Source organism: Dermacentor albipictus, chromosome 3, assembly GCF_038994185.2.
Source record: "Dermacentor albipictus isolate Rhodes 1998 colony chromosome 3, USDA_Dalb.pri_finalv2, whole genome shotgun sequence".
NCBI lineage: Eukaryota > Metazoa > Arthropoda > Arachnida > Ixodida > Ixodidae > Dermacentor > Dermacentor albipictus.
Window position 1 is genome coordinate 156901209 of NC_091823.1, and position 121896 is coordinate 157023104.

At 48.2% G+C, this 121896-nt stretch overlaps 2 protein-coding genes across 3 annotated transcripts; both read right to left on the bottom strand.

Annotated features, from left to right (window-relative positions):
• Positions 1–50716: 50716 nt before the first annotated feature.
• Positions 50717–77098, bottom strand: LOC139057003 (uncharacterized). The gene is made up of 5 exons (XM_070534806.1): positions 76852–77098; positions 69291–69625; positions 57116–57356; positions 51705–51899; positions 50717–51162 (listed from the first exon to the last, which is right to left on the bottom strand). The coding sequence occupies exons 1-4, from the start codon at positions 77013–77015 to the stop codon at positions 51839–51841; spliced, it is 801 nt and encodes a 266-aa protein (XP_070390907.1). The 5' UTR covers positions 77016–77098; the 3' UTR covers positions 50717–51162; positions 51705–51838.
• LOC139057001 (uncharacterized) lies at positions 77031–119838 on the bottom strand. Of its 2 annotated transcripts, XM_070534805.1 has the most exons (5): positions 119510–119837; positions 116228–116623; positions 114063–114353; positions 101255–101647; positions 77031–77105 (listed from the first exon to the last, which is right to left on the bottom strand). In XM_070534805.1, the coding sequence occupies exons 1-5, from the start codon at positions 119717–119719 to the stop codon at positions 77094–77096; spliced, it is 1302 nt and encodes a 433-aa protein (XP_070390906.1). In that variant the 5' UTR covers positions 119720–119837; the 3' UTR covers positions 77031–77093. The 2 variants fall into 2 exon arrangements, with proteins under 2 accessions (XP_070390906.1, XP_070390905.1); XM_070534804.1 differs by lacking the exon at positions 77031–77105 and having other exon boundaries at positions 101142–101647; positions 119510–119838.
• Between the last annotated feature and the right edge of the window lie 2058 nt (positions 119839–121896).

The window sequence follows — 121896 nt, forward strand, 5'->3', positions numbered from 1 at the left end:
CCCGTCGACACGGCAAGGGGTGTAAGACAAAGAGCTACAGGGCAGCCATCACTTACGAGGCGCACCGCATCGGACGCGGTGAGCGTCGAGCCATATGGTCGAGCAACGCGGCGTTCGGCGCAGCAACGAAACGTGCGCCTGAGCAAGCGCAATGAACCAAAGAACTCGGTATCTCGGAGGGGGAAATGATGCACGCCAGCCAAACGCCGTGATCGGCACGGGCAGAGAGTTAGACAGATAGTGATCTAAATAAAGGAAGGACGCTTGATTTTGCAGAGGGAGCAAGGCGAAGCGTTGTCAGGGGTGAGAGAGTCCAGGCCGCGACCCCCCTCGCACCGGTCCTCGCAGAGCTCCAATGCGCGCGTGGCGTGCCATCTGTCGGGGCAGCGCCATACATGGAGAGGAAGGGGTCTTCTGTGTTTGCTGCAAGATGGCTCTGTGTGTGCGGAAAGCGCAGAACAAATGCAGCGGAAACGCACTTCGCTACTGGTGTAATTGCGACTTCTGTGAGATATGTTCATAATTACCGATATGCACCGCAGTATAACTTTCCACGGCTCGTTTCGAAGGCAACACCGCATTCACTAGACGAGCGTTTGTACCGCTTGAAAGCATCGAACTCGTGGCTGAGTGGTAGCGTCACCGTCTCACACTCCGGAGACCCTGGTTCGATTCCCATCCAGCCATCTTGGAAGTTGCTTTTTATTTATGAAGTGCCTGCCGTGATTTATCTCTCACGGTCAACGCCGCGGACGCCGACGACACCGACTTTTCTGCGACACGAGCTCCTTAAGCTATCGCGTTAGAACAAAAATAGGACTATAGCCAATAGACGCTCATGCTTTCCGTGCTGGCAGCAGCGACAAATCAGATGTCCTACCGAGCGGAAAAATCACAATTAGTCGGAAATGTTGGGCGTTCACGATGCCCTCCAGCTACCAGCCAGCGTTCATGTCGAGGAAAGCGATTCCACGTTGCATATATATATATATATATATATATATATATATATATATATATATATATATATATATACTAAAAGAAAGGGGGTTAACCGAGGGGCCCGATTTTATTAGTCATATCATGAGAAACCCACGAACACTGACACCAAGGACAACATAGGGGAAATTACTTGTGCTTAAAGCACAAGTAATTTCCCCTACGTTGTCCTTGGTGTCAGTGTTTGTTGGCTTCTCATGATATGAATATATACATATATATATATTGCTGCGACGCCATCTGTGCCCAACGACGCGGACGACGACCTCGTGTGTGCAAGCGAGCGTGCTAGAGAAGAAGAAGCGAACACTGAACGCTTGTTCTAATTGTCAAGATTAAAATAACGCTCTCCGCTCTTGTCTCAAGTGAGCCGTGACACTGGTGGACGTGCTGGGTATCGCATCATCGCCTAATGATAGGGACGACTCCTGCGAGTAGCCCTGCGTCCAGCCCTTCAAGACATCATCCACGCGTCGAGACACCTGTGCACCGTGCAAGCCGCCGCCAGCAAAGTCTGTGCCCGGAATTCGGTCTCTTGCAAAGAACTTCGTCAGTGACCTCAATGACTCAGGAAGTGGCGATTGCAAGTCCAACACAGGTGACTATCGAAAACAATCTAGTCCCCTCAAGCTTCCACGGTGACACGTACGAAGACGCCGAAGACTGGCTGGACCAGTACGAACGCGTAGCTAAGGTCAGTCAGTGGCGTCCGGACCAGAAGCTTTCTAATGTGTACTTCGCTCTTGAAGGTAGCGCAAGGACTTGGTTACAAAAGCGCGAGGCACATTTGACAACGTGGGACGAATTTTGCCGTCGGCTACTTGGCACCTTCGGAAGCACTGATCGCCGAGATAATGCACAACGACTTCTCGAGTTGCGCATTCAGAAGCCCAATGAAAGTGTCTCCATGTTTGCCGAGGACATGTCTCGTTTGTTTCGTCGCGTGAATCCCAACATGCCGGATTCGAAGAAGCTGAGCCATCTCATGCGCGGCGTCAAAGAACAGCTATTCGCTGGTCTCGTGCGTAACCCGCCTAAAACAGTGGAAGAATTCAATAAGGAAGCCACAGCGATCGAGCGGGCGCTCCAGCAGCGTTGTCGGCAATACGAACGCCTGACTAACGATGCGCCTGCAGGAGCCGCAGTACTCACAGTGACAGACGAGACCTCGCTACGTCAACTGATAAGAGACATTGTGCGCGAGGAGATTGCGAAGCAAACTGTGACACCGAAGGAGTTTACTGTTGCTTCGGTCGCTGAACTTGTTCGCCAAGAAATTCGGCAAGCATTAGCACCTCCTGAGCCGCTCCCTGAACTTAGTCCCGAGCCGCGCTTCGAGCCACGCGCATATTGGCCTCGAGCTCCACCACTGGAAAAGCTGGCGCCACCGTCGGCGTGACGTGCTAGGAGGGATCACGTGGACATAGCGGCCGCGTCGGCTGCTTCGGGTGCGCCGAAGCGAGCTGAAAACGAGTTTAAATTCCCTCGTACGCTGCGGTCCTCATTTAGTGGCGAAATTTCCCCGCTTCGAGTGTCTCCATCACAACGCTTCAAAGCACTACAATAGGTAGTGGCTGCCTTTGAAGGCGCGCAACATGGTCGGCTACTGCTCGGTGCCGCAGGGCCGGACGTACGTAATGCAGGCCGGTGTGAGCCTTATTCACACGTAGCTGCAGGGCAAGACGCTGCGTGAAGGTTGGCTCGCGAAACATAAAACCGGCAAACAGTCATCGGCTACAACTCGGGTATGCAGCAAGCACAGACGCGAGGAAGATTTCTGCTACGGCGCCCGGTCTGCGATGTTCTGAAAACGCGCACTGAGACGCTCGCCCGAGTCCGCTGCCCGACTAATGTCATGACGGATTGGTCTATGAACTTGTTGATGCTATAGATACTAGCAAGTTCAGTGGAGTGGAAAGGCAGTGGTTAGAAGCACATTTAAAAAAAAGCATGGTATATGGTCATGTTTGTGTTATGAATTAATGCACTGGATTACAAAAAAGGAGCAGCGGGAAATCGCACGCCGAGAACCCCGATAAACATACAGTGTGACGCAACTCGAGGAATAATATTGAAAGGTCCAAGAATTTAGAAGAAAGAAAGATTGACTCGTCGCGACGGCACATTACAGTCCCCGTAGGCGTCGTATTCTCTACAATGAAATTATTTTTGAAGAACTCTGATAGCGCCCACGCAACAATGGTTGCTTGTATACTGTCAAATGCTCATATTCTGCGGCCTAAACCTCATGGCACGGTGAGAAAACGCGCGTGCGGAGAAATCGAAACAGTGCGCGGACAAGCATGCAGACGCGCAGTCGGTCGCTGCGAATCTGCGCGATCGCTGCATTGAGGCTTCGTTCTATTACGCTCCGTTTAGTTGTACAAACACTATAAGAACCTATTTCACATAGTTTGCTCTCGGCGTTTACCTACCTTTCACGCAAGAAGCCGGTTCGGGAGACTGCATCACGGCAACCGCGCGCAGTGGCGTTCACTGTACGTATTCGGCAAAGAGATAGCGTCTGTAAACGATTGTGTGCTTTCAGTTTGCCCAAGATTATTATTTAGACATTAAGAAACTTCTCTCGTTTCGAAAGTACTTACAAAAATGTCCGAGAGAGCTCGCGCGTGGTGTTTTCAGTGACCGCTGACAGCAAAACCTATGAGGAGCGTGCCACGTGATCCCTCATACTACGCCAGTGAGGCGCGTCCGATAGATGGCGACTCCGTAACTCCTCGCCGCCAATAGCTACGCAGACGCTGTCCGTCGCCCGCATTCTACCATGCCGGTACAGCAGTACCACCAGCGGCCACCTATTGCTGCCTGGATACAGAGGGAGCATTTCAGGCGACCCCAGCCTCGCAGGACCGACGTATGGCGCACTGCTGATCGCCGAGCATTGTGTTTTCACTGTGCGAACCAGGGCACATTTATCGTTTTTGCCCTCATCGCCAGCGTGGCATCCAGGAAATGTCACCTGCCACTCCGCGCCAGTTTCCAGAGAGACATCCCCGCTTCGACGACAGTGTCAGTCAGGAACAAGGCAGCTCAGCTAATCTGCGGTCGCGCTCGCCGTCTCCATTACGTTATTCTTCGCCGAACCGTCGCAGTGTCACCGACGTGGTACGAGGCCGCTCTCCAAGCCCACGGCGGGGAAACTGAAATCAGCGACCTCCGGGGGGAAGGTTGCAAGTCGTCGAACCGCCGAAAATCCCCCATTATTACTGAGAAACGAGCACAGCAACCCGGAGAAACGGGACGCCGACGAATTTGTAAGTGCCGACCTACTCTTAACAATTGATGGGCACGACGTGACAGCTTTAGTTGATACTGGTGCAGACTTTTCGATAATGAGTGAGCAGTTCTGGCCCCCGGCAGAATTGCCGGGGGCCAGATAATGGTACCTACAGGAAAATGTACTGCACGGCTCCAGATAGGAAATACAGCTTTTGTCGCCACGTTTATGATTTTAAAAGAGTGCTGCAGATCACTCATCCTTGGAATGGACTTCTTGCGGGAGTACGGTGCCATGGTTAACATACGGGACGGCGAGATAACCTTGTCAACTAGTACAGACACGAGCCAAGACGAAGAGCGCCGACGTACATCGTTACGTGTCGCCGACGACGACGTCTGCATACCACCACTATCATGCAGTCTTGTCTCCATAAGTTGCGGAGAACAGTTTGACAAGGACGGTGTAGCCGAACAACTAACTGCACTTCTGTTCCATCAAGGTATTTCCATCGCTCGGGGTAGCGTCAGCCTAATCGGCGGTCGCACAGAGGTACTACTGACAAATTTTACCAATGAACGCCGGCACATCAGTAAAGGCACCGCTGGGGCGTACTTTGACGAAATGGACTACGTCCAACACTGCTTTACTGTAAAACAGGAATCAACCACCGATACGATGCCATCTATACCCGTCGTCGACGTTGACCCAGGTTTAGTGCCGCAACAGAAACAAGGGCTCAGAGAACTGATTGACCATTTTAAAGACTGCTTCTCTACAACGTCCCGAGTGCGTCAAACACCACTGACGAAACACCGCATCATTACGGAGGAAACAGCAATACCCATCCGACAGCATCCGTATCGCGTGGCTGAAAAAGAGCCTGAAGCAATGCAGCAGCAAGTCAAGACAATGCTGGACGATGATGTTATCCAGCCGTCGAAAAGCCCTTGGGCATCGCCCGTGGTACTCGTTAAGAAGAAGGATGGCAGCCTGAGGTTTTGTATCGACTATCGCAAGCTCAATCGGGTCACGAAAAAAGATGTGTATCCCTTACCACGCATCGACGATTCCCTCGACAGGCTACGGCATGCACGTTACTTCTCATCGATGGACTTAAAAAGTGGATACTGGCAAATAGTGGTCGATGAGCGGGATCGCGAAAAGACTGCGTTTGTGACGCCTGATGGGCTCTATGAATTCAAAGTTCTTCCTTTTGCTTTGTGCTCCGCCCCAGCCACGTTCCAAAGACTAATGGATACTGTTCTCTCAGACCTTAAGTGGAAGACTTACTTAGTGTAACTAGATGATGTGATTGTTTATTCTGCCACATTTGATGAACATCTCAGTCGGCTACGGTCAGTTCTTCAAGCCATACGGTCCACTGGGCTTACCTTAAAACTTGAAAAGTGCCACTTTGGCTATCAAGAACTACAGTTTTTGGGCCACATTGTAACTCACACAGGCGTCAGACCTGATCCTGAGAAAATCGCAGCCGTCGCAAAGTTTTCAAGGCCTACGGACAAGAAGGCAGTCAGACGCTTCCTGGGCCTATGCTCCTATTACCGGCGATTTATTGCGGGTTTTGCATGCATCGCCTCACCGCTCACCTGCCTAACCAGAGAAGATGTTACGTTTATGTGGGGCGCGGCACAGGAGGCAGCATTTAACGAGTTGCGGCACCGTCTACAAACTCCGCCTGTTCTTGCCCACTTTGACGTGGATGCGCCGACTATGATCCACACCGACGCCAGCAATGTGGGTCTAGGTGCCGTCCTTGTTCAGCGACAAGACGGCGCTGAGCGAGTCATCGCTTACGCGAGTAGAACACTGTCACGTGCCGACTCGAACTACTCCACCACAGAGAAGGAATGCTTGGCAGTCGTATGGGCCATTACCAAGTTCCGCCCGTACATATATGGCCGCCCATTTCAAGTCATAGGTGACCATCATTCTCTCTGTTCGTTGACCAACATGGAAGATCCATTGGCACGTTTGGCACGTTGGAGCCTACGGCTTCAAGAGTACGACATGACAGTGGTCTATAAATCGGGAAGACAGCACTTAGACGCTGACTGCCTTTCCAGATCACCGATCGAGTCATCAGGCCGAGATGATGACGAATCCGCAGGCTTTTTAGTAGTTCTTGGTGCAGCTACCACCTCTCAACAACAGCAAGATGACCATGACCTCGTTTCACTAATTGATTTCTTAGAAGGCCGCACCACAAACAAGCCCAGATTGTTCTCAAGGAACTTGTCATCATTCTGCATACGCAACAGTGTTCTTTTCAAGAGGAACTTCTCTTCAACAGGGAAGCGATATCTACTGGTCATCCCTAAAACTCTCCGCAGTGAAATCTTGCAGGCCTGTCACGATGAAGCTACGTCGGGCCACCTAGGCTACACAAGAACATTAGCACGGATCACAGAGAAATACTACTGGCCACGGCTCGCAACACACGTGAAGCACTACGTTCGAACGTGCCTTGACTGTCAGCGACGAAAAGTGCCACCTACGAAACCTGCCGGACTATTACATCCCGTTCAAGTGCCGGAAACACCGTTTGCACAAATTGGGATGGACCTTTTGGGCCCATTCCCAATATCGACTGCAGGAAATAACTGGATCATAGTAGCGACAGATTACCTTACGCGTTATGCAGAAACCAAACCACTTCCGAGCAGCACAGCAGCCGAAGCTGCGCAGTTCTTCATCGAAAACGTCGTCCTTAGGCACGTTGCTCTAGCGGTCATCGTAACCGACAGGGGAACCGCATTCACGGCTGAACTTTTGCGAACTGTACTCACGCTCAGTGGCACAGCACACAGAAGGACGACAGCTTATCACCCGCAAAGCAATGGACTTACGGAGCGCCTCAACAAGACTCTTGCAGACATGTTGTGCATGTATGTCGATGTGGACCACAAGAACTGGGACCAAATATTACCCTACGTAACGTTTGCTTACAATACGGCTCGGCAAGAAACAACAAGAATGACGCCATTCCGTCTCCTGCACGGTCGAGAAGTGACTGCAATGCTGGACGCTATGCTTCCTCATGATTCCAGCGATTCCGAGAATGACGCCGCAGATTTTACAGAGCGCGCCGAAGAAGCAAGACAGCTCGCACGCGTTCGCATAACTAGCCAGCAAGACCGTGATGCGCGACGTTACAATCAACGCTATCGATGCGTCGTCTACCAGCCCGGCCAAAGAGTCTGGGTTTGGGCTCCAGTGCGCCGCCGAGGCCTCGCGGAGAAACTTCTGCGCCGATACTTCGGACCGTACAAGGTTCTACGACGCCTTAGCGACGTCAACTATGAAGTCATTCCTGACAGCCAATCCTGCTCGAGGCGCCGTCACGACCTGCCTGAGACTGTGCACGTGGTGCGCATGAAACCTTATTTGGCTTAATGACATGGACTCTTGCTGGTGGGCTGGACACCGGGTGCTACCCGCCAAGCATCGGGACGATGCTCCTTCTGAAGGGGGGGCGAATGCCGCGACGCCATCTGTGCCCAACCACGCTGACGACGAGGACGACGACCTCGTGTGGGCAAGCGAGCGTGCTAGAGAAGAAGAAGCGAAGACTGAACGCTTGTTATAATTGTCAAGATTAAAATAACGTTCTCCGCTCTTGTCTCATGTGAGCCGTGACAATATATATATATATATATATATATATATATATATATATATATATATATATATATATATATATATATATATATATATATATATATATATATATATATATGTATGTATATATATATATATATATATATATATATATATATATATATATATATATATATATATATATATATATGTATATATATATATATATATATGTGTGCGTGTGTGTGTGTGTTTTTGTGTGCGTGTGCGTAGCGCAACTGTACATGCCGCATTAAGGAATCTTTAGCTCGGGGGAATACACGGGAAAGGAGAAATTCTTTTTCTTGGGAACCACTAGACCAAATGAATTTGATAAGTTTGACTACATTTCAAGAAAAGCATTAAAATCTAGTTACTGTTGGAAGCCAATTTCTAATTTAGGACATGAAAATGTTAATAAATATTGTGAAAGAAAATAAAAACATAATATTTACAGCTCTGTATCACAGCAACGAAAAGTCATATACCAATTCTGTGAATTCAATCTACTCGTATATCTAAAGAGGACGAATTTGATGTGTTAAAGAAGGCTCTCCGCTCCAGAATCGGAAGTCGTGGTGTCTACGTTAACATCAAAAATGTAATGCGGACTGCATGCTACGGTGACATTTAGAAAGCGGAGCGTTGTGGGCACGCCCAACTCAGCCGTAGCCTTCGCAGTGGAAGGCATTGAAGGAACGGTAGCACAGCGGAGGCCGTGTTTAATGCCAATAACTCCGCTTCTGTTGAATGCCTTGAAGTGCTTTTTGCGGGAAAGTATTTCTGAAATATCCTATTTTAACTTCAAATGCCTTTCTTCACTTCAATAAAAAGTGGTCCAGGGCCCTTTAAGGCTGGTCTGGAGCACGCAACTGGCGTCTGCCCAGGCGTGCTTCAGTACAGCTGCATGGTCGTATGCTTTCGAACAGCTACCGCGGATCGGGCTACACTTTGCACATCAGGTTGAAGCAAGCGAATCGTTGAACTTCGTTGGATCTAAATTCGGGCTAGTTAGCTATCGCAGTACGTTTGTATTGGTCTTGGAGGCGTGCATTCTGTGTGTATAAGCAATTTATTCGGCGACAAGTAATGTAGCTTAGATATCACGGCTGATAAACCGTCCCGTATTGACCCTTCTCGTGGAGCAGTTTGTTCTAGAAAAACGGGATGGCGCTTTCGGCGGTGCGCCGCACCGCCAAAAGACTTGAACAAGAAAAGATTTGAAGCAGCCGAGGAAAAGCTAAACAGGGCCGCCATTGCGAACGAGAATGTGCGTGACAATAGAACGCAGACCGCCGACGCGACAGGAGAGGGAGTGTCAGCAAAGTACGCGGAATGCATGCAGCGTGATGAAGAGTTAGCTGGAAAGAGCGGCTCCTACCTTGAGGTCGCCACGTGGAAAAAGGACGAGTCGAGGGTTAATTTGCCCCTTGTCGAGTACGAATCACATAGAAAAGGACAAAGGGAAGCAGAGAGAAGTAGGAGAGAGTGAAAGGGTGATTATCGCCAGTTACTCAAACCTGGCAGGGTGCTCAAAAGCAATTGTGGAGAGGGTGAAAGGTGATAAAAGAGTGGCTGCAGGGACATTTCCGTGGCGGACACTAGGTTCTGTCATAGAGCGAGCAAAAGAAAAGCCCGCGGAAAATGCCCACGTGCGACACCTTGTCATAGTAGCACGTGCACTAAATGACGTCCTAAACAGGAAAGGGACCGGACTAGGCCAGCGCTTGGAGAACGGGGTGGATGACTTGCGCGAGCTATCCCCTCAGGTGCAGACCGGGGTGTGCAGGATACCGGGGGTGCCTTTGCGTTGCAGTCACGTACAAAGAGCCGTAGTGGCTGCTTGTGAGGCGATATGGAAAATCAGCCGAGAGAAAGACTTCGAGGTTGTCGAAGTAAACAGGGAAGTGAGAAGGTGTGGTGGTTTTAAACGAGAGGGGTTCCACTTCAATTACAAGCTGGCACAAAAAGTCGGCTGGTGACTTGGTGGCCGCACTGTTGCTTTTTAGGGGGCCCACGGGCGCTCAGGACGCCAGAGTAAGTAGTAATGAAGAAGGTCCCCTAAGAGGACCTCAGTATAGCATCACCATCAATACCCGAAAAAGGAGAACAGGAAGAAAGAAAGCTAGAGATGCAATAGGCTACATAAACATGCAGGGCGGCAGAAGAATGGAAAAGTGGGCGGAGATTGAGGAGCAGTTAAATAGAGAACAAATAGCGGTGTATACTTTTACAGAAACGCATCTTGGAGAATTAGAAGAGCCGCCAGTTATTGAGAATTATCTTTGGGAAGGGTGCAACAGAACTAAGTCGCATTGAAAGGGAGGGGGAGTCGGAATGCTCATCCATCTGGGAGCGAAATGGAAAAGAGTAAATTCACAATTTCAAGAGCATCTCTGGTTATCAGGTACAATGAGTGAGGAAGAAACTTGGCTGGGTGTTACCTATTTGTGGACCGGAAAAAATTGCACGGAGAAGAATAAAGATTTAGTGGAATGCATAAGCGCTAATATTAAGGGTTTCGGGAGTGGTGCTGAAATTGTCCTATTAGGTGACATGAATGCCCACATACAGGATTTAGATGGCTATGCCGACAATAACGGGAAGTCAATGCTGGACCTTTGTGAGCAAGATAACCTCGTGATCGGGAATACAGGGCCTAAGTGTGATGGACAGATCACGTGGGAAGTGGGAAACCGGCATTCGACCATTGATTACTGTCTGATGACAGAAGGAATTCATGATAAGTTGAGAGAAATTGTCATTGATGAGAAAGGGTTTAGCAGCGTAGGTAGTGACCATAAACACATCATTTGGAAATGCGATATGTTGTTGAGATGGAGAGCAAGGAGCGCAAAATGGCCAGTCCAAATTTGAACGCTGAACAAGTAGCAAACATAGTCACTAAAGTCGAAGAAGAACTTGGCAATTGTCCAAGTAAAGAGTGGAAACATGGTGAGCTTCTAAGTGTAATAACGACAGAAATACGGAAAGAGAAACATGTTCGGTGGAAAGGAAAAAAGAAACTGAAAAGCTAGTGAAACAGGAAGATACGAGAAGCGATCGCCGAATCACAGAAAGCATCTCGAGAGCACAGGCAGGCAAAGAAGGCGCCGTTCCCGCAGGATGAACTAACCAGTAAATGGGAAATGTACCGGGAGAAATAGTCTATGGTTACAATACTGGTGCAAACAAGATGAAAAGGTGAAAGTGAACGTTGGTTGTCAGAAATACGTTAAAAAAAGAAGGCCGCACCTAGAATATTTGGGAACCACATAAAATTATCAGGGAGTAAGTAGACAACGATACAACAACATATCTTAGATGAACATGAAAACAGACTGGAAAGAGAAGCGGCAATAAATTACATCCGAAAAGTAACAGCCGAATTTTTCCAAGACAATGATGAGGTTCTATTTGAAGAAAAAAAGAGCGTGAAAGAGGCCCAAGTGGAAAAGGAGCTGGTGCTGACAAATTTAAACTAGAAGAAAGCGGAAGAGAAAATTGCTAAGTGCACAAACCCAGGGTTAGATGAGGTTCCCGTTACGCTCATTAATGAACTATGATCTAGAAGTAAGGAAGCTCAGGTGAAAACAGTGACAAAAAAACTTTAAAAGGTAGACGAATACCAGACAGTTGGCGACAAAGTAGAATGAATTTCATTTATAAAGGTAAGAGCGAGAAAGAGAATTCGCTCGTATAGACCGTTGACCATTACATCGTTAGTATACAGGCTAGCAATGCAGGCAATCAAATTAAAGCTTCAAACATGGGCAGAGAATAATAGCATTTTGAAAAAGCTTCAGAATGGCTTCAGAATAGCTAGGCGTTTGGATGATAACTTGTTTGTTCTCACTCAGTGAATTGAAATATCAAAAGTAGAAAACAGACTGTTGTATGTGACCTTTTTAGACATTACAGGAGCCTATGACAACGTAGACCGCAACATTTCGTGGAAAATTCTGGAAGGGGAAGGCTTAGGTGACGGTAGTCTACAGCTTTTGAGAGAGGTATACCTAGAAAATAACATTTGCGTTGAATGAGAAGGGATGAGGAGCGAGGAGAAAGTTCATATCAACATGGACTGAGGCAGGCGTGCCCTTTATCCTGGCTGATGTTAATGATGTTCATGGTGAGGACGGAGAGGGCGCTAGAAGGAAGTAATATCGGGTTTAATCTCTCATAAAAATAGGCGGGAACAGTGGTAGAGCAGCAGCTCCCAGGTTTATGTTATGCGGACGACATTGTGTTGCCAGCTAAGAAGCAATGTGATTTGCAACGTCTGGCTAATATTTGTGGACAGGAAGGCAACAATTTAGGGTTGAAATTTAGTGTTAGAAATTCAGCTGGTATGGTATTCAACGAAAACAGTGGACAGAGAGCGCAGATAAAGGGCCAAGAAATACCTCCGGCAACAGAATATAAATACCTTGGTATATGGATAACCGAAGGCAATATATATATAGGGAAACACAGGCAAAAACAATAAAAGTGAAGGGGAGGAGAAATTCACCCATAATGAAGCACAAAGTGCTATGGAGATACAATAGGTACGAGGTCCTCTGAGGTATGTGAAAAGGTGTAATGGTACCAGGACTTACTTTTCCAAATGCGGTTGTTTGCGTTAAATCAGGGGTGCAATCAGTACTGGACAGGAACCAAAGGCAGTGGGTCGCCTCGCATTGGGCGCTCACGGGAAGACTGCAAATGAAGCTGTGCAGGGTGATATGGGCTAGACTAGTTTTGAAGTGAATGAAGCTCGCATTAAAATTGAGTATGAAGAACGGCTGAGGAATATGGAAGAAAGTAAACGGGCTGGGAGAGTGTTCAGGTATCTGTAGAGGAAAAACATCCATTCACAGTAGAGCAAAACAACTAGGAAGCTTACCATCAAGTATGCGGCCTGCAGGGTGGGCAACACAACAACAACGGAGGTCAAGCGGAACGTCAGAGAGGCTGAAATAGTCTCATGGGTGGCGGCAATGGAAAAGAAACCTGCGATGAGCAACTACCAAAGAGGAAAAAAAGAAATCAGGAAAGAAACAATTTGTGATAACTCAAACGGTAGCTCATTACATTTCGAAGCGAGATCGGGATGCCTTAGAACCCGCACCTACAAAGCGAAATATAAGAAGGAAGAAGAAGAATGTGCTTGCTGCGGTAAAGCTACGGAAACTATGGAGCATGTTTTATTAGAATGTGAAGACGTCCACCCAGCGATCGATTTCGGCACCACTGGCCTCTTTCCTTGTTCCCTGTTCCCCTGTTCTCTTCATTTTTTGTTTTCTTCCTTTTTCCACTTTTTATCTTTTTTCTTCTAGTTATAACTATACGAGGAATTGCATATCTTCGCCACGACCGTCCGCCCGGAGACCCTTTTAAAAAAATGTATCCTCTATTATGTATGGCCACTCATGTGCAGGTCATAAACTACCAGGTTTCTCCAGTTGAGTGCCATCTGCGCGGTTTAACCGAGCTCAGATTGGTCGACCTTGACTGATCGAAAAAGGCACCACTGTAGGTTAAATGAGGCCTACAACTCCTGCGGTGCCGAAGAGGTAGAGTATCCGCCTCGCGTGGAAGAGGGCCGTGGTTCGAATCCCGGTGCCGCGCAGTTCTCCACCGGAAAATAATAAAAAAACCTTGTGTTAAGAAAATTGCACAAACAGGCCTGGAGTGCGGCCTAATCCCGGTGACCAGAACCGGTAACGCACTTTCTCACCAGAACAGGATTGGCGACCCTGGTGCAGTACTTGGCCACAACCTCCTATTTGAATACCACAATGAAACTCCGTCCCTCAGTCTCCAGCAGCCGTGAAGCAACTGACCACGGCGCTGGTCAGATCTGTGACGCAGCAGAGGGTGCTAAGAATCCCTGGCTCCGGACAGGCCGCCATTGGAATCTGAACCTGGCATCGTTTCTAGTGAGGCGAGTCTCGCAGTGTTATTGGAGGCATTAGAGGGTAGTAAATGGGATATAATAAGGCTGAGTGAGGTTAGAAGGACAAAAGAAGCATATACAGTGCGAAAAAGTGGGCACGTCCTGTGCTACCGTGGCTTAGCGAGGGACGAGAACTAGGAGTCATATTCCCGATTAATAAGGATATAGCTGGTAACATACAAGAATTCTATAGTGTTAACGAGATGGTGGTGGGTCTTGTTTTGAAACCTAATAATAGGTACAAATTCAAGGTCTACGACCCTACACCCAGTCATGATGACCAGGAAGTCGAAAGCTTTTATGAAGGCGTGGAATCCGCGATGGGTAAAGTCATAACAACATACACTATACTGATGGGCGACTTGGATACCAGGGTAGGCAAAAAGCAGGCAGGAGACAAGTCAGCAGGGGAATATGGCATAGGCTTTAGGAATAGCAGGGGAGAGTTATGAATAGAGTTTGCAGAACACAATAATATGCGGATAATGAATACCTTCTTCCGCAAGCAGGTTAGCCGAAAGTGGATGTGGAGGAGCCCAAATCGCGAGACTAGAAATGAAATAGACTTCATACTCTGGGCTAACCCTGGCATCATACAAGATGTGGACGCGCTCGGCAAGGTGCGCTGCAGTGGCCATAGGATGGTAAGAACTCAAATTAGCCTAGACTTGAGGACTGAACGAAACAAACTGGTACGTACGAAACCAATCAATGTGTTAGCGATAAGAGGGAAACTAGAGGAATTCCGGATCAAGCTACACAGCAGGTATTCGCCTTTAACTCAGGAAGAGGACCTTAGTGTTGAAGCAATGAACGACAATCTTATGGGCATCATTAAGTAGTGTGCAATAGAAGTCGGTGGTAACTCCGTTAGACAGGATCGTTAGACAGGTTAGCTATTGTTAACTCGTTAGACAGGCAATCTATCACAGGAGACGAAAGATCTGATCAAGAAACGCCAATATATGAAAGCGTCTAACCCTACAGCTAGAATAGAACTGGCAGAACTTTCCAAGCTAATCAACAAGCGTACGACAGCTGACATAAGGAAGTATAATATGGATAGAATTGAACACGCTCTCAGGAACGGAGGAAGCCTAAAAGCAGTGCAGAAGAAACTAGGAATAGGCAAGAATCAGATTTATGCGTTAAGAGACAAAGCCGGCAATAACATTACTAATATGTATGAGATCGTTCAAGTAGCTGTGGAGTTCTATGGAGATTTATACAGTACCAGCAGTACCCAGGACGATAATGTGAGAGGGAATAGTCTAGATGAATTTGAAATCCCACAAGTAACGCCGGAAGACGTAAAGAACGCCTTGGGAGCTATGCAAAGGGGGAAGGCAGCTGGGGAGGATCAGGTAACAGCAGATTTGTTGAAGGATGGTGGGAACATTGTTCTAGAAAGACTGGCCACCTTATATACACAATGCCTCACGACCTCGATCGTACCGGAATCTTGGAAGAACGCTAACATAATCCTAATCCATAAGAAAGGGGACGCCAGAGACTTGAAAAATTATAGACCGATGAGCTTACTGTCCGTTGCCTACAAAGTATTTACTAAGATAATCGCAAATATTATAGACCAGGCAGTGCTGGTGCACGATCTCATTGATTGTGTCTAGGTGTGCTTCCACCTAGAGATTCGGGATAGGGGTGTGCCGAGGAAAGCAGGTAATGACCCGCATGACGTCTCGGTGCGCGGTTTCAAGCCGGCCCCAATCTCTCAATGTGAGACGTTGAAACTGAGCTTGATAGACAAGACAAAGTTGCACGATCGACCGCACGTGAACACTGGGCATTTGAGAGCAAGCATCTCCGTTCTTTAGAGAAATGCGCCGGATAGGATGCACGATATTAGGCGCCCTTCCGACGTGCGGAGTGAACCCATGCAGCCGCAGAGCCAGAAGCGTACAGTTAGACTCCGAGCAGAGGGATCGTTGAAACAGCGGTTAGTGCTCGGCCATTTAGGCTCAAACACATGGGTGTCTACAGAAGGCGATGGCAACCTCGTCTATTGGGAATGGACATGAATGCAATCTTTGGGGCAGAAAGTGTCAGTTCTATGCGGACGCACCAGCCTGAGGCCTTGTTTAGGGTAGCTTAGATACCATCCTGCTGCCGTTGCAGATTCGCATGCAGTGTCCACACTGTCGCGCCGTTCGCGTACAGAAGGAAGAAGGTATCTGGAATACCGGCGAGTTGACACGCGATGGGAAATAGGGCAATGCTAAACAGTATCGGAGCCAGCACCAAACCCTGCAGCACACCCGACTTCGAAACAGAATGCCCGGTTTTTTCGTTGCTGACTCGGACCAAACAGGTGCGATGGAAGTTGGATCCATTGCATTACGCGAACGATCCACGAGTGGCTAACGTTGTCGTAGGCTTTGGACATCCGTAATGAGAAGTGTTCGAATGCTGCATGTTATTCCTCGCATAAGCACCATGGACATCAAATGGACTGGTCTATCTTCCGTGCCCACATGCAGTCGAAAGCCAATCTGGACCGAATGGTACCGGGCGTGATTTTCCAACCACCAGGAGCTGCGTGATGCCAACATGCGTTCAAGAAACTTGCACAACCTATACGTTAGCGCGACAGGCCGAAAATTAAACAGCTTGTCCAAGCGGTTTCCTGGCTTTGGTATGGGCACAACTTATGCATGCTTCCATGATTCAGGCAGCTCTCCGGTCATTGTAGCGCAGGGCCATCGATGTTCTTGAACACTTCATAAGAGATCCCATCTGAGCCTGGCGTCTTGCGTACCTTTGCCTGGTCTGCCAATGACTGCCTGGAGCTGCGCCATTGTAAACGGCACTTTCATGCTTTCGATGTTTGACTGGCTGTGAGTCGTGCAAACTTCCGGAGGAAGGCTATATGGACAGTCGAATTGTGGCGGGGCCTGATCGTGCGCCGCAAAAGAAGCCCTGGCTACTTCTGGTGTGAACTGGCCCGGCATGCATCCAGAAGAGAAGCATGCTCTGGCTGCTGGGTCCCACGTTAGGCCGCCTAATTCCATGCTCCGAAACGTTCGCCAGATGGAGGCGGACGAAAAATATGGGCCAAGCGATGCGCACCTTGAAGGAACCTCCATCCGCACCTCCATCCACCGTTCCCGCAACAGTCGCTTCTCGCAGCGATGGGCTGACGGGATGAGTTTTTCCGCACGAAGCTCAGCGGCGACTGGTTCTCGGTTTAAGGCTTGCTCTGCACGACGGCGTGCTGCCCACAAGCGCAGAAGATGTAACTTCGGTGGTAGTCTGTTCTGCTCCCCCCCCTTCGGACTGCGTGGCGTCATGCACAGCTCTGATTAACAGCTGTACGGGGTCAGACAGTTTAGCCGCGATCTAGGCGGTAAATTCCTTGCCGAATAAATCCCAGTCGGTGACGTAGCATCGATGACGAAGGCGGTGTTGGCTGACCGCGGTCAAACCGATTGTCAGGAAGTGGTGACCCCTACCCCAACAGCTAGGCTCTCGGTTCCAAGAAACAGTACGCGTACCCAGCCACCACGAAATGTCCTCCGCGTACGCTGGGGCACTGGAATGATACCGACGACGAGTAGAAGTGTCTGGGGTATTCATAAGGACCAACTGCGCGTCTGTGAATGTGTGTAACACAAAACTGCCTCTCGCACAAGAGGAAGAGTTGCCCCACGACTGACGAGGCGCATTGAAGCCTCCTCCAACCAGCACTGGGCACCCAGGGTGAGTTCGACGAAGATGGGCTAGCCAACGTAGCCGCAATCAAGGAGCGCTGCCCCTGTACAGACGCGCGTAACAAGACATCACGATCTCGTGGGAGCGAGGGAGGCGAACCAGCACTGCCGCCGCCGTTACGCGACGACAGCAGGCGGACTTGCGTTGGAGGGTAAGATGTCATGACATACACTGCAGTCTTTCCTGGGAGCGCCAGCGCTGGGGTGCAGCGTCGATCCGCAGGGGTGATTCGTGAAGCATACGCAGTAAATCCAGGGATGCGCGGAAGCGAATTCGTCTCCTGATGGAGCAGACACCAGGCGGAGAGCTTTCTCATGGCAAGAGGATGGCGACACTCTCGTATTTATTGGCAAATCATGGCAATATGTTTTTTTATTGCTACTGGTGCCGCGTTGCTTCTGAAGGAGCAGTCATTGTAGAGGTGGTAGATTGGCCAGCAGTACCTTTGATAGCTCTCGCAGTTGCCGGGCCACAAGGTGGATAAGCTCAGCCGGGGTCAGCTTGGTCTGTTTCGATACACATGCGGAGGACAATTCGGGTACAGAGCGCGACACGTCCGTTTCACGCGTCGTATTTCGTCAGGCGGTCGAGCAAGAATGACTCTTCGTCGGACGAGGCACGTCGCTTCGTTTTGCAGCTTTGTTATCTGCTGACCCAGCTACACCAGATCGCCTGTTTTCGTATCAGTCAATTTAGTCAAAGTCGTAATATGATCAGTGCGTGCTTTGTCTCACTTGACGATGTCGCTGTACCTGTAGTCGTCGGAGTTATTGGTCTCGGGATAATCTTGGTGTGTCTTCTTCCAGGAGGGGGGGGGGGGGCAGCAATGCGCACTGATTGCTCGCTCGAGTGACACTGTCCCTTCCATCCGGTGCCATTGAAGGCTAGTTGAGTCTGCCTCTGGGGGGGGGGGGAAGGGGGGCTTTGATAGCATTATGCTTGACCAGACTGTCTTTGGACATTATAGCGTGATCGTCCGTTCGGCAGAGTCCGCATTTGTACGAGGGTGTCTCGGGTGACTCTATAGAGGCGTCTGCGGGATGTGGACACGACGGGCTCGCATATGGCCGGGATGGAAACAAGGATAGCAGTGTACCACCCTCGGCTTATACACTGCAGGATGCTTTCGTAGTATGTAATACGGCTCGGTGGAGTCAGAGGACCTTGGCGAGTGACCACGCACGTGCGTCCGTGACTCAAGTAAGAGCTGTCACAAGCTTGTATGCGGAACAGTTCAAAGCGTGAACAAGGCTCTCCCGTGACATCCCCCTCCCCTGGTCAACATCATAAACCACAAACTGACGCAAGTTTGAACCAGAAGTCAAATACGCTTGCGCTTGTACGGTAGAATCAGCTGCGAGTGTCAGAGCTTGCAGTTGAGTGAGGCGGCCTACATTTACTAGCGAACGCACCCACACGGATGTAATGTTGCTGGAATTATGTATCGAGAAGGCCTTGAAACGCAGTGGTTTTGAGGCAAGCGTCGAAGGCTGACTGAAGGAGATGATTTGATAGTTTCACACGCCGAAGCATTCGCATGGTTTTTCTGCTACTTTCTACTTCGACTCGGAGCCGGGCGCTACAGAAGCTGCCGAGGAGGGGTATTCCAACTTGCTGGGCGGTGTTTGCGAAGCAAACGATCCTCCTTCATCCATTTGTGGATCAGCCGTCCACTTCGCACGGCCCTTCGGACCAGAGGCAGGTGGTAGTGGTTGCGTAATTGGCTCCGCAGCAGGCACCGGTACTGTAATTACATCTGAAGAATGCGGGCGCGAAGCCACCGCCAGACGCAACCGACGAGCCGCCGGGGCTGACTTGGCGAACGTCCCACGCACAACTCTAAAACGAGCGGGGCCAACGGTGGTCAGTCCAGGTTGTTGATGATGTCCAGAGGACGAGAGTCGAGGGGCGACCCGCGGCCTCGTCCAAGGCTTCCGGCAGACCGCTCCTTTGCCTGTGGGGCCAAGCAGCTAGTACCGTTCCGCCTGGGGAGCTGCCGTGGTCGTAACGTAGGCGGGGTGGCAATGGCCGGTGCGGCGATGGCTTGAGAGCCGGTGCTATCAGCCGAGATTCACGGAGTCCTCTAAATACGTCCGCTCATATCGGCAGCAGATGAGCAAGTACCTTCAATGGAGTCACGAACATACTTAATTAGGCCGTCGTGAGGTACATAATAAAACTAGTATTTCACGATTGCGGAAAAAGCTCGCAGGAATTTTTTGTAGTGAGTTTTCAGGAATTCAATCACTGGGTCAGAGTTTCTATGAAATATGAATCATCAATAATAATAAAAGCTAAGCTAACGTGCAAGCACCTCGTGAAAGTGTTTGCAGAAATTGGTCGGAAAGTCCAGCCCCAAATAAAAAGTTGCATATTAACAGCAGCGCTTACAAAGGAAGGGCAGTAGTGCTTATCAGGCAGTAGGCAGTAGGCAGTATCTATATCTGGTAATAATTGAAAGAGAAAATGTAGTAATGCTTTTCTTCGTTTGTAGAGTTTACTGCGTGTTTGGTGACCTCTCTCTCTCTCTCTCTCACTAACTCACTCACTCACACAAGCAAACACACACACGCACACACACACACAAACACAAAAAACACACATACACACACACACACACACACACACACAGATGAATAAAAAATATGTAATTTATCTCCTGTTTCTACGCTGCTTAGATAATAAAAAAAATACGAGGTGTCTAGGTGCCTCAACGAAGTTCATTTTCCTGTAATACTGCATATACTACACACTTTTTAGAAACGGAACATAGTATGCGATATAAATATATGCTTAAAATGTTTTTGTTTTCCTTATGGACACCTATTACGCATCACATCATCATAACCATACACGTTCAGCCAATATTTGCTGAGTAATGACCGAACATGGGACACTAGGTATCAGTACGTTTGTGAACGGGTGACTCTAGAAACAGTTTATGTTTATAGAGAATCACTCCATGACAGCAACGAGGGCTAGGCAGCTTGTTCTGGCTTGAGTGTTATCTTGCTTAGTTTGTGCCTATCTCGAACTCAGAAAGATGTACTTACCCCCCCCCCCCCCCCCCCTCCTTTTTAAAAAAATTATAATCACTCCTTTACATTTACACAGTCATCCAGACTCGACAGAGTATAGCAGAGTCTTGTGGTGGGGGGCTACGTTTTGAGTGGCTCCAAGATGAGAGACCAGCACCAAAACAGCTGAGACACAGGTTACCATATAATTTAACCCCCTATGTCGTAGCGTTGTTATTTCACCGGGCTTCGTAAAATCTTGTACACCACATCAATTGCTGCATTAGTTTCTTTATTTGTGTTTTTTGGCTTGACTGGCGGTAGTAAATAAGGAGAGGTCATTCTACAACCAGAGATAACGCTGACGTTTGGCGATACAGCCAACCGTCTTTGCCGGATGTACTCTTCACTCACGTTCACCCTTCTATTTCTGGTATTCGCAGTGCTTCGGAAACATAACGATGGGTTGCGAGCATGGGTCACCGACCACAGTAAGTTGACTATGCCAAGCAGCGACAAGGCGGATAACCTAAGATGTCCACGCTCACCAACAGCGCACTCATTAAATGCAATTTTCTAGAGCAGACATTTGCTCGCGATGTGTTTTAATTACGCAGTTTTTTATATTGTTACGTAAGAAGACGCAGATGAAAAGCTATATACGAAAAGCTATATACAAGTATATTTACAATGTAATACGCCGCACTTGGCCAGGAGGCAACAGCCCGCGCTAGCCTCCAATCGTCGTCGTCGTCTTCTTACTGCTCGCCTCTTCGTCATCGGTAATACTGTTCCGTAGCACTACCCCCGGCTGCAAAAGCGGCGTCCCGGAGCGACTAAAGGCCGGACTCGGAAGCAGTGTAGTAGGCCTTGAGCCTACTGACGTGCACGACATCACTAGATGCCACAGTAGATGACGAGGTTGAGCTCACAGGGGCAATTTCGTACGTCACAGGCGTCACCTGGCGCAGCACGCGGTAGGGCCCTGTGTATCGCGAAAGGAGCTTTTGTGAAAGTCCGACGTGACGAGAGGGCGACCACAGGAGCACAAGTGCACCAGGCGAAAACTGTACGTCACGGTGGCGGGCGTTGTACTGACGCTGCTGAGTGGTTTGCGAGTCCGTCAGTCGAGCACGGGCAAGCTGGCGTGCATGGTCGGCGAGGGCGATGGCGTCGCGCGCATACTCGCTTGTTGAGATCGAAGCAGGAGGAAGTGCCGTGTCAAGGGGCAAGGTCAGTTCGCGACCGTAGAGCAGATAAAAGGGAGAAAATCCGGCGGTGTCGTGCCGGGAAGAATTATAAGCGAATGTGACGTAAGGAAGGGCAATGTCCCAGTCGTGGTGGCCCTTGCAAACGTACTTTGACAGCATATCGGTAAGAGTGGGATTTAACCGCTCTGTCAGGCCATTGGTTTGATGACGGTATGAGGTAGTCAGCTTGGGTTGAGTGGAGCAGGAACGTACAATGTCGGCGATAACTTTCGAGAGGAAGTTACGACCACGGTCAGTGAGCAGCTGTCGCGGGGCGCCATGAAGTAAGATAATGTCACGCAAGAGAAAGTCCGCGACGTCAGTGGCGCAACTGGTAGGGAGAGCCCGCGTGAAAGCGTATCGGGCGGCGTAATCAGTTGCGACGGCTACCCATTTGTTCCCAGAGGATGACGTGGGAAAGGGACCGAGGAGGTCTAATCCAACACGAAAGAACGGTTCCACAGGGACAGTGATCGGCTGGAGATGACCGGCAGGTAGCACCTGAGGTGTTTTCCGACGCTGGCAGGTATCACAGGCACCAACATAGCGTCGGACGGAGCGAGCGAGACCAGGCCAATAGAAGCGGCGGTGGACGCGGTCGTACGTGCCGGTTACGCCAAGATGTCCTGCAGTAGGTGCGTCACGCATCTCAAAGAGCACAGTCTCTCGTAGATGTTTGGGCACGACAAGAAGAAGATCAGATCCGTCAGGGAGGAAGTTCCTTCGGTACAGAAGGCCGCCCTAGAGAACATAGCGGCGAATGGACGCGTCGGTAGGTGTAGAGCGCAGACGCTCGATGAGTGCACGCAGCGGTAGGTCTCGGTACTGCTCATCGGCGATGTTAGCGAAGGCAGACACAGAGAAAATGCCGTTGGCGGTACTACTGTCGGCGTCGTCAGGCTCTTCTACCGGGTAATGAGACAGGCAGTCAGCGTCCTTGTGTAGTCGGCCAGATTTGTAGGCGACAGAGAACGAATATTCTTGGAGGCGTAAGGCCCAGCGACCAAGTCTTCCTGTAGGATCTTTCAGTGAGCATAACCAGCAAAGCGCGTGATGGTCTGTGACAACAGAAAAGTGTCGGCCATATAAGTATGGGCGGAACTTCGCAACCGCCCAAACTAGGGCCAGACACTCACGCTCAGTGATGGAATAGTTGCGCTCCGCGGGAGAGAGGAGCCTGCTGGCTTAAGCGATAACACGGTCGTTGCTGCGCTGGCGTTGTGCCAGTACAGCGCCAATTCCGTGACCGCTGGCATCAGTACGGACTTCGGTAGGCGCAGAAGGATCGAAATGGGCCATAACGGGAGGCGTTGTGAGAACGTCGATTAGATGCGAAAATGCAGAGGCCTCGTTATCGCCCCACTGGAAAGGGGCGTCTTTTTTCAAAAGCTCGGTTAGTGGTCGTGCTATGGCGGCGAAATTTTTCACGACACGGCGGAAGTAGGAACAAAGGCCGGTGAAGCTGCGCACATCCTTGACACACTTTGGAACAGGGAAGTGCGTAACAGCATGGATTTTGCCTGGGTCCGGTTGCACTCCGTTCGCGTCAACGAGATGCCCAAGGACGGTAATCTGGCGACGGCCGAATTGGCACTTCGATGCGTTCAGTTGCAGACCGGCGCGACGAAAAATGTCCAGGACTGCCGAGAGGCGCTCGAGGTGCGTAGCGAACGTTGGGGAGAATACTATGACGTCGTCCAAGTAGCACAGGCACGTGGACAATTTGAAACCGTGAAGAAGGGAGTCCATCATGCGTTCAAAAGTGGCAGGAGCGTTACATAAACCGAACGGCATCACTTTGAATTGATAAAGACCGTCCGGAGTTACAAAAGCAGTCTTCTCACGGTCGAGATCGTCCACAGCAATCTGCCAGTAGCCGGAGCGGAGGTCAATAGAAGAGAAGTAGCGAGCACCATGGAGGCAGTCAAGGGCGTCATCGATCCGAGGTAGGGGATACACGTCCTTTTTGGTAACCCTGTTAAGGTGCTGATAATCCACGCAAAAGCGCCATGAGCCATCCTTCTTTTTTACCAGTACAACAGGTGACGCACATGGGCTACATGACGGTTCTATGATGTTCTTGGCAAGCATTTTGCGAAATTCTGCGTGAATAACTTGACGCTCAGCCGGTGACACTCGATACGGGCAGCGATGAAAAGGAGGGGCATCGCCGGTATTAATGTGATGTTTAACAGTTGCAGTTTGGGTCAAAGGACGATCGTTAAAGTCAAAAATATCGTTGTAGGAAAACAGAACGCGGTAGAGCTCACGAGCGTGCTCGGACGGCATGTCGGGTGCAATCATTTTCTGTAAGTCGGCGATCGTACAAGTTGTCGACTGAGATGGTAGAGGAGGATAGGCTGAATTGCCGTCTACCTCAATAGATGCTATTGAGTGATACTCGAATGAGCAAAGCTGGGCCAGAGACATCCCGCATGGCAGCACTTGTGTAGTCAAGCCAAAATTGACCACTGGCAGGCAGGCGCAATTAGCCGTAATAGATAAAACGGTATGAGGTTCCGTGATCCCGTGTGTAAGGAGGACGTCTTGTATAGGAGCCGCGATATAGTGACCGTCGGGCACTGGTGGGGGATGACACTAGGTCAACGTAAGTCAGTGCCGTAGGTGGCAAGCGAACGAAGTCGACGGAACTGAGGCGGCAGGGGTGTGGTTCAGCGGGATCCAGAACAGGCAGGTCAGGGCGGAGAGTACTGGCGGAACAATCAATGAGAGCAGAATGTGCGGAGAGGAAGTCTAAGCCCAGGATGATGCCGTGGGGACAGTGGGCGATGACTGTGTGACTGTTGAGCGATCGGCGAAGGAGACGCGGGAGACACACATACCAATTACGGGGGCTGTTCCGCCATCGTCGACACGGACAACATGCGTCTTGGCGGGCGTGATTATTTTTTTCAGGCGGGTAAGAAAGTTCGCGCTCATTACCGACAAATGCGCCCCAGTGTCTATAAGAGAAGATACAGGAACACCGTCGACTTGCACGTCAAGAAGGTTCAGATGAGTGGGCAACGTCAGTGGAGGATTTGGCGGCGTAGGGAGCAATGCAGCGTCATCTCGAGGCGCTGCATCATTTAGTATTCCGGCTGGGAGCGGCGTCCGAAGGGAGTCGGCGAAAAAGAGCGACGGGGCTGGGGAGAGCGAGATTGTCGTCGTTGGGGCGAAGGTGAACGAGAATAGAGGCGGTTCGGCGCAGGAGAGTCAGTGGCGGCATTATCGGAGCGTGCGGCATAGGGACGAGAAGGGCCACCTGAGGGGCGAGAGTAGGCAGTATAAGCAGACCGGGTCGGGGAAGTCCAGCGACTTCGACAGTGCCGAGAAATGTGCCCGATGCGACGGCAGTGAAAACAAATGGGCTTGTCGTCAGCAGTGCGCCATTCAGCTGGGTTGCGGAAACGTGGTGCGTAAGAAGATGCGGGACGGGGCGGAATCGAAGAAGCCGGATGGGTATCAGGGCGATGGGCCGAGCAGATGGTGTTACGGCCCATGGTTTCGAACTCCTGGCGGACAACGGCCTGGACCAGGGAAACCGTGACTGCAGGTGCGTTGGTGGGGCTGGAGTCGAAGGCAGCCGGATAGGCGGCCTCAATCTCACGCCGGATGATCTTGGTAATATCGACAGTGTTGTTGGGACGAGGAGCGTCGGCACAGGAAGATATCGCTGGGGTGTTGGGCAAACGGACAAACTGCTGATCGATACGTCTGCTTTTAGCGAGTTCCAGGCGGCGTCACTCTTTTATAACAGCATCCACCGTCGCGACGTTGTTGAATACGAGCAAGTTGAAGGCGTCATCGGCAATGCCTTTGAGGATGTGGGATACCTTGTCTGACTCAGTCATGTGTGCATCAACTTTGCGGCACAGAGCCAAGACGTCCTGTATTTACGTGACATAGGGCTCTCTTGACGTCTGCACACGGCGGGAAACCGCCTTCTGCGCGGCAAGTTTGTGACCGTAGGGTTGCCGAACAAGTCTCGGAGCTTTTGCTTGAGCAAATCCCAACTGGTGAGCTCCTCTTCGTGCGTCCGAAACCAAACTCGAAGTGTGCCACCGAGGTAAAAGACTACGTTGGCGAGCATGATAGTAAGGTCCCACCGGTTATTGCGGCTCACGTGTTCGTACAGGCTGATACAGTCGTCGACGTCTTCCCCATCTTCGCCCGAGAATACGCCAGGATCACGAGGAGCAGGGAGAGTGATGTAGGTCGTCGAAGTGGCAGCAGGTGTCCGAGGCAGCTGAGTGGAGTTGTCATCACCGGGAGCCATGAAGCTAGGCTCGACGTACCATCCACTGCGAAGCTCCGTGACGAGGTACAGGGAACGTCCACCTCCACCAGATATGTTACGTAAGAAGACGCAGATGAAAAGCTATATACAAGTATATTTACAACGTAATACGCCGCACTTGGCCAAGAGGCAACAGCCCGCGCTAGCCTCCAATCGTCGTCGTCGTCTTCTTACTGCTCGCCTCTTCGTCATCGGTAATACTATTCCGTAGCAATATTACTCAGCACTGCCCACTAACTCAATATACACGGCTACGTGTCTAGTCTGGGACGTAATGTTTCTTTTGGCAATGATGTATTTTGTTCATGTAATGCGTGCCTGTATTTTGTTACTGTTAAACTCTACGTCAATCTTTGATTTCCTTTATAGATTACCTGATCCACGCGGCTGCGATGCCGTCAAGGTGGTATACGTTTAAGCTATCGAGCGAGAGTTTTTACCGGGTGCTTCTCGGCTGTCGTGTACATATGGCTTGCGATGGCGAAATGCAATAACAATGCAGTAATTATGCGTGACACAGACCTTCGCTTACATCGTATACCCCAAACCCATCGGCTTGGGGTCCCATGCGCCCACCTGTTCCGCGAAAAGCTCCTCCAGTTATCGCGTTGGAATAGCTGAGCATCGTGGTACATATACCAACATCTCAACAGCTGCACCGTCGATGCCGGAGGGGGGGGGGGGGGCAGCCGGTGGAGCGTCTAGATTCCTCGAGAAGTTTCCTTAGTTCAAATCCACTGCAGTGTATTCCTTCCGCGCCCTATCGACGGTGCTGTTATTTGTGATTTGTTTCAGCGTACGCAGTAATGTTGCGAAGAAAAAGGAAAGTGTTGCAAGCTTATATACATAGGACGGCATTTTATATCTCTTTTTAAAATTTTTAGCCTACTACAAATCCCGACAGTGATTATTGCAGGAAGGGCACGTGCAGGAGCAATACATGCAATTGCTCGTAATTTACTAAATAATATACCATATATGTTATGTTGCACAGCTACCAACACAAAACGGCATATACGACGTAAAAATATACGCAGGACGAATAATGGTAGGCTAAAAAAAAATAAGAAGGCGGTTAAAGAAAAGCCAATCTTTATTATGAACGAGGAGAAAAACAGAAAATAATTGCAACGGCAGCAGGTGCGCCTCGTACAAGAGTAAAAAGTTATCTAATGGCAAAGTGCTAGTTAATTTTTAAGGCAATTTATTCCATTCTTCACCTGCTAACGGATAGAATGGGTACCTAAACAATCAATGTTAAAGTGATACGCTCTTATTGTTTGCGGATGTTTATGCCGAGTTTATTTCGCTCTCTATATTCATTTCCCTCTTAGCTCAATCAAGCCCCGTTGAATACGGTGCTCGTCTCTGGAATAATATCCTTCATTACATCCCTAAGGGTGTTACAATGTTTAGTCTGGATCCATGCATAATAATTCGCTTTGTTTTAAAACGTGCTTCTCTTTTATGAATGCGTGCTTCATCGCATCCGCAGTTATAACGGCTAGCAGACTAACTGTAGAATGTCGAGGCAATATAGCCACTTTCAGTAAGTTGGCGTAAGGTATTTAAGAGCGTTTCTTGCAGGCCAAACTAGACGCCAGAGACCTGGTTGGTAGCCGAACACGCAATGCAAGCTTTGAGTATTGAACTGAAAGGATGGTTGATTGCAGCGCAGCCTGGTGATCCAAGGCTCCCTCCATTTGACAACAGTGCCGTCACTGCCTTTGATGACACAGGCACTGCGTCATCTATCTTGTTGCTGTCGGTGATTGCCATGCTAAAAGATAGATCATCCTGGCCTATTGTGAAGGGGGATGCTGCCAACTGGGCGAAGTCGTGCGCACAGTGGCAGCGGGTGAAGCTCGTCGGACGCGCAGTAATTATTCACGTCTGTTAATTCGAGCGTCAAGACGGCAGCTTCGCCCACATCAATCTGGACTTGGTCGGCCCTACAACATCATCTTGCGGTGCATGCTACCTGCTAATGTATACAGGAACCTATTCACAAACTGGCCAGAAACGTTCTCTGTGCGGGATGCGACAGCGGGTACTGTTGCCGCCACTTTCACCCAGTGGCTGAACCTCGCGTCTCACCGGCCCTGCAGTCGTCACTACAGGCCGCGCACGACAACTTGAGTTCACCTTCTTCGCTGCCTTTTGAAATCACCGCTGGCGTCAGAAGCCATTTACACAACTGCCTACACTTTCTCCGCCAACAGCATCGTCGAACTGTTACACCGAAAGAGAAATAGCAGTGCCCGCCGTCTATGTGCGAAGTGAACGCTAATCTGGCGGTTTTCTACCTTGTTCCGCTTGACATCAGTTCAGTGCTCAAGGCAAGCATCGTATGTTCAGCTGCTGACCTAATGCATGACGTCCTTCTTTACTAGTCGGGAAACGTTTAAGTGCGATGACACTTGTTGCGTACATCAAACCACTTTTGTAAAAGTGGCTATGTGCCTTTGAAGGTGCACCAACGTAATCGGCGTAGTAGCACATCTATTAAAATAATGCACGCAAATAGTCAGACAGCAAAATTGTATGAAAAGACGGATTCAGTGGAATAATAAACGCGAGACCCCCAAAACTTTTTTTTCACATCAATCTAGCTTTATCACCCCGTAGCTGTACCAAAGTACAAGAATGAAAAATAACCCGCCATGGTGGCTCAGTGGCTATGGCGTTGGGCTGCTGAGCACGAGGTCGCGGGATCGGATCCCCGCCACGGCGGCCGCATTTCGATGGTGGCGAAATGCAAAAACACCCGTGTACTTAGATTTAGGTGCACGTTAAAGAACCCCAGTGGGTCGAAATTTCCGGAGTCCTCCACTACGGCGTGCCTCATAATCTGAAAATGGTTTTGGCATGTAAAACTCCGTAATCCAAAAAAAAATTAGAAGAATGAGAAATAAAAGGGTACAAAGAAAACTGAACTTGGGCTTCTTTGTAGACTTTTATTTGAGCCTTTTATATAGCTCCTCGTGCGCGCGGATTGGCCAGGTAATTTGAAGTGCATTTGCCGAGAGCCCTGTCATGCTTGTCACCAATGTTCTTTTTCAGCAGCATAGTGCTTAAATTTGTTGGCTAAGTGTTCGTCGCTATAGTTAGGCCTCGCGATTCAGGTGTTACATTTAACATTTCTTAAGTCATACACCGAAAATAGGCTGGCAAGTATGATGCAGAGCAGGTGCGTTGTCCAGGCGCAGTGCAATGCGGAAGAGGGAAGCATGAAATTCGGGAAACGTCCTCTATGCACACGGTTTCAAGGAATGACGGCTATTTGTTGGACGATGCCCCCATATTATTCGCAGGCACTCGGTTATACACGCGAATGCCTACGTACGCGACAAATTCACCTCGCTTTCTAAATAAAAATCACTGTATTCTAAGCCCTTTCCTTGTTTTGAAAAACTGAGTAATGGGTATTTGTATACTTGATTCTTCTCTTCGTCTTTCAGATTGACGTAGTTCAGTCTCTCTTCAAAGCTGTTATCGTAAGTACCACCTTATTGCCATTTTCCTTTGCGGAACATTAGGCAAACTTAACGCCTAACGGCAAACTTAAGATTCACGCACTCCTGTAGTTGCTGTTAGCAGATGAAGCCGCGCTATCAGCGTACAGTTAGACGTAAGTGTTGAAATGTGTACGTTCGCATGCATAACACCGCCCCTAAAGGACTCGACATAATTGTGCTAGGCGGATACAAACGCTTCTTACAGGATAAACCTGTTAGCCGCCCATCACGATAATGTAGTGCTTAGAAAAATACGAAGAAAGTGCTACATATAACGTGGCTTAGCCGGACAAATCGCCTTTCTATTGACAAATAAAACACAACAGTGTTGCTGCATCCTTGGAAACTTGGGAAATGAGGCCGCACGTATGCGCAGCGCAGTCAGAAATGCTGTGCCTTAAAACTGCTTTAACGAAATGGAATCATCCTGCAAGTGAATTCGCATGAATGCCGAATTTTATGTCCTTGCGATTGCTGCAGATCGGCTCTTTCGAAACTTTTAAAGTTGTCCGTAATGACGGTGGAAGTCCGGCCACAACTTGCGCCACGCAGCTGGGGCCCCGCGTAGGCTAGACGCTATGCGATATCCCACGTGGGAGATACGGGAGACGCCAAGCCGCTGGGAAGCTGATGTAATGGGCAGTGCCTAGAAAATGTCACTGAATGGTCGATTGGAAAGAAAGCGTTGCAGGGCCACAAGTGCGCGGGAGCCGAGCTGCGCTGTGCGCAGTTAAACCTATCGATATCGTACTATACGTGAACAGCGCAGAGGCGAGAGTTGGTGGCTTGTCATATTTTCTTCGGAAGAATGAGCTGCATTTAATACATGTAATTGCATGCAAAACCAAGAGCGCGAAATAACTCTCAAGGATCATCATCTGCCTAGCACTGTGTGTTAACCTCATTCTCTGTCTGTAAGTTCTTTTCGAGCTGTCGGCTTAAACAGTGCGATGCAATCAAGCCCAAGCATCCATTCTCGACATGTAACAGCTTACGATGGGGGTGATGGAAGATAAGGAGCTCTGCTGAGCGCCGCCTATTGCATAGTCTCCGTCTGGGTGACAAGGGCAAATGGCTGCGGCTATAGCGGGCGATATGTCCAACACGGGAGCACACGAAGCCCATGGGCTGCTCGTCAGAAGAGTGCCATTCGGCAGTATTTCAGGAACCTGGCATAAAGGTCGAGTGTGGTGTAGTGTAGCAGCAATCGCTGACGTGACCCGACTGGAAACACGATTACCGCTAAAGAAGGCGGGTAAACTACCCATATTCGCAACTTCTTGGCGGACCATGGCTTGAACTAGTGAGATCGCAATGAAAGAGAAGACAAGAATATTTAGTTCGAGGAAAGAGGTGAGGTTGGCCGGAGGAGCGACTATCTTACCTGCTACTCCACGTTGTGATAAGTGGGAAAGATTAAAACAGGAAAGCAGAGGAGGATGAGCAGTGATCGTGTAATAATTATCAGTACAATCAGTACAACCGGATTAGCGCTCAGTGATCAACAATGCATATACTACACAGCATAAGCTAGCACTATACAGTGCTACAAAGCACCTACTAGACACGAGGAGTATACACACCATACGGAAAACACTGTATTGTCACATCGTCGTACCGTGAAGAACACAGAAGCAACACTGTGAATCACGGTACTTACTCTTTATTGGGTTAACCTGTGCCTACAAGAGTGACACTGGAAGCACAACTATAACGGCGAGCACAGTCGGGGATGGTCTTAATCTGATCTGTGGGTCAAGCTCGCAGGCGATTGACCCGTGGACTCGTGGAAGGTTCCTCGCGTACCTTCCAGCAGGTACAACACTATTCGATTCGCGCGTACCCTGAGGCACCTTACGAAAGTGATTTCAGTCATTTATTTCCACACGGAAACATTACTACGAAAAAACAATACACCACGTCATCGTGAACTATACACATTGTACTATTTTTCCCCATAGTCGCCACCGACGTTGAGACGTTTGTTGTAGCGTGCAATAAGTTTGAAGAAACCACTCTGGTAAAACTCGGCACCCTGCGATGCAAGGCCTGGGACACGACCTCTTCACCGTACACGGTCTGTAGGCGTTCATGGATGACGGACACACTAGCCTCACATGCTCATTTATAACAGCTCGCAGTTCCACCGGTGACCACGATGTCCGCACGCGTCCGTCTGTCATTTGTACTCGAATAACGTGGGGTACGCCGGTCTGTTTCTACTGTGGCGCCCGGCGGCCGTTCAGAAGGGGGATGTCAACCCTGCGACATGCAGCTGTCGCGCTTCACGCAACGATTTCTTCACACCTGTCACCAGCCGAAATTTGCCTGTCCACGCCGGAGTGAAGGTCCGTGCAAGGTTACGCTTCTTGTCACTTGCCAGCCGCACAAACTGCCATGACCACGCAGGGGATCGGAGTCAGCGTGCGCACCCCCTACTTTCCCTGTTTGTGCCTAGTGCTGTGCGTGCGTTTCCGACCCGGCTCACCGAAAAGGGCAACCAGCTCACCGATACCATAGGCTCACCGAAAATGGCATCAGCTCACAGACACCGGGATTGGTTTCCTGCCGCCACCTGTCTCCTGACGCCGGATTGGTGGAAACCATGAACAATGACGACGTAAGGATAAAAAGCAGATTCGGATGGCTGAAGGAGGAGGACGCTCGGTAACAGTGTTGGAGCCGTTTTGTAATCTCAAACATGTACCTTTTTGTATATATTCCTTTTTCATTAATCTCTTAAACGTAGCATGGAACCCTTTTTCCCGGCACTTGGCACGGCTCCATCTACGGAAACTTCGTTGGCCGCACGGACCCTGACTTCGCAGCACTACTGACTCTTCTTCGGTGCTTCATTCACCCTCCGCTGACGCTCCTTCCGTCATTTAACCAGCAACGGGCGTGGATTATTATGACGATTGTTTCTTTTACCTGGTGCACCACCTTCCCTTTAAAAAAATGACGAAACGTACTTTCGGAACGCCCCTAGTATCGATTACCCAACATTAGGCGAGAACATACAAAACAGATAGAATCGATGATAACCTTCGAGTGAACTGCAAAACAAGCAGGAGAGTCTTGCGCTTAACGATAACGTTTTGTTAGCGGGTGTAGTGCTGTTTCCGGAAAAATAATAAATACACGTGTCAATGCCTCCTCTTAAAAAGCACCTTCCCGATGCTACCAACGCGAGAGCGAAAAAACTAACGCACACGAAGTACAGAAAAAAAATCTATGTTGCAGAGTTCGTTATCGCTGATAGAAAGCTCGAAGCCCCGACCACACGTACAGTCGTGAGCACGCTTAGCGTGAACACGGGAGCGCGTGCCGCACTGTGCTATCAGCGATCCTGCCGGCGCGAACGCGAAGTTCTGCACATGCGCAGTGCGTTTGCGGCTTGAATATTTTACCACCGCGCGCATCGCGTCACCGGAAAGCGCCTTCATCGTCTGCTATGTTGCGCGCCGGCTGCCGCACGTTTTATGATAAAGATCACACCACCACCGAGCATACCATGAGCAAATATATAAATAGAGACGCTGTTTCTGAACGTCCCACAGGTGACGGCATATTGCCATGGCTAGGGTTTCCGAGGAGCAGAGGCGTGAAACTGTGCATCTTGCATATAAGGGGTATACCCAACGTCAAATCGGAGTATTGGTTAACAGGCCATTGAAGACCGTGAATAGAATAATTCAGGCTTTTAAGCATGAAGGACGCATCCGTGACGCCCCCCGGGCGCCACCACCAAGAACTACGACGGAGGACGAAGACGCGTTAATCATCGCAGCCGTGGTCCAGGATCCTTTCCTTCCCGCTAGAGCAATTCCTCGACGCTTCAGATTCTACAGTTCGCCGACGACTTAAGGATGCAGGGTTTCGCAGTTGCGTGGCAGCACGGAAACCATTACTGACAGCGGCGAACAAGGACGCAAGGCTGCAGTTTGCTTTGCAGCTTGCTTCATGGACAAGCGAGGACTGGAGTCACGTCATCTTTTCTGATGAGTCTACCTTTTCCACGAGACAGGACCTTAGGGCGCGTGTTTGGAGACTCTCAGGCACCCGGTAAGGCTGATTTACTTGCACGTTTGTTCATCATCTACCAGGTAAATTTTCACAAGACATTGTGTTACAGATACGATGCTGAAAACGTGCGAAGTGTGTTGTCCAGTGGAAGAACAAGCGTGAATGTATGGGGCTTCATATCCCGACATGGCCTGGGCCCATTGCAACGTATCCACGGCACTTTGACCTCGGCGAAGTATTGTCGTAGTCTGGACGATGTATTGTTGCCTTACATTGAAAACTTGTTTCCTGTCCGGAATTTTCTGTTCCAGCACGACCAGGCACCCGTTCACACGGGCAGGATTGTGAAACAATATATCTCAGAGAAGCAGATCCCCGTGCTAGTGGTGTCCGAAAGGCGCCGACCTGAATATAATAGAAAATGTATGGGGTCGTATGAAAGCTGCCATTGCGAAGAAACCGCTTTACGCCACAACTGCAGACGTCTTATGGGAAGAAGTTCGACAGCAGTGGGAGTGCCTTCGTGCTGACCAATCACTTGTGCAAGCACTGTGTGCCTCACTACCATCTCGAATGACAGCTGTCGTTGCTGGGAATGGCGAAATGACTCGCTACTAAAATCAAGTGCTGCTGCTGTTTTCTCTTTCTTTACTTAATATTTATTGTGTTTTTTAGGCGTTGATGAGACATGCAATTCCTCGTGCGCGTTTGAAGCAAATAAACGTTTTATAATTTTTACATGGAAAGGATAGTTTCTATTGCATTATATTTCGGTCACATCCGATAACACGATACGTAATTTGGAAGACTAGAGTACTGACTATATTTTACTATTTACATGTTTTGTTGTTAGTAATCGTTGCGCAAAGCAGGGCGAAAGCTGGAACCCAAGCAAACGCTCCGAAATAAGGACAAAGTGAAAAGGAAAGAACGGTAGTAGCTTCAGAAGCAGGCACGAGACGCGGTAACGTAATAATATTGTTTTAAAACGTCATTCAATGGGCGTTTATTTGGTATTGCCGACACGCAAAGTCTAAGCTAAAAGTAAATCGAAGGCCGGTACTGGCGCACAGACCTAGCCAGCTCTTGTTTCATTGATACTAACTGGCAGATCGCTGTAAGTCCGACGATAGCAGCCGAGGCAAAACATAGCAGACGACGACGGTGCGCTCCGATGACGCAATGCGCGCGATGGTAAAATGTAAAATAGCCACGCCGCAAAAGTACTGCGCATGCGCAGAACTTCGCGTTCGCATCGGTAGGCGTCGCTGATAGCACTGTGCGGCACGCGCTCCCGTGTTTACGCTAAACGTGCTCACGACTGTACGTTTGCGGACGCGCGCAAGCTCGCATCGGCGCGCGCACAAATGCGCAGACAGTGTGGCATGGCTGTACGCGTCGAAACGTGGCGCGATGTCGCTGCACAGCTGTTTCACGTTGGCGCGCCTGGTCGCGCAGCTACGGCGTGGTACATTCAACTCTAAGTAAAGCAGATTTATATCATTCAAGGAAATGCTTAATATTTCCTTTTTGTGCTGATATAGCAGTTAAAAATACATATCAATTACGTTTATAGATGTCGAAGCAGTTTGAAACACAGGTAATAAGGAAGTGCGAAGTGTCTTGTTCCGGACAAGCTCGAGAACGAGAAGTTCCTGTGTGGTGTGTGCTCGATTCCTTGCGCTGGTTGTGAACACGTGCACATCGGTAAAATGGGCAATTTCGGAAAAAGATTAAAACAACACAACTATGATGTCAACAATAAGCACGTTGCAACAAATGCGCAGGTAAAACACGCAGTCTACACGAGCCATGACACCGACTGGAATAGCGTGAAGATAATTGCAAAACAAAAGAACAAGACGGCAAGGCTTCACCTGGAATCCCTTCCTATTGAGGCGACGTCACATGTGCTCGATCTTAACTCAGGCAATCTGGCCGCGATATACACTCGATGCTTACGTCACACTACGGGACGTGTATAACTAATGTTCAGTTCATTCTCTTCATTTCGAAGGAGACTCCAGTACTGGGGCTGAAATGATGTTCTTTTCCGTTTTGTTTTCAGTGATTGGTCCGCGTTCGATATTTCCCGCCAGCTCTGTACGTGTTTTCCTTTCGCAATATATTAGCTGGCGCTGACAATCTGTCTCGAGCGGCAGTTTGCAAATGGAGCGAAGTGTGGCGCGACCACCTCGCTAATCGCCAGATTGTGAGAGGCAGCGCGTGGGTGATGCATGGGCGCGATTCACAGCAGCCGCTGCAAACAGACTTCACAGACGACGCGCGTTACTCTGGCGCCATACCGTATCAATCGCTATCACATATCGGTTTCACCATACCCTCCTCCTCGGCATTCTTCTTGCGCTCTACTCGCTATCGCCGTCTTTCATCCTTCGCTGTGCTCGATCGCTCGGTTACGCCGACGCCCCCCGCAGGAACGGGCGCCTAAAAGATGCACGCGCTCTAAAACACACCCCGTATATAGGCGATGTATTCACGATACAGGCAGCATTGAACCGCTACAGCAAGCATAGGACAAGCGCACATACACGAAAAATCAAAGAGAGTCGTCGTTCAAGCACAGACAACTGTTGTGTTTGAAAGTTGTAGTCTTGCCTCGACGGAGCGGCCGGGACGCGGCGCCTACGAAGTGACATCAACGGCTGGGGGCGCGGAGCGTAGCAGGAAAGAGTTTATTTGCAGAGATGGGAAAGGGAACACGGTGCAGTACATTTACAAGGTTCGGCGCGGCGTGTAGTTAGCGGTCACAAGAATACGAAACGGAAACTGAGGATCTAAGGACTACCACGTCATCGCCGTCTGAGAAGCCACAACCAGCCGTGACAATAATATTCATATAGCGAACTTCCGTAGTTGAGGCTACGCATGATAATTGCGTGACTGTTTTGCTGAATCAAGTGGAAAGCAGGGGCGGAATTTTACATCACCATCATCTTCATCATCACCATCATCATCGTCACCATCATCATCAGCCTGGTTACGCCCACTGCAGGGCAAAGGCCTCTCCCATACTTCTCCAATTACCCCGGTCATGTACTAATTGTGGCCATGTTCTCTCTGCAAACTTCTGGAAACCCTTAGAAGTTTGGAGGGAAGCTTATAAACAGTTCGAAAAGCGAACGGCTCCATACACTGCTCGCGTCAGTAAGTGAGCCGCTTCCAAGCAGGAGGTGGAAGAAGGGAAGGACGCGGCCAATATACAAGAGGGTGCCGCCTCTGAAGTGCGCGTCATCATATTGCGCGTTGGTCGCAGAACCGCGGGACGTTCCTGGCTGTTAATTAAATATAAGATATAAATTAATACCTTGCAAGTTTCAATGTATAAACGTGCAGTACCGGGTGCTTACGCAATGCTTGAAGTAATGTATAAATGCCATAGTTTTTTTTCTTTCTCAGCTCACAGGCAAGCGTTGTGTCGCAAGCGCCACTTCGTCTGGTACCATGCTCACACTAGGCATGCACTGCCAGCACTTCCAAAGTAGCGTGTGCAAGATAATTGCGAATTAACTCCAAGGGCCGCGTTTTCTAACGTCCTATGTTAATGTTTTTTTTTTTTTACTCCGTCATCGGATCGGACATGACTCGCACGCCACCACGCTGCGGTTTTAACTTTGGTCTCCCTCTAGTTGCATCGTATCAAAATAAACACTGAAAAATGAAATGGCACATTGTAGGATACGGGTGCTGTACATTACAGAATACGGGTGCTGTATTTCCTGCGTTAAGTAAAATAAAAGAGCGCACGGTAATGGTGTGCGTCAAACTGTGAAATTGAGAACGAAAGTGCGGCACGCACGAACTAGAGCGAGAAATGGCTACCAAACCGGAGACATCCGTACACTTCCCGTCATGACTGTGCAGTCTCAGCAGCCGAGCATATCAAGCACTGAAGCTACCTGGATGGAACCCCTCTGCCTGCTGAATGGCAATCTGCATGCTATTGACGCTGGCAGTAGCACCCGAAATTCGAAATCGCCATGGAAACGTCGTCTTGGCTTTGGATTTGTTAGCCGGTATCACAAGAAAGCTTACCTAACTCTTCTTCCAGCCAATGACAGTTATCTTGAGAGCAACTTCGTGAACGGTGTCGGCGACAGGAACTTTGAGAATTCCGAAAAATGTTTTCCTTGTGAAAGAGTTCGGGAAGCTGCAGGACGGTGGCTAGAAACCGTAGCGTGCAATTCCTTCCTCTCTGTGGAATGGCCACTGGCACGCTAGAATCGAATCTCCTCCAGTACTTAGGACAGCCAACAGAAGGTCTGCTTGGACAGCCGAGAGTGATTGCGCAAACTATGTTCCTCCAGCTCTTCGAAAGCGGATTCCCAGCCACCTCCAGCCGTTGTCGGCGCCGGGAGAGCAACGCTGCGCAGACGACGACGGCACGTCACAGGCTCCGAGGCAACCAAGGCACGCAAGCGAAGCTCGCGGGTCTCCGCGGCAGCAAGCCAACAGCCAAGCCACAGGAAGCGAACACAAAGGGAAGTGCTTATTCGGCGATTCCGCTCTTAGCCGACGACAGGTTCGCTTTTAAATTATTTACCGATGCGTGACGTGTTCATAATTTGCGCTGCCGTACCGTTGTCTGTGACAGCCGGGGGCGCAAGCACAATTGTGACCAATCACGTGATGCTAAGGGGAACGTTCGCTTTTTGAACCGTTATAAGATTCCGCCCCACAGTTTGCCACACGCCTGCCTGGCCTGCTACCTGTCCGCTTGTTTCATGAGAGATAGCTAACCGTGAGTGACAAGGAAAGCAATAGGAAATGATTAACTTTTGTGTTATATCTATCGTGCACAGTTTATATGAATGAGTTGCGTTTGTAAGCAACTTCTAACATTGTATTTTTTATGTTCTTACTCAGTGTCTTTAGATGCTTACGTAATATTAGTGACGACGTATTGTGCTACAGGGCCCTATGGGGCAGGGGTGCTTTGTTCCTTATCCTAAATGCATCACTTTTAACCACAGATTTAGAACGCATATGTCTTAAAGCAGTTCATTTTTCTGGACTGCTTGTTGCGAAGGGTTAAGTAAATAAACGTAAAAGTGATCGCCGCGTACGATTCGCATGCGACTTTCGCCTTTCCTTCACAGTGCATCATTTACGAGCTGCCGGGCAGCCCCATCGCGGCTCTGCACAAAATGGTCGGCTGTGCACTGGTCAATGCTCTGAAGGTCGCCGAGATGACCAACCCTGATCTCCGGATGGTCCACTTTGCGTTTGAATCCGCCGTCAGCGCCACGCTTGACCTTCAGAATTGTGAGTGTCACGCACGATTTGTTTGTTTTACTTAGCTACCCACCGGCTTTGGTGTTGCGCTGCTAAGCACGGGTTCGCGCGGTCATATCCCGGCCACGGCGGCCGCATTTCGATGAGGGCGAAGTACAAGAACACGCGGGTACTTAAATTTAGGTGAACGTTAAAGAACGCTAGCTGGTCAAAATTATTCAGGAGTCCTCTACTACGGCGTGCCTCATAATGATATAAACACCTAAAACACCTAAACCTATGGGCACCTAAAACCCCAGAATTAAATTTTTTGTGTTACTGCGCCAAACTATCGTGAATTTACTACAGGAATATTCCTGTAAGACAGCGCTCGAAATAAAGTGGCGAAATGAAAGTTCACGAGGTTACGTGAGTTCGAATGAACAATCTCACAGGTCTAAAGCGAGCACTACAATACTACGGCATTGAAATTCTTGTGGAAAAAAAGCAGAGATGTCATGTTCAATAGGATTTCTCTCAGAAATCACAAAATCTGGTTATCGGGCCGTCTTAAACATAACTAACAAATGCGTACACCACATATATAGGTTCAAATTATTCCTTGAGAGCCCCCACAGGCCAATGGAGCAAGAAATTTCTACCTCTTTGTCCTCTCGCATCACACACACACACACACACACACACACACACACACACACACACACACACACACACACACACACACACACACACACACACACACACACACGCACGCACGCACGCACGCACACACACACACACACACACACACACACACACACACACACACACACACACACACACACACACACACACACACACACACACACACACACACACACACACACACACACACACACACACACACACACACACACACACACACACACACACACACACACACACACACACACACACACACACACACACACACACACACACACACACACACACACACACACACACACACACACACACACACACACTTCATGAAATACCTACGGCGTAACATAGTTTTAACGGGACACACAATACGTGGGAAAACAACATGTTATAAAGGGCACGTCGCACAGGCCACGTTAATATGCAGCACTACAGCAACCCCGCTGCTTCTTTCAATATTTCTTCTTCTTCGTCTCGTATATTGCGCTCTCTTCTTGCGAGCCGTAACACCCGGCCAACCGGGACGGTCAAGTGGGGGACGCCCAGGTTCGTGTTTTGGCAATAATAGGTCTGCGCAGTACCAACATGCATTTGCAGACATCCAAGTCTACAAGCATCACCAGGGAGTAACTGTCTGTTTTCGCATCTAACTCTTGACTGCTGTCAGACTTGAAGGGGGAATGCTCGGTGCAGGCAATGTTATAAACGAACGGGCCATTTCGGCCACAGTAGACGGCAAAAGCAAGGTCGCGTCACTAATTCATCATCGACTGCTGCTTCTAGCAGCAAACTACGATGTGAATACGAGGGAAAAGCAAGGCGACCGGAACAGCTCACAAGGCCCGCTAAAAGTGAAAGTTTATTTCTCCATGGCACACGATAAGCGCCCCTTGGTGCGAAACAAGAAATCGAAGATACAGATCAGCAGGCGTACAGAAAAAAATCAAGCCTGATTGTTTTCCTTGTACTTGCGCTGATAGGTCTACACGTACAGGAGGATTAATAGCCCCTAACAACTCGTAAATGTAAGCAACAACATGTTAACCGAGCTTCAGGTACGCTTTACAAGTCCAGAAGACGGAGGAAGATAAGTGCGGTATTTCAATACGGAAAGAAGAAGAACGGGAGAAAATCGCTCGAGATAAAACAAATTCCAAAAGGTTGTTCGCAGACAACAAAACAGATATCCGCCAAGAAAAATTATTCTGTATCACTACTGCTGGACTACTTTTATGAAAGGTGTCATACATACGTCTAATGAAAATGCACTACGCGTCAACTATATTTCTTGAGGGAAATAAACACCACTGTGCAATTAAGTAAACCAAATAGAAAAGACAGGTCTTCTGAAGAGATAAGATAGAGTGCTGAGACAGCACTCCATAAAAGCGTAAAATTCAAATTTTCCTTCATTATTTTGCTAATATGGATGAGATAGTTCAAGTGGCTGAGGAGTTCTATAGAAATTTATACAGTACCACTTGCACCCACGACGATAGTGGAAGAGAGAATAGCCTAGAGGAATTCGAAATCCCACAGGTAGTGCCAGAAGAAGTAAAGAAAGCCTTAGGCGCTATGCAAAGGGGGAAGGCATCTGGGGAGGATCAGGTAACAGCAGATTTGTTGTAGGATGGTGGTCAGATTGTTCTAGAGAAACTGGCCACCCTGTATACGCAATGCCTCATAACCTCGAGCGTACCGGAATCTTGGAAGAACGCTAACATAATCCTAATCCATAAGAAAGGGGACGCCAAAGACTTGAAAAATTATAGACCGATCAGCTCACTGTCCGTTGCGTACAAAATATTTACTAAGGTAATCGCAAATAAAATCAAGAACACCTTAGACTTCTGTCAACCAAAGGACCAGGCAGGATTCCGTAAAGGCTACTCAACAATAGACCGTATTCACACTATCAATCAAGTGATAGAGAAATGTGCAGAATATAACCAACCCTTATATATAGCTTTCATTGATTACGACAAAGCGTTTGATTCAGTCGAAACCTCAGCAGTCATGGAGACATTACGGAATCAGGGTGTAGATGAGCCATATGTAAAAATACTGGAAGATATCTATAGCGGTTCCACAGCCACCGTAGTCCACCAGAAAGAAAGCTACAAAATCCCTATAAAGAAAGGCGTCCGACAGGGAGATACGATCTCTCCAATGCTATTGACAGCATGTTTACAGGAGGTATTCAAAGGCCTGGAGTGGGAAGAATTGGGGATATAAGTTGATGGAGAATACCATAGGAACTTGCGATTCGCTGATGATATTGCCTTGCTTAGTAACTCAGGAGACCTATTGCAATGCATGCTGACTGACCTGGAGAGGCAAAGCAGAAGGGTGGGTCTGAAAATTAATCTGCCGAAAACTAAAGTAATGTTTAAGAGTCTCGGAAGAGAACAGCAGTTTACGATAGGTAGCGGAGCACTCGAAGTGGTAAGGGAATACATCTACTTAGGGCAGGTAGTGACCACGGATCCGGATCATGAGACTGAAATAACCAGAAGAATAAGAATGGGCTGGGGTGCGTTTGGCAGGCATTCTCAAATTATGAACAGCAGGTTGTCACTATCCCTCAAAAGGAAAGTGTATAACAGCTGTGTGTTACCAGTACTCACATATGGGGCAGAAACCTGGAGGCTTACGAAAAGTTTTGCTGAAATTGAGGACGACGCAACGAGCTATGGAAAGAAGAATGATGGCTGTAACGTTAAGGGATAAGAAAAGAGCAGATTGGGTGAGGCAAGAAACGCGGGTAAACGACATCTTAGTTGAAATCAAGAAAAAGAAATGGGCATGGGCCGGACATGTAATGAGGAGGGAAGATAACCGATGGCCACTAAGGGTTACGGACTGGATTCCAAGGAAGGAAAGCGTAGCAGGGGGCGGCAGAAAGTTAGGTGGGCGGATGACATTAGGACATTTGCAGGGACAACATGGCCACAATTAGTACATGACCGGGGTAGTTGGAGAAGTATTGGAGAGGCCTTTGCCCTGCAGTGGGCGTAACTAGGCTGCTGCTGCTGCTGCTGCTGCTGCTGCTGCTGCTGCTGCTGCTGCTGCTGCTGCTGCTGCTGATGATGATGATGATGATGATGATGAATTTTGCTTAACGCGCTTTGAAAAGTGTGGAGTCTAACTCCTAATTTGATGTGCGTGAACCTACACAGATTTCTCTTTGCGCTGACTTATGTACGACGGCGGTAAACGCGATGAATAAATTGCAACTTTTATTATACACTATTAATATGAGAATCCTTTGTTGCTACTCGTTGTTGGCCGCATACCACCAACATAATTCCGGAGTGTTGCATAAATTTTTACGAAGAAATGTTTGTTTCATTTATACGCTGTGTGAAGCGGTTTATCGCATACTTCTGTCAGGCATTTAGCCATGTTTTCTCTGCTACTATACAGGACACATTAGCAAGGTAATGCTCTGGATAAAAAAAGTATTTCGTTGAGTTTTAATGGCAAACAGCAAAAACTTGTTCGAACTCGTTGCGTCAAAGTGCGCATTTCCTAATATTGTACAGTAGCGTAATTACTAAATATTATGAAGTAGTTTCCCAAGTCTGAAGTACAAAAATAACACTGGGAAATGTTCTACAAAACGTTGGACAGTATTTAACTTCCTATATATTTCGCGAACCAGATCTAGATCTTAAAATAGTTAACATACTTCGGAAAATCACAGCTAACACAGAACTTCGCATGGAATACAATATGTCTGTAAAGCTAGGAAGGTTGCATACAACTGGTGACTATTGTCACCAGTTTGGTGCCGTAGCTCCTGTAATGGTCCATCTTCAAAATTAAGCACGGAACTGAATAAGTCGAAGAGACAGCCACGATGAGGCATCTCCATCGTTGACTTTTTTGCCGTAGTCTGTTAGCCGCACTGAGTTTTTACCCTATACTATCTAACTTCGCCGACTCTACTGCTTGCAAGATTTGGGTACGGGCTAGTTGGTATTCCATGGTATCAAACGTCACTTACAGCGCATACATAGACGAGGGACAAAAAAGGACGACGAAGACAAGCGCTGACTTCCAGCTGATTTTTATTTTGGAAAAGAAACATATATGCATACTGAGACACCAAGACATAAGTGCCCCCTACAAAGCATCAACCCAACATGATTATGCATTCAAAATTCATGACCTAAGATGGTCTTGGTGTCTCAGTATACATATATGTTTCTTTCCCATAATAAAAATCAGTTGGAAATCAGCGCTTGTCTTCATCGTCCTTTTTTTGTCCCTCGTCTATGTATGCGCAGTAAGTGACGTTTCTGCTGCTTGCCCTGATGTGATTCTGTGCTCTCATATCAATTTTGTATTACTACAGAATTATATATTACTACAGCTTTCCTCCTGTGTGGCATTCCTCGAACCAGGACTTCTTGCAGCAGCCACCTCCATGCACAGAATCGAATATTCAGCCCATGTGGAAAATGTTGGGCAATGTTAATGAACAGAGGCGGTTGTTGTTGCAAGCACTGGTTTTGCTTTATATTAAAGAAATAGGCGGAGAACAACAGACTCGTCTTTTTGAATATGATTTAAATGTGTAAAGAATTGAACCATACGCCTTTAACGGAGCAGTTCTGCCAATATTTGGTTCAGCAACCAAAAATGTCTCTTTGTTCCCTCTCGTCTGGTTCCCTCTCGTGGTTAAAAGGCCACAGGACCAGGAAACATCCATTATGTTCATGGCTGTGGCCCCAACAGTCGAAAACACGGAAAAAAGAATAGTTGTTTGGCAGAAGATTGAATAAAATTTGCAAGGCCACCTCGCCTCCGGCAAAATACTTATGAAACGTGCACGACCACCGTGCGATGGACGGGATTGTTTGACGAATTCGTTTGAACACTGGAACGCTACAACTGCACAATTATCAATTTCTAGAGGCAACACCCAATAACGTAACCAGAACTAAACACTCATTCCGTCAAACGTATTAGAGCCAAGTAGGAAAGTGCTTTGTTTACTGATACGTTCGTTTTTACCAATGTAAACTAGGCACTACGCAAGGACATAAAAAAAGTCTATGTTGTCGAATGTACGAGCAACTGGCAGTGAATTTACTCGGCGAATGACCTCACGCAGTGCAAGCTTCACAACGCCCACTGAAAAAGGTGCGCCAATGGTTTGCGTTCCACGGTAGACCTCCAAGTCAGGCTTTGTATTTAACTCTATAGAACTAAGCCTATTGCTTCTTCCCCTTGAACAGTCTGTGCTGCACGTTTTCCTGCGCTTGTATATCATCACGATTTTTGTTGTCTTACAACGCTAGGAAAATTCGACAAGCTGGATATAGGGTATAGACCAGTAATCATACTGTAATACACAAAGGAGAAAATATGAGCTGCAGAGGGAATTAACAATAAGTAAAGAAAAATGACTGTGCAAAGGAAAAACCCGCCTTCCAAGAGCAGAAAAATATGATAATAAACTAAGGGCCAAGCAGAAAAAAAAAGAGTTTAGACGCAAGGAGCACCGGTAATTTCCAATAAATATTGTACAAGTGTCGTGCGCTCTCACTTTGTTTCTGATGCTGGTATAAGGCACCAGCGCCATCTGCTGAGGACGCCTTATTGGCATGCGCTTTGAACCGAGGCGGACAAATAATCACCGAAAAGCATGCTATACATGTTTTGAATTCTGGCATTTTTGTGCGCATCCCTTTATTTTTTTCTTGCCTTCGAAACATTTCTATCGTGCACCGCTGTATGTGCCCGTAACAGATTTAGTCGTGGAAATATTCCTGATTTTTTTTTAACCAATACTGGAAAGTTATCTTTCTTATCTCGAGTGCTGACCGCTTGATATTGCCGTCCACCTAAAATCCGGAAGCGCTTCCGGATGGCATCCGCAAGCAATGGGTCTAATTGGCTGAATTCCTTCGCATACCTTTAACGTGTGCTAACTGTTCTCCGGATATTGGCTGCAGAACACGCGTGCCTCATCTTGTTACTTGTATTTGCTCGGGTATGTTTTTGTCTTTAAGGAACCAGCTTGAGCCTCAAATAGCAAGGCACTGCCCTTTGTGTTTTCGTACAGACTTCCCCTTATAATTTCTTCACATTCTTGTAGATCTCCATAGTCAGTTTTGTTTCCATTTTATGCATCCTATTCGCTTTCTGTTTCCTTGACTTTCTTTTTGGCGACTGCTTGTTGTCTATTTACACTGTCGATGATGATGCTATGTCTACGGCCACCTCCCCTTGAATAGGAAATCAACGGGTAATGCCATATCGGGCCATAAAATAAATGGAGAGAGAAAAGCGCCAATAGAAAGTATTCTGTTGCCCCTCTGTCGACCCATCTGCTACCGCCATCCTACGTTTCACAAAACGCAGCCACAGTGGCGCATGCTCACCTGCCCCCCCTCCCCCCCCCCGCCTTTCCCCAATCGCCTCTTCGTAACTTGCACTGCATATGTGCGGGGAGGCTCTCCGGTGCCATGGAGAAGCAAGCGCCACCACGAGCGCATCACTGCAATCGTCCGCTCCGGGGCTCTGGGTACGAGGTGCAACGCGATCCAAGCCCGGACATTCAACGCTGATGTGCTTGATAGTGTCATCCACGGCCTGGCATCGAGGGAAAGCCGTGCTTAGATCCACGGTAAACGTGGCGCACAACACGTGTGTTTTGAGCATACCATACAGCAAAGCGCTCCCTGTGGAGTTGTAGGTGGTCTCCTTGGCGATATTGAGCTTGCCGACGCAGTATGCCGCCAGCGCAGTCCTCGCTCGAGTTGCCGCCCTGCACCTATCGGTTCCTGCCCTCAGCACCTGCTCTCGCACCCTCTGCCTTGTGCCGTGCTTGAAGGTTTCAGTGAATCGGGCCGCCTCCACGCCATATCGCTCAGCCAGCCACCAGGTTGCGGCCACCAATCTTATTCTCGCTGAGCGGAGGTGAAGGTATTCGTATGCATCTGGAGCCTACCATCCGCTCTTGCATGCCCCTGAGGCGCCTCTTGTATGAAAGCTTGACAACCGCCTCCTCCGCTTCAAAAAATGAGTGCTCCAGCTTTCCTTGCACCACCTAATTTGGTGTGAAACCGCGTAACCCCAGTGCCATATGGCCACTTTCCCTATGGCGGACCTCGAGAACCTGCCGGGTCGAGGACGAGAGGCGCACAACTGCGTTTCCGAAAGTGAGAGCCGGGACCGCTCCACTTTTCCGGAATTCTCATGTGACCTTACATCGGCTGAAGGCCCACAAAGCCCTCGACACCAGGAAAGCACGGCGCGCCAAGGACCTTACGCGGAACTCCACCTCGTACTGGCGGACATAGTTATCCGTTACCGCCCCTGTCACCTGAGGTACGCGTGACTTTCCAGCAACATAAACGTCGTGCTCTATAGCAGAAGAGGCGAACCGCGCTCCTCCTCCTGGGGCGAGGAACGCATGGCCACCGACTTCCTGGAACTGAAGCTGAGCCCCAGCTCAGTGCCCTCCTCCGCACAGATCTCAAGCAGAGTCTGCAACTCGCCATACTACCCGCCAGCACGACAACGTCATCTGCGTAGAAGAGCGCTTGCAGCCATCACACCTTCAGCATGCGCCGCTCCGAGTAGTTAAGATCGAAGCCCGGTCTTTATTCTGATAGGTGTCCCTCCATCTAAGACAGGTACAGGATGAAGAGGAGGGGCGACTTTGGACCACCCTGTTTTAGCTCTGAGGTGAGCCTAGTTTGATGAACGAGCATGTTGGCACGCTGCAAAACCGCCTGGCTGTCTGTGTAGAGAGATGCCCTGCAGCAGGCAGTGCAGTTCCTTCGTATACCGAGCGCCCGCAACACCTGCCACCACCTGGCATGCTCAACGCTGTCGTGCGGCTTGTAAATGTCACGGAAAGCAAACAGAAGAGGGTAATCTTCATTTACCGCAATTTTCACTGCCTGGATGATAACAAATAGGTTATCCTCCAAGCAGCGGCCTGGCATGAACTCATTCGCAGGTCCCCTGGAAATAGTTTCCCGTTCAGAGAAATCCTCCGCAGAGAGCTGTTACGCTATCCCCCAGCACACAAAACACTGAATGAAGGAAGGAAGGAAGGAAGGAAGGAAGGAAAAAGTGGAGAAAGAAAGGCAGGGAAGGTAACCAGTTTAGCTCAGCCAGTTTGCTACCCGACACATGGAAGTGGGATGGGGGGATGAAAGATGGGGAGGAGAGAGAGAGCACATAGCACGGCTCACACATCATCAGTTACAGTCCGTCACTGTTGCGTGGTACGTGACATCACTGTCACAGCCGCTTGTCCAAGCCCGTCTCTCAAGAACCGAAGTAGTCCCTTCGTCGCCTTCAGCTACGATGGCTTCTGTCGGTGACATCCGAAAACCGTTTGAACTGACAATGGTCTATTGTCAAGGTGCGCTAGAACGGACGCCAGGGACTGTCTCTCAACACTATATTCAGGAAAGTCGCACAGAATGTGTTCTAGCGTCTCCTCGCAAAGACAGGCATTGCAGAGGGCGTTGTCGGGCAGTCCAATGCGAAATCAGTAAGATTTGGTGAATGCCACCTGTAGGCATAAGAGATAAAGCAGAGTGGAATCTCTTCGGCGGACTGTTGGCACACAGAGATGCATCAAAGAGGGCAGGTGGTTTTGACGATTGCTCCGGTTGGTCTAGCTGCTTGGTGTGCACACTAGAGAGGGCGTGATCTCCTGTACAAGCACTCGAAGTCTGCTGGCTGCGTCGGACCGTGAAAGTGGCATAAGCACTGAATAGATATCAATCCACCACTTGGCGACAACTTCAAACGCAACTTTCCCGAACCCTATGCTATACAACCGCATTTACCCCGATGCATACTCCCCTCTGCAAAGCGTGCGAGGCCCGCGCTGACCTCGATCACATTATCTCGCAATGCCCCAAAGCTTCACTTACCAACACCCACCACACTAACTCTACACGTATCAAAAGTGCGCCAGAGCAGTGGGAGACTTTGCTGCTCAGCTTGGACCCAGAAGGACACCTGTGGGCCGTCCGGATGGCCGAAGACGCCGCCAGAAAGCAAGGACTGGCATCCGTCTGACGAAGGCGGGGGGGGGGGGGGGGGGGGAGTGGCGCCAACCCTGGACCCCATCAAGGACACAATAAAGTTTTATCTCTCTCAGCCTAGCCTTATAGCCTCGACCTGATCATATGGCCAAACAGCCTATAGCGTGCGCAAGTCACGATAATAAGCCCGTAACTGTCCAGCAGTGTCCTGTCAATCCATGGCTTGAATCTCCATGCCTGTGACACTGTTCGAGATGCCAGTACCTCAATTAGCACCTCCAGCAATAACATTCTTGTCAGCTTCCCGGCGCGCTTTAGCAGCATAAGAGGAGTACCATCTGGGCCTGCCACCGACCTCCCTGCCTGCCACCTTATGGCCCGATACCGCTCACCCTGCGCGATGCGGCTGCGAGGAATTGGTGGAGAGGGAAGGCTTATCGTTACCAGACTTATGGAGGCCGTTCACAGTCTGAAGCTGAGCTGCCATGCAGTTTTGAACAAAGTATAAACACAATTCAGCTTCAAATACTTCCCCGGTGGCGGTTGGGTGTCTGAGCTGGCTGTTGGGGTGCCTGTAGCTCGCATGTTGGGCCTTTATGTCCTTCGTGAACTTTCTGTTCAAGTGGTGTTCGCTCTCCTTTTTCATTTGCGGCAGCCTTCTCATTACCTTATACTTGGTTGACAGCTTTCTTGACCATTTCCTGCAATATGTGTCCACGATTTTCAGGTAAAGATATTTATGTATTTTAGCCGCTAATTTATTCTGATCGACGTTCCTGAGTGTTTCTTCAAAACTAATTTTACTTTGCGCTTCTTCGACTTCAACAGAGCTCCAAAAAAATCTGCACAGCCTCATTTGTGGTTTTACCGAGGGCTCCCAAAGTCAAATGGCCTGCCAATATTTGATTAACTTCTAACCCAGATACGATATATGATTTTAAGCACAGAATGACATTTGCGAACGTTAGCGCTAGCACCGTGACTCTTTTGCAAAGCCATCGCACCACCTCACATTTATTGCGGCCCCAAAACGCTTTATGTTTCAGTAATGCTGCACTACGCTGCCCCTTCATTTTCAGATTATATTGGTGGATGCTTGACTAAGCCCTTCGTTTATGTATACGGTGAAGTATTTATATAGATTGACAATACGTATGAGTTGCGGTTGAATGGATACCGCGTAAATACTCGTGTCTTCATGAAAGACCATAATTTAACTAATTCGAAAAAAAAAGAACATTTCAACTGTTTCCTGATCTTCGACTTTCCTGTCAATCGCGTTTGTAAAAAATTGCCTTTCTATCTTGGACGTTCCGTTTTTGTCAATTTTCGCCAGTCCTCGCTGAGACACCCTCTGAGTCCTCTCTGAGTAAAGTGCATGCGTTTCCGGTATTCGAAGCTGCGCGCCCGGCACTTTTAGGCCCCGAACGGCAGGCGTGTGTCACCGTGGCACAGCATCCTTTAAGAGAAAGCAGCGAGCGCTGAGCGCTGCAGCACATGCACAAAACGTAAGGAGACAAGGATTCTTATTCGGAAACAATACAGCCTCAAAGAGTGGAGAATTTTTATTTCGAAGCGTAGTGTACGCCCACATGGCTGGAACGTCGCCACCGTCACGCGCTAAAAATATTCCATACCACTAGTACTGGTTGAGAAATGCCCGGAGCTAGCAGAGAGCTTTAGTTTAGGGGACGCAAGCGGCTTGCGCGCGCAAGAACTAGGAGCCATGGTTCTGGGCCTTCGCAGAACCCTATGTCTGGCTTTGCGCATGCACAGTACCGTCGATCTTAGTTGTGTACGCAAGCCGCTTGCGTCCCCTAAACTAAGACTCTGTAGTGTTAAGCTATACACGGTATAAAACCCGTAATACCGTTTTACAAGTTACTATCTTGTATTTGACCCAAAGTAATGGCAGAGCTGCGATACTTCCTGTGCAAAGTGTGGTGGCCAGTTCCCTTCCAGCTGTCCAAGGCTACTTTTCTTTTTTCTGGTCAACCTCAGCACAGCTGTTATTCTTGTTTGCTCCATATAAATTCAAGTTCAAATTATTTAGAACGTAAGGTACGACACACATCATCATAACATATATACCTTTATTTTCTGGCATGTAGAACTGTGGCTGACAGAAAAGCTCATCGAGTAAGAGCTCTCACTTTTCCAGCAATACGAGACACTTGTTTTCACCTAGCACGCCGCTCCGCCTATAACCCACGTTGGATCGGAGAGGCAAACTGGGCAATGGATTGCGGGACTATTTATGGGTCCTCGTAGAAAAAACAGAGGTAGCTGCTTTAACGATGCTCGCGGTTATTTCTTCGGGGGTGAGCATTTTCGTCAAGTCCTCCGTCCTTGTATCCACCACGTCACCGATCTTGAGGAAAGAGCGAATGCGCCCGAGCACTTCGTCGCCGAGTCGACCAAGCTGAAGCTGCTCGGCGTTCAGGTCTTGGGCGCTGCTTATTGTCATTGCTTTGTTGCCGCCCTCCTTCTCCGGCCTTACGATGCCGACAAGACGCCAGAACTGCGTCGACACGTAATGAAGACGGTTGTAAAGCGCACTTCTAGTTACGTTGTGGCCACGCCTAAGTGCTTAACGGTTATTGCAACTCTATCCGATAAGAATGTTCTACAGAAGTGCTACACCCGAGATATTATTTCACAGTGGCGGCTTGATTCCTTTTCTAACGGTGCTCGCTTTCTGTACTATGCAGCATAGTAAGCTGACGTAAATAAAGAACCGATACCAGTAAAGCGAAATATAGGATGCACTAGAATCATTGAGGTTTGGTATGTTATTCGCTGTCTTGCTTGAATAAGGGAGCGTACCAAAATTACGTCTATCAAGAGCAATACCAGCACAAACTCATGATTGCAAAGGTCATCAGCAATACGGACCACTAAATTAGCACTAACACACAGCCTTGCCAGAGGCTTATGGCTTGGTCGGTCACGCGATCCGAGCTTTCGGGTGGAGTAGGCTACGGTGCGCTCGTTGATAAGGTAAACAAACTCTATCAAGAAATGCCCACTGCCGAGTGGATTCATCAGTTGCACTGCACGTACTTCGTGACAAATTCGTTGAACGCTTTCCATGATTTTCATTTCGGCCTCTTCTTGACTCAGGGAACCAGCGCGCTGCACAATGTCCGCCAGAAGTGGGTGCCAGTGGACGAGCTCAAAGCCAATGGCTGCGCGCCTCAGCTCGCTTCCGAGGACAAACGCAGCGGCTTTGTGCAGGAAGCCAGAGTTCCTCCGGATCTGCAATTAACAAAAGAATTATACTGTACTGAGTAGTCTACCTAATAGGGTAGTATGGTAGATTAAAAACACAATTATAGTCTACAACCTAACAAGACGGAAACCTAATTATGGTGCACACGTCCCGGCTCACCATTTTCTCAGTATTGCCAAAAGGAGGTGGGCCTACGAACACAGCTATGACTTTTATTGTCGGAGAGGCATCAGTGCTAGAAGCTAGTTTTTCTTCTTTTTTTGAACGAAGCTTAGCAGGATCATAGAATTAGATCATCCTACCTTTCTGGACATGTATAGCTTCTTGAGGAAATGTTGAACTTATTCGACAACGTGCACAGTAGATAAGAACTCGTAAAAGGTGCTAACGAGCTCTGAGAACGAGAATCAAGATGACTGCCATGTTTCTGGTAACTTTTGATCATCAATGCAAGTATGCAGGTGAATGCCTACTGCATAAATATGCTCTATATTGCGCAATATTACGTGCATTTCCTAATATTTGCCTGATCTGTTGCTAAATAAGTTCAAGGAGAGAAAACGATATTGCTAAAGCTCAAAGTACCTGCGGCCTAGTTAAGGACTAGTGCGGAAGCTAGTGGAGCAACAACGCGAACACAGGAGAACAAAACACTAAAACGGTGTCTCCTCTGTAATTCAGCTGTTGCACTCTGTTTAAGATGTGTCTTCACCATGATATTGGTACATTTATATGTCATTATGAGCAGCATCGACAGCATCATGTTGGGTGCAACACCAAACGTACTGCTCTACCATGGGTTGCATGTACGTTAAAAACAGATTGTAGTTTAAATTAATCATGCGACACCCACTATGACGTCTCTATTTAAAAAATAAAAAAAATTACGGGGTTTTATGTGCCAAAACCACTTTCTGATTATGAGGCACGCCGTAGTCGAGGGCTCGACAAATTTCGACCACCTGGGTTTCTTTAACATGCACCTAAATCTAAGTGCACGGGTGTTTTCGCATTTCGCCCCCATCGAAATGCGGCCGCCGTGGCCTCCCGCGACCTCGTGCTCAGCAGCTCGACACCATAGCCACTGAGCAACCACGTCTCTTTTAGCTGTTGAGGTGTAGTGGGACGTTAATACCTATGATATCAATCTTTACGGCGTGATTAAAGAATAGTTCTGTGACACTGATATGCCTGACGCGAATACGTTATTGTCTTTCGCGTACTAGAGAATATACGGTGGGATATGCACCTGCTTCACTGTAATGAGCAGTCTTAAGCAATTATTTGCTTGCAGCCTAGAAGGCCTAAGCCAAGCATCGAATTTTCGAAGCATCCATAGCTTTTGGAGAAGTCTAAAAGGCCCCTACTTTAGAACCAGGTCACAAATTTAGAATTCCTTTTCCGGTAGTTTTCGTATACCGCCATAGGAAACTGTCATTTGACTTCACGGGGGAGACATGGGTTACGGAGATAAATTTATTTCTTGAACAAATTTCATGAATCTTCTCATGCTAATTAAGTTTTCTATTCTAAGCTTAATTAGGCGACTATATTTTAAATATGTCAAGTAATTCATAATATAGTCAACTGCTTTCTTTATTTGCTCTAAGAACAAAGAAAATATATAGATAGAATTCCCCATTTATGTGAAATGTATACTGAAATGTATGAGGAGTGCAGCGCCCCAACTAGAATCTCAGTTGAGCAATTATTTGTCACGTTACAGCACAATAAAGTACTGTGTTCACAGCATCAAAGACGAACAGCAAAATTAAATGAAAGAAGAAATTATTTGGCGCTCAAAATGAAAATGCTGCTACCTGCGTTACCTTCGATATATATTCAGCTTCATTATCGAAAAAAAAGAATATTGTGGCCCAAGCAATTTTAAGTCCAGGGGCGCTATAACGTAACGCTATTCCAAACTTTTCTATTCCAATTCTGAAATCAGCCCTCCGCGATTGGTCAAAAACATTTCTGCACCACCCCCATTTCACCTGTCTGTCACGCGACATCACGAAAATCGCACTTACTCCCCATCTGATTTAACGTGCACACACAGATTATGCATAATTTTACCGAACAAAAGAAAAATAGTTATTTCTGATTCGACGCCTCTTCGCCATTAGCCCTTGGCTGTTGGTAAAAAGTTTTCGGACTGCACCCACTTCACCTGCCTCTCACGCGACGTCACAAAACCGCAAAAACTCACCGCCTCAAAGCGACGTGTACGCGATAAAGATGCATTATTATGACGAACAAAACTGAATTTTCTGCTGAATAGCCGCAGGCCGCCCCGTTCCGAAAGGAATAAAAGATGGCTGCCGCCTATCGCTCAGGCACTGGCTACTCGTATATCTGTCGGAGAGGATGGATTTATTTGCGTGTAATAAAGCTTTCTGCGTGGTCATGTGACGTTTTCGAGCACTTTGGGCACGTTTACCACCTAGTTCTGCCAACTCCTTCTTTTCTGAGGATCCCTTTTAGTGTCATTCGTAAGCTTCCGTTAAATGCCGCCGCGATTGTAGACGAGCCACCGCAAGCTAAGTAATGGGAAGCGGACCAATCGCAGACGCCGCCACCACCCTCTTCATCCGGTTATCGATTTTCAGTGCAGTGGCTCGGCGTTATCGAATCCTTCTCCGCTTGAACGTGCTCCTCGCCTCTTGTGAGCCAATTAGATAAGACAAGCCGCTCAGTGTAGGCAATATTATTCGTTATGTGTTATTGTTATGTGTTATTCGGCTGGTGTGAAAACATGTTATTCGTTTTTCAAGCAAACAAAAGTGACCTCCTATGAACGAGGAGAGCGGTTGAGTGGTCTGTTCAGACAACCCTGCGGGTGACCGCCCGATGCTTGCGTCGGCGGTTACGCAAATTTCACGTCAGGAGATTGGAATAAAAATATATAGGAATAGTTTTACGTTATAGGGCCCCAGGTTTGTCGATGCAATATGCAAGCAAAGCGTCGAAAAACTATTTTTTCACGAATTGGGAAAGAAAATTCGAAAAGAAGTGAAGCGCTAAACAGTGAGAAATAAAATTGAAATGAAATGAAATCTTCATTCCCCTTCTCATGATTATAAAAGAAAGAGGGCTGAAGAAAAAACGCTCCACGTAGCACCTTGAAACACTTCTTTAAACCCCACATTATATCCTCAACTTCACTTTAAGACTCGCACGACACATGACCTTTAACGCCCATTGAGAGCCTGCACAAAACTGGAAGCTGTTTGAACACATGCTCAATGTGTAAATGAACAGGTCTAAAAATATACGTACAGTGTGATTAATACAAAAATACATATACAACATCGAATCGAGAAAAGAAAACAAAGATCGCTGCTCAAGATTAGCGTTTCATTGTTCAAATAAGAATGACAACGTAGTGGTTAACGTAGCAGTACAAAAACAAAACGAAAAGTGACCATGATGTTGCACGAGAACCGCCTCAAAGTATATTTCGTACACAATGTTTTCAATGTGTCCAAACTAGATTAGAGGAGGTGTAAAACTTGTAATAATTTTTGTGGGTTTTTTTCTGGCAAGTTATTCCGTTCATGTATATTAAGATAACAGGGAAGTTTATAGGAACTTGACTGAAATATGTACACAGTCCGACAAAACAGTATGGACCAGGTGGGGCTACGACGTACGTTACATGGGGTGAAAGGGACTTGTTTTGCAAGTAGGTGCTTCGATTTCCTTCAAGGCGCTTCGATGTTTTCTTTTTTCTGTCCGCTTTTCACGGAATGTATTTCGTACCACAATCAAGTATACCGAGTTATATAACTTGTCTGTTTTTGGGCACACCAAAGTTTTAAAAATTGCTTGCAGCAGACAACAGGGGTGCGATCTTGTACGCGTTCCAAATTGGAACGGAGGCGGTTCATTCTTTACGTCACGAAATAGGCGGTATGTCCCGTTCCGTTCGTCGGTTAGCAGACGACACGGAATGATTGACAGCAGATATCACGTCACAATTGACGTGATGGCGTTCGGCACGGTTCAAATTGACGAATCGTATTTGGCTCGGTGGAACGAACCGCCTGCGTTCTATTTTGGAACGCGTACAAGATCGCACCCCAAAATTCTGCACTTTGATCTAAATTACTTCTACGTAAGATCAAAATGCTTAATTGAATAATGAACATAATAACGCTGATGAACTTTTTTTTCATTATTTACGTTAAGCACCTATTTGAATCTACGAATTATAGACGGTGAGTTCGCAAGGTGTATCCACTAGTGTGTCTCCCGTAGGAAGCGGTAAGCCGACGCTTTCAGTAAAGAAAAGGAAAGGCCGGCTTCTTGCTCTCTCTCTTTTGCGATACCTTGCTACGCTTTGTTGCATCCCGGCGCGCGTGCTACTCAAAGAAACGTCAACGCAGATGACACATATATGCTACGTTTGCTAAAAAAGGGCTGTGGCTTAGGTAAGGTTAAGCCCAGGATGCGAAGCATACTAGCCTTTATTTTAGTTGTTGAACCACTGTTTAGCCTGGTGAACTGCTGTTGCTTGGCTATATTTCGTTCGGCTAGACGAAGAAACAACTCATGCGTTACTCTGCTTCGCCTTCTAGAGCGGAACGCGACAGCGTTCCCGTCGACCCGCCAAGGGGTGTAAGACAATGGGCTACGGCGCAGCGACTACGCGCCCCGCATTGGACGCGGTGAGCGTCGAGCAACGCAGCGTTCGGCGCGGCAACGAAATGTGCGCCTGAGCAAGCGACGCACGCCTGAGCCTTAGAAACAGCTCGTTTCTAAGGCAACACTGCATTCACTAGAGGCGCTTTTGTACCGCTTTGAAGCATCGTACTCGTGGCTCAGTGGTAGCGTCTCCGTCTCACACTCCGGAGACCCTGGTTCAATTCCCACCCAGCCCATCTTGCAAGAGTTGAGCCAAAGCCACCTAAAAAATCCGTCTCTGCAGCACGCCGCAACCTTTGCTTCTCATTCCAACGAGCAGCTCTGTCTCCAGGAGGCATCTCACCTCGTGAGTGTCTAGCAGAGGCAAGCGCAGCTGCTTATATACCGCCGCGACGGCGCGAGCGACGGCGCGAGTTGGAGCCCCGTTTCTCCTCTGTCGTGACGTCACGGTGTCACGTGGTATTGAAGGAGACACCGCCGCGCCTGAGGAGCTGGGTCGAGCTCTCGTAATATGCTTCGCATAAAAGCGACAAGCGCAGTTGCGCGTGGTCGACGAAGAAAAACTGCTGTCGCCAACTTGTCGCGTGCTCACCGCATTTTTGATGATGCACCACGCTGGCATGTGCGCCCAATAGCCGTCCACGTGGACGCACGTGAGCGCGTAGTTCTCCTCCAGCGACGCGGCCAGCGACGTAGCAGCGTCCCGGTGCCCGGAGGAACCACCCTGGTGCCGTACTTGCGGACCTCCAGGCTAACAGACAGGGTGTGCAGTTGCCGGTTGCCACTCAGCCAGCGGCCCAATGCGGCCGCGTCTCGGTCGTCCAAGGCGAAGTCTGCGCGGAAGTGACGTCACACTGGAGCACTTGCGCGTCCTTATAGGTTCGACGCGAAGGAATTTTTCGAGAAAGGTCCGCGTTGACTTTCGAGCAAGCTCGAGTTCACCAGTTTTGTATTGGGAGCCTCCCGAGAGGCATTCAATATTTGAAAGGAGCTGGTAGCTGAGCGAGTTGGTGCGGGTTTGTTTTATTGAAGGTTCCTCAGAAAACAGAAAAAAAAACAGTAGGACGTTCCTGAAGGTTAGTTGATTCATACTTGAAGGATGGTTAAAGCTGCCCGAAAGAAATGAGGACAAGCGGAAGGAAAACACAACACAGCACGAGCGCAGTTACTCTGGTGGTGGCTCCTGGTGCAATGTGTGTTCCTTCCGTTCACCCTCGTTTCGTTAGCGCAGTTTTAAAGCGAAAGCTTTACTGGCCGCAAACTTGTCATTTCGCTGTGGCGGTGCTCCGAGGAGGCACATGACATCACAACGCGCGCCTCGCCGCGGATATTTCTCTCTCTCTATCGCCCCCTAGTCACTAGTGCGCATGCGCCACTGGTAGCACCGATCCAGAGGTGTTCCGCTGCTGCACAGCGCCGCGCCTTTCCGCTCCGCCGTTTGATATGACGTCACACCACCTTCCTCGTCGTTGCGCTCGCCTCCGCTCGCTTCGCCAGCTGTGTCGCATGCCTGACAACATGTCGGAGGATTGTAAAGGAGAGCTCGCGTGCGCCGCAACCGCAGTTGAGGCGGCAGTATGAACAGCGACAATTCTGAAAAGCAGGAGGAGGCCTGGAATCGACATCGGAACGAGATGAACAGGAAAATAATCGCCAGACCAACAGCGCGCCTAACGACTGGCTAAATGCCACAACATAGCTAGAGAACCAGACTAACCTGCACTTGCAATCAAGATTAACCAAGGCGAACCATGCTTTCACTGCGTATCCTGGCATAGCCGAGCTCAGGCACTGCCAATTTTTAACCTTTGTTCAAGTAAAAAAGAAAGGCAAATGATTGTGCTTTTTCTTTCTTCTCTCGCCTCTATTACGAAATGTTTCAATACTTGAACATCTCAAATTTCAGGTCACAAATCTGCGCAGGCCCTATAATCAACGCGGACATTGAGAAATTCAGGACAATTTCTGTAGGCAACGGCTATGTTATGCAAATGCTAAAAAAGTAGTATGAAGGCTGGCGACTACGATTTTGTTGAAGCCACTAGCGACCTCTATCTCTTGTATACACACAATCCAGGTTCTACTATCCCTCTATATAGCTGTTGTTCAACCGCCCCACGCTGGTGCCCTACAATACAAAAAAATATGAGCGCTGTTTCTGCCGCTGAAAAAAAAATTCGTGTTTGACTTGAAAAGACCATAAATTCATTCCTGCCTATGAAAATGCAGACGACCGATTTATCGTACATTTTATGTTTCCTTTGTTTTAGTGTATTTATTGTAGATATTGTTGGATACAATGACCAATACGTTTATACTGTTGACTTTAGCTGATAATAATTTTCCGCTGAAAAGCAGTATGTAGTGTTTAGTTGGCAATCTTGTTTTAACGTAGAACTTCGTTATGGTCGACAGTTCAATAAACATCCGAACGCCGATGGGCATAGTATTTTGAAGGTAAAACGAACGCTCGCGAACGTACAGGGTCCATTATGAAAGAAATGCGCGTGATTTATTATGACGCGACTATCCCTGGCAGCGCGGCAATACCGGTCGGGAAATCTGGCGAGGGTTCTGTCCTGCCAACGCAGCCGGTCGCAATTGACTCCGACTGACCGATAGTGACCGAGGATCTGCAAATATTGTAAGATTTGGTGTCGGGTTTGAAGGACGATCGAAGGAACTTGGGGCGACAGGACTAGGCGAACAGGATTTATTTACAGTATTTACATTTGAACATGGGATTCATTTACACAGTCTAGCGTGACTCCCAAATGGAGCCCGCAAAACGAAGCATACAGTAGACGAGCACACAGCTCACAAGTACACTGACGAGCACAGAGCACGACGACGAGCACACCTAGCAGCCGACAAACAGCCATTTCTAAACACTTCGTGTTCCCTTGATCCCTAGGTAAGGCAAAACGTTCGACGTCATCGTACACAAGCCACCTCTCTGCGGGCCGGTTTACACACACACGTACGCACAGTTTTCACTGCCGATTAGCAGCGTCAAACGTCAACGCAGTCGACCCGCCGCTTGCCCATTATCTTGAGTCTTGAAAGGCGCGTTGGTTTCCCGAGCTGACCAGGCACCGTTGCCACCGGTTGTCCCTTGTCTGGCGCCTCTAAATTCCAGAGCTGCCTTTCTCCTGAAGTCGCCACGTGTGTCAAGAGGCAAGGTTGGCGGTGGCGGGTACAGTAACATTAGTTGGTCCGCCGATAGCGTTTAGTCACAATGGAGACGAAGGGGTGTTGAAGCGGCAACTCGAGGTCCCTACGAAATGAGTCACCACAGCAATTGTGATAGGCTTCCATGGTTCTCTTCGGGGAAGATCGCAACGCTCGCACCTGCAGCTGGCTAAGAAAATGTTGCCATCTCGGCAAGCCATTCCTAACAGCTCCTCAATGGCCCGGAAAATGTCGACTGGCCAGTGCTGACAACCGCTGGGCAGGAAGAGAATGGCTGGCGAGCTAGAAGGTGGCTTTGCTCTCTGCAATCCCTGAGCACTTGGAATTCCTTCAACCATATCACGATAACCGACACAGAAGAGTCGATCCCGGCAACACCATACCGCTCAGCGTGCCCGGAATCAGCTGTTAACCCACCAGGCTTCCTATCAAAATTTCAATGCAAGCCACTCAACTGGGAACCCCAAATATTGCCCCAAAAATTTCGTGCCACGTAAGCGAGCGTTCACGTTCCGCCTGAGTTCGACCAAACCTGACCGTCGCGCTGCACAAGAGCAAAGGTTTACGCAGAACTAAACCGAAGGCTGTCAACCACCAATACCCGAACATAAATTAAGCAGCCTAGCTTCACGAACAGTCTGTTCTTACCCTATCGCAGTGGCGTACTTCTCTCACGTACTGTTGCCACTGAACAGTCTGGCCAACTTCACAAGTACATAATCAGAATCGCGCTAGCTTTGTGGTCCCTATTCCGAACACGTGCTTGCGTCGCACTCAAACGTTCCGTCACGCTGACTCACGTATCTTTCTCTAGTCCATACAGGACACGTAACTCAAAAGAACAACTAAACTTGTGCAACTTACGCACTCCGCAGAACCCTTAAAAATGCGTCTGCTAATAACTCGTTCTACGCACGCGTACTAGAGAAGTCAGAATACGGCTGCCCTTAAACACACGAGGAACCCAGTCATAAATCTGCTTCCTTCCGTACACACAGGACACGCACTAAAGGAACCGAGAATGGTTTTCAGTGCAAATTACGCACTTACTGAAAACCTACGCGTTTAACCTTAGAAAATAAAGTAACACATAAAAAAGAAGGTTAACTAATACACATACACTTTACCATAGGCCTCTCACCGATAACTTTGACCTTCACGTTACTCACACACACCCAAAAAAATAAAGCCTATCTACTCATTAACTCCTCGCGAGACTAAATGTTTGCATAAAACACCTCTTTGAAACCTCGGAGCGTCTCAAACGAAAACATAAAGAAAGCTCATACCTTACTTTTTCAAAGAAATTTTTAGTCTCAAGTCGCGAAAATTATCCAACGCTCAAAAATAAAAAAAACAATGCTTTTACTTCTATTGAAGCTCTGTTGGCATCCCGTTCCAAACACTTACGACTGACTCATACTTTTGAGCCGTACCCGAGGTGGTCGCGGATCGAAAGCTATTCTGGCTACCCCGGAACAACAAAAGGGCCGACACACTAGCAGCTCCTTCAACACGTTACAGTTTCTGGCCAATGTGCGTCCTAGGGTCACGCTTTCATCACTAACTCGACTGACCGCGTCGCGACTCCCTACCACCTCGTCTCATCCTGCCACCTTGCGCTTCTTCGCACTACATGCTGCACTCAGGAAAGAACAACGGAACGATGAGGAACGTAACTGCCCCGTGCCCTTTGTCCGCATCCGTGCAGAACATGCTTCTGGGTCTCTCTTTGACCGGTTGCTCGAACGTGCTTGATGCGCTAACATCGTCAATGACGACCGCACCTTTCTTTTCCTCGCGCCCGGCCTTTTTGCGTCTATCGCCTTCCTTGACGGCGCTGCACTACTCACTGCAGTCTGATCTTTACCGCCCTTCCTTCTACGGCGCTTTCTCTTTGAAGTCTTCTCTTCTCGTGCCTCGTGCTGGCCGGTACACATTTTGTCGGCCCGGATCGGTCTCTTATCCGCACATTCTGAGTGATTTTCATTTAGGTCGACTCTCTCTTTGCCTCGACTGGTGGACAGCTCAAGCGACTCCGGAACAATGCAGCAGGCTTTACTCGAGTTATGCAACTCGCACTCTTGCGAACTGCTCTCTACTGCATTGCCCAGCTAACGCTGTGCATCTGCGCACTGCCCGTCGGTCTCAATCGCTGTCTCACTCGCACAGTCCGAATGATTCTTAACTAAATCATCCCTATCTTGGCTACCTAGACTGGCGGAGAGCTGCACCGATCCCTGAACAATGCAGTGGTCTTCCTTTGAGCTACGGAGCTCGAAATCCTGCGAAGTACCCTCAACTGCATCGTCCAGCTCGCACTTTACTTCGGCACGCAGATCTGACTAGACATGGATGCTCGCGTCTGTCGGATCCGCAGTATCATGTACCTCGCTAACAACCTCGTTACCATGAGATGCAACGCACACGCGTGGTGACTGTACCAATTCCTTCACTGCTGGCCTAGCAGTATCTACAGTGCTCTGTTGGCGCGTGCAGCACCTCGTCGCTCTCACTACAGCCTTTAACGGCCTCTTCTGCCACGAAGGCATCGTTAGCTCCTAGCACTTCGAGTTCACCTATGAACGTGCTGCTAATCTCACAGGCACTACTACTTCTCTCGGCTTTCGACTGAAATGTGCTATCGACTTCCGCCCACTTTTGTTGCGTCCAGCCTACAGATTTCTCAAGCCGCTATTGACTTCGTGCGTTTAACTGCTGCAAATCGTGTATCTGTGTATTCACTGCTGCCATTTCCCTTTCAAGCTCTTTCGGTTTTGGTCACGCCCTTGGCGTTCTTGCCTAATTGATTCCCGTTCCTGACTTTTACTTAGAATTCGTTTGCCCATTTGTTCTATGAATTCAAATCATTGCCACTTTGCAAGATGGCTTTACGAATCTCTGATTCCGTCAAGTTCTCCTCTCCGTCTACCTCGATCTCTTCACACAACCACCACAGTTCAGCTCTCGTTAAACACAATAGGATCATGGTTGCTACTCTAACCTTTGGCTCTGCTGTCACACAATACTTGCTGCGATACTCAAGCAAATCAAAATACAAGTAAAAAAAATCCCCAGCAAATGAAATCCAAAAACACAGAGAGATTGAAGCAAGGTAAATCTTACAGCCCAAACCAAACGCTTACCCACTGAATCAGCACCATATCACCAGTCCTTCTCCGCCGTATCCAGTCAGTTGCAAGAGGTGGTCAATCCTAAGTTGCCTCCAGCTTGATCAGGATACCGGTCGGTCACCATGTGCCAATGTCCGTGAGCTGCCATTGCTGTCTCCGAGTCGTAGGCCGATCTCACCGCTGCCATCCAGATGTAAGATTTGGAGACGGGCTTGTAGGACGATCGGAGGAACTTGGGGCGACAGGACTAGGCAAGCAGGGTTTATTTACAGCATTTACATTTGAACATGGGATACATTTACACAGTCTAGCGTGACTCCCAAATGCAGCCCGCAAGATGAAGCATACAGCAGATGAGCACACAGCTCACGAGTACATTGACGAGCACAGAGCATGACGACGAGCACACCTAGTAGCCGACAAACAGCCGTTTTTAAACACTTCGTGTTCGCTAGATCCCAAGGTGAGGCAAAACGTCCGACGACATCGTAAACAAGCCGCCTCTCTGCTGGCCGGTTTACACACACACGTACGCAGTTTTCACTGCCGATTAGCAGCGTCAAGCGTCAACGGAATCGACCCGCCGCTTGCCCATTATCTTGAGTCTTGAAAGGCGCGTTGGTTTCCCGAGCTGACCAGCCACCGTGGCCATCGGTTGTCCCTTGTCTGACGCCTCTAAATTACAGAGCTGCCTTTCACCTGAAGTCGCCACGTTGTGTCAGCAGACTAGGTCGGCGGTGGTGGGTACAGTAACAATAGTTGGTCCGCCGATAGCGTTTAGTCACATTGGAGACGAAGGGGTGTTGAAGTGGCACCTCGAGGTCCCTACGATATGAGTCACCGCAGCAATTGTGATAGGCTTCCATGGTTCTCTTCGGGGAAGCTCGCAACGCTCGCAGATGCAGCTGGCTGAGAAAATGTTCCCACCACGGCAGGCCATTCCTAACAATGTGCAAGGTCTGCACGAAGCTTGTGCCGAAAGTGTTGACGGAATATCAGAAAGAACATCGAGTTTTGCGCTGTCGAAAATTGTTGGATTTGATTCAAAATGAGCCGGACTTTCTTAACTCTGTCGAAACCGGAGACGAATCCTGCATGATCGAGTACGACTACCAATCGAAAAGGCAGAGCATCCAGTGGCACACGAAATCATCCCCCAGCGCGAATGAACAAGTCTCGCCTCAAAACGATGCTCATTGTCTTCGTTGACGCCCGAGGAATCGGCCATTTTGTGTATGCACCGCAGGGAGAAACTGTCTGCTCAGCCTTTCACATGGAGGTGCTCAAGAAATTGAAACACCGGGTCGCGCGTGTGAGGGCTGACATCAAAGACACGGTCAAGCTCCACCATGACAATGCCACCAGCCACACGTCCTTCATCATTACCAACTTCTTGGCCCGGAGCAACACCCCGGTGGGCCCCCATCCCCCTTACAGTCCTTACTTCGCCCCGCCCGACTCTTTTTTGTTTCCCCGACTGAAGAGAGCGCTGAAAGGAAAGCATTGGGAGACCGTGGAAAATATCCAAAAGCATTTTACAGTGTTCGATCCTGAGAGACATTCCTGTCGAGGACTTTCAGGGTGCCTTCCAGGCGTGGCAGACACGTCTCCGCAAGGGTATTGATGCAGGGGGAGAGTATATCGAAGAATTTTACCCATTTGTACAGGCCCGGTCAATAAATCTATTCTAATAAAATGCGCATTACGTTCATAATGGACCCCGTATAAAAATATGAGCTGGCTTTCTAGGTTCCCTACAGATCTCCGTCAATTGACGAATTCTGCCAATGGCGGGAGGTTCGCACTTTTCAGAAATACTCACGTATACAATCAAACGGAAGCTCTGCTGACATATATGGTAAAATAAACGGGCACTGCCGTATACCGTGTCCACGAAGTTACATAACGTCTAAAACTCTCAAGATGCTAAATTATTAGCTGAATAGTATGTGTTCCACACAACAAAGGAAGCGTTCAAAAAATGCTTGGGACTACACACTCGTCGGAGTTATTTGAAGTTGGCGCGCGCTTTCAGATCAGCAAAAGCGTATTATGTAATCTTTATAAAATTCATTTCAGTATATAAATCCTATTCAGAAATTTTTAAAGCTCGTTTGTTTTTTAAAGATAATGCCCGACGATTGCTATACTTCCTAATGTTAAATTTGAGCTCAGCTGCATACCTGTTTTCATTTAGCAATATATTGAGGCAACAATTTTGAGACCGAAATCAGCGCACTGACTAGGAGTGGGCCCGTGCTTTCAGCGCATTTTGAAGAGGGAGGGGCAATATGGGAACGCTGGCATAATGAGCGGCATCGGAGACAGCTGTGGAAGAAGACCACGACGAACGCGCGAGCAGCGGCATGAGCGCGTTTGCGCGGTTACCCCGTGAGACGCCGAGGAGGAGGAGGAGGAGAAACTTTATTATTGTAGAAACCCTTGCGCGGTTTATTCCTGGGTGGTTCCCTCTGACAGGGCTCCACTGGCGATCGCGGCTCGCCGGGCCGGGTCGAGGGTCGCCAGTTGGCTTGCCAGGTCCAGTTCGGAGAGTCTCGCCTCCCAAGACCACGTAGTGAGTGTGTGTGTTGTGACTCGTGGCGAAATTGCGTCGCCCGGACGCGCTAAACCCAGAAACGGGCGCTTAAGAGTTTGCGTCCTAAAACAAAATCAAGTCGCGACGCGCTTACTCGCTTATACGGCAAGGGTCACATAACATTTCTGAAGAAGCACAAATGCGAGTTCTAAAAATAAATAAGAGGCAGCTATACGCCGGCGCGCTTGTTGTGTAAATAGATAAACACCAAGGTCAGAAGTGACAAGCAATAGGTAGGTCATGAAAATCTGTCAGAACACGCGTTGACAGCACTCTAGTCCAGGCGTACAAACGTGTGGTGAAGCATTTCCGTATTTGAACGTTAAAGGTACGCCCTCAGTTAAGGACGTAAGCGCGCGCCGCGTTGCGAAGGCCACACCACTGCGCGGTCGCGGAGAGCGGCGGGCAGACGAGAGTTCTGCACCTCTCCCGAAAGGCCGCGGGATCCCGCGAGAATCCCGGCGCGTTTATGTTGTTGTTCGTCCCCGGCTTCTCGGGCACGGAGCGCTAGGGTGACTCGATGTGCGCGCGCGGAGGCGAGCGCGCGCATCGAGGCACCCTACGGAGCGCGCGCCGTCGACTTCACGGCAAGAGCATTGACTTCACCGCCCACGTGACGACTTCGGCGCCTGTGATTGGCTCGCTGGGGTTTGCGGAAACGCGACGCCGCGAAAAAATGGGTTCGAGACACATCCTCGGGCGGCCGAGAATTCTCGCCGCGAAGGCGCATTTCGCGGCGCGCGTAGCCTTGCGCGAGCTTACTTCTGCAAGCGAGGACGCACTTTAAGTCATTCAAAAAATTGTGTGTGATTTCCATGCAAATCAGAATTGTTGTAGATTTCAGACAAATTTCGTCAAGCTTTCATAAGAATTGTACGGATAACACATAATATTATGGGAATACATACTAAACGCTCCAATAGGGTATCCTAATTCCTGCAAGGAGACGAGACTCTGCATTCCTACAAGTATTCTCTTTACACAAGCACAGCAACACAAAACGTGCCGCAGGACAGAACAAAAGTATAAATGACCCCAATTTCCAAGCTTGTTACCGCAAGAAAAGGAGTAGGGAATCTAGGTCGGGAGCATTTAGTTTGTAAAAAATAAAGATATTGCGCAAAACCACGAATTTGAATTAACGTGCGTGTGTATGCGCGTGTATGTTACATTAGGGCAGCGAAGTTCTAGCGTAGAACGTTTACCATAATCACGGTGCCGGTATGCGAATTCACGTGCCTACAGCGCAAAATCGGCACTCGTACCTCATTATGCAAGACCGATCATATAAAGCCAGCAGACAATGAAGCCAAGGAAAGTATACGGGTCATTAGCTTAGGTTGAAGCGCAAATGTAGTAAATAATGAAGGGAAAATGAAAGTGAATGATGAGATAGCTTGTCGCCGATGGGAGCCGAACTTACAAGCTTCGCATTACGGGCGCGATGACCTACTAATTGTGCTACAGCGATGTCAGCAGAACGTCCACTAACTTGGGTATTTATGCGTACTACTAAGTGTTACGGAATCAGGGTGTAGACGAGCCGTATGTAAAGATACTGAATGATATCTATAGCGGCTCCACAGCCACCGTAGTCCTCGATAAAGAAAGCAACAAAATCTCCATAAAGAAAGGCGTCAGACAGGGAGATACGATCTCTCCAATGCTATTCGCAGCGTGTTTACAGGACGTATTCAGAGACCTGGATTGGGAAGAATTGGGGATAAAAATTGATGGAGAATACCTTAGCAATTTGCGATTCGCTGATGATATTGCCTTGCTTAGTAACTCAGGAGACCAATTGCAATGCATGCTCACTGACCTAGAGAGGCAAAGCAGAAGGGTGGGTCTGAAAATTAATCTGCAGAAAACTAAAGTAATGTTTAACAGTCTGGGAAGAGAACAGCAGTTTACGATAGGTAGCGAGGCACTGGAAGTGGTAAGGGAATACATCTACTTAGGGCAGGTAGTGACGGCGGATCCGGATCATGAGACGGAAATAATCAGAAGAATAAGAATGGGCTGGGGTGTGTTTGGCAGGCATTCTCAGATCATGAACAGCAGGTTGCCATTATCCCTCAAGAGAAAAGTGTATAATAGCTGTATCTTACCAGTACTCACCTACGGGGCAGAAACCTGGAGGCTTACGAAAAGGGTTCTACTCAAATTGAGGACGACGCAACGAGCTATGGAAAGGAGAATGATAGGTGTAACGTTAAGGGATAAGAAAAGAGCAGATTGGGTGAGAGAACAAACACGAGTTAATGACATCTTAGTTGAAATCAAGAAAAAGAAATGGGCGTGGGCAGGACATGTAATGAGGAGGGAGGATAACCGATGGTCATTAAGGGCTACGGACTAGATTCCAAGGGAAGGGAAGCGTAGCAGGGGGCGGCAGAAGGTTAGGTGGGCGGATGAGATTAAGAAGTTTGCCGGGACGGCATGGCAACAATTAGTACATGACCGGGGTTCTTGGAGCAGTATGGGAGAGGCCTTTGCCCTGCAGTGGGCGTAACCAGGGTGATGATGATGATGATGACTAAGTGTCAGAGCCGGCGACGGCAAAGCTATGGCGAGCGGATGTAGAACACCCCTTTGTTTCTGCGGCATCGCGTTTACACGTGAATTTAGAAGAACAACCACTTATTCTATTTACGTATTCTAACCGTATTCCTATCTCCGTAACCGTATCTACGTATTCTATTCTAACCCACGTATTCTATCCGATGGCATCGAGGCTTCTAGATTCGAGACCGCCGTTATGAATGAACAAGAAGAGAAACAAAGGGGCTAGATTTTTTTATTCAAGTCATACCACTCAGGATCATTAGACCATTACACTAGTAAAGGCCTTCATGTAACAAGGCCGATATATTGCGAGCCTTGTTCAGTAGGCTAATCCCGTATGCAGGTGTAATCTAACACCACTTATACTTCACCGACGTGGCGGCTATATAAAACCTTATTAATTAAAAATGCAAATACGCCTGCCGGAAAAGGACCATCGACTGTAAATAATAAGCGAAATTAAGTTGCCACTGCGGAGATGCAACCACGAAAACGGTAGTTTCTTCATTTGTTCCTGTGGAGATGTACGCATCCGATCCTTCAAAAAGCGCACGTTCATCTGACAGCGCTATCTTCTTTGAGTCCTGCATTACCCGTGACAACAAGGAGTTTAATATGCGAAACTTCGCTGCCCATCACGTCTTGCATGACGTCCATTTACGTTGCCTATGTGAGCGCCTGGCGCTCTCGCTTTTGTTCTGGCTTTATCAAGAGGAGCGGAACGCGAAAACTAAGCAGCGTCGCTGCCACATAGCAGTCGTTGACGCTACACCATCAGAACTACGTGATATATTACATATGTTTAGCATCCCTATTTTACGTGTTTATCGGACTCACGTTTTTTACGCGGCTTATAAAGCCGTTCAAGCACCGACGAAGTAAGTGGCGGTCAGTTCCAGTCCGGTTTAAGCAGAGTTCACATGAAAAGCGTTTTGTTTAGCGAAGTTTGTCAAAATTGTGCCTATAAAAGGCCAACCAAAGTTGATCACTTTGTTCTGTTCATCCGGCATTTCCATGTAGGAGAGTTTTGTTTATCTGGAGTCAAAGAAATGTTTATAAGTTTTTTTTCTAAAGCGTGATGCAAAATGTCATCACACTTTCGCCGAACTGAAGTGTTGCTGTTTCCTACCAACCACGTTCAACGCTCCGTCCTGGGTGGAGAGTCTCTTGACCACTCAAAAACGCGAAAAGCATCAGCATCGGGGAAAGGCATCGCTACGATATCGCGGCCAACTGGTAGCATGGTCACGCGACAAGAATGTACAGTTAAAGCGTACTCTCGAGATGGAGTTCCACGATGCTGCTGTTCTGGAAGAGGCCCTCGACAATGGTGTGTTCGAGGTGGTCCCAGCAGGGCATGATGACGCTGAGCATCCGCAGGCTTCGCGTCGAGGCCAGGTAGGCGGCCAAGAGTCGCGCGAGCTGCGGCGTCACGCCCCCCTGGAGATCCAGCGAGAGCGCCACCGCGTGGTCGGCGCAGTCCTCCGTCAGCGCCAGGCACACGTCGAGGCTGCTGCTGTGCAGCAGGCCGAGCGGATGCAGCGCCGTCTCGGCCGACAGCGCGTTCCACGTTTCCACGAGGGGCTTCATGTGCTCCGCGCGAGGCTCGCACCTGCGTCGATGTTCGTCGGCGGCAAAACTGTAGCCGTGGGCGACTCTCGGAAACCTACAGCAGCAGCAGATTTAATTCGGATGTCTTGAGTTTTTACAGTTCTGCCGGACCTCGGGACAAGGTCGAAAATAAATGTTTCTTTCTGCTTTCCTGCAGCTGCACTCACCCCCCCCCCCCCCCCCCACACAGACGTGTGTGTCCACTATGTGACCATTATGTGACCACACACAATGTGAGCACTATATAAATATAGCAATGGTCCTGTTATTACCAGCAGGTGAGGGACCAAACGCAAAAACGACCGTACCTATGACACAGGAACACCGCAAAACAATTTAGTCGCATGCTTGCAGCAACCTGCTCTGGTTAAGGTTGTATTTCATGAAAAGTGTGCTAATACTTCAAAAAGCAAGACGCCATAACATGAGAAAATACTAAAAGCCACATTTTGCCTCAATAAAACAGGTTTACGATTCTGGGCGTGTGGTTCGCGATTCTGCAGAATTACTTGAAACTCGCGTTCTGAATAGAACATTCTAGGTAAAATTACTGTTTTGTGCTGTTTCATTTGTTTCAGAATTAATTTTTTTCTAACTTTATATTAGCGCCATAGCCTTTTGCATTGCATATTTGTTAGTGCATCTTGCCCCTCCTGCTTAGACCAGAAAGCCTTCCGTAGGAGGCAATAAAATAAAAAAAATTAAATTATGTAATTTTACGTGCCAAAACCACTTTCTGATTATGAGACACGCCGTAGTGGAGGAGCCCGGAAATTTTCACCACCTGGGGTTTTTTAACGTGCACCTAAATCTAAGTACACGGGAGTTTTCGCCCCCATCGAAATGCGGCCGCCGTGGCCGGTATTCGATACCGCGACCTCGTGCTCAGCAGCGCAAAACCGTCGCCACTGAGCAACCACGCGGGCGATGTTATAAAATAAATAAGTGAGCGAGAGAGCTTACGTGCGCCTTATGGTTTGTAAAGCGGTAAGAGAGGTCAAAATTAGGCCTCACTAGAAGGATGTCGCATACTTCTAATCTGCAAAATACTCCTTATGACAAATTTCACCATGACAGTATAAGCTGCCGATCTTTTCCGGGACCCAAATGTAACGCTTTCGACGAGTTCAGAAGAAAAGTAGATATCAACGAACACTACGGAAGCATGCGCGCGATGGGAACTAGGCACTCGGAATCTCTTCCCTTTCCGGCATGTTCATGTTGAAGACCGCCTTGCATGGCGTTCGACGCTAGTTCGTGCCCGGGGTTTCGAACCATTTCCCTAGATCGTGCCACGGTTCGAGCCTTTGCTAATTGCTACAGGAATATTATTAATTTAGGCTACGAAAATATCAACTCGCCAATCCTCAGCCCGTCCCAGATAACGCAACCCCGTTGGAATCAACGAAATTCCACGTGGGAAGGTGAGCCTTGACGTTGACGCTTGGGCAAAGTGGCATAAACTGAGTTCGCGTCGCTTGGGAAACGAGGAAGATGACTTTATGAGATTTACTTTGAAGCATTCGCAGTGATATTTATTTCGTTTTCGCTCGCGTCTATCGAGTTATCATGCCTGGGCTACTGGATTAATTTTGCAGATACACTTTTTTGAAGTAGCTCTTTCCAAGTCTACGTAGGTTTCTACCGAAAGCTTGCACACTGTGCTCATCCCTAGCTCTGGCGTCACCTCGCTTTTACCGACCGAGTAGCAACCGTCCTGCTCGGCCAGCGCCTCATTCGCCACGCCGGGTCATGTTTCGGCAAGCGTCGCGTAAGTGGTTCCGAAATTTGGGCGTATCAGCGCGTGGTGTCCCGTGATAGTGTGGTGCGTTTTTCCGTTGGTATAAGTAAACTGCCAGTACCACCAACACGCAGTAGGGGTCGCTGCTGCGTGCCCAACTGTCATGGAAATAACACTAGCGTTTCGAAAACCAGCGTGTTCTCGTTTGCTCAAGATACTGATAGTAGTATAAACGGCGAACGTGCCATTCGACGTGACCCCGTCGACAAACGCACTCTGCTAGATTCGAAGGTAAGTTTTCTTATGCAATTATTAGGCAAATGACCTAAATATGGTTCTCCCTACTGATGTTCATCTGGTGCATAAATAAACAGTGTCTTTGAATGGTGATCAATAATAACGAGGTACGAAATACGATAGGACGGGAAATGGCGGAAAGATGTCACTAAAACAATAAAGCACATTTTCTGTCTTCCATGTATTGCTGTTCGAGCTTTTTGACCACGCGATTTCTACTTCTTCTGCTAAGGGCTTACGCATAAAGCTTGGAACTTATCAAGTCTCTGATATAAACGGTGAAGCGTTAGAAGTGTTCACTGAATTTAGAGTGCATTCTTTGCAGAAGCGTTTAGAACATATCCTACAAAGCTTGGTTGGAATTAAGCGTTCAACACCGCCGACTTGATTGAAGTCATACACAAATGTAATTGTCAATACAAAAACTCCCACATAAGGACATCGCCTTGTAGGCAATATTCAAGAGCCTCTAAGAAGTGTGCATTACATGTAACTGCAGTTTTTTAGCACATCTTGTGCACACTCTCCACAACGGGGAAAACGTGAAGCTGGGAGCTGGCCGTGACCATTTCTTAAGCAAGTAAACACACGCGGCACTTTGCTAACAACGTACTCCATGACTTAAGTCTGCAGGTATTGTCTTGAGGAGCTAGGCTTTATCTTAGATATCGACTCTTTTCGCGGCGATCGCGTGGGCGCTGCCATGTTTGATCACATGGTGATGCGTCCATTGCTTGCCTCGACTGCCTCCGTCACCTCCGCGTTTACAATGAGTGTGTACGGTGCTGGTGCGGCTTAGTAAACCTCTGTTTCGGGAGATATCGTAGACGGCGACAAGGTGGACGACATGAAGCTTTGGCCACAGCTTCAGGGAACATGAAAAAGTGCTTTACAAACTGATTAAGCTATGTCCAAATGGGGCGAGCAGCGTATGTGGTGCTTGTTTTAAAAGCGAGGCCAAATATGTATTCGAAGCTATCCAAACTTTCTGCTCATGAATTTAATCAGGATTAGTGTGGTTTGCTCTTCGGGATCTATTTCTTAAATATCTTGAAGTAGCTGCTTCTCCCATTTCTGACTCAGTAAACTTCCTTGCTGTGGTCACTATCTCACTATTTCTGCCTAATCGCCTGAGGGTTTGCTCAGTTTCGATAGATTTGTTCTTGCTGCGCGCAAGGCTTGAAACGTAGCCATTTTGTACATTCAATACCTTGTAGCAAGGTTGTATTTTCACAAGTGACTGGCTTAATCTTGTGGACCATCACAAAACATTCAGCTTCGACCATGCATGCGCTATCGATGTAGTCCGTTATTTATTGTGCTTATATAGTGCGCATGTATTCAAGTGTGCGCCCATTCAACTACTGACACGTTGGCAATAGAATGGGTGTTTGAGTCCGTGCTAGTTGGCATAAAGTGTGTAAGTACTGTGCGCGAAACGTACTATGCCAGGAAGCGGCGCTACTCCCCTTGAACATTGTTTAACGAGTGGTACTCACTCTTGCCGACGATACGGAGCTGAGGCACTTTCTTTGAAAGTTAGTGATACAATGTTCGCGGATGAACGAATGTTTGTATCCTAGAAGAAAGCCGTACGTCTCGAAATGCCGGTAACACGTACGGACAGTCGCAGCAATGGTCTCCTAACTTGGCTACACAGATTCATTTCATTCGTTAATATGCCAATGTGTGTGTGTGTGTGCGTGCGTGCGTGTGTATGTGTGTGTGTGTGCGTGTGTGTCCGTGCGTGCACGCGTGTGTGTGTGTGTGCGTGTGTGTGTGCGTGTGTGTGTCCGTGCGTGCGGGCGTGTGTGTGTGTGTGCATGCGTGCGTGTGTGCGTACGTGCGTGTGTGTGTGTGTGTGTGTGTGTGTGTGTGTGTGTGTGTGTGTGGGTGTGTGTGTGTGTGTGTGTGTGTGTGTGTGTGTGTGTGTGTGTGTGTGTGTGATTCCACAGTCTTGTAGCTAACGTAGGTCAACAGCCTCCCAGGGGAGTTAATTGGCGGGACGGCAAGCGACAAACACTCACCATAAGACATGTGGGCCATATTGCGTTTAATGAATGTGAAAAACGTGCTGAATGTTACGTATCGTTTCAACTTATGTCCTGTAAATAACAAAAATAATATTGTTGTTTATTTCCCACATAAGAAAACGTGAACAAAACTGCGAGACTACTTCCAGCAGCGGTGAAAGAGGCACACTTAGTTTCCGTAGCCTTCGCTTCATAGTCAAGAAAAGTTGTCCTCGAATATGGTGGGCTGTCGCTGAGGCGACCTGCGGTGCGCCGCCGAAAGCTCCATCTCGTTTCTCTAGAACAAACTGCTCCGCGAGAAGGGTCAATCAAGGTTCAAGCATACAGTCTATATGAGAGGCTTGGACGTTATCCATTGCTTTGTAGCTAGAAGGGGCCTAATTTAGTACGGCTGATATTTGAATAAGGAGCAATACCGAGACTTCAAAGTTCGCTCATATTTCTAGATGTGAAAGAAGTGAGCAAACAAGGTGCAGTGATGTCTGATTCGGCTAAGTTGATAGTTAATCTCGGCATTCATGTGACAGAGGACGCCATTAAATGAAACTATGCCGTGGTCGAATGTGGTCAACCCAAGTTTGTCGAGCGACAGCGTGATCTTTTTTACTTTGGATAGTACACTTACGCTGCTCGGTGCTCTGAGCAACTACCCCGCATCTACAAATCGCACCACAAGACGCTACGCGGTGCAGCAGCAGCAGCGAGCGAATTGACCTTCATTCTTCGTCCCGCCTCAACGGGCACTGAGCGTCGAAAGCACAGCGCATACAAAGGTACCAGGATTCGGCGCACTTTGCACACATCGTAGATCACTTTCAAGGTATGGGCGCCCACGCGGCGTACGCAGCAGCCACAGGTAGTGACAGTGAATCCCCCGTATTCAGAAATGCATCTTAAGTTGGCGCCCATGCTTGACTTGATATAAATGACGTCTGGTGTGAACGCGCCTATGACACTCATAGCATTTCCTCTGGTGCGTTCATGACAGGCGTCATTAAATAAAGTGAAACGTGGGCTTCACGCTAAGCTACATTTCTGAGTACGGGAGTAAGTTCCAGTTTGGCTTTGGCTTAGCTTTAAGCTCAGATTTACGAAACCAGACGTTTTCTGGATTTGTACCAGTAGTAGAGCTATCGTTCTAAAAGCAGGCAAATTTTCCGGCTATAGTGTGCACTGCAGGTTCCCGCGCATACTCCACCCTCAGGGGAGTTCCTAGGGGAGGCTGTGCAAGAAACATCACAGCAGCTGAAAAGTACTACTGACCTAGAGTATTTAATTTAATGCCTCGAAAAGGCAGCCCTCGAGATGGTTATACCGACGCGATTTGGGGACAGGACACAAAAAGAATGCACACTGGACAGTCGCTGATGCTTGCAGCCCTCAAGTACCCGCTACCGATCGTCATCAATACGGTTCCTGTATAGACAAATTGCATTGGCGAAATGTGCCGATAAGAAGAATTCAACACATTTTATGCAGCAGGCTATCAAGGAGCGCTACTTCTCATCCTGTAAAAGGACTTTTCTCCTAACGAGCATTGTGACCTGTGCGTCTTTCTTTTGGCCTGTGTTGCACCGTAAAAAAAAAAATGTGTTGTGGGACAAGGTATATCATCCAGCTCAAATGAACACGCTGCTAAGATTCGGATATTTACCCATATGGACATGGCGTTTTCCAATATCTTACGGGCAGCTACAAACACTTTGCTGAAAAATGAGGTCCAAATGCGGACGGACCAGCTAACGGCTAACAAGGCAGCAGCTCAAACAGAGCTCAGCTAAACCAAATAAACTGGTCGCAACAACAGTTTTGAAATAGAGGCACCTTTCTTAAATGGACACTAAAGCGAAACAATAAATCAGTTTACACTAATGAAGCAATGTTTGCGAACCCTTCAGGCAGTCATTTAAAAAAAATAGTTTGATTATTAGATGAGAAAATTAAGGTCCAAGTAGCAGTATTCGAATTTCGTGCCGAAACCGCAGCGCCGGTACGTCAGCGTGACGCCAGGGATTCCCAAGTATGTTTTCACATTTATGCCGCGTTGGCTGAACAAAGGTTCCGGAAACTTGCCATGTTTAATATTTGGTTCCTTTAAAAGACAATGTAGTCAATCGGCACCGCTATATATAATTAGTAGGCCCTAGAAAATGCCATCAAAATCCAAGACGTCACAGCCCCCATGTGCGGGAACTTAAGTAGGCGTCGCCACCCGTATTTCGTTCTTGCGCTTTTTCTGGCTTACCAAACGTGTTATCGTTGTAAGAGTGGTGTTTTTGGTGTTGAAGAACGGTAATTTACTGAGGCAGAAGAAATAATTTTTCACTTTAGTGTCCCTTTAAAGCTATCGTTTTGCATGGCTTTTCAGAGTCCTTAAAAACGATAACAGCGACATCATAGCAATAAACTGGCGGAAATTACGGCAAACACCACTTAGCGTACTTCGACCTTTCGAGAACGCTCACTGCGCTTTGTTTAGGATGAAATATTTTATGCCAGAATGGAAAGAAGAATGATAGGTGTAACGTTAAGGGATAAGAAAAGAGCAGATTGGGTCAGGGAACAAACGCGAGTTAATGACATCTTAGTTGAAATCAAGAAAAAGAAATGGGCATGGGCAGGACATGTAATGAGGAGGGAAGATAACCGATGGTCATTAAGGGTTACCGACTGGATCCCAAGGGAAGGGAAGCGTAGCAGTGGGCGGCAGAAAGTTAGGTGGGCGGATGAGATTAAAAAGTTTGCAGTGACGGCGTGGCCACAATTAGTACATGACCGGGGTTGTTCGAGAAATATGGGAGAGGCCTTTGCCCTGCAGTGGGCGTAACCAGGCTGATGATGATGATGATGATTTTATGCCAACAAACGCTAGTCCTCGTGCGTAGTTATTAACTGTCGAGTTCAAATTAGGCAAGCGTAAATAACATTGCGGTTCTATGAGAAAAATCGCACGCAGTGCTTGATAGCAAGTGTATCGATCCAGCAGATGTTTTTCAGTGTGGCTCGGGTAAGCTGATTGACGACAGGGCAGGAGTGCGCATGCCTCAGGCAATTGTACGTGTCATTTAGCTGGCACTGGACTCTTGCGCCTTTCGTAAGTTCTGGCGGAAAAGAATGGTGACATTGCGTGATCAGTGGAGATCTTCCATCACTTACCTCCTGACTGTGGCGACGTGTGCAGCCCGCGGCAACAAGACCTTTCCGCGGTTGAAGTGCGTTCGGCCGAACGCGAATATCTCGTAAGTTAGCTCTTCAAGCGAGGGGCAGTCGTGGGCTGCTCGCAGGAGGCGCCGCGCATCGCTGGTCGAGATGCCACCCATCACGGCCAGCCGTCGTAAGGACGTAGTCCTGCTTAGGGCCTCCACCAAAGCGTCCACTACCCAGGCGCTGGCCGATTGCTAGAACTGCAACTAAAAGATAATGCACATCACGCTCCCATTCCGAACGCCAGGACATTGCGAAATGTCTTTCGAACCCTCGAAACGGAGCACTCAAAACAAGGCCTACAATGTTTCGCAAAAGGAAACAGCGGTCTTTGCAATAATATAGACATGGGGCCGTATAACGTAAAAGTATTCCAATATGTTTTTATTCCAATCTCCTGACGTCAAATTTGCGTAACCGCCGACGCAAGCATCGGGCGGTCACCCGCAGGGTTGTCTGAACAAACCAATCATATGCTCCCCTTGTTTATAGGAGGCCACTTTTGTTTGCTTGAAAAACGAATAACATTGTCTGCAATGAGCGGCTTGTCTTATCTAATTGGCTCACAAGAGGCGAGGAGCATGGTCAAGTGGAGAGGGATTCGATGGGGCCGAGCCACTGCACTGAATATCGATAACCAGATGAAGAGGGTGGTGCCGGCGTCTGCGATTGGTCCACTTTCTCTTGCTCAGCTTGCGGTGGCTCGTCGACAATCGCGGCGGCATGCAACGGACGCTTAAGAATGACGCTAAAACGAATCCTCAGCAAAGAAGAGTTGGCAGAACGAGATCGTAAACGTGCCGAAAGTTCTGGAAAACGTTACACGGCCACGCAAAAAGTTTCATTGCACGCAAATAAACCCATTCTCTCCGGCAGGGACGAGTAGCCAGTGCCGGAGCCATCGGCGGCAGCCATCATTTATTACTTTCGGAACGGGGCAGCCTGCGGCTATTCAGAAGAAAATTCAGTTTTGTTCGGCATATGAATACATCTTTAACGCGTACGCGTTTCTTTGACGCGGTAAGTTTTAGCGGTTTTGTGACGTCGTGTGAGAGGCAGGTGAAATGGACTCATCCCGAAAGCTCTTGTCCAATAGCCGCGGGCTAATGGCAAAAAGGTGTCGAATCAGAATTAACTATTTTGTTTTGTTTTGTCAAATTATGCATAATCAGTGTGTACACGTCATATCAGATGGGGAGCCATTGCGGTTTTCGTGACGTCGCGTGACAGACAGGTGAAGTGGGGGTGGTCCAAAAAAGTTTTTGACCAATGGCGGTGGGCTTATTGCAGAATCGGAATTGAAAAGTTTGGAATAGTTTTACGTTACAGCGCCCAAGCTTTACCAATAAAGATTTACGCTGTGCAATGTGTGCATCACGTCTGCTTTTCATTTCATATAAGTCCGCGTGATCCATCTGCATTTTCTTATTTGTTTAATCTTTCGCAGGAGGGGACATTTTAAAGGTCTCCAATTTATGGTTGCCATATAGACCAGAACACGCCAGTCTCGCACCCAGACTAACCGAACGCATACTCTCGCACCCGGGTTGCCCGGTCGACCGGCGCCGTTTTGTACTGGGCTGCCAAAGTGTGTTCGCCGGCGACCAGTAGACATGGCAAGCGCCAGCTCTAGGGCTCTAAAGTGCGGAAATGTGCCCGTTCACACGGATCCAAAGTAGAAGAAGTCATCTGGGCATCATTGCGTCGTGTTTGGATGCCAAAACAACCAGCGGAAAAGGAGCAGGTTGCTTATCGCTGTTTGCGAAGAGCACAACACACGTAGAGAATCGTGCCGGTGCGGTGTTTTCAGCCTGCGCCGATTTCCATCCGCAACGAAGAATGCCAAGCTGCGCCACCGGTGGATAGCTGCAGTGAATAGGAAGAACTACCAACCCAGTGAAAATGCACGAGTGAGTATTCGATCTGTGTATATTTTGTTGCCACGTTCAACTTTGAGCCCTACAAACGTAATACGTGTAACACGCAGGTTTGCTCCGAGCACTTTCTGGGCAACAATCCTACAGAGCAGAATCCCGCGCCGGTGCTTCGCCTTGGCTATAACAAAAAGGCAAGCCTTTTCGTGTTTTCATTCAGGCAGAGCTCCCGGCGGTTAAGCGGAACAGTTGAGTTTGCGGTTAGCGATACTTGCAGCTGGTGCACGGAATGACCATTAAGCGTGAACGACAAGTTGTAGGCCTTGCTGGTGAGCGTTATTGCTAATGAAAGTAAACCGAAGTCTGCTCGTCACGTAGCATGCGTCCACAAAAACGTAAACGACGACTACTCGTCGCCGAAGGTGTTCTTGCAGCGCACCTAGCTTTACGAGCTGGTGTTGCAGGTGTCATTCGTAACGAATTCATTTGAGCCTCCTGAGCTCTAAACTGCGTGCGGGCTGTTATGCGGGGCAAAGCGCAAAATATTTCCGTTCATATGGCGAGGAAAATAAGGTGCTTAATTATTCTTGTATTTTGTAACAAAATTTTGATCGTTCTCAATAGTTTTTTTTACTGTTTTCTTTTCGAAGGGAGCGCCAACAATCCGATGGCCTCGCACAAGCGAAACAGGTCTGGTACCAGGTAGCTGCAGTTGGTGGGGCTAATTTTTTGGAATGCAGGTGCGGTTGTTGTCTTGTACCAAAGGGGTCCTGATGATGCAGCTTTAAGTAGGGATGATAATTTTACGTGCCCTGTCATGGTTTGTGCAACTGTACAACACCTGCATCTGTCATGCTCTCCCTGTTATACGGGCTTTGACTGCACATGTAGTTGAACATTAACTACTGTAGTACCTCATTTTCCAATGAGTGCAGGTTTAGCATCATATGCTGCTTGTTCGAGTGCTGTAGGCTTTTCTTCTGAATGTTGTACTCTTAAGTGGTTGCACGATACAATTGCCCTGGTGCATTTTCTATTTCATTTTGAGAGGACTTTATATCTTCGCAACAGTGATGGCATGGGAAAGAACTACAGCCCTTCTTACTATAACATCTATTTTGTTTTCAATGTGCAGGTGGTGAAGGGCAGGCGTCTGCTAACAAGGCAGTCAAACGACCTCGCCAGTTGGTTGCCAAACGCGGCCAACCCAGTAGAGACCATGACAAACAAGACCAAACTGAAAGTGCAGATGACAGTGTTCTGCGTGCTTTAATAATATATGGCACCAACACAGTGCTGTAAATTCCTTCACAGGTTACGTGCCAAAAAGCTCACACGTGTTCTAGCATATACCGCGCGGTTTGTACAAACGTAATAGCGTACCTACCCGATGTATTCGCTTCTGCAGTCTGCACAGCACTCAGTGTGGCCATTGCGGACTTGCATGAGGTCTTGAAGTTTGATTGAATCCAGACAGCGAAAATTACAGGTTAGAAAAAACGCGAAACACGCCTTCCGCCCAGCTAAAAAGCCCAAGTTTCGCTTTCGCGCCGGGTCGCATCTCCCGGCGTGGCAGCCCAGGCCTGCTACTTCGCGGCGCTTGGGATAGATGGCGTGACCGGCGCTCATCAATATGGCGGCGCCCTTTGAATTCACGGTGTTCTGGTGTATAGAAGCCGCTAAATAAGTATTGACCCCCTAATATTCCAGCTTTATTAGTTGTGCCATCCTAGCAAATAAATGATGAAGCGGCTCCGACGTTTAACAGTGAAAATTTTAAGGGGTGTGGCCTAATGCTTCTCGTGTTGCGGCGGCATGGTCGGTAATAAATGACGAACAACACCTAGCAACACATCTATAACCTTAAGTTATTCCAAACTGTTCTATCCCAATTCTTCAATCAGCGTCCCATGAATGGTCAAAACATTTTGCCCCCCTCACCTCCACTTCGCCTGCACTCTCACGCGACGTCACAAAAGAAACCGCGAAAACGCCCCATCTGACAGGATGTGCGCACACTGATTATGCATGATTGGATCGAACGAAAGAAAAATAATTATTTCTTATTCAACGCCTTTTTCGCCACAATGCTGTGCCATTGGTCAAACATTCTCGGGAAGCACCCACTTCTGTCCCGCGACATCACAAATCCATGAAAACTCATAGTGTAAAAGTGACATGCATACGTAAAACACGCAATAAGTAATAAGAAATAATATGCCGAACAAAGCTGAATTTTTTGCTGAATATCCGGATGCTGCCCCGTTTCGAAAGGAATAGAAGGTGGCTGCCCATCGATTGCTTTGGCACTATGGCTACTGGGAGCGATCACGCAGCATGATTTGCGTAAAATAAACATTTTTCCGTGGCACTATAATATTACTGAGCTCTTTCGGCATGTATGCGACATCACTCTGCCAGCTATTCTTTGGTGAGGATCCGTTTTGGTGGCATCTTTAACGTTACGTTGAACGCCACTGCGATTTTACACCATTCACTGCAAGCTCATGAGCAAGGGGAAACGGATCAATCACAGACGCCGGCACCACCGTCTTCAGCCAGTTAGCTACTTTCACTGTCCTGTCTCGGCCCTGTCGGATCCTTCTCCACTTGAGCGTCCTTCACGCCTCTTGTCAGCCAATTCGATAAGGTAATGTCCTCAATATAGGCAATGCTATTCGCTTTGAAAGGCAAAAAAGAAGTAATCTCCTATAAACGAGGAGAGCGTTTCATAGGGTGGTGGTGGTGGAAAGCATTTATTAAGAAAGAGAGGTGTGGACTCACGCAGGAGCCCTACATACTAGGTGGAGTCCCTAGTTCGGGACCCCATTGGTCGAAGCCGCCAGCCTGGCCCTCTTGACCAAGGCCTTTTGGGCCTGAAGGTCTGAGCAACCAAGCAGGGCTGCCTCCCAGTCCTCTCGGGTAGGGTTGGGGTGGGGGGTGAGAGCCGAATTTTGCTGGCAGGCCCACACCATGTGATAAGTGTCAGCCACCTCGCCACAGTGTTGGCACCTGCCAGTGATCGCAGGATCAAAATGTTTCATTACTGCCGGGCACAGCATTGTGTTGGTGTATAAGCGAAGGAGAACGCGTTCGTTCGCTTTCTCCAGTCCCTTAGCTGGGGCTGGGTACCGGCGATGGCTATCCTTATAATAGGTATAAATGTCTTTGAAAGTTAAGAGAATTTCGCCTTCTTGTTCCAGGACCTCAGGGGCCAAAGGGGACGCCCGGTAAGTGAGTGCTCGGGCTGCCGCATCAGCAGCTTCATTCCCTTGAAGGCCCTGATGGCCAGGAGTCCAAACTATACAGCGGGTGGTAGGATCGACATCCTTGCTGCAGTTTCTCAGTATTCGCTCGGCCAATAGGGTGACCCAACCAGCCTCGTAATTACGGCACGCGCCACGCGAATCCGTGACGATATATTTAGAATTAGAGTCCGAGGCAGCTAGGGCGAACGCTACCTCCTCTGCTTGTGTTGTACCTGGTGCACGAAAAGTGAGCCCATCCACCTGTGTTCCCTGATGTATGACTGCTGCTGTATACCATCGCCCGTGGCTTGGCCCAGCGACATCTACATAGTAAACTCCATGTTTGTTGCCATAGTGACGCTCCAAAGCTTCCGCCCTAGCTTGGCGGCGTCCAATATGGTCTTCTCTATCCATCTTGGTTGGAAGGGGTCGAACTCGGATGGCGCGTCTCCATAGTTCTGGCACTCTGACTCTTTCTTGTATGTGAAAATTGTGTTGGATGTGTAGCCGAGCCAGAAGTAGTTGGCCCGATCGTGTTTGGGCTAACCTTGTGTATTGATTTGTTAGATGAGCTTCTTTGAGCTCCTGGAAGGTGTTGACCATTCCAAGACCGAGAAATCGTCCGTTGGAAGTGGATACCGGGAGATCAAGAGCCCTTTTCATCATTTTGCGGAGGATAACCTCTACCCTGTCTTCATCGTGCTTCCGCAAGTGGAGGTAGGGTACTGAATACAGGATGCGGCTAGTTACGAAAGCGTGGGCGAGCCGCACCGCATCCTTGCTTCGTAACCCTCCTCTCTTATTGGAGACCCGGCGGATCATTCGACCCACCTGGTCTCCAATCTTCCGGAGCTGTGCAAGTGTTGTGTCGACCTTTCGCTGATGGTGTACGAAGAGTCCCAGAATTCTAATCTCCTTAGACTCGTGGATGGCGCCACTGCCGAGGGATAAGTGGATGTTTGTATTATCCTTAGGGAAAGCCCTAAAGTGAACAAATTCTGACTTTTCTGGTGCACATTGGAGGCCGCAGTGCTCCGCGTAGCGATCTACCACCCGCGCTGCTGCTTGCAGGCTCTCCTCCATGTGCCCTAAGTTGCCTTCGGTGGCCCAGATCGTGATATCATCAGCATACAGCGCATGCCGTATGCCTTCAATATCATTCAACTGTGCCGGAAGGTGCAGCATAGCTAAATTGAAGAGCAGTGGGGACAACACCGCACCTTGTGGCGTGCCCCGCGTGCCCATTTGATAGGGTCCATGTTCGGTGTCTTGAATACGGATTAGTGCAGCCCGATCTGTCAAGAAATCTTTTATGTAATTGAAAGTGTTGCGGCCGCAGTGTGTCTCACTGAGGTGACTCAGTATGACACTGTGTTTAACGTTATCGAAAGCACCCTTCAAGTCCAAGGCTAAGATAACCTTGTCATTATGAGGGTGCTCGATAGGCTGTAATACATCTCTGTTAAGTTGGAGCAGGATATCCTGCGCTGACTTGTGGGGGCGAAAGCCAAACATCGTGTCCGAGAAAGAGTTACGGTGTTCCAAATATTCTGAGAGTCTATCGCGCACCATCGTTTCCATCAGTTTGCCCACACACGATGTGAGCGAGATAGGTCTTAAGTTGTCTATGTTTATTGCCTTGCCTGATTTAGGAATGAATGTAACTAGTGCTGTCTTCCAATCTAAGGGAACCGGCTTTTCCCCTTTCCAAATTGCATTAATGTACTCGAGCAGGGCTTCATATGCTTGGTCAGGGAGGTTGGCTAGCAGTGTGACTGTGACCTTGTCCCTACCTGGCGCCGTGCCCCTGCGCATCTTGGCCAGAGCCGCCTTGAGGTCGTAGAGTTGGAACGGTTGGTCCAACTCCGGATTATCTTTGCCTGCATAAAGATATTCCGTGCCTTTGGAGTCCTGTTTCTGGCACAAGTACTTGTCCCGTAATGTCTCGGCCAGGTGTGTTGTGGTGCCTTTGAAGTTGTGGAGTGCACGTTGTAAATGTCTTTGTGTTTCTCCTCTTGATTGTGAGGGGTCAATCAGATGGCGGAAAAATCTCCATGTGCTCTTACCAGACATTTGTGTGGCTGCTGTGTTGCACCGGTCCACCCAGTTAGTGTCAGACAGGTGAGAGGCATATTCCGCGGCCTTTTGGGTGAGCTCTACAATTCGTCTTTTGAGGGCACGGTTGTGTTTCTGTCTATGCCAGCGTTTGGTAAGACAGCGGCGGGCTTCCCAGAGGTGGAGTAGATGGTTATCCACAGCTGGGCAGTCCTCCGTTGTCTGGATGTGCTTCTCGTATTGTTTGAGGGTTGAGGTGAGTGTTCGTGCCCATGCTTCATATCCATTTTCAAAGAGATCGGTGGCTGGTAAGGACTTGCGGAATGCCTGCCAGTTTGGGAGTCGGGCGTGAGTAAGTGGCCGATTTAGAGGTCGTACATGTATTAATGTGTTAATGATACAATGGTCACTGCCGAGAGTGTCCTCCATGTTGTGCCATTCAATGTTTTGTACGTGTTTGGATAGCGTCAGGTCAGGGCATGTGTCCCTGGTGACGGAATTCCCCATACGCGTAGGTTGTGCCGGGTCGGTTTGCAGAGTGATGCCTAGCATTGAGATAAGCTCCGCTAGCTTACGCCCACGTGCTTCCTCCTTCCTGTAACCCCATAGTTGACTGGGAGCATTGAAATCGCCCACAATCAACAATGGGTCTCGACCCGCTATCTTCAGCGCCCGACTAAAGATGTCAGAGAAATTAACGTGTTTGAGTTTGGGCGGACAATAGATATTAAGAATATGCACTGATGAGTCAGAGCGCCGTAGGGGAAGCACGGTGATCATTGTGTACGAGTAGGCCAGATTAATCTCTAGATCCACTTCCTGTGCCGTGTACGATTTGTGTACAAGAATACAGGTGGATGGGTCTTTCTGGAATGTGTTGTACCCCGACATTTTGGCAGATGCACCAGGTTCTTGCAGAGCTACAATGGCTGCTAGGAATTCAAGAGTTTCGAGGTAGAGGCTGAAGTGTGCTCTTTTATGCCGATCACGGAATCCTCTACAATTCCACTGTATTAATGATAACGGTTCCCGTTTTGGTTTGCGAGGTGACCGATTAATTCCCTGAGCCATGTTGCTGACTCGAGGCTGCTTGGTCTAACCCGCCCACTGCCGCAACTGATCCAGCACTTTGCAAAGCTGCCAGAGGGGAACCATCATTTTCATCGTCATCGACAGACCGAAACATTTTTGATGGGCGGCTCACCTCCTTGACAGGCCCTGCGCGCCTAAACAATTTTGGACTGGCCTGGATCCAGGCCTTGATGTTTTGAGTTACTTGTACAGTCACCTGTTCAGTTATAGTGGCTGCAATTTGTTGCAACCGAGCTTGAATGGTCTCCGCAATCAGAGCGGGAAGCTGCGCCATTTGTTCGGCCATGGTTTGCTCAAGCGCCGTTATGCGGCTTTCCAAGTTAGCGATTACAGGGGAGCGTGACATCGGAGCAAAGCTCGAGCACACAGATGCCGAGTCGTCCCCCTCATCCATTGTACCTGGAACAAGCGGCTCTGCCCTAGCCTTTTCCAGTGCATTGAGTTTAGTTGCTATTTGCGCGTTCTGACTTCTGAGAATTTCTAATTCTTTTCTCAGCTCCAGTACCATGGGGGTGGGGGAGGGTTGAGAGGAAGTAGAGGCAACACCCGCCCAGTTGCTCACCTGGATTGCAGTAGGGTTGTTGCCAAGCGGTGGAAAATCTTCTGCCTTGAAGGCTGGCGGCTTGGCACTGGTCCCGGACTTCACATGTTGGTTCTGAGAAGGTTGATGTCGGTTGGCTTGCCCGGACTTGCCCGTCTTCTTGTTGGCCGGGGTTACGTGGTCCTGCTGGGTGACGTGTCCCTTCTGTCCCGTCTTCAGTGGTTGACCCCGTTCATTTTGGGTAGGCTGTCCCGGTCGCTGTAGCTTCCGAAACTTACCTACACACTCTCTGGAGCCAGTGAGGTGGGCCCCTCCGCAGATCATGCATGTCGGGGTGCACTCGTGTTCTGCCAGGCCTTGGTCCGCAGTTCCAACGTGTTGGCCGCAGTAGCCACACCGTCCTACGACTGGGTGGGGGCAATTGTCCACGCGGTGCCCCATCGTGCCACATATGTAGCAGGCGGGGATCGTCTTTTTGTACTCCCTGACCGGGGTACACTCGCAGTTGTAGTGTATGTAACGTGGTAACCGCCGGCCCACAAAGGTCACCACCGCCACATTGGATGCACCGAGTTTCCGTATGAAGGCAATATCGCCTTCTCGCCATTCAAGCTTAGCCTTTAGCGATGCGGAGGTTTCGTCAGCCCGTACACTGACCACACCTCGGCACACTTCACCATTTAGTTTCACATGGCCCCGAAAGGGGAAGGAGCGTTCACCCACTTTCAAGTCAAATTTCTTGGCAAGTTTGTCCGCTGCTTGCACCACTTGTGTTCCACAGACGATGAGATTTTGGTCCCAGACCGGCCAGACGTTGAGAGCAGCTCCTGCCGCCCCACCCACATAGTGGGCCACTGCCGCTCCCACTTCTCCATGCCGAAAGGCCGTCTTGAGGTCCAGGGTCACACGCGGCTTCAATACCACGATGAGATCCTCCGAATTCATTTTTGCCGTCTGCTTCGGGCGCCAGGTGGTTGCTGTCTTCTTGTTCAGCGGCAGCGCAACGCGAGCATTGCCGGGCTTACCCGGGTGGCTGGGATTCCTATCTGCCGTGTTTGACGTGGGAGACGCAGCTACGGCGTCGCCCTTTGTAGCGGCCTTGTTCTGCTGGCGTCTCCGGCGGAGATTCACCATCATGGAAAGACACTCATCTTCCGTGGGTGGCAGGTCCTCGTCTTGCCCATGAGTCTCGATTTCTGCCCAGGCCATGGTGGTAGGGTCGTATCCAGCCGTCTTGGTGGTCGCCATCGGCCGGTAAGTCCCGGGGAAACCCCGGCGCCGACGGAGTCAATGTTAACCCTCTTGAGGGTTAGCTATCCGCGGCGTGGCGAAAGTAACAAGTTGTCGTAGAATGTCCAAATTTCGGCCCACCTGTACGAGACGGTTGTCGACAGGTTCCTCGTGATGTTGGGGATCCAGTAGCATCAAATTCAGGAGCGTCACATCCGAAGTTCCACGGATCCAGTCAAAAGTTGACGGAGCCGATGCATCGCGCGGCCGATGCGAGACGCCTACGGTGGCGTTCCCCCTTTCATAGGGCTATTCAGAAAACCCTGCGGGTTACAGCGCGATGCTTGCGTCGGTGGTTACGCAAATCTGTCGTCTAGAGATTGGAATAAAAACAGACTGGAATAGTTTTACGCTATAGGGCCCCTGCTTTGGATGCCCGAATCAGTTTCAAAACGTCATTATGTCCAGTCATAAATCAAAAGTAACCGTGTACTCGCCGTGGTGGATATGGCGTTGTGTTGCAAAGCACGTGCCTGCGGAATAAAATCCCTGGCCGCAGCGATGCGAGCATTGTGCAAAGGCTCCCGTGTATCGTGCATTGAGTGCACGTTAAAGAACGAGGGGCCGAATTCGCAAAGCTTGTCGTTCGTAAGCGCTGTTTTAGAGCGCAGCTCTTTGGCGTCCGTTCCTGGGTTTCGCGTCGTCGTCGGCGTTGTCGTCGGCCTCGTAACCAGCTCGCCGACGAATCTGCTCCGCCGCCGCGCATGCGCGCTGTCGGCTCTCCGGGCGAGGGAGGATGATGGAAGGGAGGAGGAGAGACTGTGGAGGAGGGCTGGCTACACAAATGGCTCTTTGGCGTCCGTTCCTGGGTTTCGCGTCGGCTTTGTCGTCGGCCTCGTAACCAGCTCCGCCCCCCTTTCATCCCCCCAGCGCTAGCAGCGACCGACTGATACCGCTTTCGTGAGTCCGCTACCGCACTCACGAAAGACGTCGTGCACTTCCTGCAACTCGCATTAACCGTCCATCGATCCACACCGATGTTAGTAGTGGGGGACTTTAATGTTGACATAAAGACAAACAGCAATTTCCTAACACTTATGCGGGAGAACATCCCGTTCCTCTCGCTCGTAACGCGTCCCACGGCTGTGACAACCTCGCGAGGCACTTGTATAGATCTCGTCTTTGAGAATCAAGCATTGGTGTACCAAGTCGAACATATATCTGTCTATTTCTCCGACCACAAAGCTTCCTTCATGACTGTCAAGAACTGTTAGTGGAGTCTTTGTTAAAGGAATACGTGTGAAAAATAAAAAAAAATTCTGTGATAGCGCATACATGTGTTGCTCGATTTCTTTGCCTCAATCTATCGAAAAGGTGAAACAGCTTATTTGCTGCGCTCAAATTTCGCATTAGGAAGTAACGTAATCGTCGGTAATTTTTTTTTCATGGGCCTATTGCCTTCTTTAATAATATCTCCTACATAGCTACTGGCTGGCCCGTACGCTTTTAGCGTTAGCAGGTTTTGTGGTTATGGGCCCAGAGGTGGTAAAAATTATTTCCTGAGGCACCCACTACTGTGTGCATAGGGAAATTGCAGTTTTCGCAGGTAAATCGTAATGCTTTTTAAGAGTTACCTCACGTAAACTTCACTCGAATAACCAACTTTTTTTTTTGCCTGCACATCGCACTTTTTTGAGCGGCAGGTGGATTAACTATCACAATGAGCGTTGAAAGGTACGAAAATGTCCAAGCTCTGTTTCACGGCTTGCAGTCAGGCATGTCGTATGATTGTCGGAAATGCGGGTTAAGTGATCCCGTTTTCCGCTTTTGAAAGTAAGTTTTCTGGATCATGTATTGCGGATACACCGTGGCCCCGAAGCCCTCACCAGCGTAGGCGGTATGCTGATCTTCCTCCTCTTCACCCGTGCACCATGTCATTGGGGTTGCCCGTTCCTGACACACAACACTGAGTCCTTACACTGTCCGTCCCTCTGCACAGCTAATGGTGCCGACCAGCGATGAACTTTGGCGATGGTACAGTTTGCGTCTGGGTAGCAGCTTGCTTGTGCTCCAGCGACAGCGGCCGGAACCGTCCCATTTATCCACGCTCTTCTACGTACACTAGGGCCCTCAACCTGGCTGGCTTCTCGCGCGCGCACCTTTATTTATCATATATAGTGGTTATCATGACATTCCCATTGCTTCCGTTTGGTTACCAATATTCACCTTCGGACGCCATGTAAAGCAAAGTGTCCCTAAGCGCACCCTCCCAACCTCAGCCAGATTTGTCCCCCTGGCATTGTAGAATTGAAATTCAGCATATCTAACTTGGAGCGTCCTTCAGTGCTATACTACAGGCACCTTTTTCATGTGTAATACTTCTATTATCAATTTTAATTTTATCATGAAATAATTTCTATGTCATGTGCCTCACGTGTCAAACATCTAAAAGTGCTGGCTGGTGCAATTTAAAATTGTAAGGATGTTACGTGGTTTTTCTACTGTGCTAACGGATCCGGTTTGTAAACTAACAATTCGACATGCCATTTTCTTTTTAGTTTTGCGAGTGAGAGCGATATTTCAAGGGCCACATAACGGACAACCACTGTTTGCCAAAGTGGGGGAAGTAGGCTAAGTATGCTATACGCATTAGAATCTGCTACCCGAAATCATGCGCGAAAATAAGCTGCATGAAGGGAAGCATCTTGCGTGATCGAATGGCCTCGTGGCTGCCTATAAATGGCAAAACAGAAGAAATTTACACAAAATTTCAAACCTCTGTGACCCTGAGGAAGCCACAGAAGTTCCAAGGAAGCTTGAAAATCGATCCACGATAGACGTAAGGTACCATAAATCTATAAGGAAATAGAAGGAATGGATGGGAGAAGTTGACAGCTTTAATCAGCGAGCACCATCTACTCAGGTGACCATTTTTCAAAAGGGAATGACTTCAGCTATTTACTTGATGTTGTACGGATAGCAGGTCAACGCATTTTTATAGTTTACTTTTGTTAAATATAAGGTTTTACTTTCTAAAACCATGATCTGTTTATTAGACATGCTGTATTGAGCGATTCCGAATTAATTTGGCCACCTGGGGTTCTTTAACGTGCACCTAAACCCGAGTAAACGGGTGTTTTTGCATTTCGCCCCATCGTAAAGCATGAGGTCGCGGGATTTGCTTAGCAGCGCAACACCAGTAGTTTGTTTTTCATAATGTGATCAGATACTGATAGTTTCGGCTGGCATTGTGCCGGCAGCTCATCGTGGTAATAGCTTCATCAGTGGGAAAGGTGGTGGCGTAGTTCGAAACGACCAACATGGAAAGTCCAGCAGCCAAGTAATGGTTGGCGTTTCGGATGAAGTCAGCTTGCTGGCATCGAGTATTACAGTCGATGAGGTTCATTAAAAGAACATGCAGGCAGCGCTCCACTAGGAAAAAAAAATCGCAGCACCTGTGAGTGCATGTACGAGAAACTTCAAGTCGCGCTTCGTGTTTGCAGAGTTTCTCCGAGAACAGTAACGATTACACAATATATAAGCCGTCAAGTGTTGAAAAGGAACGAAGTGTGTGTTTTGTTCAAACAGCATCTTTTCGCGTTGCTTTGCAAAAGGTACTGCTTCGTCTTTATGCCACTTTTTTACACCGACAATGATGTCAATGTCGTAAATTTCACCCACGTTAACTTCCTGGCCCTGAGGTCAATGTAATGTCCACATTTGGGTGCTTACCTAAAAAGGGTCAGATATGAAGTGTAGGCTGCATTTATAAATACTTCACAGCGGAACATTTCTTATGTCTCGACGAAGTGCTTGAAGAATCAAGTACGCTTCTGAATTTAGTCACCTTTCAGCCCCTACTAGCGAAAACGCGCAATATATATAAGGCTAGTGAAAACGAACCAGCAATGCTTGAAATGGAACATCCGATTTGGGGCCTAACGAGCGAAAGCTGCAACCAAACTAAGAGGGATGCCATAGCTGTGGCCTCCGAATCATGTTTATATCAGGCTCGATTCTTTAACGTGCACCTAAATTGCCCAAAGCACCGACACCTAAAATACACGGGCGTTTGTGCACTTCCTCCTTGTGAATGCGGACACCGCGGCTGGGAATCGAACCAGCAACCTCGTGCTCAAACACAACGTCACAGCTACGCAGTTCTTGCGTTGCCGCTATAAACGCTTGAACTAGTGGCGCCTGTCGCGTAAATTGGGATAATAGTATGTGTACAGTAGATTGAATAAGAAAAATCTTGCTGTTTACATATTAAGTGATTTATTGGGTAGCCATGAAAGAGCATAGACTATGATTGCTCTACAAGTCCCCCGCAAGAACAATGAAGAGTGCTAGGCTACGAAAAAAAAATATTACGAAGGAGTGTATACGTTTCTTCGCTACTTTCACACAGAAAGACCGCGCAGATAGAGGAATTTTTCTTGCTATGACGGCCGCGTTAAGACACTGTAAATGCGAAGTATTCTTTGCTTGGTAGTTTCTGTTCAGACTGTGGTCTGTCGGGCCACGTTTGCAGTTTCTATTACGAAAATAATGGCGTGCTTCGTAGCATGATTTGAAATATGGCCTCACTTGAAACGGAGCATACAGATGGAAGCTCTGTCCGTTACTGGTTAGAGCGTTCGAGTGACGACGTTATTATTATATGCAGTGAACAACTTAAACATATACTTCCAGATGTTTTGCAAATGCAGGTAACATGTTCCATTGTTGCTACTGCCAAATTGCTCGTGCCGGCATAGACCCTGAAATGGATTGCCACGCAGCCCATTGCTATTAGGGCGAAAAACTGGCCGCACACTTGAGCCTAAAAGTGTTGCTTACTTGTATTGAGTTCAATGTTAAATACAGGAATACTCCGCAGTTCTAGGTGCCTGCTCACCACGCAGTTTCCCAGCCTTAACTGGGCTGATATATCTGGGGCACGTTGAATATACAGAGTGTCCCAACTATCATGCACGCGTAAATGGTCCCTAGAGGCACTTTGCGTGTACTCGCGGACTTCTTTCACGGTGGGAAAAACACTTTCCGTGTTGCTCTAAAATTTTCTCATTGACACTTTTCAACAAATATGGTATTTGTCTCATTGACACTTTTAGTCGAATTATGTTATTTGAGAAGTTGATTAATTAGTTAAGAATAAATATGCAATTAGGAGGAATACAACGAAATCTGAGTATCTCCAAGTGACGGCAAACAACGTTACCTTGGTTATGTCCAGCCACGTGATATTTGCATATTTTTAAATGTTGGTGCATCATAGTTGGAACACCCTGTACATGAGCACGTATGAGCACATGAGCACATGAACACCCTGTACATGAGCCCCTGATTATTACTTCAGCCTCTCAAAATTAAGGCAGAAGAACTTTTCTCCAGTATCACTTGACATACCGACGATAATTCGCAGCTCTTTGTCAAACAGTTGGCGCTGAGTCAAATTGTTTTTTTCTTCTCTACTCAAAACCGCGATGAACAAAAGAAGATGTGTGATTTTCAATAGTCTCATCTATCTCTGCCGCTGAAAAAAAGATAGTTTCAATAGTTTCAGTGCAATATACCTATGATAACTGGTATCCTGGAGCAGTTTTTGATCCACGTTCGCTTAAGGCTCATCAGCCCGACACCGATTTCGGTCTGCCCGCTGTCGGCGACAGCGCTTTCTTCCTTCGTGTCGGCGCCTCTGTCACACTGCACCGACGTCGACAATCTGCGGACGGTCGGCGGAGAGCTCGGCGTCGGCACGGTGTGACAGCGGCACCGACACGAAAAAAAAAACGCTGTTGCCGACTGTCGGCAAACCGAAATCGGTGTCGGGTCGGCGTAGTCTGAGTGAGCCTTAAGGCTTATCATATCACCCACGTACGCACCACACTGATGTACGTTGCAGGGAATTGTTACAACCGCGGGAGTTTCTACCGGTTGGCCTGGACTATAAGATAAATGGGCACTGCAAGAACGAGCACTCGGAGAGACTACCATCTGCTTTCAGTTACGATAGTCAAGCAAAAGCACCTGGGATACCGGCATGCAATTCGATAACCACAAATGAAACTCCAGCACACCAGCAAACAAAACTCCAGCAAAGAGAGTCAAAGGAAGGCATGGAAACCGGCGTTTGCCATTCTGATGAAACCTAAAACGTTATCTTGGAGGAGTTTACTTATTTCTGAGAGGGAAACAACAGTAGCGCAAAAAAAATGATGACGAGAGAAGTAAAGCGACAGTCCTGTGTACTCGTTCTCAGGCTGCTGTTTTTTCCGCCTTGCTCAAGAAAATCCATCAGAATGTATGCACTCACACTTTTCACACAACGCGCCCTGCCACAGGTGTCCCGCTGGGGCCGATCGCTTTGAACGCACGAGCGCTTACAATTAACGCTTTGAAGTTACCGCTCATGAAAATGAAACTACGCCTATATGGTTATGTATCCGCTGGGGGGGGGGGGGGGGGGGGGTTTGCCGCAAACGCGTCCAAAGTTTGAAGCAGGGGTGCTATGCAGGATGCCCCGAGTTTCTCGTTCACCCGAGTTTTGCCCGAGTTTGCTCGACGGCAGTCAGTGAACGGAGATAGCGCGCAACGGGCCGAAGGTGCAGGCAAAAAATATGTAGACAGAAAGTCGCGTATGACAACATGAGCGCACCCTGCGCGGCACGCTGCTTCCACGTTTCAAGCGCAGAAGGCTGCACAACGAAACGCGCCAGCGCCGCGTATTGTTATCAACGGATTATCGCAACTTAGCGATACCGTGACTGCCCCGCTGTCTGTCAGCACACTTGCCGTGAGCCGTTTGCCACGCCTTTCCCGGGCGCGTCAAGGGCGTGCCTCATCTTTCGGGCGCTATCTATCTATCCTCCATCGAATGCGAACGGGGTACATGCGGCGCATTCTTGCACCTACACTTTCACTCAAACGAATACGTTAAAATGCGACAAATAAAATAACGCACATTTTTATTTCTTTAGGTATCTGTTTTTCGTTTTCAATGCTAGAAATTTGTGATGATAAACGGAGATCGAGCAAATTATTAAATTTTGCACATCTTGCCGTGAGTGGCGACAGGGAGGCGAAAGCTTAGAAGCGGTACATTGAAACGGGTCGCACGCACGAGGGCGTTCATACGGTGATAAGTCGCCTAGGGGCGCTGCAGTGCTATTCTCAATAAAGTCGGTCATGATCCATGGAGGGTCATGGCCACTCTTTCTCTATTAGGGGAATAGAAACGCAGCGCCGCGGTACGGCTGTTCATCGCAGGCGCTTCACTAGGCTATTAAGGCCCCCGCTTTACCAACTAAAAGCGACACAACAGCTGTCGCTGTAAAATGGCGGTATGTTATTTTAGAGTGCGTAGTGTCGCAGTTCAGTGAAAATGTACCAGTTTATCTTTGTGCGCGAAGCCTTTGCGATACATTGCGAAACGTGCGTGCTTCCCCAGCGACAGAATTCATCGCTTGTCATCGCTTGCCCAGTGAAGGCGCCTCTGAGCGCACGTACGCAGTATATGAGTGTGTTGTGCAGTCGAAGGTGCTTGCGGATTACCTCTGCTGGAGCCAGCAGCGATCGCAGATGGATATCGTAACGACACCGCAGCACTCGCATTTTGGCAGGTGAGGACTCTTGTGTGCAGTTATGAAATCAGATTTCGAACGGAGAGATGTGTTGGAACTGTTGAGTGCGCAGTGCTTGTGATGAAGAAATGTCATTGCACTGGGCCTAGAAGAGCGAGCGATTCTCGGACGCTGATCGTGTTTACGACGTTGTGGCTCCGTTTCATCACCGATGACAGAGCAGCTATCTGAAACGACTGCTGCAATAAGCCCTCCTCAGCATCGTCGTCCCCCTCGACGCCTTGCAAGCACCTACAGTGACGTGCCGATAATTATTTACTGTGCGCTACGCGCCGCAATGCAGGCAATGAAACCGTGTTGTGCGGCCATCTCAGCCCGAGAAGATGTGTGCCAGCGACAGTCAACGCTTTGTTTTCGATAGTGGTGCTCAGTACATCACCGATGACAGTGCGTTGTGCGTGTTTTATGTCGGCGGTCAAGATTGTTGATGCCTCTCAGCTCGACACCGCGTCGCTGTTGCCGGCAGATAAGTTGGGCGTGGCCCAACTGTAGTGGGTGCGCGCGCAATAGTTACATGCCTCGCGCGGGGCGTGACCTCTGGTTTTGATTGACAGGCGAACTCGTGCTAAACTCGTACATCGCGAAACCCCCTCCGAGTTCAACTCGGGAACATGGCGGCGGCAGCAGCAGCGGCAGCGGCATTGCATCCAGCGGCAGTAAGCGTCAGTATGACCGTCCGGACCCGTTCACCTGCATGACCGGCGGGGAGTTTCAGCGTCATTTTCGCCTGTCGAAGACATCAGTGTGCTGGCTGTGTGACGAGCGAGGCGAAGACTCTCGTCTGCGGTGACAGCGTGGCGGGCTTCATTCGCTCACCGTCTTAGAGCAAGTCATCTGTGCCCTCCGTTTCTACGGGACTGGGAGTTTTCAGGGAAGCGTCGGCGCCGAGCGTTACATCGGACGCCATCAAACTACTGTTAGCCACTGTGTCAGAGATGTGTATGACGCGCTTATCGATGCGGCAGTGCGTAAGCGGTGGCTAGCTTTCCAGAATACTGCGGCGGAGCGGGCATATATAAAAGAATGCTTCCCACTTCGTGGGAACATTACGAACGTAGTCGGGTGTGTCGACGGAACGTACGTAGGAATTAAGGCGCCTTCAATGTCAGCGTTACTGTGATTAACAGACTTTTTCGCTGGTTGATCACTTTTTGTCGATTGTTCTATTTATCTGTCAGGGTGCCTTCCAAATGGCTCACTTTCTTGGGAAAGGGGTTAAGTATAAATAGATAAATGGATATCACTAATTGTGTGAAGTAACCTATGAATCCTAATCTCATAAAGAACTTGGGGTTCTTCATTGGTGAAGTTACTAAGTATGCACAATGCTGAATTTTGGTCATGCGTAATCTATCGGCCGCACTATGAAACAGCGAGGCATTGCACAATTTGTTGCAGCGCGAGATGTGGATGTTGCGCCAAGCCGGTTGTGCCTATGCATTTGTGGCGAAATGAAAATGCATTGAGAATCTTAGTGTGTTGGCTTGCATGAAGAAAATACTTCAGATTGTTTGCTCTGTTCACTGTCGATGCATGTGCCAGAGGTTCAGTGCATCTTCTTTTTTTTTGGGGGGGGGGCGGCGTTATTTTGGATGGATAAATTGTATATTTTCGTCTCATAATGGGGCTCTAATTCTTAAGCATTAGAACAATGCACATCCGATACTCTGCAGAACTCTCTGTACGTGAAGATGTCATGAACCACGAAGGCATTATTACATATCGGGAGAAATGTGGTGCAGATGCCAATGAAAAGTGGGTCTTTAACCTACCATGATAAAAATAAAACTTGCAGAGCAAATAGACCATTTGTACAGCTTTAGAGCAATGATTACACAAAACGTGATATGCTCAAAAGAGTAAACCCTTGCCGCAATGCCAGAGTAGGCTGATCGAGATGCAGCATATATTGGCATTGAATATGTCTCGTAACCGTTATTTTTATTATAAGCCCTCGCTCTCACACCTTTCCCTCCGGCACTCCCTTTACCGAAACATGGCACTGTCTTTCCATTGGTGTCATGATGATAATGGTAACGGCGGCAGCAAGGCTCGTTAATGCTTGCCTCTTTGATTCCTGTGAGTTTAGTGGTAAAGAATATGGCACGTTCATACATACAGCTGTGCTGCAAAATTTAACATTTGTGATTTTTTGGAGAACTAATTTGTGTTGGGAAATTTCAAAGATGTGCACCATTGTGGCCTAATAACTAGAGCATTGGTGAGGTTGAAGACGGTGTATTGGTATAGAAGCTTGAAGTTTAATTGCACAACAATTCGACGGGGCACAAAGAGAAATACACACAGCAGAATGCTTTGCTGTGTGTGTTACACTCCTTTGTGTGCCGTTGAATTGTTGTGCGATCCAACTTAAAATAGAGCATTGGGCTTCTTTTGTGCAGGACCGAGGAAGTGTGAGCTATTCGACAACATGCCAGTGCCTAGCCACACACTTATGGAAGTCGGAAGGTTTGCAAACAAAGCTTTGCTTTCAAATCCACCTGCTCATGTAATACAAGCGCTGATTGAAAGAACCATCACACAAAAATAATGGTGAAATCAATGGCCTGTGAAAAGTGTAATTTGTATATAGATACTGTTGACATAATAGGTGCCATACCGGTGCCATAATAGGTGCCATACCGGCCTCAAAATTGTACTGGACAGAGCAGTTTGTTTCCTATGTGAAGCTCGACCTCCCATTACATGCTGTGCAAATAACCAAGCTCAGTTTGTTTTGACGTGCTACACAACATTCAGTGTAATCTGTTTTTGATTCTAAAGAAGTGCCAAACACCACCTCTTTTTCAAGGACGTCATGGGAATATTTGGCGAGACCTTTTTCAGCCCCTCATAATGGAAGTGTGGCCAGCCAGCTTTGCTTGGATGCCTTTATAGATTTCTGCTCCTGATCATTGTGTGCTATCAAATTGCAGAAGCCTATGCAACTGGTGCAAGGCATTACGTGTTTCTATAGTCGGATACAACTTTAGGAGGCTGCGGAATCTGCACTTTAAGGCAGGCGAACACAAGCCTGCACCAATGGGCACGCACTCGAGACTGATATCGTGCCGCCAGACAGACTAATATTGCTCGTTGGAGAGGGACTATTTCTTTAGACGTGTAGGCAATCGGCTGCTGCGCTTTGGTCATCTGGGTGGGGCCTCTCCTGTCTTCTGAAGTTTTATCCGACTGTAAAGGATGCTGCTTTTCATACAACACAAAAGGACAAAGTGTACAATTATTTGGCCTATGAAATGGATACATCAGAAGTGTGCTATGCAAGGGCTTAAGATGTGTGAAATATGGTACATGCAATTATAAGACAATGTTAAAGAATATGTGGTATCGAACATGCATGTAATTTGTAAATGCATGGCACATTTGAATTGGGGAGTGTTGCAGTCATATGCACAGTCTATAGGTGATAGCATTATTAAGCTCCTGCTGTTTCCTTTCTTCATTGTGAATTACACACACCGTTCATCTTGTGGCTAATGAACACGCACTGTATTCTTGCACATAGAAAGAACAAACAGCATGATGACGTGTATGCTGCATTAGTGTATTTTTTATTTACATGGTCCAAGAGTGGCACAGGTTGTCTTACGTTTTTGCCTATTTTGAAGGGACACAAAGTGCATGTTATAAGTCTCCTAATATGCACAGCACAATGTTTACTGCAATAATTTTATTCATGTTCCTGAATAATAAACAAAATATTAAACTGAAAGCTCCTTTATAAGGTGCCTTCTGTGGCCTCGACAGGAGAGCAGTGAGGGCACCGATACTACTGTTGCGGAGCAGCCCTCTGGACCTTTGCCACACTCTCAAGAGCACGTGCCTGGCGCTCGCCTACTGCCACCAGGCGGTTGAGTGGCTCCAGCAGCAGAATGTTTTGCTGCAAAAAAGTGTATTGGAATGAATCAGCCACGTACAAACCATTATTTACAAAGAAAAATGCTCGTTGCACTATTAGTACCAAGTGCCCTTAAATGTGGAAGCCTCTAGTGTAGTATGCATAGTAAAACAATGCGTTGGGACAACATTGCTTTATTTTTCAAAACTGGGGTTTTCTTTTTCAGAGCCAATTGTCATGTTGATTAGTGTGCCAGCAGCTGAGGTGGCCCTGCACCTTCACGAGTCTCTACTGTCAGCACCACAAACCTATTTTTGTTCGCTGCAAAACAAATGCCTCACCCTACAATCCCGTCTTATACGAGCTGATTGCATCCTATGCCTACAAACATCATATTCTTGTCCCATTACGCAATTTTCTACCATCCTTGGCTGTAGTTCTCTCTCCTTGACATTCATTCTGTAATGCTTATGTAATCACCTGATATGAATTGGCAACAAGTGATCGAATACGTGCATGGCCTGCCTGCCGATTCCTTTCTTTTTTAATCTCAACTAGCATATCAGTTGCCACGGTTTACTACGCCACTGTCTTCCTGCCTTAATGCTATCTGCAACAATTTTTGTTACTTCGCTTTCTACACAGTCCTTGACATCTCAAGTTTCTTTGTTAACCTCCAGGTTTATGTCCCATATTGCATAACCGGTGGAATGCAATGATTCTAGACTTTTTTCAAGGATATCGGTAACGTGGCGATCACGATTCGGTAATGCCTTCCATGTGCTGTTCAACCCATGAAATTTTTGTATAAGTTTCCTGCTTTATATCAGTACTTGCTATTGATATTTCACTTGGATAAAGATACTCTTCCATAAATTTTCTAGCTTAATGTCACTCATGAATTTCTGTTGCCTTACCAAGTTAGTGGAGGTTACCTTCATCTATTCCATATTTTCGCGGGCCCACTTGCACGTAAAAGCACGAACACTCATTGGTTCTCACTGCCTTCTTTAAACTGCTGGACATTCAGTTCGTTACTACGAAAGTGACTTAATCCGTGCACTCTTATTATGCTAAATATGAAACAGTAGAAATATACTTATCTGCAGTTTGTCGAAGTCTCCTTCACTGTGTTGGTAGCGAGATCCATCGTCGGTACCACCTCGTCGCTTCGTAGCTATATAGGATGTCTACCTTTTGCCCACACAATGTAATGTTCGTGACGCTCGCAGTCACGCAGAGTGGAGGAACTCGGCGCACTCGCAGAAGCAGCACCGGACAAGTTGTTTCTTCAGCACTTCGCCGTGAACAGTAGGTGCGCGTTGCGATCTGTAAAATCGCCGAAGCTATTGGCAGTCTTACCGGGTGCACGGGAAGATTGCCCACGGAGGAACAGAACTATCCAAGAAATAGTGGCCTTCGTCGAGCCTGATCACTACGTCGCGCACTGCAAGCTCGTTGTACGGGTTTGTTTACACTGGGCCTCCCTGATGCTTAGCCGCCATGCTTGCCCGGTGAATGGATGTGATGACGCCACTACAGCGCTCCCTCGTGGTATAATGCGAAGCGTACTAAATTACAAATTAGTCTAAGACGCATTCAGTGCACATCTCGTAAGCTTCAAAATGCTTCTAAACCACGTTAAAGTAACTAATAATATTGTACTAAATGCATTTGTTTCACAACTTGCTTCTGCATGTAATGCACTCGGTGGAACGACAAACAAGTGAAAGAAGGCACGACCATGCACCGACGGTATGATCACGTGAGCCCCAGTTTGTCGACCGCCCAGAAGGCAACGCCCAAGAAATGATAGCCAGCCAGAGTGAATCTAGATAAACCAATGAAACTGGAGGCTTGTCGAAAGATAAACTGTGTCTCGGTACCATTCGTGCTTTCATTTTGGGGTGTCGCCAGAGCTCGTGAAGATCCCGAGTTTCGCCAAACTCGGCGCATCCTGCATAGCGCCCCAGCAATGCGGTTTGTTTGGTGCAAAATTCAAGACTATTTCACTTCATCGTGGTAGACCCCCTACGAGGCAATGGTGAAATATTTTGCCCAAGCGCAAAAATTTTGATCAACCATACATGACATAAATTTCATAATTTCATTTGTTCTGGCTACGTACTACCGAATTCGAAATTTCTTCTGCAAACTATCCCCAATATACTCTTTAACTTGACACACGTTTGATTTTCATTACCCAGTGGTTTTCAAAATTGTGCTCGTGAATGCTCCATAAACAGATGTCCAAAAAGCAGCGTTGATAAACATGTGAAGTGCTAAAACTCTAGTTAGCCTATGGGTTGCACTAACTTTAATGGTCCTTCACCCTTCGCAGGCAAAGCTTTAGCGATAGCATAGTTGTCAACGCAGGAAGGTGGGCTTGGTAATTTCTGCAGCATGTATTTATATTATCGCCACAAGATTGCGGAAAACACGCACAGAAAACACGGAAATATAAAGAAAGGGCGAATTGATGTATACAGCACTAGCTAGTTACGCCTTTACAGTTCCTTTCTTTGTGTGCATGTTTTCTTGCGTTCTGCGCTGGAAATATGAGCACAAGGTTTAGCGCCAGAAGCCTCCTATTCGTGAGCGATTGCCTCCAAATACACGCTCCCAGCGGTGTAATACCGTAACCCACCGTCATCGTGAAAGCGTCTTCCCGTTTCCGCTTCACCAAATGCCGCCACAATCATTAGCACGGAGAACATAATCAAGCGTCGGATAACGCCAGGAGTATTTCACCTTGTACGCGTTCACGCAAAGGCCAGGGACGATACAAAACGACTCAGAACAGCACTGACCACCTTGGCGCTGTACATTTCGCTCTGTCGGTGCGCCCGCCCGCCGAAGGCGAAGCTCGCGTCCTCCAGGCTGTCGCTGCCGGCGACCAGTTGGGTGAGCGACGCCGCGTCAGTGGGGCGCAGCGTGAACCCCTGCAAGTCCAAGCGAGCGATTGCGACGGTCGCCGGCAGTGCCTCGAACACGAGGCTGGCATCGTGCTTGCGCTTGCATTGGCTGCAGCACAGGCTCAGCTCCCTCAGCGCCGAGGCCCGGCTCAGCCAATCTTTGAAGCGAGGGCCGTGTCCGAGCGAGATTAACCTGCAGTCTGCACTGAGGCAGGCGATGGTCGCGTTTGCTTCCAGGGCTCCCAGCAACGCTTCGCCGCCGTCCAGCCTCGACTTTCCGTAGTCCATCTGAGTAAAAAGAAAGTTAACAAATAAAAACTCCAACAGCAGTTGTTGAAACACGCGTATGCTTTAGGCCTGCCAAACAAGCGGCGAATTATGGACTCGCACTGGGAGAACAGTTTATTTTATTAAAATTGATTTTCCTAGAAGAATTACCAGTGGGAACTATCGTGATAGTGTGTGCGGGAGCTGCAAGCATGATGGTTCGGACAACGCGGCGAGGTTGCAGTGCGCAGCCAGCAGAGGTGCTTGAATTTCGTCGATCTCTCGTCAAACGTGTTTTAAATATTTATTTAGTTCAACAAAATATTTTGTTGCGACAATTATCATGAAGTACGCATACGAGTAGGAACACATTGCTTTCGTCCGTTTAGAAAAATATGACTGCTTACAAATTCAGTGAGGTGTAGCATAATAACGCTTAAATAAGCTCTACAGCCACAAGCACGAAGATTAGCCAAATCCACACACGTTGCCCTGGTAGAAATCGCAACGGCCACTCGCTAATTTTCTTTTGGAAACTCTGGTAGAATGTTTTGTCGTAGAGAAAGCTTGCGAAGCCGATATAAGTGCACATTTAGAGCAGCAGCGGACACACTGACAAATCGGCTGTGCTACATTCATGACTGCGAGAAAAAGCCCTCTGGCACGGTAAATGTTCTACTCCCCGTTGCGCCTTCGGAAACACTGCAGAAAATTTACCCGCGGGAAAAACTTCTTCATTTAGTTCCCACGCATAAAAAAGTTATTTGGTGTTCCGGATATTCCATTAGCAAGTTTTTAAAGCTACACATAAAATTGGAGAAAATGTCCTAGCTTTCTTGAGCGCATATTAACGAAAGCGCGATATAATTTCTGATGTGTATATTCTACATAACACAACTGGCAAACTAAATATGATCTCGGAAAAGATTGTAGGCGTTGTCATGCTAGCATATGCGGTGTAATTTGTGTCCTTATAGAAAGATTAAAACTCGTTCCATATTCGTACCGTTCCCGGTCTCTGATGACATCGCGTGATGTGGTCCTTTAAAAGAGCCACTTAAGAATTTCTATGTTGATTTATTGGAGTAATCCCAGCAGGAAGCTTTTAAAGAATATTCGCTTCAGTAATTTTAGGGCAATCTGATGGGTAAACTTTGTACAGCTTACTGTATAATTACTGTAAATTAACAACCTAATTGGGCCATCAGGGCTGACTATAGAAATGAATAGAACACTTCGAAAATGCGGGGTATTGAGTTTTCACCCTTTTACTCAATAGGTGTCCACTAAACATTGAATTGGAAAACAAAATTTCGCATAATTGACAGCTGCGCGAGACCTGAGTAGTCAAGGGCGCTATAACGTAGGGGTATTCCAAGCTTTTCTATTCCAATTCTGCAATCAGCCCTCCACGATTGGTCAAAAACTTTTTTGGACCACCCCCACTTCGCCTGTCTGTCACGCGACGTCACGAGAACCGTGATAGCTCCCCATCTGATATGACGCATACATACTGATTATGCATCATTGGACCGAAAAAAAAATAGTTATTTCTGATTCGACGCCTTTTAGCCATTAACCCTCGGCTATTGGTCAAAAGTTTTCGGCCTGCACTCACTTCACCTGCCTGTCACGCGACGTCACACAACCGCGAAAACACACCGCGTCGAAGTCACGTGTACGCGTTAAAGATGCATTAATTTGCCGAACAAAACTCAATTTTTTAATGGATAGACGCAGGCTGCGCCGTTCCGAAAGGAATAAAAAATGGCTGCCGTCCATCGCTCAGGCACTGGCTAGTCGCGCCTGCCGAGAGCATGGGTTTATTTGCGCACAATAAACCTTTCTGCGTGGCAGTGTAACGCTTGCAAGCAATTTCGACACATTTATAACCTTGTTCTGCAAACGCTTCTTCGCTAAGAATACGTTTTAGTGATATCCTTAACCTTACGTTGCATGCCGCCGCGATTTTCGACCAGCCACTTCAAGCCAAAGTAAAGGAAACCGGACCAATCGTAGACGTCGGCACCACCCTCTTCATCCGGTTATCAATTTTCGGTGCACTGGCTCGGCCCCATCGAATCTATATCCGCTTGAGTGGGCTCCTCGCCTATTGTCAGCCAATTAGATAAGACAAGCCGCTCAGTGCAGGCAACGTTATTCGTTTTTAAAGCAAACAAAAGTGACCTCCTATAAACGAGGAGAGCGTTTTATTCGTCTGTTCACACAACCCTGGGGGTCACCGTCCGACGCTTGCGTCAGTGGTTGCGCAAATCTGACATCAGGAGATTTGAATAAAAACATATTGAAATAGTTTTACCTTATAAGGCTCCAAATGACAAAAGTATAGATACATATTTCATAGAAAGGTGACGTATATGCGGACATCACATACTATAATTGAACTCTTTATAGTGTGCTGTTATCGAATATTAGAGTAGAACAAACAAGGTAAAGGCAAGTGTGTCTGTGTTCGTCTGCTTTTCTAATGTTATCGTCTTCTTTACGCTACATTGTACTATAAAAAATCATGTTTTTGCAAGACCGAGATGGAGGTGCAAGATCGTTTCGATTTATAAAGAGATGTATCGGTGCGTGGTGACAAATTAGTTCAGGCTAATGTGCTTAATATCTCGACATGCATTACTTGTTTGCACCTATGCAAAACACTATACGTGGCCGAAATATGTTGGTCACGCATAACCAAGTGCCGAAATTTTAAAGGTGCGCATTTCTGCTGTCATCTGAGGCGTTCATTGTGGTCTAAATGCTTAAAATCTTTAGAGAGGCAGCTCTGCCGACATTAGTCGCGTACAAGTCTGCAAATCACGCGTGCGTAATTCGCTAGTAACAAGATCACACATCCTTGCGGCTGCGCTGATAGTAGGAAAAGAATGCCAGACCCTGAATCCGCAATTTCACGCTGTGACGAATGCACTGTATTTCGGAGCAGAAGGTCTAACCCTGGTGCAACAATATTTAAAATAACTCCATGTCACGAGACCTCTTATTGCACTGTTATTATACCAGGATTAAGTCCGGGCTTAGCACCGCTTGTCAGAGTTCTTTGCAATATGACGTGCAATGCATGTGACATATATGCACCTTGTACGTGTATGTATACCTGACTTAACTCAATCTCTGTCCTCTGCTTTAACTCTTTCTTTTTTTCATCAGTGCGCAGTGTAACAGGAAGGAGACATATTAGTTGCTCCGACCAACTTCTCAGCTTCACACGGTCGCTAGGAAGAATAAGAGGGGTCATTGAAAATCGAATGGCTGAACTACACGTGCCGAGAAACGTGACCACCATTCACTGTAAAAAAAACGCGATATAGGACGGTTTATCCCATGACCCTGGAACCATCAATGAAAGCAAGCCATTCGCTAAGATCTGTTGTATTGAAGAACTATATTTAGTTGTTGCGTCAGGCTTCTAGAAAACCAAACCACCTGCCATTACAAAATACATTTCGGCTCTTTCGCAGTGCCTCGTGGACTGGAAATCTGAGTAGCGCTAAGAGCATAAGGATGGATCAAAGCTACAACACATGACGCCAAGTTTCGAGTGCTTATTTTGAGAACGTACACATTCTTATGCATACCCATCATTGTGCATGCGAAGAATCCTGCTGTGAATCCCAGTTGTAGCAGATAGCATCACGGAGGCAATTCTCGAACATTCGTGTCCTGAATTGTCTATATTAACTGCTTCAATTATCTTACGTGTTAGCTCCACTCTGACTCTTGCCACGACGCTGCAGCGTTGTTTATAAGCACTGTTGATTTCCCCATGGCGCCCTTCATACGGTTTCAGAAAACGCCCTTCAGTCAAACTCAACGGCGGCCGACATAACTTTCTGACTTTGTCAGGAAACCTGCCTCATTTGCCGCCTATGACAGAAGACTTGCCTCCTTTTGTCACATGTCGTAGGCATGTTTTAAACATGCTGCAATAAACTGAATTTAAAGAAAAAAACATTTCAGGCGCATTAAGTGCCGCCGGTAGCGTTGTGGTCATGCCCGCATAGACTTGAGTCAAACGGACCAATAATCGGACGCCGCACGTTTCATGAATCCGCGCGCAAAAGCACGTTCCCGGCTGAGTCGCCAATCTCTCTCCTCGTCCGTCTCGATGTGCGCCCACGCTTCTTTCTGTTAGCACTCGCAATTCGTAGCCAAATGTGCCGCCCGCTGCCTTGGAGTCTCGGCCGCCCTAGAAGACTGAGACACGTCGCTCACACGGCGGTATCGTTCGACAATTTTCGTGCACATGCGTGAACCTAATATGGAGTCCCTCAGCAGGCAACGGTGCGGAAGTTACGTAAGTGGCTTGGTGGCAAAACCTCTTTTCTCGTGTTTTGCGGTGTGAATGTCTTGAATCTCCGAAGGGTTCGGGGCCGTCGACCGACAACTTTCACTGGTGGACTGGGCGGAAAAGGCCAAGAAGCCCAGGGCCTTACTTGAGCCCTAACCCTCAGCCACGTCCCTCTTTACCCTTCCCCCTTTCAATAAAGTTTATCACCACCACCACCACCACCACCACCGAAGGGTTCTACGAAAGAACTGCTCCCTATACGAATGCACTGGCATTCTTGGGGTACTCCACCGAATTTTCGAAGGCTATACCTACCTGTATATCGATGTATGTTTTTATCTGACCATTTTTCCGCTAACCTCGGTCACTGCGTAGTGCACGGTCAAACGGTTAGGACAGCAGGTTGCTGCGCCGACGGAACCGAACCCGAAACCAACCGTCGGACGAACTTGTCTCACTGAATACGTGGCAATGTGTACGGATGTGCCGCTCTTCAGCGAACCTCTTTCCCGCCGACATAGGTCAACGTAGATGCGGAACCGGGTACACCACGCTCTGCAAAGCAATTCTTTGACGCCAACTTTGAGCGCGGGGTGTGTGCCAATCGGTCTGTGCTCGTCTTCAATGAACTTCTTTGACGCCAACTGGGCATACGTTCCAGTTGGCATGTGCCTCTATTCAATGAGAAAAAGAGAGCCTTTTAATTTCTCAGAAAATGGACGCAACCGAAGCCACGTCACACCGATGCCTCAAGGACACCAACCAAACGCTTCAGCAGGCTGTGCCACAAAAGCACTGGGTATGTTCCGCTTTGCAATGGATGTCGTTGACGCCAACGATTTAGCGAGCTGCACCATTAATGCAATTGCTACGTGCCGTGCTTCACTGCACACTCACCAACTTGACTTCCTGTGTGACGCTGTGTGTGCGGCAAGCGATGGCGCAACCCTCGTATGCTGGGCAGCATACGAGAGTATATTAGCCGCGTGCCTACGCTCCTCCCGTGTCGACGCGTTGCGTGATGCCACCAGGCGAGAAGGGGTGCTTCGCGTGCAGCCGCCTTGACTCTGAACAATGCTGGCTGTCGCTCCCAGGGATAGATCTACTAGTACGTATAAATATCCGAGTTAGTGGACGGCCCGATGGCCGTAGCTGAAGCCCGCGTGGTAGTGCATCACACGCGTAATGCGCAGTTTGTGGGTTCGATCCTCGCCGGGGACAAGTTATCTTTTTCTCCAGGTTCATTTACACACTCCTTCATTATTTTCTGAATCTCAGATACAATCACCGTTATTTACTCCTGCTTGCCGTGGCGTCATTGCCTGCTGGCGTTATATGGTCGCGATAAAGCAAAATTGAACGTCGCTGTATGCCTTCTCTCTCACATATATATATATATATATATATATATATATATATATATATATATATATATATATATATATATATATATATATATATATATATATATATATAGATCAGAAGTTGCTGGAATGGTGTCGATACTCCTATCCGCTGTCTGTTATCACCGAACCTTCTGTAATCTCATTGCATGTATGCGCGTTGTAGAGCTATCTGGAACACACGCGGGTACCAGCGATTACTTCGGGACCTTCCACGACTGATGGATAAAAGCTGACGCGCTTGACCCGCTGATCAGATTTTCGACGATCGCCGACAGTGTTCGCCGTTATTATTGCGCTTCAAGGGTGGCCTGTTCTTGTGGGCACAAGATAGCCCAATAAAAGTTACTTCCGTCTTTCACAGTATTGCTAGTGTGTTCGTTACCGTCACTACCACGCGACAACATATATATATATATATATATATATATATATATATATATATATATATATATATATATATATATATATGTTGTGAGCATTATTCATGCGCTTCATATTCTCACCTGTACATACTCATCATCACCGTTTTGGGGCCTGGTGGTGGGGCTCCCACTCGAGAGAATAAAGAAGAGAGTCGCTGCCTAAACCTTGTCTCACAAGTGGTGGAGTGTGCTGTCCGGTTCCTTCGCCCTCTCGCTCCCAGTCTCTCTCCAGCCTCACCTACGCTACATCCCTGGAGCTCCGCTCGGGTCGCCGCCTCTACCAACTGCACTCAACCATGTCGCAAGACCAGCAGACCAGTACCACGACATACAGCTTGCCTACTCCTGCGGGAACCCCTTCTTGGACAGTCACCACCCCTCAGAAGGATCCACCGGTATTTGCTGGGCTTTCAGGTGACGACGTTGAAGACTGGTTGGAGCTATACGAGCGCGTGAGTGACTTTAACCACTGGAACCAGCAAAACTTGCTCACGTTGCCTTCTACCTAATCGGAGTTGCGAAAACTTGGTTTTACAATCATGAGCTCGATTCGGTCATCTGGAGCATCTTTAAACACCATCTACGCCAGATTTTCGTGAACTCGTCGGTCCACTTCGATATCGCTAAGAAGAAGCTTGCTGAGCGGGTACAGCACTCAGGCGAGTCCTACACTACGTACATAGAGGACGTCCTCGCCCTCTGCCGCCACGTTAACACCTCGATGGCAGAGAGTGACCGCGTACGCCACCTGCTCAAGGGTATTGGGACTGCGGCATTCAATGCTCTTGCAGTGCTGAATCCCACTATCGTCGCCGACATAATCAATACGTGTCAGCGCCTCGATGACCTTCATATGCTCCGCTTACACCCTGATCCATCTGATTTCAAGGCATCCAACGACAGCGAGCTACGTGCTTTGATTCGCTCCATCATCCGTGAGGAACTGCACGCCCAAGCTTTGTCAAAGCTTCCTGAGGTCCATCTGACGCCTCCTGGTGGCGGCCTACGCCATATCGTGAGGGAAGAGATAGCTGCCGTGACCTGCCCGCAAATCACGAGCCCGTACCCTATCCATACGCCAACGTATACGCTCAGGTTGCCTCTATAGCGCCACCGTCCCAGCAGCCACCACAACAGGCACCTGCACAGCACCATCGCCTGTTCCGTCTTATAACGCATGGAGCCCGCCTCGACCGGTTTGTTACTACTGCGGCATCCTTGGCCACATTTCCAGGTTTTGCCGACGCCGTCAGCAAGACGAAAGACGTGGCTATGACGGCTTTGAAAGGGATCAGTTTTCTGGCCCTGTACCACGACGTCGGCGTTCTGACTACGATTATTATCCACGATGTTCCCCATCTCCACAGGACTTCAACACTGCCGGTTCATTGCGTTTCCCGCGTCGTCGCTCTCCATCACTGGTGCGGCGCTCTTCTTCCCCCTTACGACCGGCTACTTCGTCCTCCGATCACCGCCTGGAAAACTAAATGGTGCAGCTTCAGGCGGGAAAGCTGCATCTTTTGGACAACGTGAAACTCCTCCGGAGCGCCCGTCAAATGTACTTTTGGTGTGTGTAGAAGGTGTCCGAATCGAAGCCTTGGTTGAAACAGGTGCATCGCTTTCCGTTATTAGTCCTGACTTGTGTTCTCGATTGCGAAAAGTGAAGACACCATTTAATGGCCCTCCCCTTCGTTGTGCTAATGCAGTTCTTGTTCAGCCCTCCAGCGTTTGCACTGCGCGCGTTTTCATTGATGGCATCCTCCACTACATTCAGTTCGTCGTGCTGTCTTCGTGCACTTACGCGATGATTTTGGGATGGGACTTCCTGTCCTCCGCATCAGCTTTCATCTCTTGCCGTCAGTTAACTATTCATATGACGGACACTGAATCTTCGTCCGCTGTCAATGCTCATAGCCTGCGTTTTGTCACGTCTACCGACTGTTTCATTCCCGCGGGCAATGAGCATATTCTGACACTGACTTCCGACACTATTATTAATGGTGATGTGTTCCTTGCACCGAGCGGTTACTGCATTTCTGGTGGGCTTAGCCTTAATCCTAGCCTAGTACGGTTTCAGGATGGTAGAGCGTTAGTCGCTGTTTATAACCCTACTTCTTCGCCAGTTGTGCTCTCCCAGGGCTCTACTGTGACATGCTTTACTGACACCGAACCTCTTTCGCTGGTACCGCTTCACACCGAATCACCACCTTTGTCTACCACAACGGATTATCACACTGCTGCCGCTGCTTTAACGGCCACGATAAATCCCGATTTGACCACTGCGCAGAAAGAAGACCTTCTGGCACTCCTGCACGAACACAGAGCCTTATTTGACGTCCACTCCAAGCTTCTGGGGCGCACTTCCGTCGCAGTACATCGCATCGAAACCGAAGGCAGTTCGGTTGTACGCCGCCGCCCGTATCGCGTGTCTTCCGCAGAACAAAAAATCATTGGGGATAACGTTGATGACATGCTCAAAAGAGACATCATTCGGTCATCCTCCAATTCTCGGTCGTCTCCTGCCATGCTGGTTCGCAAGAAAGACGGCTCTGTACGATTCTGCGTCGATAATCGAGCCCTTAATAAGATCACGCCCAAAGACGTATATGCGATGCCAAGAATTGACGATGCCATTGACTTCCTCCAGGGTGCAGAATATTTCTCTAGTCTAGACTTCCCATCCGGATACTGGCAAATCCCCATGCACGAAGCGGACAAGGACAAGACAGCCTTTGCAACACCAGACGGACTTTACGAGTTCAACGTCATGCCATTCGGTTTATGTGATGCCCCTGCAACATTTGAACGCATGATCGACACAGTTTTACGTGGCCTTAAATGGAAGACTTGTCTGTGCTATTTAGATGACATCGTTATTTTTTCTACAACTTTTCGTCATCACCTTGAGCGCTTGGACGAAGTTTTCACATGCATTTCCAACTCTGGACTCCAACTCAACACAAAGAAATGCCATTTTGCCAGAAAGAACATCAAAGTGTTGGGCCATCTTATCAGCAAAGATGGGGTTCGACCAGATCCCGAAAAGGTTGCTGCCGTGCTTCGCTTCCCTCGCCCTGCAAATCAAAAGCAATTTAGAAGTTTGTTGGACCTGGCATCCTACTTCCGCCGCTTCATCAGTCATTTTGCGGCCGTGGCGTCGCCGCTACACAAGTTGCTCACGTCGGCCACTGCTTTCCCTTGGACAGATGAATGCGAACTTTCTTTTCAAGCCCTCAAGCAGGCATTAACCACCGACGCTGTCCTCTGTCACTTCGATGAGAACGCACCAACTTGCTTGCACACCGACGCTAAGTGGCCATGGGATCGGTGCTGTACTTTTACAGCGTGATACCACCTCACGAGAGAGAGTTGTTGCCTATGCCAGTCGCGCACTAACACCTGCCGAAAAGAATTACTCGATCACAGAACGGGAATGTCTCGCAGTAGTTTGGGCGATCCAAAAATTTCGACCATATCTTTACGGACGCCATTTCACGGTCATAACCGACCACCACGCCTTCTGCTGGTTGTCGTCAATCAAAAATTTGTGCGGACGACTTGGTCGCTGGGTGGTACGCTTACAAGAGTACGATTTTGACGTTGTCTACAAGTCTGGGAAAAAGCATCAAGATGCCAACGCTCTCTCTCGCTGCCCGCTGCCACTATTAGCTTCGAGTACACCTCTCCATTGCTCGCCACTTGATGATGAGACTAAGTCGTCACTCCCGTTACTACTGTTACTACCTCTATCGGTTACTGACACGTTATCTTCCAATCGCCTCACTCACCTTGCCTCGTGTCAACATTCTGACCCCTACTGCGACAGCATCATCCAACGCCTGTACGGAACTACATCTGCACCAATTGCCAGATTACGTCGACAACTGCGACTATTTAAGCTTGACAACGATGTGCTGTACCGCTACATATACAATTCCGACGGACACCGTTGGGTGCCTATTCTTCCACGTTCGATGCGCACACAAGTCCTGGAAGCCTTGCACGAAGACCCATCTGCCGGCCATTTGGGATTCCACAAAACATACCACCGCGTTAGGAGCCGTTTCTTTTAGCCAGGCATGTCTACCTTTGTGGCCAAGTACGTCGCTTCTTGCGTTCAGTGTCAACGGCGGAAACGACCGACTTCGCCTCCTGCTGGGCTTTTACAGCCCATCCCATGTCCCGAGACACCGTTCGGCATCGTTGGGATAGACCTAGTCGGCCCTTTGCCCCTAACGCCAGCGGGTCATCGATCGGTCGTGACAGCTGTTGACCAGCTCACACGTTACGCAGAGACTGCTCCTCTACGCTCTAGTTTGGCCTCCGACGTTGCCACCTTCTTTCTAGATGCCATTGTGCTGCGCCATGGTGCACCTCGTGTACTTAATGTTAAGCGACCGCGGCAAGACTTTCATGTCAACAATGCTCGCAGACGTACTCGGAGCTTGTGGCAGAGTTCATAAGACAACATCCGCATATCACCCACAAACAAATGGCTTAACCGAGCGATTTCATCGCACACTAATAGATATGATATCAATGTATATCGGGCCAAACCACGACAATTGGGACAAACTTTTACCTTTCGTGACTTTTGCTCACAACACCGCTATCCAACGAACTACGGGATACTCACCTTTCTACCTAGTTAACGGCCGTTCACCGACATTCACCATCGACGCCGCTTTCTTCAATGCCCCAACTAGCACCTCGGCCAGTATACCCGAACACTTCGTCTCGAGACTTGAGGAGTGCCGTCAACGTGCCCGCTTCAACACAAAAGTCAGTCAGCTAGATCGCAAGCAACGTTACGACATCTCTCGTCGCGACGTCTCCTTTCATCCTGGAGAGGAAGTGCTCCTGTGGACGCCTATTCGTACACCCGGTTTGTGCGCGAAGTTTGAATCCCGCTTTCTTGGACCCTACACTATTGATGAACAAACATCCCCCATGAACCATCGCGTTACTCCTGTAGACGTTTCTTCCGACCATCGTTGTCGTGGTTCGGAGATCGTTCACGTTTCGCGCCTAAAACGATTCGTTCGGCGTTCCCCTCCTGGCTATGTCGCGGCCTGGCTGGCCGCTTGCGCGTGCGAGGAAATTAGTGCGAGCATTATTCATACGCTTCATATTCTCACCTGTACATACTCATCATCACCGTTTTGGGGCCTGGTGGTGAGGCTCTCACTCGCGAGAATAAAGAAGAGACGGGCAGCCTAAACCTCGTCTCACAATATATATATATATATATATATATATATATATATATATATATATATATATATATATATATATATATATGTGTGTGTGTGTGTGTGTGTGTGTGTGTGTGTGTGTGTGTCCTTTTTTCGTAGAAGTTTTTGGAAGGTGATACGAGACTTCTCATGACGCGTCCACATTGTGCACCCTCTTGGCGAGGCGGCACTGATCGCGATTGCTAGACTCGCATTGCGCAGTGCCGTCGCCATCTTCCATGCCAGCGCTGCTCGCATCGAAGCTGGCAATCTCAACATCACACGGGCAAGTCGATCGCGCAGGCAAATTTTACGGGGACTGAACGCACAGGCTTTGGTTGTGCGAAATGTTGAATATGTTCACCTACAGAAGGCACCCCAGTCTAATGCAAGATGCATGAAGTTTAGCACAGTTGTATTTCTTAGCGTGAAAGCGACACATACAATGCAGGAAAAGACACTGTCATTCGGTTGTGGCGTATTTACGATGTAATATAGCACTATGTCAAAGCTCATGCAAATGTTACAGCGTATTCTTCCCAATGAGTTTGAGTTTTTAGGACGCGGACTGTGGAAACACATTGGAGCGATTATTTCGAATAAAACAGAAAAGTAAAAGGAAATTGCATACCGCAACGAGAGCGCGAGAAACCAGGGCAGAGACAGAGTAGACCAATTGCACTAGGTACAGAACATGCCATCCTTGCGTCTTTATTTCCTTGCGCCTCACTTGCACCATCTGGTACAAACGAGGCCAAATTTGTACCTTTCTTTCATACTAAACAACGCACGAAACTGAGTTCTTCTGCGATATTTTGCAAACAATGTAGCTACATCTTAGCACGATGTTATTCTTCGCAGCATTATGGTGGCAGCAGGCGGAGAAGCTTGCCTGCTCCGTCATTTAACATAAAAATATGGAGCTGCAACGTGCATATATAATTGCTCATCGCGGCTCCTCGAACTAACACCGCACTGCTGCACGCTCTGCGTTATGAGCGGATTTGCGCCTGTTCCACTTAAACGGTGTTTAAACGCCGTTTAAACGCCACTCACGTTTACGTAGAGATCCGTGATTCTGAGCCTGGAAAGGTTCCGCGCATGGGCCACGCCTTCTGCCAGCGGCTTCAGCCACAGGTCCTTCTCACCGGACAGCGCCAGCAAGTCCAGCGAGAGCTCACGGAGGTTTGCCGACAGCAAATGGCCGACAGCTTTGCCGAGAATGAGAGAAGCAGACTCGCTAAGTTCGCATCGGCTCATGCGAAGGCAGGTCAGCGAATCGCTTGCTCCGATGTTCGCGCAAAGCATCCGGTCGAAATCGGTCTCGGCCGCGAACAGGTCGACGACCTGGAATGTTGTAATGGTGCTGATTAGGCTTCAGTTGTCGAGGAGCGGGTGATGTATTTAAATTCGTACTTGCGCGCTCACATGAATGTGATAGAGCACTTGCCATTCACAATAAAGTTATGTGAAAAGTATCATTTCAAGACTGGCTTTTCGCATGGAGTCCTTGTAAAAATTGTGCGTGATGTTCGAGTGCATTATAACAGAAAGTTTCATGAAAGTGGGAAAGCAACACACAGTCACTAGAGACAAACCTTAATTTCCAGAAGCACATTTTAAGTTGGTACAAATATTTTTTATTCGCGCATTATATTTATGTATTAAATTTTGTTTGTACGTATGGTTTATGACACGTGGCATGAGAAATGGTTCTTGCCTATTAAATTATTAATGGGTGCGTGAACCGATTCTGAAAATTTTAACATGTTTTCAATAAACTTGCACATCCCGTGCCTAATTGAATGGCGAGTGGCGCTGTGCTTTTTAGTATTTTGTGGGCTTTTTTTAGGCTTGGCAATTTTTTTATATTGGGCGTATTTGGCGACAGAAATTGTACAAGGAATTTGCGAAGATGGCATGTAATTTTCTCACTCACACTTCTGCTTTAAAGATACTATTAAATTTAAGTTAACTATTAAATTTAAGTGATTAATTATTAATAAATGATCGTATAACTAGGCGAAATAAAAAAAATCTGACGTGCTCCAAACGAGGGAAAGTATTACCTTGATTTTGTCCAGCTACTTGACGCTTGCATAATAATAAATTTTGGTACAAGTCACGTGGGACACGCGGCATTTTTCTTTTGCGAGAACGCGTGCCCGCCATTCGCCGTCGGCGGCAGTGCTACGTGCTTTTCTTAAACCTCAAAATAGACCCAAGCCCCTGTGAGAGGTGCGAGCAATTCTTTTTAGACCAGCCGCATGGAAGGTACACAGAGCATACATTGGTCTTAAGAAAGTAAGCTCCCTCGCTACTTGAGCAGTCTAGCTACCAATAGTAAACACTTGCTCACTAAGAAGGTATTCAGCACTACTATAGTCTTTTACATATTCGAAGCAACCTTGCCCCCGCATTGCCAACCGACCCTGAATTCAAAACTATTCCTCCGCTTCAACGAGTTGAGCAAGTGCCACTTTTCTGCTGAAGAAGGCAACGCGCTTCTCAAGAATTACCGTGTGTCGTCAATGAAGCACAAGGGCCATTTCTCGATACGGGTGGCGCTATCGTCGAGTTTCTGAAGTCTAGGTGCAATACTGAGTGGAGAAACGTTCATTAATGCGGGGGTTAGGCTTTATCGCTGGGCGCCATTGTAGCCATGTTTTCCATAGCACCGAACAGGGTGACGCAATCGCAAGCGTAGGCGTTGTTATTTTGTGCACTTCATTCATTCCCATGAACAAAGATCACTGCGTTTGCTACAGCGAAGTGAAGAACGAAATGTATTTCAGCCCAAAACACTGCTCCTTTACTCACTTCACCTGTGAACAAGTAGGATATCTATAAAAACTGTTATATAATACATGCGCTTATGCTCTTGTACGTTTTCTTTACGCCATGGATAGCATGAGACGCCTTCTTATAGTTCATAATGTTGCATAAAGCGTCAGCTATTTTTCGTTGATGACTCGATACGTGATAAGATCGATGACAAGCTAATGGTTTTGGTGCTTTATTTATTAAAGCAAGCCTATTCTCAAGAGGAATGCAAATTAGCGATTGTCTTTTTTATTGATCCATAATTTTATCATTTGTACGACACAGAGGGCTGGCCCACTGGTTTCTCAATTTCTAATTCTTGACTTGATATAAGATGTTCATGTATTCTACTTGAAGGCGTGAAGGTGTGCTAGTAGGAAAAAAAAAAGAAGCCATACCTCAAAACGCTCGATGCACCTGTGTGTGTGCAGGAGAAGCAGCAAGGTCGTGGCTGCATATGCGAATACCATATCGTCTTTGTGGGTCTTCTGAAACTCGAAGTCTCCGACCCTGCGTATGGCATGCTTGCCTGACATGACTTCTGTCACTTCAAAGTCCAGCAACCAGAGGACGGCGTTGATCTCCTCCAGGTGCCTGACTAGGTGACAGAGTGTAGTCTGCGTCCAGGTACACCGTAGAAGTACTTCCAACCCAGCTCCACCGATGGCAGAGTGCAATGGCTGCAGCCCATTCGGCACTAACGACAGCTTTGCCTGGAACTGCCGCTCGACGTGGTTGAAGAGGCTATTTAGCTTGGTTATTGCTTTTTCTTCTTGTGAAGGAGCTTTTCTGCACTGCGCGGAAGCAAGCACACGAAAGGGGGCGTCTATCAGGCATGGTCCTTAAACTAGTATTAGACAAAATGCCCCAGACAACGCTAATCGACACTCAATGCACCACAGCCTTCTTAGCTGATAGGCCATACCCGGTGACTCATCGATGCTCACTTCATGAAGCATGTTTTGCGTCGCAACAATGTTTTGTTCAGATATGTATTTTACGCAGGAAAATTATTTAAGCTAACGCCTGAGTTGGAGCAACAGTTCGCTCTTGAAAGCTAGATTCGGGAATTTTTTTCTTGAGGACAAGGTGCTGCAATTAAATGGCGCTGCGAAACTTCCAAACTGCTGCAGTACTGCGGCAACCCACTAGGCTCATAGTCCCGTTCACTTCAACTAGTAAATATGTTGTTGTTTCCGCAATACTGTGTTTATAGGCACATGTCAACAGCACAAACCAGCGGAAAATATGCTAGCGCGTGAGCTGGCATCCTCAACCAAGACATCAATAAGTCATCTTGACTGGATGTATAAATAAAGTTGGAAGTTGGGAAACAAGCTAACCACTCCGTTTCCGCAATGCCATTAGACTGCTCGTGAAAAGAAAGACGATGACCCCATCGGTACCAGCCGTCGAGCGAGAGCAGGGCCTCTCGGGCCTCGTAGGCACCGGATAATATTACAAAGAGGCTAAGGTCTATCAAGTAGCCTCAACAGTAGCTTTTAGTCGCCTTCCTCTGACCGAAACAAGCCGTTACGCGCAATCTTCGACATTATGTTGCTTGGTGGCCATTTTCAAGCATGCATCACCATTCAATAACCACCGTTTAATAAAGCATTAGTTTTTGTTGTGGTAGGCGCCAGCGCCTGCCACAACTTTGCGCCTCTGTGGAAGCGTTATGCAGGTCGACAACGCACGAGACGCCAAATAATGCTGGCTCGCGTTTGAGGTAGCAAAAAATATTCAAAGAACGCTCCCTCACGCGTCTTTCATCTTCCTGACGGTCAAGTTGCATGAGTGATGTACTTCTCCGCTTTTCTCCTCTTTTATGATTATGACTGGTCATTTCACTCAGTTTCGACATTGTGTACCGTAGGCCACACATGCCGATTTTTGTCGCGCATAATTACAGGAGAATGGGCAATTAAAAACGTATCGTGAAGGGAGGCAAATCTTGCCATTGTAGAGTTGAAAGCGGCGACCATTGCAGGTATTTCCAGTTGGAAAAGCGCAATCGCATGCATGCGATTTTCGAGTGGCGACGACGAGAGATAAAATTCCATTGGAACTATATGTAAAAACAGCGTAATAATTGTAGTAGGTCTCTTCTAAATATATGACATCAATTTGTTGAGATCAAGTCTTGAACCCGCAAAGCATGGCCCCTCCCTAAAAGAAGCTAGCGCAAGTACCAAATTTACAACTCGGTAATATAGCAGTAAAGAACAATGGAGTTTCACCGTTAACCGCATGTAATAATAAATCTAAAAGAGAGAAAAGCGATACATTATTTAGCGATCTCAAATAAACCGCCGACTTTGAAGTAACCCTTTTGCACGAACATCTTAAATAATGTAAAACATTTCACGCGAGCTTTGAATTCCTGTCGCATTTGACCGATGGAGAAATCGCAAAAGTACGTCCTCAGGAGCTCGGAAACATGCAAAACGCGTTTCGTTCGCAATAAATGATCTCTTATTAGAGTACTTGTAGGCATTATACTTCTACCTCGCACCGGAAAACCGGTGCATTGACGGCGGGCAACACCAGGCTTATACCGTATCGGGACAATATGGCTATAGGCGTGTCCGGTGCTTCACGCTGTTTTCAGTGCCCACCATCTCCGCGTCCTTTTCCACATGTCTAACGCCAGTGCATACACTGGCGCATTACAGACACGTAGTTAGGGGAATTGAGGTACTTGAGAAGCTTGCGGTTATTAAAGAATTAAGTCATGGGGTTTTACGTGCCAAAACCACTTTCTGATTATGAGGCACGCCGTAGTGGAGGACTCCGGAAATTTCGACCACCTGGGGTTCTTTAGCGTGCACCTAAATCTAAGTACACGGGTGTTTTCGCATTTCGCCCCCATCGAAATGCGGCCGCCGTGGCCGGGATTCGATCCCGCGACATTGCGCTCAGCAGCCTAACACCATAGCCACTGAGCAACCAAGGCGGGTGAGCTTTCGGTTATAACCAGGTTGCTTTCGTCATGGTAAATATACCCAACGTCTCCCGCAAACCTGCATTCTGCGCTGAAACAGCATCGTCGATAATGCAAAGAGAGATTCCCAGGCAACGAAGCCGCTCACGAGCTCGCCCGAGCACTCTACCACCGGGCAACCTTAGAGCAGCTAGTTCCAGGGATAAAAGATAGCATCATCACGTACAGGGAAATTGTCAATCATTACAAAGCCGAAAGAAGAATCTTTCCGCCTCAGCATTGGTCTCTCTCTCTGGAGGACGCTCGCATTTGGCGACGCCTCCAGGGAAACTATTATACATCACCACATTGGAACTACGTAACACAGACGAGGGACTATAACGACGCCCTCTGCAAAATTTGTAAGCAAAAAGGTACGCTACACCATATAATATGGGAGTGTGCTGGCTCCCCAAGGGCCGAGAGAATTGACAGTAGAGAAGCCTGGAAGGCCTTGCTCCAGAGCGAGTCTGAAGACGACCAGTGTCGAGCAATCCGCGTGGCCATTGAGGCCGTGAAGACTCACCGTCCTCAACGCGCGGGGACTGCTTCGTCCTCCAGCCCCTACCTACGTTTAGGTTAAGAGGCGGGCACCCCAGCTCGGTGGAATAATAAGGTTTTCAATCAATCAATCAATCAATCAATCAATCAATCAATCAATCAATCAATCAATCAATCAATCAATCAATCCACTTACCACTGCCCTCATGAGCTGCTCGTTGAAGTCTCGCGGGTCGAAAAAGTGCTGGCGCCACTTTTCGCAGCCCTCCAACGACGAAAGCCGTCTCTTGGCGAAGTGCGCCTTCCTCGTCATATCCCCCGGCGCATCGAGCTCGGTCGCCCGTTCCTCTTGGAAATTGCAGAGCGCACTGTCATCGGACGGAAAGTAAAACAAGGGACGAGCCATGTGGTTCTCCTCGTGACTTCTTCCTCACCTCAGGCCGAGAAGCAGTCCAGCAAAAAAAGATAGGATTTCAGGCTCGAGATTCGAAAAGCTTGCCGCGTGCTGCGCGAAAAAGAACAGGTGGCTTGCGCGTGGTCCTCGTCGTCGTCGACTCCGCGGGCGAAAACGTGCTCGCGCTGTCCGTGTTCTTTTCGTGCATCGAGGCCAGTGGCCGGCGTGTCCACAGGACTCCACAGTCGAAGATGCAGTCCCGCGCCGAGGCGCGGCACCAGAGATAGGACCGATAGATCTCGTTGATCCACTGAGCGACGACGAAGATTTCTTTCTCTCGCCGTTCTGACACGTGCTGCCGCGGCACGTGACAATGCGGCTGCCACAATATCGCGATGACAAAGCATCGCCTGCTGCTGCACTCTGCCGTGGCCTAAAAAAGGGCAGCCGGCAAACTGTCATTTGCTCTTATTCGATCGCAGATATGCGGATTCCGCCGCCATCGTACTGTCAGGCTATCGCCGACGCACGCGCGAATAGCGCGATAATTATCAGAGGGCCTGCAGAGACTTCTAAGACTGCGCTTGGCTGCACTCCCGAGCGAAGTGGACGCACCGTCAACGCTCCGCTAAATCGGCTCGGTTGTGGAGAGCGTTCTGCCTCCTTCAGATGCTGGCGTTGTGCGCACGCACTGTAGAAGCACGCCGGCGTTCTTGCCGAGCTGCCTCGTGTGTGCACGGGTGTGAACTGAACGGACAGCCAGCGCCAAGCAAACGCTATCTTATATTTTATTGGCCGCCGACTAGCGTCGACGGCTTCTCGTCAATCTCATCTCGTGCACTATCGATGGGGCCACGCCCGCACCCGTCACTAGCGCCTGTCCTCATTGCGCTAGCGTCCTTAAGATGCCAGGTTGCTGCCAGGGCGCTATTCCTTCCGCCCAGTGGCAGTTGCCTTGCGTGTGGCGTGCGTGGCAACCGCGCATAGTTTGAACACCGCCCGAAAAGTTCGACCGTAACGACAAACCTTGTTATCGCTGTAGATGCTACGCCCTTCGGACGAAACTGTCCATTGTTTTTCGCAAGAAATTTTAATATTCACATTTACATTATGGAGCGTCCGCCTTGGTGTTTTTTTGTCGTTGAGAATAAGGTGACAGATTCGAACTCAAGACGCGTTTTGTTGCGGTCGGGACGAGAAAACTTTCGGATACTTGTAGATTTGTAAGCGCATGGTAAAGAACTCTACGGAGCATAATAAGTTGTTTAGTACCTTTAATGACAGAAAAGCTGAGCGGCCGTTTGAAGTAAAACATCTGCCCTGCTACTTCACTTTGGGGAATGGAAAGGGGATTAAAAGGAAAAGAAGCAAAGGTGGTGATGAGGACGGAAATGCTGGTGAATAAGCGAAGAGACTTGAAAGTATAAAACCCATGCCACCCCTTTGCAGTAACTTGAATAGGGACATTAGAATATTCCGCCTACGCCAAGGGACCGCCGAAGGTCCCACTAGAGCCTCTTCAGAGAAAGACTGGTTGATGTACAGGGACAAAGGTACTGCCAGTAATTGTCATTGCGCATCATATTGAGGACAGAGGCACAAGAGATGTTCTTCATTCTCGGGCAAACTACACTCCTCGCAGTCCGGTGTGCTAGAGGAAAGCAAGCGATACTTGCGCGATAGCATCCGAAAGATTGAGGAAGCAGTCAAGAAAGAGACAGCATGAAGTCAGTGAGAAGGAGACTTGGCATCGAAAAAATAATACAAGATGCTTGCAATAATAGATAAATGCAATGACGTCAGAAGCAAGTTCCACAGTATAGCAAATCTAGCAAAGGCATTCCACAGGAAAGTGTACAGCACCCAGATCAGCCACGTAACCTTGATTGGAAGTAGCGGTGGCTCAGGATACAGAAATTCCACGCGTAACTAGCGATGAAGCGACAAGGGCTTTGCAAGATATGTTTAGAGAAAAAGCAGCAGAGCAGAGCAGCAATTTTACAAACGATGGAGGTATATTAACTTCATAACCTTCCGGTCTTTTAGAGGCATCCTCAACGCCGGAGTTGATGTTGGGGAAATGTGAACATCATAATATTTCAATAAAAGGAAGATGTTACAGGATTGAGCACACCGATTCGACTGCTTCCGCGTATCGCAAAAACGATTCGCCACGGTAATTCAAAGGA

Excerpts from the sequence above, each read along its gene's own strand:
- LOC139057003 (XM_070534806.1), bottom strand. The coding sequence starts at position 77,015 with ATGGGTGGCATCTCGACCAGCGATGCGCGGCGCCTCCTGCGAGCAGCC. Across the intron at positions 69,626-76,851 it reads CACGTCGCCACAGTCAGGAG|GTGCGAGCCTCGCGCGGAGC; the intron begins GTAAGTGATGGA and ends ACATCGACGCAG. Across the intron at positions 57,357-69,290 it reads CGTGGAACTCCATCTCGAGA|ACTTCGCCTTGGACGACCGA; the intron begins GTACGCTTTAAC and ends ACTTCCGCGCAG.
- LOC139057001 (XM_070534804.1), bottom strand. The coding sequence starts at position 119,719 with ATGGCTCGTCCCTTGTTTTACTTTCCGTCCGATGACAGTGCGCTCTGC. Across the intron at positions 116,624-119,509 it reads AGCAGCTCATGAGGGCAGTG|TGCAGAAAAGCTCCTTCACA; the intron begins GTAAGTGGATTG and ends GCTTCCGCGCAG. Across the intron at positions 101,648-114,062 it reads TCACGGATCTCTACGTAAAC|ATGGACTACGGAAAGTCGAG; the intron begins GTGAGTGGCGTT and ends CTTTTTACTCAG.